Source organism: Kogia breviceps, chromosome 3 (assembly GCF_026419965.1).
Source record: "Kogia breviceps isolate mKogBre1 chromosome 3, mKogBre1 haplotype 1, whole genome shotgun sequence".
Lineage (NCBI taxonomy): Eukaryota > Metazoa > Chordata > Mammalia > Artiodactyla > Physeteridae > Kogia > Kogia breviceps.
Genome location: NC_081312.1, coordinates 180161944 through 180266274, shown reverse-complemented (window position 1 = coordinate 180266274; position 104331 = coordinate 180161944). Strand labels below are relative to the sequence as shown.

At 46.7% G+C, this 104331-nt stretch overlaps 1 protein-coding gene and 1 long non-coding RNA gene across 6 annotated transcripts; one reads left to right on the top strand and one right to left on the bottom strand.

Moving 5' to 3' along the window:
• Positions 1-3864: 3864 nt before the first annotated feature.
• On the bottom strand, positions 3865-75692 carry LOC131753659 (uncharacterized). Of its 2 annotated transcripts, XR_010839902.1 has the most exons (4): positions 75632-75692; positions 43287-43421; positions 5693-5873; positions 3871-5589 (listed from the first exon to the last, which is right to left on the bottom strand). It is a non-coding gene; the product is annotated as an uncharacterized lncRNA (long non-coding RNA). The 2 variants fall into 2 exon arrangements; XR_010839901.1 differs by having other exon boundaries at positions 3865-5873.
• SEPHS1 (selenophosphate synthetase 1) lies at positions 74520-101843 on the top strand. 4 transcript variants are annotated; one of them, XM_067030451.1, is made up of 9 exons: positions 74520-74750; positions 77553-77822; positions 82604-82707; positions 84527-84634; positions 85525-85646; positions 87253-87343; positions 89533-89632; positions 98168-98380; positions 99962-101843. In XM_067030451.1, exons 2-9 carry the CDS (start codon positions 77630-77632, stop codon positions 100174-100176), a joined length of 1146 nt encoding a protein of 381 aa, XP_066886552.1. In that variant the 5' UTR covers positions 74520-74750; positions 77553-77629; the 3' UTR covers positions 100177-101843. The 4 variants fall into 4 exon arrangements, with proteins under 4 accessions (XP_066886552.1, XP_058915196.1, XP_058915194.1 ...); XM_059059213.2 differs by having other exon boundaries at positions 74525-74750; positions 85492-85646; XM_059059211.2 differs by lacking the exon at positions 74520-74750 and adding an exon at positions 75310-75587 and having other exon boundaries at positions 85492-85646.
• The last annotated feature ends 2488 nt before the right edge of the window (positions 101844-104331 follow it).

Below are 104331 nucleotides of genomic sequence, written 5' to 3'. Positions count from 1 at the left end.
GGTTTGGAAGCCACGGTCCTAGGAGACCTGGGCAGTATGGCAGGGCCCCAACCCCACAGCAAGGCATGGATGACCGTAACTTGTGACTGCGGATAACAATGCGAATTTGCTCCCTGAATGGGTCGGAGCAGATTCAAAGCTTTCCCTGTGATAGCATCACTGCCCCCTTGCATTCTCATTGGAGAGAACGGGAAGGCGGGAAGGCGGTACAGAAGCAACTGGAAATGCCAGTTCCCCAGGGACCGGTGGAGGCAGGGCAAGCGTGGGGAAAAGTTCAGACCCAGCCCCCTCTTCTTCGGCTGCTGGATTGAGGCCCCAGGAGGGCAGGCACTAACCCCAGAACTCTCGCCTCCTTGGGCCACATACTCAGCCGGTCACTCCCTCCCAAGACCCTCGCAGCGGCTGTGTTCCTCCCGGACCTCCCCTCCGTCCCTTCCGTGGTGGCCCCAGACAGTCACGTAAGCCACTCGGCAGCCCTGGGCGGCACTCCGCCCTCCAGGGTGACCCCAAGCCGCGCAAACAGGATGTCCAGGAGGTGGGGAAGCACCAGCTGAGAAGAAACCAAACCCACAAATGCCAAGACACTCAGCAAACCGACAGCTATTTACCAGGCCCCTACCTCGGAGGGCCCCGCACCGGGAAAGGGGACTAAAAGTACCTACCTAGCACACGGTTACTGCTTTTAGGGGGTAGATGAGGAGGCAGGACATCAACCCAGCACAACTGCAGAGGCAGGACAAGCTCCAGGGGCTCTGGATACGCAGTTCCTCTAACCACCAGTAGAAAATATTCGGGGGAAAAAAAAATTCCAGAAAGTTCCAAAAAGCAAAACTTGAATTTGCCCCATGCCTGGCAATTATTAAATTGCATTTACATTGTATTAGGTATTAATTGTATTAGGTGAGTTATATGCAGATACTAGGCCATTTTATATAAGGGACTTGAGCTTCCGAGGATTTGGGTATCCACGGGGGCTCTGGAACCAATCCCCTGGCTGCCTGTATATCTAGAGGCGTGGGAGGAAATGAAGCTTCCAGCCAAGTGGTCAAAAACCTTGGAAACCAGAGTAAGGAATTCCAGATTGATTCCATAGGCCAGGGTTTCCCCAAAGTGTTAGTATATTTCTCAGAATATTCTCTTGGTAGAATTTTAACAGATGTTATGGGACTGAATGGGTTCTAGCACCAAATCCAATGCGGGGAGGGGACCCCACACCAACAAGCGATTCTCGGGACACCAGCCGGGTGTCCTACAACTCAGCTCCGTTCCCACAGCGCCTACCCAGATGGCGTCAGAACCCACAGGCGCGGGGCTCAGTCCTGAGACTACCACTCAGACTCCAGGCACGAGTCCAGGTGGCCATCTAAGCTTCTGACCAACTGGCTATATATCAGAGGTGGCTACAACCTTCTCAGGTTCGAGTACTTTGCTAGCGCAGCTCACAGAACTCGGAGAAACATTTTACTTACCGGACCACCAGTTTATTACGAGAGGATGTAACTCAGGAACAGCCAGACGGAGGAGACGCATAGCGCGAGGCAGTGGGAAGGGGCTGGGAGGTTCCATGTTCTCTCCAGGCGCCGCTGTTCCGCCAGCTCCATGTGTTCACCAGCCCAGAAGCTCTCAGAAGCCCATCCTTTTGATTTTTTACGGAGCCTTCCTTACGTAGGCATAAGTGATTACATCATTGGCCATCAGCCCCTCTCCACTGGGTGCGGGGGTGGGACTCAAAGGTGCAACCCTCCAATCACAGGGCTGGCTGCGTGGCAACCGGCCCCCATCCTCAGGTGCTTCCAAAAGTCACCTCATTAGCATAACAAGAGACACCTTTGAAGCTCTCGCAAGCTCTTGGGTCTTAGACATTCTGGACTGGACAGTTTCACAGGTATCTCACCTGCAGGACCTCTTCAACTGTGAATCTCTGGAGGCTGCGTTTTACAAACATTTCAATACAGAACCCTTTTTCAGAGGACTAGCGCTCCGTGTAACAAACTCAGTTTGTAGATTTCAATTGGTGGGTTGGTGGGTCTGTTGCTGCTGTGATCTCCTCAGTAGCTTGTTGAGAATACGGCTTCGGAGGTCTCCTCCCAGCTCCTCTGAAGCAGAAATACTGCCCCAGGTGAGTCCGATGTATCATCAAGCTTGGGAATGATCGGTTTCCATTGTTGCAACTGAATTCTAAGGGCCAATGATGGTGGGAGGGGACCGGTAGGAGGAGGAGGGACTTATAAGCCAGACCGTATGGCTTAGACATGGGGGCCGTGAGGGGATCTGGAGTGTCACCTACAAATTGGCACTTGCCACCTACCTCTACAAGGATTCAATCATGAGCCGCTGTAGCAGCTGACTTTCAACACCCCCTGAAAGGAGCTCAGGGTGAAGATCAGAAATGAGACACTCTGTGCTCCGGAGAAAACTGGCAGAACAGATCTTCAGATAGGTATTTTCAGGTGAAGATTTTCTGAGCCCAATTCTTGCATCTCCTCATACCTAGAAAAGCACTAAAATCCTTCATGGTGACGTCTGCACCTCATGACTAGCCATAACCTTCACGAGACCAGCAGAAACCTTCTACAAAAAAATATGTGCTTGATTGCATGTACTACCCCCTTTACCAAAATCACATCTATACTGACCTTCCCCCCGTAGCTCTTTGGAGCAGTTTCTCAGAGCTCTCTGAGATGCCGTCTCCCGGGCTATAGCGCTCATTTTGCCCCAGATAAAACTTAACTCACAATTCTTGTGTTGTGCATTTTTTGCAGCCAACAGGAGGCAGTGAGGGGGTATGGGGGCCATGAGGGGATATGGAAACCCTGAGGGGGAAGAGAGGTACACCGTCAGGAACAGAACACAGATTGGAAGGAAAACCTCACTTCTTAGTAGAAACAACCCACACTTGTGGAGGGGCTCGTGGTTTACAAAGTATCTTCCAAAATACCAGCTGACCTTCTTACAATCCCATGAGGTGGTTAGGAAAATGATCTCCATTTTTCTCGGTTTAAGGAAACCAAGACTAAGTAGACAGGCGTTTGTTTTTCTTTACACTGTCCCGTAGCTGACTGCTCTCTTCACTCCGAGCAATTGCTAGAGTGACGCGGGACCATCTGCCTCCCAGGCAGCAGCGGCAGAGATGCCTGTACGAGTAGCAGGCACCGGCCCAGGCCTCGCTCAGGGGCCGACCTGACTGTGCTCACTGCCGTGCAGCCCCTGGAATGCCATTTTCCTGCCCTTTTCCCAAACCTGGTTCCCTGGCCTTGCCCCCTGCCTAGTGTGTGAGCTACCCCATCTCCCTCCATACCTACCTTTTCTAAGTTAGCTGGAGTAGGTTTCCACGGCTTCTAAAAAGCTTGACCTGAATGAGAAAGGTCAAGTGTGGGCGTGGACGTGCACTTCAAAATTCAAATCTTCCGCTCTGCCTGGCTGGGGCATTGAAAGATATAATGAGTTCGAGTTTAGTCTTATGATAATGTCAGTGATGAATGTTCAAGTGGGAACTTCCAGTAGGCATTTGGAGATGCAGGACTGGTGTATGGAATAGAGGTCAAAGTAGAAATATGGGTTTAGGGATCAATTCCACTGAAATCATGGATATGAATGAAATAGCTTGTAACAGGTCAAGCTGTGACAGCAAAGCAACCGAAAACACTCTGGTGATCCAAGGCGAACAGATTCGCTTGAAAAGTCCTAAGAAGAGCTTCGGAAAGAGAAGAAGCACAGCTTGGCCAAGGAAAGTGGAAAGGCAAGACATCTGAGAAGACTCCGAGGTGGATGCCGCCTATGTTTCGAGAGGCAATTTCTTAATATCGAGGGGAAAAGTAACAGTAATAAAAAAAAAAAAACCACCTTTCACTCAACAGTATGTTTAGTATGATCCCATTTTATTTTATTTTTTTAGATGTATATGTTTGCATCAGTCTGGAAGGATCTACGTCAAAGCATTTGCAATGATTATCTCTGGATGCTACAATGACAATTTTTGTTTCCTTGTTTTCTTATTTTCCATATTAAGCATTCATTGATTTTTTTTTCCAGATACAATTCATAAAGCATAAAATTCACCATTTTTGAAGGTACAGTTCAGTGTTCTGAGAATATTCACAAAGTTGTATGACCATCATCACTCTCTAATTCCAGAAAATTTTCGTCCTTCCAAAAAGAAACCCTGTGTCCATTGGCACTCACTCCCCATTCCTGCCCCCCCTCCCAGCCCTAGGCAACCACTAATTACTTTCTGCCTCTCTAGAGCTGTTTATTCTGGATGTTTCGTATGAACGAAATCATGCTGTATGTAGCCTTTTGTGACTGGTTTCTTCCCATTAGCATCATGTTTTCAGGGTCTGTCCATGTTGTAGCTTGTGTCCGTACCTCACTGGCCCTTGTTGCCAAATAAAATTCCCTGGCGCGGCTGTTCCATATGTCGTTTATCCATTCATTCGTTGCTAGACACTTGAGCTGTGTCTTTCCACGTTTCCACTACAGCAAATAATCCTGCGGTGAACATTTATGAACCAGGTTTTGTATGAATGCATGTTTTCAATTCTCCTGAGTATATACCTAGGAGCGGAACTGCTGGCCCATGTCTGTTTAACTTTTGAGGCGCCACCAAAGAGTTTTCCAAAAGGTCTCCTTTATTGTACATTCCCACCAGCAACGCAGGAGTGTTCTGGGTACTCCACCTTCTCCCTAACACCTGCTAACTTGTTAACATCACTTGTTAGAAAGGATGGAGAAAACATGTGCTAAGGGGGCCCAAGACCCACCTTCCTTTTCACCAAACTTAACCCTTTTTGTGATTTTTCCACAGAAAGGTAGAGCATGCAAGCATCCTTCTGTAATAATATGATAGAGAGGCTGGCATTTTTTGCATTCTTACTGGCCTCTGGGAGGGTTAATGTTGAACTCTGTGCATGTATTATCCTATCGAATATTTACAGAAAACACTGAGTTTGGAACCTATTCTAGAGATGAAGAATGAGGTTTCGAGGTGAAGTGACTTGAGCATAATGACACTGACCCAAATCCGAAATTCTTAACCATCCATTGTGACAGCTAAAAGCCGGCCTCTCCTTCTGCTGGGTGTTTCTGGCTGTACACACCATGTGTCATTTCCATATTTTCCCAGGGGAAAAAAATCTTTCTCAAGATGACTTTTCACAAGTAAGTCAGGTACAATTTATCATACTCTTAATGCAAACATATTCTGGAGCTGCAAAACCTATAGCATATGTATAAATAACTCGACTCAGCAGTGTAAACATTAATACAATCCTTTTTTAAACAAATGAACAACCTTGTTTCTCTGAGTTGATGAGATACTCCTTCTCTCCTGCTGGATATTTTGTTGGCTCATTGGTGCCAATAGGAATGGGTTCTAAAACTGATTAGCCCAGAGAAAGACTGTAATCAAATAAATCTCAAGTTAGCCATGCTTTCAATTTTGTTTAGAAGTGAGATTTTCTTCTTTTTTTCCAACTGTGCCTTATTTCCCAAAGAAAGCATGGTAGATTTTGTGTTCGAAAACACGTTCGCCTCTGCGACTTCCAATGACAGCAGAACCAATTCTGTTTTGTAACCGGCCAATTTCAGCTCCTGAGATAGACCCGTGGAAGAAGAGCGATGTGAATAAGATCTGAATAAAGCATATTATTAGATCTCAAAGAGAATCAATAGAATTTAATGTAGTTTTCCTTGCCTTGCGTCAATACAGCCACGTTGTTAGGAAGGCATTACGATCTTGTCTTCTCTTGTGGGTTTGAAAGCTTGTTTTGTTGTGGTGGTGATGGTTGATTTGCCTGAGTCACCTGCCCTAAGGACTCATTTGTTTGGTTTTGTAACACATCATCCCTGCGTCTGTAACTTAAGGCTCAGAACACCTAGGGAGATAAATAGATGTTATTTTTATTACCAGTGCTTTATAAATAAATTTTAACCTGGAAAGATGACATGGCCTAAGTCACACATTCAGCTGCATTTGGCAGGTTGATGCACAATTGTAGGCTGAACCTTAATCTGCTTAAAATGAGGAGAAATCTGGAAAACCACAGGCTCACCCATTATTTCTCTGCTGGTGAAATTGAGACCAGTTGGTTAAAGGGCTCTAATGGGCTGAATTGGCCCCAGAATTCATATGTTGAATCCCTACACCCCCAGGACCTCAGAATGTGACTGTATTTGGAGATAGGGCCTTTAAAGAGGTAATTAATTTAAAGTGACATGATTAGGGTGGGCCCTAATCCAATATGACTGGTGTCCTTATAAGAAGGGGAAATTGGGACACAAGACACGTACAGCGGGAAGACACAGGGGGAAGACAGCCAACCGCAGGCCAAGGAGAGAAGCCTGGAACAGGCCCTTCTGTCACAGCCCTCAGAAGGAACCAACTCTGCCCTCACCTTGACCTCAGATTTCTAGCCACCAGGACGTGAGACGAGAAATCTCTGTTGTTTACGCGGCCTAGTCCGCAGGACTTTGTTACAGCAGCCTGAGCAAACGAATACAGGGCCCTCTGCTGCCACTTCGCTGCCGATGAGTGGTCTCCCGGCATTCATCTCAACGCCCCAAGAGCGTGCTTTTGAGGCTGACTGAGCGAAACCCAGAAACCACAGACACACCAGCTGTTTGATGCTCACATGCACTGTATTTATCTTAGATACCACGGAGGTCAGTCTCCTCTCTGGTCAGAGCATCATCCCCCGGAAAATCTGAATGCAGGATTTGAAATTTGAGCCATCTGGTCAACCGGTCTGAGTTGAGCTGACATCCTACCTTTCTTGCTCCAGTGCTCTGGCTGGGGAAATTTTCTCCAGGGAAATCTTCACTCCTGTCTGGATTCCAGAAGTTGTGCTGACTCAGACCCTCTTTTCAGACATCCTGTGATTTTGTGAAAGAGGCCCCTTTGCTCTTGTCAAGTGCACGCCTCTCTCCCCTGGGGTAGAGTCCTACCTCTCCACTGGGGCCCTTTTTCAGAGGAAGGAGGAAGAGAGAGTGATGGGGCACCGTGCCTAGTTCAGGCACGTCTCACTTAATCTTCACCTCCCTGAGGGGAAGCTACCATCACCTTCATTTGCTAGATGGAGAAACTGAGGCACATAACGGTTAATCGCTCATCCCAAATTCACACAGTTCACAAGTGGGGGAGGTAGATTTGCCTTCCGCTCTCTGACTCAGGCCTGTGCTTCTGCTACCTCAGAATGCCATTGAGAGAGAGGCAACCAGATTACCATCCTCCTTACAGACCCCACACGTCCCAAGATAACAAAGGTGAAAAGGCCCAGTGAGGACCTTGCTGAGCTGGGGCTCATGACATTTTGTCTCTGGAAGCTTCAGATAACACCTCTCCATGGCTGATGGCGTACTTTCTGTGGAGCTCTAAACAGCGCCACTGAAAGGGTGGTCTGCAGCGGGAGGCCCTCAAAGGCTCGGTCCCTGCTCCAGAATGAGATGGAGACAGAAAGCAAGTAGGAGCATTCAGGGGCATTCGTGCCAATTCAACAGCAAGGCTAGGGCATGGAACCCAATCATAAAAAAGAAATGAGCTTGTACTTCATACAATCATCTCATTTTTCTCAGCACACATCATACTTCATTGCAAATAACGAAACTGGTCCTTGGGACTTCCCTGGAGGTCCAGTGGTTAGGACTCGGTGCTTCCACTGCCATGGCCCTGGGTTCAATCCCTGGTCGGGGAAGTAGGATCCTGAAAACTGAGGGGGGAGGCCAAAAGAAAAAAGAAAAAAAAAACTGGTTCCTTACCATGGACACCTTGAGAAGCACTGCCCAGAGGCCAGCATACATGACTAGGAAGACAAAGAGATGATGAGGAGGCATGGAGCCCAGGTGTTATGGGCTGAATGTCTGTGTCCCCCCAAAATCCACATGTTGAAGCCCTGACCCCCAGTATGATGGTATAAGGGGGCGGGGCCTCTGGGTGGAAATTAGGTTTAGATGAGGTCATGAGGGTGAGGCCCCCATGATGGCATTAGTGCCCTTTTAAGAGGAAGAGACACCAGAGTGTTCTCTCTCTGCCCTGTGAGGACACAGTGAGAAGGTGGATGTCTGCAAGCCAGGAGGAGAGGCCTTACCAGGAACCAAGTCTGCTGGCACCTTGATCTCAGACTTCCAGCCTCCATAAGTGTGAGAAATAAATGTGTGTTGTTTAAGCCCCCCAATCTGTGGTATTTTGCTATAGCAACCCGAACGGACAGAGACTCTGGCTCTGCTACTGATAACCCAAGACCCCGTGGCTGAGGCTGAGCCTCCTGCCGTCTGGTGCTTCCTTTACTGGCAGCATTTCCTCCCTCGGGTCCTTAACAGAATTGGCAGGGCTCCCCTGACATGACATGACAAAGCCAGCTCCCCAGGACACAAACCTCTCCCTACAAGGTGCTGGGTTTGAAGGCAGGTCCTAGGACACATCACACGCCATCCCCTTCCTACTGCCTGACTTGGGGGCCACAACCTGCCCTCGTGCCATCGCTCAGGTCTCCATCTCAGGAAGGAAGGGCTGGGGCTCATAATCTCATCCCTCCCACAAAGCCAGTCCCACCTCGAGGTGGGATTCCTTTCGGAAACTCTCCTACCCCCTTCTTAGCAACCTTCAATCTCCTTATAGCAATCATTTCCTCCTCTTTGGTATAAATGATACGTGCCACTTTTCTGCATTTGTGAAATAAATGTGTATCAAGAATAAGACCACTTTTATGTAATGCAACGTGCCTGAGACTGATTTTGTTGTTGTTTTAGAGAAAGGTCCAGATGCTTTAAAAGTTTATGAACAGCCACCCAGCTCTCGCCAGCCAGCAGAAGCCTGCAGCTCCCGTCACTCATTTCTCAATCATCCTGGGAGAAGTAGGTCAGGGATGAAAGCAGGCCCGGGAGGCTGGGGGGTGTAGTAGGACAGCAGGAGACTGGCCCTGACGTTAACGAGGGTGACCTTGGGTAAGTCTGTGACCCGCCCTGTACCTGGCTCCCCACAAGGATTTCGAGCTCTGTGACCCCATCCTTCTTGATAAGGTCACTTTCTACAGAGGCCATCCTGTCCTTTAGCTTATCAAACAAGAAGCCAAATGGCCTGAAATGAGCCTCCCTCCCTGCCCCCTGCATTCCCCATGCTGTCTTGTTAATAGGAAAGTAGCCAGAAGGTAAGCAGCCGAGAAAGAACGCAGAGACCCCCCTGATGAACAGCCAGCCTTTCGAGGGAACCTCACCCCCGAGGGCCGTGGGGACGGTGGCTTCAGCCTCCTGGACTTCCCAGCAAAGGCTGTGCTTGTCTTTGTAGTTGCTGCTGCCCACGACGCTGTTCCTGGCTTCTCTTTCCCGCCTAACAGACACCGTGGTTTCCATCAGCCTCAGGCCACGCCCCCTCCTGGAGTCTCCTCCCCCTTCCTCCCCGGCATCCTGCACACTCTTCTTCCCACGGCCCCAGTTCTCCCGCCCCCGGCCTTCGACACCCACCTAGCATTTACAGCGCACAAAGCACATGCATCGAATCCTCGCGATGTTGTTGATTTATTGGCTTCTGAACAAAACTCTCCAGGTCTGGGGAGCTGAGTGTAATTTTTGCCTCCGGTCCCCTGTCTACCCTGGGCCACCCCAATCAGAGGGCGCTTGGGGACATCAGACACGTTAGGTACATACCGTTCTCCCTGTGAGCCCGGGCTGGAGGGCCCCCTTTTATAAACATGGAAAGTGAGGCTCACTTGGAGGCCTGGGCACAGATTGGATGCCCTGGGTTTGTCCACTGGTTTTAAAAAAAACAAGCACAGGCTGGTCACGTGCCGACTCAGGGCCAACGCAGAGCCAGTAAGAGGCAGAGGCGGGCTCGGCCCTGGGTCTTTGTGATGCCAAAGCCCCCTCTCCCCGACCAGACGTCCCAGTCTGGCCCCTGCCCTTACGCCTCGGGGCGGTGGCCTCTAGGATGCCCGAGCAGCTTGGAGAGGTGGCACACACGGAGCCTCTGGAATGCCCAGTGGAGAAGGAGGGTCCAGACGAGGAGAACCAGCTCTCCGCCCGGAAGCTGCGGAAGGCTTGCCCTCCACCTACACAGCAGATCAGAGGCAGCTGCCGGGAGCCCAGGGTGGCCCCACCGGGAAGCGGGGGTGGGGATTGGGTTGGGTTGGGTTGGGACAGCCCAGTGACTAGGGAGACTGGATACCTGATGGGGCTGAGGACACTGACAGGTCCGTCCTGCCCCAGACGCCAGTAGGGCCCCCTGAAGAATCACGAGCCCCTTCAGCCAGCTTCTCCTTTTGCATTTGACCCCTCACTGCTGTCTTGACATTGGCCCAGAGGACACCATCCAGCGCTTCTGGGGCCCATGGCCTGCTTTCAGGCTGCTGGAGAAGCGAGGCATTCCGAAACCCGTGACCAGCCCTCCCTGCGCTCGGCGCTTTTAATCTCCTTAATTGAAATTGATTGGCCTCTCGGGAGGCAGCTCTGCATTGGCCCTGAGCTTCAGCAGGTGATCGACTCCTGCTTTGTTCTTTGAAAGACCAATTGACACACCAGGGCCTCTGATCTTCTCCCTGAATCCGGGAGCAAAAACCGGAAACGGGCACGCTTAACAAAACAGCTCAGGAAATAAAAGCGGCCGATCAAAATAAGGGGAGAATATTCCAGTCCCACTGTGGCTTAGCATTATACAAAAGGCCAGTCAAAACCCCATTACCAAGCAAAGATGAGCTCACACGGGAACGGAGCTGCTGCAGGGGGGCTCACAAGATAAACAGTCTGGGCTGGAGCATCGCGGGGACCCGGCTGCAGAAAAGATAAAGCGGGAAGAAAAGTGAAAGTCCATCTTAAGTTAAAAGCAAACCAGACACGGAGAGAACGGTTGGAGCGTCCAGATTTGTGTTCATCTAGAGCCGTAGCAGTCCGGTCCCCACCCCCAGGTGGCTGGAGCTGCTTTACAAACCGGTTTGGTCCGTCATACCCCTTGGAGAATCTTCTAATAGGGCCCCTTCCTTACCACGTATCCTGGAAACATTCCTCTGGGGGTTCTCCTGGGATGGGCCGCTGGGTCATTTCACCAACTGGGAGCGGGGTTTGAAAGGGCTGTACTGGGGGACGCGGGCCACCTGACGGTTTCCAAGCCCTGGGCTCTGTCCCGGCACTGGCTGCCCAGGGTGGCACCAGGACACAAGACTCACCTTAGAGGTAAGGAAGCACAGGCCTGACAAGGTGGCTACTCATTAGGAGTGACAAACTCATCCTAAGACCATCTTGCTGCCTGGCCCTCTAAAGATCAAGTTGAAGGGACCAGGATGTGCCAGCCCCAAATATGCCACTTTGGCGTAAGGATTATTTGAAACTGAAGGCAACTGAGAATCAACAAGACACAGGATGAGTTCTTCCTTTTCCCCTTCTCTGCCTAAAAGCAGGGCATAAACTTCCCTTGGCGAAGGTTTCCCCCTCTCCTGTACTAGAAGGAGGAGAGAGACTCTTATCACTAAGACGGCGTTGTCACTGAGCTGAATCTGCATAAACAGACCTTGTTAAAATAACCCACAAGAATTCCCCGGCAGTCCAGTGGTTAGGGCTCCACGCTTCCACTGCAGGGGTCACGGGTTCGATCTCTGGTCAGGGAACTAAGATCCCACAAGCCTCTCAGGGTGTCCAAATATTAAAAAAACAAAACAAACAAACAAAAACCATTATCTTCCATTACTTTCCTCTTTATATTTCCTAGTCACTTCTCCACAATGTATTGTCTCTAGAAGCCTAAACCTCCTTTCCTTTGTTGAAGATGATCTATAAATGCCCAAATTGAGTCTACCTCTTCGAGTTTCACTTTTTTTCTGTGGACTCTGTGCATGTAAAATAGTAATCAGATTCATCTTCCTTTTCTCCTGTTAATCTGTCTTCTGCGGGTTAAATTCACAGGCCCTCAGCTACTGAACATAAGAGAGGAGGGGAAAAGTTTTTCCTCCCCAACGAAGTCCAGAGATCCAGATTTTAGAAGCAGAGATCCAACTTGTTTGCTGCAGAAAACTCCATTTTTAAGTAAATTCAAGTTGAAAGTGGCTCTTAAGCTCCACTTTCTCTAGCAACAGGGACATGACAGAAGGATGAAGAAGAGGGTGAGCTCTGTAAAAACAAGGGCCGTATCTGTCTCGGTCATCACGGAGCTAGTGTCCGAGGTGCCTAACACACAGCAGGCACTCAATAAGCATTTGCTGAGTAAGTGAATAAAGAGAGGGAGGGAGGGATGGATGTACAATTGCATCAGATAGGGTCGGAGCAACTGCATTCTGCAGAAAGGAACATTGTAGCTTATTGAATACAGGCTCCCATAAAAGACCACCAAGACAGCCTGTTGATAAAGCAAAGCTCTCAGCAGTTAGAGAGGTCTCACTACTTGGCAGTCTTGACAGCGTCTCTGAGTCGGGCAGGTGAAGTCAGGATATTCAGCTGGTCGGAGGTGGGTCTTTCGGTGTAGGGATCGTGACTGTGTTAAGTCTCTGATGTAATAGTTCGGGGCTGTGGTCACAGCAAGGTGTGCGAACAGTCATTCGATGTGATCTATGGAAAGGCTAATAAGCAGTTTTAAGTGGCTTCGGGGCAAGTTCCTAAAATAATAAAGCTATTTGCAGCGTTTATCTTCCTGGGCAAGCGTTTCCGCAATGGTTACATCACGTTGGCAAAGACAGTGGAATCAAGTCATGTCGGTGCAGACGGAGTGGTACAGGTCGCGTTAATGCAGACGTAAGTAAGCTCTGTGGACGAGGATGCTTTCCTTGAGCCAGTGCCCTTAAGTAAACCACTCTCTCTCCGCACTGTGACATACACAGAGAAGTAACAACCATGTCTGTCCACAGGAGTACAGCAAACCTAAGTGGGCTCTAGGTGTGGTGGCTAATTTCCGGCTAAATAGGGGTGACACATGCTACACCATCCAAGGGAGAGGTGACTCAAGTATGCCTTAGACTTCAGTATCTGACAATAGCCCTGAGAGGCAGGACCAGCAACATGACTTGCAGAGCCCACTGCAAAATGAACATGCAGGTGAAGCGGGGGCTACTCTTCGCTGCGGTGCGCGGGCTTCTCATTGCGGTGGCTTCTCTTGTTGCGGAGCACGGGCTCTAGGCACGCGGGCTCAGTAGTTGTGGCTCACAGGCTCTGTAGTTGTGGCTCGCGGGCTCTAGAGTGCAGGCTCAGTAGTTGTGGCTCACGGGCTTAGCTGCTCCACGGCGTGTGGGATCTTCCCGGACCAGGGCTCGAACCCGTGTCCCCTGCATTGGCAGGCAGATTCTTAACCACTGCACCACCAGGGAAGTCCCAAGAAATAATCTTAACATAAAAGGATAAATATTGTATGATTCCACTTACATGAAATATCCAGAATAGGCGAATTCACAGAGACAGAAAATGCCTTAGAGGTTATCAGGGGCTGAAGGGAGAGGGAAAGGGAGGGTTATTGCTTAATGGGGTTAGATTTTCTATTTGGAGTAAGGAAAAAGTTTTGGAAATAGATAGTGGTGATGGTTGTACTAAACTGTGACTGTAATTAATATCACTCAATAGTATATTTTAAAATTATTTATTTATTTATTTATTTTATTTATTTATTTTTGGCTGTGCTCGGTCTTCATTGTTGCGCGTAGGCTTCCTCTAGTTGCAGCGAGCTGGGGCTACTCTTTGTTGCAGTGCGTGGGCTTCTCATCGCGGTGGCTTCTCTTGTTGTGGAGCACGGGTTCTAGGCATGTAGGCTCCAGTAGTTGCAGCACAAGGCTCAGTAGTTATGGCATGCTGGCCCTAGAATGCACAGGCTTCAGTAGTTGTGGCACGTGGGCTCAGTAGTTGCAGCTCACAGGCTCTAGGCGTGCGGGCTTCAGTAGTTGTGGCATACGGGCTCAGCAGTTGTGGTTTGCAGGCTCTAGAGTGTGGGCTCTAGAGTGCAGGCTCAGTAGTTGTGGCGCATGGGCTTAGCTGCTCCACGGCATGTGGGATCTTCCCGGACCAGGGCTCGAAGCTGTGTCCCCTGCATTGGCAGGAGGATTTTTTTTTTTTTGCGGTATGCAGGCCTCTCACTGCCGCGGCCTCTCCCATTGCGGAGCACAGGCTCCGGACGCGCAGGCTCAGCGGCCATGGCTCACGGGCCCAGCTGCTCCGCGGCACGTGGGATCTTCCCGGACCGGGGCACGAACCCATGTCCCCTGCATCAGCAGGCGGACTCTCAACCACTGCGCCACCAGGGAAGCCCGGCAGGAGGATTCTTAACCACTGAACTGCCAGGGAAGCCCCAAGAGTATACTTTAACATGACAAATTTTATGAAGTGTGTGGGTGTGTTTTATTTCCAATTCTCGTAAAACACTGGGACATATATACTTTGCCACAGGAGAAAAGTGATTAAATAAGAAAAATGAAGGATTTCAAGATGGCAGCGGCAGAGCATTAGCCACGTGCAGGGCCCTTCTGAGCACGGGGTTCTGTGGGAAGCCAGCTCTGCCAAGAGGACAGAGACCCCAAATGTAGGTGTCACGCCGCATTCTGGAGACTGAGTACTGCCTCTGGGTCACCGAAGGCCTCCTCAAAGTGCCCAGCCTCCAGAACCTTCTTGTGCTCAGACAAAGATGGTAAACATCGCAAGCCCTCAACTTCCTGCTCCCTGCCACGCCCTCCCTGGCCTCCTAATATCACGTCCAGACGCAGAGCTCAGCAGACTTCCCAGTGTCAGCCCTGGAGGTGACAGTGTTCGTGGGATGCTTTGCCTCTGCCTCCTGGCCTCAGTTACGGTACTTTAACCCTGCGGTGCCATTCACAGGGCAGAGGTGTGCAGCCAGGGATACCGAGGGAGCAGTAATCTGGCTGGTAATGAGGTGACCAGCCACTTCCCCCATCTCCTGGCATCCACTGAGCACACTCCCTCCATTCCTTCTGTTTTGGCCTCCATGCAAACTAGATCCCTCACCTCTCTGGGCTTCCTCTCACTCTGGATCCATTAGGTGGGACCTACTCGAGTTCCCCTGGGGGCGCTCTGGAGGGATAAAGATGAGGGCTGAGAGGGTGGTAGAGTGTGGCCAAAGAGCTCTGGCCTTGTCATCCAATTCAATCGGGGTCTACAGAGAATATATATTAAGTACCAATGAGAGGTGAGAAGGTAATAAAAAGGTGAGCCAGGCACGGCCCTATCCCGGGAAACCTAATGAAAGATTGCCTGCCATCTTTGCCTCGCATACCTTAGGTGATCAGCCCTGGATCTGGGGTTTACTGAGCAGAGACGATGCCCTTCTCGTGAGCCAAACCAAACACGGGTGCTCACTCGGTGAGCTTTCCAAGCCCTGAGGCCACCTCTGGCTGTTTCTGCTCATTGGTGGCCTCCAGCCGTTCCACCTCTGGGCATTCACTGAGTAGGAGGGTGGGACCTCTGCTTGTTGGCCGAGGACAGACCCCAAACAAGACCTTACACAGTAAAATTATATGAAGTAGTTCTCTAGCTCTGACCCTGTCTACCATTGTAGGACTCCCCGGCCACCCCAAAAACCTCTGTCATCATTTCTGGGACATCTCATGGGGGGAATCTCATGGGTGTGGGCGTCCTTTCACAACCACGTGGCACGCACTTCTTTCTCCAAGTCTAACTGTGGTTCCCTACTAGTCTAGGCACTGCCCCAACCTCTCAAGGCCTGAAGGTCCCAGGAAGGTTCCTCCCCCCAGTCCTGTCTCCTGCTGCTCAGGGGTCTGCATTCAGGCTGAGGCTTCTCTTCAAGGCCCTGGACATCAAGACAGCCCACCTGCTAATGCCCGTTCTCCCTAAAGAAGAAAGAAGCCTGAATCACACGCCCCATCCTCCCCAGGTTGGGCCATGGTGTAGGTTTCTGAGCACTCCTGATGCTGTGAGGAGCACTCAGGAGGATGATGTGTGGCCCTGCTGTGCTAAAGCTTTGCCCTTCAGCAAGAATATACAGTGGAAAAAACACAGTCACTTCAGCAAGTAGTGTTGCGGAAGCCGGGCAGCTGCATGTAAGTCAATAAAGTTGGAACGGTCCCCTCACACCACGCACAAAAATAAACTCAAAATGGCTTAAAGGCTTAAATATAAGACAGGACACCATAAAACTCCTAGAAGAGAACACAGGCAAAACATTACCTGACATAAATTGTACCGATGTTTTCTTAGGTCACAGTCTCTCCCAAGGCCATAGATATAAAAACAAAACTAAACAAATGGGACCTATTCAAACTTACAAGCTTTTGTACAGCAAAGGAAACCATAAACGAAACAAAAAGACAACCTATGGAATGGGAGAAAATATTTGCAAATGATGCAACTGACAAGGGCTTAATATCCAAAATATACAAACAGTTCATACAACTCAACAACAAAACAACAAACAACCCAATCAAAAAATGGGCAGAATTCCTAAATAGACATTTCTTCAAAGAAGATATACACATGGCCACCAGGCACATGAAAAGATGCTCCACGTCGCTAATTATTTGAGAAATGCAAATCAAAACTATAATGAGGCACCACCTCACAATGGTCAGAATGGCCATCATTTAAAAATCTACAAATAACAAATGCTGGAGAGGATGTGGAGAAAAGGGAACCCTCCTGCACTGTTGGTAAGAATGTAAATTGTTCTCCACTATGGAGAACAGAATGGAGGTTCCTCAAAAAACTAAAAATAGAGTTGCTATATGACCCAGCGATCCCACTCCTGGGCATATATCCAGACAAAACGATAATTCAAAAAGATACATGTGTCCCTATGTTCACTGCAGCACTATTCACAATAGCCAAGACATGGAAACAACCTAAACGTCCAATGGCAGATGAATGGATAAAGAAGATGTGGTATTCCATATATACAATGGAATACTACTTAGCCTTAAAAAGGAATGAAATAATGCCATTTGCAGGAACATGAATACAACCAGAGATGATCATACTAAGTGAAGTCAGAAAGAGAGAGACAAATATCCTATGATATCGCTTATATAATATGTGGACTCTTAATATATGACACAAAAGAACTTATCTGCAAAACAGAACAGACTCACAGACATAGAGAGTTTGCCAAGGGGGAAAGGGAGGTGGGGGAGGGATGGAGTGGGAGTTTGGGATTAGCAGATGCAAGCTATTATATATAGGATGGATAAATAGCAAGGTCCTACTGTAGAGCACAAGGAAATATACTCAATATCCTGTGATAAACCATAATGGAAAAGAATATGAAAACAAATGTATGTATATGGTTATAACCGAATCACTTTGCTGTACAGTAGAAATTAACACAACATTGTAAATCAACAATACTTCAATAAATAAACATTTTTTAAAAAAGATTGCCCTTCAGGATTGGTGCTAGGCCTGGGATCTGCCTTGCCAGCCCTCCAGGCAAACCCAGATGAGTCCTGAATCCTGGAGAGTTAAGTTTGGTCGGCAATTTCCAACATACCAGAAGTGTAAGGTCTAGGCGTGTCACAGCAGAGAAATAGCCATATATTTTAAGTCCTCTTAAATATAGAGGACTCTCTCCTCCTCCTCTTAGGGCATAAGTTTTAGCATCAGAGGGATGAACAGGTACCATGCTCCGACTACCTTTGTCAGGGGTTTAGTCAAACCACTCTTCTTTCAATCATGTACTGAACAGACCTGCTTTTTCTAATGTCTTTTAATCAGAAGACACTACCTTTGGAAAATGTACTGGAATATCTCCCCCTGCAGAGGCGGGTCCTCTACAGCCATGCTCTGATTTCACAAACGTACCTCTCCACCGTTCAAAGGAGGCTTCCTTTGCAAAAGTGTACCCTTGCCAGGCTCTGAAGGGTAAATTCATCTTTTTGAACTTGCAAGGACACATTTGCTGTAAACACTCACATTCCTAACATCTTCCTAGGCGAGTCCTTTGTCTGGTACAGAAAAAAGTCTAGAAGACAGAGTCTGAAGATCTGGACTTGCTTCCTGGCCCAGCTTTCCATTATATAACCAGGCAGAAATTCCTTACTCCCTGAGCTTCTATTTTGTCATCTGGGAAAAATATTGAATGTGAGGATCAAATTAAGAATGTGTGTTAAAATGTAAATGCTTTGCAAACCATCAATCACAGTGCGTGGGAGAAACGGTGTCCCTTTGATCAGCTTGGCTGAACTCTTGAGTCTGGGCATTCCTGGAGATCACATGCAGGAGGGGTAATCGCAGGTTTTCTGATCATATTCCTTATGAAGCTGCCCAGAATGTCACCTTCCTTGGGCAGGGTGGGGTTAGGAGATGCTGGGAGACCACTGTAGTAAGACCCTCCCTGCTAAAACAGCGTTTATCAGTGGCACAGTGTGAAGGAGGGAGCCATACGTGGGGACAGAGAGGACGGGGTTGGGGGGAGACCCCTACTGAGTAATTTGATTAGAACAGCCCAGTGCTTTACTGAGGGTAGATAGGAGAACAAGTGGGATACCCAGCCAAGCTCAGGACAAACTTAGGCTGGCGAACTTGACCCTACTTTAGAGAGGTTGGAAAGCTCTTAGGGATAGAATTCAGTGGAAACATTTGTTTTTTGATACAGAATCTTCCCACTTAAGTGAAGAGTAAATACCAAAGAAGAGACACATGTCAGTCTCTGGAAACTGAGCCATCAACCTGCTCCAGAGTAGCAAGCAGGGGCCTCAGAACAGAAAGACTTGTCACTTAGTATCACAGCCTCTGTCCACAGAGCTATTATCAATAAGAAGATCAGCTGGGCAATGTCTGGGATCCCTGCTCCTACCACATGCAGGGAGGACTGACCCAAGAGAGCAAAGGAGGAAGGGACAACACGGAGGCGGCAGGATGAAGGAGGGGCCTGAGGAATGAGCCGCGGTCCGCTGGCCCCTGAGAGAGAGCAGCACAGCGTTCTAGAAACCGAAACAGCCTCCTCGCTACGTCTGCCTGCAAACTCAACGTTGAGCTCCTCCCAAACTGCTTCCTTCAAAAACTCACGGAACCCTGACTGTCCAGAAAAATGTTCACCAGCCCGGCCATAAGATCAGGCTATATTAGGTACATCAAACTCACACCTGGAGCACAGATGCCCTCCTCCCCCTGGAACACGCCCAGGAGGAAAAGGCACACATACTATCCCTTGATTTACATAAATGTCAGCCCGTCATGCAGAGCAAACAAACCCTGGGCTGAATCAGAGGAAGGCAAAAACAAGGGAGCCCAGCTGTATGAATGGCCTGCTCGCCAAAGTTTAAGACGCCATGGACAAGCTTTCAGTCTTGTCCATTACTACAAGATCACTGCTGTGGCCTTGAGCCCTTACAGGGCTCTGCATGTCATACAGGACATAAAATTAAGCCTTGGAATCCCACTACTGGGCATATACCCTGAGAAAACCATAATTCAAAGAGTCATATACCACAACGTTCACTGCAGCTCTAGTTACAATAGCCAGGACATGGAAGCAACCTAAGTGTCCATCGACAGATGAATGGATAAAGAAGATGTGGCACATATATACAATGGAATATTACTCAGCCATAAAAAGGAATGAAATTGACTTATTTGTAGTGAGGTGGATGGACCTAGAGTCTGTCATACAGAGTAAAGTCAGAAAGAGAAAAACAAATACCGTATGCTAACACATATATATGGAATCTAAAAATAACGGTACTGATGAACCTAATGGCAGGACAGGAACCAAGATGCAGACGTAAAGAACGGACTTCAGGACACAGGGGAGAAGGGGAAGCTGGGACAAAGTGAGAGAGTGGCATGGACATAGATACACTACCAAATGTAAAACAGATCGCTAGTGGGAAGCAGCCACATAGCACAGGGAGATCAGCTCGGTGCTTTGTGACCACCTAGAGGGGTGGGTTAGGGAGGGTGGGAGGGAGACGCAGGAGGGAGGGGATATGGGGATATATGTATATGTATAGCTGATTCACTTTGCTGTACAGCAGAAACTTACACACCATTGTAAAGCAATTATACTCCAATAAAGATGTGAAAAAAAATTAAGCCTTGGGATTATAATCTAACCCATACCTAATGGAGGCACAAAGATCAGAAAAGCTACAGAGCTGTTCTTAGAACACCGGGTGATAAACAGCTTTCAACATCCAGAACTAACTGCCTGGAATGTGTCCCCAGCTCCCTGCATTTCCGATCCCTGGGTAATACCACCTTCTGCCTTTTTGCTCTCCCAGCCCTTCCACCAGTTTTATGACTCAATTCCCTATATTAAATCCCTCTCTGTTTGAAATGCCTAAAGGGATTTCTGGTTTTAATGACCAAACATTTACCGATGAATGCTTCTTCAACATTTTTTTTCTTTCGGATATTTGTGTACAGGCAGACCTCCTTTTATTGTGCTTCACTTTATTGTGCTTTGCAGATACTGCATTTTTTTTTTTTTACAAATTGAAGGTCTGTGGCAACCCTGCATCAAGGAAGTCTATCGGTGCCATTTTCCCAACAGCATTTGCTCACTTTGTGTCTCTGAGTCACATTTTGGTGATTCTTGGAACATTTCAAACTTTTTCATTATTCTTGTTGATCTGTGATCCGTGATCTGTGATGTTACTACCACAACTTGCTGAAGGCTCAGATGATGGTTAGTAACTTTCAGCAAGAAAGTGTTTTTTCATTAAAGTATGTACAATATTTTTTTAGACATAATGCTATAGCACACTTAACAGACTACAGTAGAGTGTGAACATAACTTTTACATGCACTGGGAAACCAAAAAATGTGTGCAAGTCAATTTATTGATATTCGCTTTATTGCAGTGTTCTGGGACCAAACCCGCAATATTCCAAAGTACACCTGTAAACACCCAACTTTGCATGTTTGTCCTTTGTCCTCATTTGTCTGAATTCTCTGACAAGTACTTTCTGCTTTTAATTTTTTTCAGTTGTCAGTGTTTCTTCTCATCACCCTCTCAACGTTGGTGCACTTTGCTGCTTGCCCCTAACTGGGCTCCTCTGCTTTTAGGCCACTGTATATTAAACTGCAGAACAAACTTAAGCACTGGGCAGACCCAATCCCTCCCTCCGGGGACACCTGGGGGCTCCACTGAACCTTTTATTCCACTGGGTCATTAACGAGAAAGGTCTGCCTCCGCAGGACCTTAACCCTGTCGATGGGAGCTATGCGTGACTACTGAAGAGGAAAATTGGGAGCCGGGTCAGTCTCAACACATCCCTAATAATCTCTGCATTTCCCTGTATATCTTCCTTCCTTCCAACATGAGTACTCCAAATCCACCTTATCCCACTAACGTTTTCAAGTCTATATTTTCTCTTCCTTTCCTCCCCATCTTATGGCGCTTGGCTTCATAACTGGTTACCCCAGCTTCTCAGTAACCCTGTGCACATTTCAAATACCACCTGCCTCGGTCTCTGGTTGTGGATCCTAAGACGTCAGGAGGTATCCAGCAACTGGGAGATTTAAGAGTAAGCACAGGGGCCATTCTGAATTTTACTATCCTAATATTTACTCATCGTTACAGTAAAAACCTTGGATAAACCAACAGGGATGGAGTTGTTCTAGACAGACACGTGTTTCACAGAACTGGAATTTACACACTCAGGCAATAAAATGCTGTTGACTTTTAAATGTTCTGAGGAAAATATTTATGAAGCCTATTCAGTGAAGGAGCGTGACACAGTCTACCTTTTCTAGGTGATTCAGGACTCACCCACGTTCCTCCCCTGAGGGGCTAGCGCATGCTGTGACCTCTGCTTAGAACGGTCCTTCCCTGCCTTTGCCTATTTAAATCCTCCTCATCCTTTGGCTGTCAGCTCCAAGACCATTTTCCTCAGGCACAACTATATCAATTTACTAAAACGCATCAAACTGTTCACTTAAAATGGGTGAATTCTGTGGCATGTAAACTGTACCTCAGTAAAGCTATGAAAAACAGAACACATTGTCAAGGAGGTGGAGCATACCAACACCCCCCACCGCCAAAGTGTAGCTGCTTTACAGTATGTAAAGGGAGAGGGAAAGACCTTCACATTGGAGAAACCTGATGAAAACTATGTCAGCCAGATGGTCAAGGTCAACATCAACAGTGATGTCATGTGGACAGGATGTACCCTTGATATGACATGATGAAAATGGCACTTTATCTCTGTGGTCTTCCTCCCAGAAACCATAACCCCAGTCTAATTATGAGGAAAACTCCAATACAGGTGCAGCCTACAATATACCTAACTAGTTGTCCTCAAAACTGTCAAGGTCATCAAAAACAATAAAAATCCAAGACACTGTCATAGCCAAGAGGAGCCTAAGTAGACATGACGATTACAATCTGGGCTCCTAGAACTAAAAGGAACATCAGGTACAAACTAAGGAAATCCGAAAAAAGTATGGACTTCCGTTAATAATAACGTATCAATATACGCTCATTGCTGGTGACAAATGTGCTACAGTAATATAAGATGTTCATAATAGGAGAAAACGGGTTTGGGATAGATGGGAACTCTCTGAACTATATTCACGATCTCTCTGCAAACCTCAAACTGTTGTAAAAAATAAGGTTCACTTAAATCACATTAAAAAAAAAATTTCCCCAGTTTCTCAAACCAAATCAAGTCCCTCCTGCTGTAGGTTCATACAGAAATGCAGACTATTGACTAAATGAATTAACCTATCACCATATGCAATTATGTTTGTGTGTTTTGCCCACTGTATCCTTGGTATAAGGTTAGAGCCCGGTTCTTGACAGGCATTTAGTAATAAACATATAGCAAGTGCAGTGTCAGAGAATGTTAGTTCCATGACATCAGAATTGTGTCTGTTGGGACTTCCCTGGTGGCACAGTGGTTAAGAAGCCACCTGCCATCGCAGGGGACACGGGTTCGAGCCCTGATCGGGGAAGATCCCACATGCCGCGGAGCAACTAAGCCCATGCGCCACAACTACTGAGCCTGTGCTCTAGAGCCTACGAGTCACAACTACTGAGCCCACGTGCCACAACTCCTGAAGCCCACATGCCCAGAGCCCGTGCTCCGCAACAAAGAGAAGCCACCGCAGTGAGAAGCCCGCACACTGCAATGAAGAGTAGCCCCTGCTCACTGCAACTAGAGAAAGCCCGCGGGCAGCAACGAAGACCCCATGCAGCCAAAAATAAATAAATAAATAATTTTTTTAAAAAAAAGAATTGTGTCTGTTGTGTTCTTCACTGTATCCTCATCACCCAGAGGTGCCTGGCACATGGAGACACTCAACAAAGTCTCGTTCCCTCACAGGGATCTGGGCTGTAACAAGAGGGAAGAATGAAGTCAACACTCAGGGTGAAGGAAGGACAAGAGACTGAGCAAGAGGTCCCCGGGACTCCCCCCAGGGCCGTCCTCTCTAGTTTCAGGCAACTCCTGGGACCTTCCGTGCCCAGGAGACCCTCCTGCTGTGTGAAGTCCAATGACATTGACCACGAGATCCTGTTGCTTGACTGAGACTTTATCTGTGTCGTGTTTGACTAGCCTGTGTTTCTGTTATGAAAGATGTTGAATCAGATTAATGTGGGAAGTATCACCTGTGCTATGATGAAGAGAAGGAAAAAAAGACAATAGAGCAGAAATGGGGACCCTAAAGGGAAAGTAGAGGCTGTAAAAAGGAAAGAAGAGAAAGAACTGGAAAGAAATGAAAACAGCCTGACAAGTACACAGAAACAAACGCGGGTTTCAAAGTGTTGTGAATTCATGAGGGCTTAATTTCCAAAATATACAAACAGCTCATACAACTCAATAAGAAAAACACAAACAACACAATCGAAAAATGGGCAGAAGACCTAAGTAGACATTTCTCCAAAGAAGACATACAGATGGCCAATAGGCACATGAAAAGATGCTCAATATTGCTAGTTATTAGAGAAACGCAAATCAAAACTACAATGAGGTATCACTTCACACTGGTCAGAATGGCCATCATTAAAAATAATAAATGCTGGAGAGGGTGTGGAGAAAAGGGAACCCTCCTGCACTGTTGGTGGGAATGTAAATTGGTGCAGCCACTACGGAGAACAGTATGGAGGTTCCTTAAAAAACTAAAAACAGAGTTGCCATACGATCCAGCTATCTCACTCCTGGGCATATATCCAGACAAAACTCTAATTCAGAAAGATACATGCACCCCAATGTTCGTAGCAGCACTGTTTACAATAGCCAGGGCATGGAAGCAACCTAAATGTCCACTGACAGATGAATGGATAAAGAAGATGTGGCACATGTATACAATGGAATATTACTCAGCCGTAAAAAGAATGAAATACTGCCATTTGCAGCACCATAGGTGGACCTAGAGATGCTCATACTAAGTGAAGTAAGTCAGAGAAAGACAAATATCATATGATACCACTTATATGTGGAATCTAAAATATGAGACAAATGAACTTACTTACAAAACAAAAACAGACTCACAGACATAGAGAACAAACTTACGGTTACCAAAGGGGAAAGGGGGGGAGGATAAGTCAGGAGTTTGGGATTAGCAAATATACACTACTATATATAAAACAGGTAAACAATAAGGCCCTACTGTACAGCACAGGGAACTATATTCAGTATCCTGTGATAAACCATAATGGAAAAGGACATGAGAAAGTATATATAACTGAATCACTTTGCTGTACACCTGAAACTAACACAACATTGTAAATCAGCTATATGCTTCCATTTAAAAAAAATAAATAAAAACCAAAGCGTTGTGAATGCGTTCCTTCAGCAAAGATGTCCTAAGCATCTACTATGTGCCAGGCTCCATTCCAGGTGTCAAGGAAACGATGGACATGACGACCCGTCAAGGAGCCTGCATCGTGGCAGGGGCTGGAGGCGGGAACAGAAAGTCAACAAATAATTAAACAAAAGAGATACCAGAGACCGGTGAGTATTTAGACGGCAATTTAGAACAGAGTGGGAGTGAGAGGCTACCTTGTACGGTATTGGCTGATCAGGGAAGGTGACATTTAAGCTGCTCTCCGAAGGGCGAGAAGATGCTGCAGGCGTGAAGGTGGAGGGTGTGTGGAGGCTGCAGTCTGGCCAGAGGGCGAGCCGGTGCTCTAAGGCTCCAAGGAAGGTTCTGAGGAATAGGGAGGGGCTGGCCCCTGGGGAACATTTGCTAATGTCCGGGCACATACTGTCCCCACAGGGTGGTGGAGGGGCAGTGCCTCTGGCACCTAGGGGTTAGAGGTCAGTCAGGGAGGCTGCTGAGCTACCCTGCAGGGGACAAGCCCCCATGCAAAGGATTATCCAAAATGTCAGAGGCGCCGGGTGGAGAAACCCTGCCCTCAGGCCATTACAGGCTTGGCATCTTCACGGTGTAGAAAGCAGGACGCCACACCTGGAGAAGAAAAGAAGAGAGGGCAGGGCTATGAAACCACCCGCCTTTGTGTGCCTTGGTGGGGAGCCCACGAATGTTTTAAAACCGTGCAGTAAACACGGACTCGTTTATTTTTGGAAACAGTTACTCTGGCTCTCGTGTGGAATGTGGGAGGAGGGGCAAGGGTGAATGAAGGAGACCAGGTGGGTGATTTTTAATAGTAGAGAGGGGATGGCGGCTTGGGCAGTCATCATGGAAGGAGAGATAGAGAAGTAAAGAGCTGAGACTGATTTTAGAGGTGGAACTCATAGCTCTTGCTGACAAAGTGAACTTGGAGGGTGAGGAGAAAAGAGGAATCAAGAATTCATTGAAGTGAGGTAGCACCTCACACCAGTCAGAATGGCCATCATCAAAAAATCTACAAGCAGTAAATGCTGGAGAGGGTGTGGAGAAAAGGGAGCCCCCTTGCACTGTTGGTGGGAATGTAAATTGGTGCAGCCACTATGGAGAACCGTATGGAGGTTCCTCAGAAAACTAAAAATAGAACCACCATACGGCCCAGCAATTCCTCTACTGGGCATATACCCTGAGAAAATCATAATGCAAAAAGAGTCATGTACCAAAATGTTCATTGCAGCTCTATTTACAATAGCCAGGACATGAAAGCAACCTAAGTGTCCATCAACAGATGAATGGATAAAGAAGATGTGGCACAGGGACTTCCTCGGTGGCGAAGTGGTAAAGAATCCACCTGCCAATGCAGGGGACACGGGTTCGAGCCCTGGTCTGCGAAGATCTCACATGCCGCGGAGCAACTAAGCCCGTGCACCACAACTACTGAGCCCGCGCGCCTAGAGCCCGTGCTCCGCAACAAGAGAAGCCTCCGAAATGAGAAGCCCACGCACCACAATGAAGAGTAGCCCCCGCTCACCGCAACTAGAGAAAGCCCGCGTGCAGCAACGAAGACCCAATGCAGCCAAAAATAAATAAATAAAATAAAGAAATTTATAAAAATCAATCAATAAATAAAATATCACCAAGTTACGTTTAAGAAACAACAACCCGCATAGCACAGGGAGATCAGCTCGGTGCTTTGTGACCACCTAGAGGGGTGGGATAGGGAGGGTGGGAGGGAGATGCAGGAGGGAGGAGATATGGGGATATATGTATGCATATGGCTGATTCACTTTGTTGTAAAGCAGAAACGTAAAGCAGAAACTAACACACCATTGTAAAGCGATTATACTCCAATAAAGATTTTTTTTTTTTTTAAAGGATGCATTGAGGGATTCACGGCCAGCTTCATGGGGGTGTGGTCAGTGCCAACAGCCGTCCCCATCCAGGGTTGGCGGGGACCTCAGGGTGGCTCTCGGCCACCATGGTTCCAGGTACTGGGCACATCCCAGCACGGAGGCTGCAATACCCACAGGGCGGCCGGTCCACTGGGGGCTGGGGCACAGAACTGTGATAAGGGGCACTTGGCTTCCCTGTTCCTGCCTGGGTCGCCCCATCTTCATTTAGCACCAGGTCTGGCAAATCATGTAGTGGGTCCCGCTTAAAGGTTTCCATTTTGAGCAGCCAGATTTTTAATTAGTGTCATTTACCAAAATGAGGAAGAGTAGGATGGGGTAAGAAGTGCAATTTGGGACTCGTTTCATCTCGAGATGCCTGTGAGACGTCTAATGGAAAAGACCAAGTGGGCAATTGTGTAGTCTACCTGCGGCTCAGGAAAAGTATGAAGTTATAGATATAAAGCTGGAATTCATCAGCCTGTAGATAGCGTTTAAAACCATGAGAATGATGGTGCAGCCGCTGTGAAAAACGGTAGGATTGGTCCTAAAACAATTAAGCATAGGATTACCATAGAATCCAGCAATTCCACTTCTGGGTATGTACCCAAAAGAAGTGAAAGCAGGGACCCGAACAGCTATTTGTATACCCAAGTTCATGGCAGCATTATTCACAGTAGCTGAACCGTGGAAACAACTCATATGTCCATTTATAGACGAATGAATAAACAGAACGTGGTGTAGACATACAAGTGACATTATTCAGCCTTAAAAAGGAAAGAAATTCTGACACAGTTTACATCATGGATGAATCTTGAGGTCATGATGCCAAGTAAAGGAATCCAGTCACAGAAGGACAATACTGTGTGATTCCAATTATATGAGGAACCTGGAATAATCAAATTCATAGAACGAATGGTGATTGCCAGGGGCTGGGAGCGGGGGTGGGGGGGGTGGGGAGTTACTGCTTAATGGGCGTAGAGTTTCAGTTTTGCAAGACGAAGGCGCTCTGGAGGTGGGGGGTGGTGACGGCTGCACAATGTGAATGCCCTGAGGGTCACTGAACTGTGCACTTAGAAATGATTAAAATAGTACCTTTTCTGTTATGTACATTTTACCACAATAAAAAAGAACTTATTATTATTTATTGAATGCTTTCTCTATGCCCAGCACTGATCTAAGTGCTTTCCTTGTTTAAAACTCACATAACCCTTCACAACAGTCTTTAAGGTAGGTCTGACATTATCTCCCCCATTTTACAAACAGGGAAACTAGTGACCAGAGATGTTAAGGAACAAACCTAAGCTCACACAGCTTCTAACTGGCTGGGGGAGGATTTAGACTCAAGCGGTCTGGTTCCAGAGCCTAAGCTTTTTTTTTTTTTTAACATACTGTACTACCTGCCAACAGAGACTATGTCATATGCTATGAGAATACACATTTTACAGTAAAACACTAATGTTTAAAATTAAAGGCTGAATTTACAGCCCACAAGCAGCTAGGTCCTGGCCTTTCACCGTATTCCAACATCACCTCCCAGCACAGAGCCTGGCACTGCAGAAGTGAAATCATCCAAGGACGATCACCGTAGCATCTCTGAGGAAGCTGTTTTATGACCGGAGACACCCCCAGGAAATACATACCAGAGGATCTCCTGCTGCATGTGAAAAGGCCAGGATCACCCGTGGCCCCTTTCCTGGTCCTTAGGAGGATACAGTGTGGACTCAGCCAGCCCATGAGGCCAGGTCAGGGCCCCAATCCCAGCACAGGTAGGCTTGGGGAGGAGACGTGCAGTTCCTTGGCGTTGGAGAGACGCAGTTACTGGGCTATATTTAAGTTGCTTCATTATGTTATCAATTAAACCTCTCAAGCAGAAGCAGTGCCAAAGCCGTGGAAACTCCAGGCCTGCAGCTGGGGAAAACGCGGAGGCTGGACCATGGTATACAGAAGTTCTTATTTATGAAGCAAAGTTAGAGCTGGCTGGCAGCGCAAAGGTGCAAACCACTCGTGGGGCTTCCCTTTAGAGATCAGAGCTCCCTCACTCAGAAACACATCCCAGACTGTCAGGAACCCAGGGGCCAGTGTCGGCGCTTGGCAGGCCTGGGTCACTGAAGTGGACGGAAAGCAGGGGGGGCCAGACAAGCGGGATGCAAAGTGTCCTTTTGGCTCAAGTCCTGAGCGGTTGGAAGAGGGTGAGCGACCTTAGATTGATCTCGAGGCAGAATCCCCAGATCTGAATGCATGCTTTAGATGCAGGAAGGCCCAGGCCCCAGAGCAGTGAGCAGGTGGCCCCCTTCCTAAACCTCCCTTCCAGGTGAAATTTAAGTTGACCCATCGCCATTGCCTTTGAAGTATTCCTTACCTCTCAGCACCCCTCTTCTTAAATTTACTTGTTCTTATTTATTTATTTTTGGCTGCGCTGGGTCTTTATTGCTGTGCCGGGCTTTCTCTAGTTGCAGAGAGCAGGGGCTACTCTTCGTTGCGGTGTGTGGGCTTCTCATTGAGGTGGCTTCTCGTTGCGGAACACGGGCTCTAGTCAGTAGCTGTGGCTCGCGGGCTCTAGAGCACAGGCTCAGTAGTTGTGGCTCACGGGCTTAGTTGCTCCGTGGCACGTGGGATCTTCCCGGACCAGGGCTCGAACCCGTGTCCCCTGCATTGGCAGGCAAGTTCTTAACCACTGAGCCACCAGGGAAGCCCCTCAGGGCCCTTTCTGAGTTGGGAAGAACTCTAACCTCAGCTATGCAACCTGGGTCAGATGTTCTGGGTTAGGTACGGCCAAGGCTCCTCCTGGTTAGGGGGTCCTGCCCTAGTGACATTCACACCAACAGAAAGAGAATGAAACAGGGTTCCCTTCTCTGGTCCCAACTTTGAGGAGGGCAACTTACTTTGAGTTCCAGTTTTAAAAAAATCAGCACCTTCTTCCTTCATTACTAAGTATTGGGTTGGCCACAAAGTTTGTTTGGGTTTTTCTGTAAGATGTTAAAGATGAAATTTTGGCCAACCCAATACAAGCTTTAAGCACATACTCATTTCCATGCACCACCCCAGCACACACCCATCTTCCTAACGCTAATTGCTCCGTAATTATTGCTGTCTTGAGGTGTTTGGGATCCTCAACACTTGACATAAACACATTTAAATATATATGTACGTGTATTCGTCTGCTAGAGCTGCCATAACAATATACCACAGACTGAGGGGCTTAAACAATAGAAATGTATTTTCTCACAGTTTTGGAGGATGGAAGTCCAAGTTCAAGGTGTGGGCAGGGTCAGTTACTGCAGAGGCCTCTCTCCTTGGCTTGTAGACAGCTGCCTTCTCTCTGTGTCCTCACATCGTCTTCCATCTGTATGAGTCTGTCTTAGTCTGTTTGGGCTGCTGTAACAAAATACCACAAACTAGGTGGCTTGTAAATAGCAGAAATGCATTGTTCACAATTCTAGAGGCTGGAAGTCCAAGATCAAGATGAGGATAGATTTGGTGTCTGGTGCGGCCCACTTCCTGGTTCATAGATAGCTGTTTCCCTTCTGTGTCCTCACATGGTAGAAGGGGTGATGGAGCTCTTTGGGGTCTCTTTTATAAGGGCACTAATCCATTCATGAGGGCTCCACCCTCATGACCTAATCACCCCCAAAGACCCCACCTCCAAATACCATCTCATTGGGGGCTAGGATTTAGCATATGAATTTTGGGGGGACACAAACATTCAATCTATAGGTGTCTGAGTCCTAATCTCCTCTTCTTATAAGGACACCAGTTGTATTGAATTAGGGCCCATCCATATTTCCCAATTTTGCCTAAATTACCTCTTTAAAGGCCCTATCTCCAAATACAGTCACATTCTGAAGTTCTGGGGGTTAGGGCTTCAGTACATGAATTTGGAGGAGGGGGGGGACACAATTTCGCCCATACGGTATGGAAATGACTGAGGAGGTTCTGCTGAATACAGCGTTAGCACAAGGCCCGTCAAAGATGTTTTGTTTAACTTATCGGAAATAGCTAAATTTACAGCAAGGAGGCAGAGAAACTATGTTTTGTTATCTTCATTTCCATTCTCACCACTTTTAAAGGAAATTTCAAAAACAACACCTATAGCGGTAAATCTCAGCACTCATTAGCTATGTTTTTCTCCTAAATTTTGCTTTAATACTTCAGTTCTCGGATCCTTCCTCAAAGCAAGGCAAATATCAAAAAACCACCCAACATGTTAGCATCACCCCCAGGAAATGGCAACCCAGTAAAAGCAAAAGAACCCAGCCTCCCTGGGTCACTGGACTCACAACCAGAATTCCACCAAGCAGAAACAACAGGTGGTAACATTTAGTGCATTCCTTGTTTTCTGTTTTCCTTTTTCCTACCTATCAGTACCTTATGTTGCTGAGAACACAGTTCATATTGAAATCAGTCTTGCTTTTTTCTGTTACACTTGATCAGACTCCTTTCCTAACATCGTTAAAACTTATTCATCCATGTGTGGAACGGCTGCATAATACTACATGGTGCTTCATGACGTCACTTACCTATTTACAACTGTTGGAAGCAACATTTAGGTTGTTTCCAGTCTTTCTCAATTACAAATAATGATAACATACATCTCTGGTTTATATCCTAGCCTGTGTTTCTGAGCATTTCTTTAGGCTAGATTCCTATTAGTGAAATTACTGTCTAATGTACATACACTTATTCTGAAGGCTTTGGGAACATGAGAAAAGAGCTGTCTTTTCAGATTCTGTGACTTTGTGGGTCAGACCCTCCCCTGATGCTAATCCAGCATTTGGTCCTATGTTCTTACCAAGGTATCTTTGCCCTCTGCCACCTTTCCACACAAGCACAATTATTACTTCCAATAATTACAGGCTGCTGTGATAGGTAAGAGGAATAAAAAGCACCGCAGCTGCCGGTGGGGAAAAAAAGGTGAGGAGGGGCGTAGAAATGCTTGCATTTACAAAGCACTTTTCCTCCCAAGAGCTCAAAGGTTTTCCGAGACATGGTCTCATTAATCTTCATAGGTCTGTTACTTTTCCTTCTGATACAGATCCCAACATAAACCTTATTTGTTGGCTTGCATTTATGCACTCACTGTGCTCCAGTTTTCCTGATGTTCCTTAAAGTAACTTTTATATTTGGGACTTCTGTTCATGCAGATGACAAAACAGCCCCAACCAGGTCTATTCATTGCTCACCCTTAAGACCCACAGGAGGAAAAGAGGAAGGACAATTGGTCTCATCTGAAGAATCAACAGAGAAGTTCAGTAGCCCAGAGAAGTTAAGTAACCCAGCACAGGGTGAAAGGGGGATTCAGGGCAGAAGCCCTAAATGACAGCTGCACACGAGGCAGGTTGCTTTCTTTCAAAGTTGCTTGCTTACATCTTTTTGCACAAATACATTCACGATTTCTGACTTTGTAGACACTCTGAAATGAATCGTGGTAGACGGAATATTGGCTCCCCCAAAGATGTCCACCTCCTAGCCTCAGACCCTGTGAATACATTGCCTTACGTGGCAAAAGGGACAGACTTTGCAGATGTGATTAAATTAAGGATCTTGAGATCCTTAATCTTTGAGGCAAAACTTTTGTGCATCAAAGGACGCTATCAAGAGAGTGAAACGACAATGTGAGAACGGGGGAAAATATCTGCAAATTGTATGTCTGACAAGGGATTAATATCCAGAATACATAAAGAACTCCTACCACTCAATGACAAAAAGACAAACAACCCAACTAAAAATGGGCAAAAGATTTAAATAGACATTTCTCCTAAGAAGATCTACAATCCGCCAAAGAGCACATGAAAGGATAATCAACATCATTAGTCATTAAAGAAATCAAAACTACAATAAGAAACCACCTCACGTGCATGAAGGTAACTATAATCATAAAGACAGACAATAACAAATGTTGGTGAAGATGTGGAGAAATTGGAACCCGTGCACATTGATGGTGGGAATGTAAAACGGTGCCGTTACTGCGGAAAACAGTTCGGCGGTTCCTCAAAATTCTAAACATAGCACTTTCATGTAATCCCACAATTCTGCTCTCAGGTATACAACTGAAAGAAATGAAAACAGGAACTTAAACATACTCCAATGTTCATTGCAGCGTTATTCACAATATGGAAAAAACGGAAATAAGCCAAGTGTCCATCAACTGATGAACAGATAAACAAAATGTGGTGTATGCAATTCAATGCAATATTATTCAGCCACAAAAGGAATGAAGTTCTAAAATATCCTACAACATGGATGGATATCGAAAACATTACGTTAAGTGAGAAGAACAAACACAAAAGGATAAACACTGCATGACTCCGTTTACATGCAATATGTAGCATAGGCAACTGTAGAAACAGCAAATAGACTCGAGCCAGGAGGAGGGAATGGGGAGTTATTGCTTAACAGGTAGAGGGTTTCTGCTTGGGCGAGGAAGCGTTTTTGGAAATAGTGGGGCTGTTGTACTACATTGTGGTTGTAATTAACGCCACTGAATCGTACGCTTAAAAAAAGGGTTAATGCCATATTTTATGTTATATGTATTTTACAACAATAAAAATAAAGAGGGAGGCAAGAGGGTCAAGGTCAGAAAAAAGAGATTTCAAGGACGTAAGCAGAGACTGGAGTGACGTGCTTTGAAGACAAAAGGAGTAGGGCCGAGAGCCAAGGAATGACGGCAGCCTCCAGAAAAAGGTAAGAAAACAGATTCTCTCTGGAGCTTCCAATATCTTGATTTCAGACTTCTAAAACTCTTATGGGACTTCTGACCTCCAGAATAGTAAAATAATCAATTGTGTCGCTTTAAGCCACTAGGTTTGTGGTGATTTGTTACAGCAGCAATAGGAAACTAATCACGGCTGTAAAACCTTATTATATTATTATAGTTCACTCACACGATACATGAATTCACTGTTTAGTTGATCGACGTGACTTTTAAAGTTCCACACCAAAGCATCCTACAGTTTGGGTCCAAGAGCTGACGAACTGGCCTGCAGGGCCCACTGAGTTGAACCAACATGTGACAGATCAGACTGGTATTCTTCGAGTGACCGGGGCTGTCAGACAGTGGTCCCCTTCCATGAAAAGATAAGCTGTGGAATGGATTCAATTAACAACATCCCAAAGCAAAATATTTCTACAAAAAAACCCCTGAAAATTCATGCATATGTGAATTGTGTGATTCATGAAAATTAGAGCTGTGTGACACAAGCGGGACTGAGTTTAGGGACCACATTCTGGGTTCACTGCTCCCATGTCTTCTTGTCCCTTCTTTACACGCCTGTGGCACCCGGCCTGGCCTCTTATCACACTATTCCCTTGAGGGCGGGGACCAGGGCTTCTTAAGCTTGGCTCGGAGAGCACAGAATTTACATTTTCATCCTTATCTCTAATTATGGAATGAAAAGCTTTCTTTTTGATAAACCACTAGGAGGGGAGATAAAGTTCTGGAGTGTATCAGGAAAAGATCAGGAAAAACCATCGTGTCCCAAGGACATCTACATCCTAGTAAGAGACACCTAGAGATACAATAGGATTAACTTCACAGCACCTACAGAACTGTCATACCCAGCCCTGCATCTCTCCACGCTCTCTCCTAACACCAGCATCTTGATTCCTAGGCATATCCTGGTGGTTTTTCTCTAAACAACACCAGCCTACAGTTGGTTCAATCCCTAAGATTCTCTGCTGAATTCCCAAGCTGCTTCTTATCCATTTATCACCCTTACATGACTTGGCTCCTAATCAAGTCTCAGACGGGTGCAGCCGGTTCCATCACCTGAGCTCCGAGCCAGGGGCTGCGGATGTCCTTCACGTGGTGGCACTGGGTGGGTACAAAGGCTCTGCTGGCGGGGGTGTCACAGCCAGAGATATGGACTCACCCATCGTCCCCAGGGACCTGTGGCCCACCGTGGAGGTAGTGGGTCTCCGCCAGGCGCAGCAGTGCCCTTTGTAACTGCGGTGACGGACACAGAACCAAGGAGGAGGGGTAACCAGGTGGGACGGCAGACGCTCAGGGCTGCATTTCGCGCTCTGCCGACTCACTTCTTCCAGAGTGATCCGATCAGTGTTCGGTTTCTTGCACTTTGCTTACAGGCTGAGGTAAATAAGGAAATGCTGGTAAATCCACCTGCCCTTTCTTTCTTCCTGTTCTCCCCAGGAAAATCACAAGTCATACACAGTGGATCAGTGAACAACAAAGACCTTTGTCCAAGAAGAGCAAGGGAGAAAGTGAACAGAAGTCTGATAATCTGTCACTGCCACTTAACAGAACATTTCTCCAAATTGCTTTTATTTTTTTCTAATTACAGAAGGAATGCATGCTTATTGTAAACAATTTGGAAAATAGAGAAAAACACGAAGAAAAAAGGCAAATTATCTGTAATCTTACCATCTTGAGATACCACTGTCCCTGCTCTAACACCCTCTCTACTCTTACTCTGCCTTAATTTGGTTCAGAGTCTTGTTATATTATTATTATTACTCTTCCTGTCGTTGTGATTGTTGCTCGTTGCCTGACTACCTCAGTAGAACATGAAGCCCGTGAAGGCAGGGAATCTGCATCCCTGTGCACCAAGGACAGTGCTCAATAAATATGTGTTAAATGAGAAACAGTCAGAAAGACACGCGCACCCCAATGTTGACAGCAGCACTGTTTACAATAGCCAGGACATGGAAGCAACCTAAGTGTCCACCGACAGATGAATGGATAAAGAAGATGTGGTACATGGGACTTCCCTCGTGGTCCAATGCTAAAGAATCTGCCTTCTAATGCAGGGGACGTGGGTTCGATCCCTGGTCAGGGAAATAAGATCCCACATGCCACGGGGCAGCTAAGCCCGTGCGCCACAACTACTGAGCCCACCTCAACTAGAGAAGAGAAAACCCGCATTCCACAACCAGAGAGAGGCCCGCAGGCCACAACAAGAGAAGCCCGAGCGCCGCAACGAAGAGCCCATGCGCCACAACGAAAAAATCCCTCATGCCTCAAGGAAGATCCTGTGTGCCTGCAACTAAGACTCAACACAGCCAAAATTAATTAAGTAATTGATTTTTAAAAAGAACTATGTTTATTAAAAGAAAAGAAGATGTGGTACATATATACAACGGAATATTACTCAGCCATAAAGAAAAGAACGAAAAAATGCCATTTGCAACAACATGCGTGGACCTAGAGATTGTCATACTAAGTGAACTAAGTCAGACAGAGAAAGACAAATACCATATGATATCACTTATATGTAGAATCTAAAAAAATGGTACAAATGAACTTATTTATAAAACAGAAATGAGGGAAAAAAAAAACAGAAAAAAAAATAAAACAAACCAGAAATGGACTCACAGATGTAGAAAACAAACATATGGTTACTGGGGGGAAAGAGGGGGAGAGATAAATTGGGAGATTGGGATTGACATATACACACTATGATATATAAAATAGATAGCTAATAAGGACCTACTGTCTAGCACAGGGAACTCGACTCAATATTCTGTAATGACCTATCTGGGAAAAGAATCTAAAAAAGAGTTGATGTATGTATATGTATAACTGATTCACTTTGCTGTACAGCAGAAACTAACACAACATTGTAAATCAACTGTACTCCAATAAAATTAATTTTAAAAAACAACAACAACAAAAAAAAGAAAAACAAATCAGCTTTTAATCCTTTTTCTAAAACACCTATATACATAAATTATGTTTATAAAGCATTATTTTTGTTAATTTTACAAACCATTCTATTACCAAGAGCCCCAAAGAGAATATCAGAAATACTCATGGTCTGAAAAGTAGAGCCCGGATGGACTCACCTACACATTTACTCCTCTCAGGGGGAGTTGCAGAGCAGCAGCTCTGGGGAAAGGGCCTTGGAGAACGGATGACGTCACTGTTCCAGCCAGGGCTGACAAGGCGCGCTCAGCTTATGTGCTGTCCCCTTAGCTCCATGCAGCTGCCGGTGGGCGCACGGATACTCTTGAACAGGTGATCGGGTGGCCCAGGAGGTAAGGTGGAGCAGGCTGGACGCAATGGAAGGTCAAGGGCGTGAGGGCACTAAGGGGCAAGTGCAAAATTAAGGCATCTGAACAGGTGATTACTGGACTCTCCAGCTCCCTCCTTTCCTCATCCTCAGATCTGCTTTGCCTGAAAGCATTTGAGAACATCCGAAGTGACCCTATTTCAACACGCCTTCGCTTTACGTCAACGTCTTCCTGACTCTCCACCTATTCTTCTCTTCTCAGGAGCAAAAATCCTCCTTCCTTCCCCGGGTTCCTCCTTCCTTGTACCTGTGACCTCAATGATGTCCCCCCCCACCACCCAGCACTGCTAGGGATCTGCTCCATGGTTATCTCCTCTCTCTACTCTCACCTTCAGTTTTTCCAGATACATTCATTCCTTCCTCTCTTTTTATGACTGTTCTCGAACTACCCAGTCCCCCAAATAACCCTCCTTCTCCCTCATGCTACCCATCTCGTCTCTTCCCTCCTCTTCATATCGATCTGATTGAAAGAGAAGTTTACACCTGTTGTAAATCTCTCCCCCCCACTCACTCTTCCCTTAACTTCCTGTAATCTGGTTTCCACCTTGATTCCAGGACCGTCAGTGACCTTCCACCTTTCTGTCTGAAAGCCTTCACTCACCTCATCCTCTCTGCAGCATCTTACACTGTCAACTATCATTGTCACCTGTACAACGACTGGCAAGCATGGTCTCCTTCAAATTCCATGCTCACCTCTCTAGGCACCCTCCTGACACAGCCTACACGCTGATGACAGATTAATCTTTCTGAGGCATAATCTTTCTAAGGTGTTGTCTAAGATTAATTTCCTTCTATGGCTAAACCAGTAAGTTAGAAAAAGTACTAAATATACTGGGTCAGGACTTGAGCAAGTCATTTAATAAGCCTCTCATCCTTGGACAGAAGGTTGAGTGATGTGGGCTAACACATAACCCAGAGGCATTTGAGCAGAAGACCTTACATTGATGCAAACGAAGCAGGTCCAGAGTGAAAGCTCAATGGTGGGGCTCTACCCACCGTCAACTGTGGTGCAGTGGGCACGGCCACTTCCGCTGCCAAGAGTGGTGAATCTGAAGACAGTAAGTGCTAAGCAATGTCCTGCAAAGGGACTGCAATTTGTTGCCTCACCTCTCCTGCTCCTTCTAAGTTTACCTTTAGTGTAGCAATGGCCAAGGTGAGGCATTGTGGAGCCATAATCCTGATTTATCACGTCCTTAGACCCGAACCAACACCGGGATACCAGTCTGTAATACCCAAGAAGGTCTCCAGCACCCAGGCCTCTTCGCCAGCTCTCATCCTCCTAACTCAGTCCTTTCCTGTCCAGGATCTCATCCTCTGTCTGCTCAAGAGTATCCTCTCAAAACCCTCCTGTCCTTCTCCCAAGGCGCCTCCACTAGACACAGGCTTCCTCAGGACCAGATTAATGTCTACTTATCATTATAATATCATTAGCATGAGGAAGTGCGCTCTCTTCCATCTGTCCGCCTGCATCTTGGCTGTCCCACTGTCTTCGAGGCCAAACTGTCATCATGGCAGCCACCTCCTCGTTCTCCTAGCTGTTTCTGCACTATTTCTGCAGGCTGGTAACAGACCTTAACTTCATTCACTTAACGCATTCTGTTTCCACTAACCAACCCCCAAACTCCCCTTCTCCAAAGCAATACATTTCTCCTACTCAATACTCTCCAACAAGATCATTAAGGACTTTTAGCCCAGGTAAAACTGGTCTCTTTTGGCAAAGGGTATCCATTCGAATGTAAATGAGCAAGGAAGAGGAAATCTCTGACTGATCTAAAACTTATCAAAGTCAGACCTGCATCCGTCATTAGAGGGAATACACCTGGGGAGGGCAGTTTTTTTGTTTTTTAAAGGAAGCTGTTTGGTTTTTGTAAGTCTTTATTGAATTTGCTACAATATTGCTTCTGTTTTATGTTTTGGTTTTTTGGCCCTGAGGCACGTAGGATCTTAGCTCCATGACAAGGGATCAAACCCGCACCCCCTGCATTGGAAGGTGAAGTCTTAACCACTGGACTGCCAGGGAAGTCCTGGGACAGCAGTTTTAACCCCTCTTAATCATGTGGAATTTATGCACAAATGGACTTATGAACAGCTTGTTTGTAAGTAGAGGCACGTTGGTATGGTTCAATGGATTAATAACTTGTTGAACAACTTTACCAAAAGATATGGGTTGGTAGACCCATGTCAATCTTTTTTCTTTTTAAAAAAACTTATAATTTTTAAAAAATTGAGGTATAGTTGATTTACAATATGATGTCAGTTTCAGGTGTACAACACAGAGATTCAAAAATGTTATAGCCTGGGGCTTCCCTGGTGGTGCAGTGGTTGAGAGTCTGCCTGCCGATGCAGGGGACACGGGTTCGTGCCCCGGTCCGGGAAGATCCCACATGCCGCGGAGCGGCTGGGCCCGTGAACCGTGGCCGCTGAGCCTGCGCGTCCGGAGCCTGTGCTCCGCAATGGGAGAGGCCACAAGGGTGAGAGGCCCGCGTACCGCAAAAAAAAAAAAAAAAGTAAAAATGTTATAGCTTACACTCCATTTACAGTTCTTATAAAATATTGGCTATATTCCTTGTGCTGTACAATATATCCTTGTGGCTTTTTTATTCTATACATAGTAGCTTGTACCTCTTAATCCCCTACACCTATCGTGACCCGCTCCATCCCTTTCCCCACTGATAACCACTTGTCTGCATAGTCTGTAACCACTATATCTGTGAATGTTTCTTTCTTGTTATATTCACTAGTTTGTTTTATTTTTTAGATTCCACATGTAAGTAATAACATACAGTATTTGTCTTTCTCTGACATTTCACTCTGCATAATATTTTCTATGACCATCCACATTGCAGCAAATAGCAGAATTTCATTCTTTTTACGGCTGAGCAGTATTCCATTGTGTGTGTGTGTGTGTGTGTGTGTGTGTGTGTGTATCACATCTTTATCCATTTCATCTGTTGATAGACACTTAGGTTGCTTCCATATCTTGGCAATTGCAATCTATGTCAATTTAAAATGAGGTCTCTATTGCCGCATCAGTCTTCATCTCTGCCCTGTTCATGCCTTTCCAATTTGTGAAGGGATAAGAAAATCAGTGCTGAAGAATACCTTTAAGCAAGAATAAGGGCTCTCGTACTAATATAAAATGAACGTGTGTCCATGAATTCACTCATTAACTAACCATGAAGGCAGTGAAGGGGCTCCAAGGGGAATCCAAAGAACGGACAAGTATAGAAGCAATCAGAAATGCTGAAATAAATGTGCTAATCGATGCCAGACTGGCAGCCTGCTTCACAGGGTGAAAATCAACTCCATGTCCACCAGACAAAATTCATTTTTCTCTTTCTGGACAAGAATTCTTTGCATTACCCACTATGTGTTTTCTACCATTTATATTTGCAAAACAGTTCAGTCAAAAACAATGAAAGACACAGACCCCCGTAAAACCACACAACCCAGAAGAATCTGCTAGATGATACCCAGCAATCCACTGAATGGAAACTCAGTAATCTTTTTGCCCATTTCAAGGCCGTTCACAACTTCTCCTGACAATACGAGGAGACAATCATAAAGCAACCTGAGGTCTTTTGCAGGGACCAAGTATAAGCAGAGAATCGAAAAGGTTATAGCTTAGCAGTAAGCTAAGCTTAGGAATGGCTTAGGAGTTGAAATCAGTATTATGTTCATCAGTTCAGTGTGATGCGTGCCAGCATTATATTGAGTGTGATTCCCAAAAAAATCTTAATTTTTTTTCCCACTTCAGGCATCTTCTGTAGAATGAGAGAAGGGAAGGGTCTGCTCTGGTCAGCTGTGGTCAGACAGCTGGGTTCCCTGTACCACATTTATTTGTTTGTTTGTTTGGCTGTGTTCGTTGCTGCGCACGGGCTTTCTCCGGTTGCGGCGAGCGGAGGCTACTGTTTGTTGCAGCGCGTGGGCTTCTCGTTGCTGTGGCTTCTCTTGTTGCGGAGCACGGGCTCTAGGCGTGCGGGCTTCAGTAGCTGTGGCTTGCAGGCTCCAGAGCGCAGTCTCAACAGTTGTGGCACATGGGCCCAGGAGTTGTGGCTCGCGGGCTTAGCTGCTCCGCGGCATGTGGGATCTTCCCGGACCAGGGCTTGAACCCATGTCCCCTGCGTTGGCAGGTGGATTCTTAACCACAGAGCCACCAGGGAAGTCCTATGTATCACATTTTATAAGAACTGGAGACAGTCAGGCAGGTAAAGGGATGTGGAGTGGTGGAGGAAACCAAGAATATTCGGTCTAGAGAAGAAAAAGCTCAAATAGGAATGGGCTAGCTGTCTTCAAAGTCTTACAGGACAAAAGTGGAAGAAGGCTTAAGGAAAACCTTCCTAAATTATAACCCAGTGTACGGTGATGTTGGCGACAGCAGTGAAGATTTATTGAGCTTTACTCTCTGGCAAATCCTGAGCTAAGCACTTTACAGGTATCATCTCATTAAACCCTCACAACAAGGGGAATGTAGTGGCCAAGCCTAGACCTGACAGTCAGAGATGTCAAGCTTTGGATGGAACCAAAGGCCTTGAAGTCCCTTTGAGCTCAGAGATCACGGGGTTCTGTGTATCTCTGCTGCTCAAAGACCTCCAGTGGATCCCTACTGGCTACTATGTCAGGTACACATTTCTCAGCCTGCCAATAAAGGCTCTTCACGGGACGGCCCAAATCACTCTCTCTGGGTTTGTCACCTGAATACTAACACCGAAAAAAGTACCAAATCCACCGTGCAAGGTTCTCAACCAACCTTTCTTCAACTTCACCACCTCTCCACATGCTATCCATGCTTTTCCATCTCCCATGTTACCTCTTCCTCAAAGTCATTCTAGTACCTTCTCTCCCTCCTCTTCCACCCTCCTCCTCTCTCTCCAGTAGCATTTTGCACTCCTGCCACATGCTGGCCGCTGTCATAGTTAATAAGTACTTGTTTAATCTCTTCTACCAGCTTACAAACTCCTTGAGGGGAGGGCTGTTGGACGGATGTGTTGAGTGGGGCTTAGATGGGGAAGAAGAAGCTTGAGGAAACTTCCAGGGCAACAGGAAGAATCCCAGGTCCTTCACCAGGGGAGAAATTTCTGGAATGCCTTCGTCACTTGTGCTCCCCTGAGCTATTCTCTTTTTCTCACCTCTTAACAGAAGGGACGACGGAGCACCCCATTTTTCTGGAGGCAGCCTGGCTTACCTGCAGAGGACGGCATTCCCTGTGAGATGGCAGGGCAGTTGGGGCTTCCTCCCTTCGGGACCCAGACCCCGACAGCAAGTCAACAAGGGTTTGGTAAATGACTTATTTATTTATTGTAGTTGGCGTCAAGACTGGACAAGTACGTTTGGGTCCAGATTATAGAAGGCCTTGAACAGCAAGACAAGGGGAGCGCCTATGGATCCTTGACCCGGAAAGTGACTTCCTTACGTGATTTTCTCTAATTCTCTTGCATGTATTGGTATTTTTTTCAAAAGTGTTTCACGAATATGAATTATCAGTTCCAAAAGGACAGTAGGAGGAGCCAGTACGAATAACCAGCAGGGATGGTCCACAGGGGCTAAGGGCCCTTCCAAGACACATAGAAGTACAAATTCCCTCCAAATATTTTTTTTTTTTTTTTTTTTGGTGGTGGTACGCGGGCCTCTCACTGCTGTGGCCTCTCCCGTTGTGGAGCACAGGCTCCGGACGCGCAGGCCCAGCGGCCATGGCTCACGGGCCCAGCCGCTCCGCGGCACGAACCCGTGTCCCCTGCATCCACAGGTGGATTCTCAACCACTGCGCCACCAGGGAAGCCCCCTCCAAATATTTTTAACAGAGCCCAAACCCATTGTAGAGCACCTGTAAATTGTTTGTATAACATTAAAAGATATATTTATTCTCACTTACTTGATGAGGGCATTGAAACAATATAAATCCAACTTTGTGTTCTTGTATGTATTTTTAAAGATTTTTTTTGATGTGGACCATTTTTAAAGTCTTTATTGAATTTGTTACAATATTGCTTCTTTTTTAAAAAAAATAAATTTTATTTATTTATTTTTGGCCGTGTTGGGTCTTCGTTGCTGCGCGTGGGCTTTCTCTAGTTGCGGCGAGCGGGGGCTACTCTTCGTTGCGGTGCGCGGGCTTCTCATTGCGGTGTCTTCTCTCGTTGCAGAGCTCGGGTTCTAGGCATGTGGGCTTCAGTGGTTATGGCACATGGGCTCAGGAGTTGCGGTTCGTGGCCTCCAGAGCACAGGCTCAGTAGTTGTGGCACACGGGCCTAGTTGCTCGACATTATGTGGGATCTTCCCAGACCCGGGCTTGAACCCTTGTCCCCTGCATTGGCAGGCGCATTCTTAACCACTGCGCCACCAGGGAGGACCTTGCTTCTGTTTCATGTTTTGGTTTTTTGGCCGCGAGGCATGCGGGATCTTAGCGCCCCCAACCAGGGATCCAACCCGCACCCCCTGCACTGGAAGGTGAAGTCTCAACCACTGGACACCAGGGAAGTCCCGCTCTTGTATGTATTTTTTAAAAAAATATGCTCATACAATCTTTTTTTGACCTCTCATTCACCTACGTCTTGCTCTAGTTGCTCGAAAACGTTATCGCAGATGTTTGATAGTTTTGTGTTTCCTCTGTTTTTTGTCATCTCCCACCTAGACCTAGAATATGCTTCGCCCCTCCTCCACAGACACAGAAATGTCCTTTGCCAATTACCCTCTCTCCCAAATCCGTAAAAGCCTCTTGACATACCTGCTTTTCTCTTGAGGATTTTCCCTCTTTCCTCCCTTAGCTGTTCCACTGCTCTGTTTCAGTGAACTGTGATTTACTTGGGTCTGGGGCTCTCTGGTTCCTGTTGCAGAGGCCTGGCTCTCTTCCTGTGGGAGGCTGCAGAGAAAGTGAACAGCCCAGTTGGCCATCAGGAATTTCTCGCTCATCAGTGGGTCGCCTGCACTTTGTGCGTCTTTTTCCCAGAACTACGGAGCAGCCACCTCCCCACCCGGGAGCTGGGGGGCCTCCTAGGACTCTGCAGGCTGCCCAGTGGAAATAATATGAGGGTGGCGTTCTGAGCTGCCACTTCATTGTCAGCCTTCAAAACAACCCTCTCACGTGGGTTACTACCTCGATACACTGATAGAGATGCAATCTGGAGAAACTGAATAATATCCCCAAAGTTCCAGAGCTAGTGAGTGACACAGCCAGGATTCAAATCCAACCTTCCTGACCCGACATGTACACCCTCCCCGCAAGCTTCATGTTCTGCACTGGGTTTAGAAGACTTACATTTTCTTTAACATGCTGCCCTAACACAAATTTCAAAAAGTAAAAACAAATCGCTCCATTAAAAAATTCACATCTCCCATTTGCTGCAACATGGATGGACCTAGAGATGATCACAGTAAGTGAAGTAAGCCAGACAGAGAGAGACAAATATCATATGATATTGCTCATATGTGGAATTCAAAAAAATGATACAAATGAACTTACATACAAAACAGAAATAGATCCACAGACATAGAAAGCAAACTTATGGTTACCGTAAGGGGAAAGGGCGGGGAGGGATAAATTAGGAGTTTGGGGTCAACATATACACACTATTATATATAAAATAGATAACCAACAAGTGTACATAGCAGAAGTGTGTACAGCACAGGGAACTGTACTCAGTATTTTGTAATAACCGATAAGGGAAAAGAATCTGAAAAAGAGCATACATATATTATTGAATATGTATATAACTGAATCACTTTGCTGTACACCTGAAACTAACGTGACATTGTAAATCAATTATACCTTAACAAAAAAGTAAACTAAAATAAGTTCACACCTGAACTCTCTCACACAATAATACTAACCCTCTTGTAAACGTATTTGCTTCGTCACCTGTACAAACATTCCTCATCAAAACTGCCCTTTGGGCTTCCCTGGTGGCGCAGTGGTTGAGAGTCCGCCTGCGGATGCGGGGTACGCGGGTTCGCGCCCCGGTCCGGGAGGATCCCACGTGCCGCGGAGCGGCTGGGCCCGTGAGCCGTGGCCGCTGCGCCTGCGCGTCCGGAGCCTGTGCTCCGCAACGGGAGAGGCCACAGCAGTGAGAGGCCCGCGTACCGCAAAAAAAAAAAAAAAAAAAAAAAAAAATTGCCAAGATTTCAATGAACCCATTCACATTCCTTCCCTGCCTCTTAACAACTTCACCATCCTGGTCGCCTGTCTTTGGACCCTGGATAAGCCCGCGACACGCTCACACATTGGGAAGCACAGCCCCTTCCCTTAGACCACTGTCAAGTTTACAGCATCCTCAAATTTTGCTCCATTGAAGGGGGGGCATTTATGTCTTTCCCTGTTCTGTTCACCGCGGTGACCTTCCATCTAGAATATAAATTCTTTGTTTTCTTTTTAAAAATTTTCTCAAAGGGGTGCCAAGAAGTACGAAAAAATCATTTTAATTACTCAAACAAATTAGTAGACAATTTTATAGGTGTAAGGGACTTCCCTGGTGGCGCAGTGGTTAAGAATCCACCTGCCAGTGCAGAGGGCACGGGTTTGAGCCCTGGTCCGGGAAGATCCCACATGCCGCGGAGCAACTAAGCCCGTGCGCCACAACTACTGAGCGTGAGCTCTAGAGCCCGCGAGCCACAACTACTGAGCCTGCGTGCTGCAACTACTGAAGCCCGTGAGCCTAGAGCCCGTGCTCCGCAACAAGAGAAGCCCCCGCAACGAGAAACCTGCGCACCGCTATGCAGAGTAGCCCCTGCTCGCCGCAACTAGAGAAAGCCCGCGCAGAGCAATGAAGACCCAACACAGCCGACAATAAATAAATAAAATAAATAAATATTTAAAAAGAAATAAAAATAAAAGGTGTAAACGGGTATACGTCCTTGTCCCCGTCCCTCGGTTTCCTACACACAGGCTACCACTCTCACCAGTTAGTTGCCATTTCAAACAAGAAAGATCTGTGCTAATAGTTTCCTGCTCCCTGTGGCTTTAAGCTGCTTCAAAGAAAATTCACCCATTCAGTTCAGCCTACTTGAATCACTACTCCACCTTCAGTCTCGACTTAAACTTAAACGGCACCTCCTCCTGGAAGCCTCCTGTCCCTCCCAAGCCTGCAACACTAAGCACTTACCCCATCGTCCATCAAGCTTACCGAGCAGGATGGAAATTGCCTGTCTGTTTCTTATCTCCGGGCAGGACCAGCTCGGCACCTGGCACACAGATGTATTCTGGAAATATTTGCTTAATGAATGTAGGATCTGAATACCAATGTATATTCCAAACCATGCATGAAGTCCAGGGAATGCAAAGGCAAATAAACCAAGGTATCTACCTTGGCATCTTCATATAGTTTACCAAGAAAAAAAAAACAAAAGCAGCAAGAGAAAGATCCACTTTCATGAATCTTACTTTCAATCTAGGTTCATTTAGTAGCAGTATTTCTCATTTGCATCACCTGTTCTTCCTCTTACTGTTTCTAAGTGTTCTGCAGTCCCCCTTTCTTGCCAAAATGAGTCCTAGGAACCCCGTAAGTTTGCGTTGGCCGAAGCCTCAAAGGCTGAGTATCTCACCTTGCCTTGCTTGCCATTGTCCCTTTCTCCAAAGTGGCATCTGATTGACTCTCCAGCGCCAGCTATTGAGAATACTGGCAGGCAATTAGCTGGGGAGAGGGAACCACTTATTTTGATGACTTCAATACACAGTCAATATACTTCAATATACAGTCACCCCCCCGGTATCAGCGGGAGACTGGTTCCAGGATCTCTGCAGATACCAAAATCCGAGGATGCTCAACTCCCTGATATAAAATAATAGCACAGTATTTGCATGTAACCTACCATACAATCCTTTGTATACTTTAAACCATCCCTGGATTACTTATAATACTTAATGCAATGTAAATTTTATGTAAATAGTTGCCAGTGCCCGGCAAATTCAAGTTTTGCTTTTCAGAACTTTCACTTTTTTTTTTTCCGAGTATTTTCAATCCACGATTGGTTGAATCCGCGAACGCGGAACCCGTGGGTACAGAGGACCCGCTGCAGTCTCGAAATATCCTCAGAGGCAGCCGTGTGTTGCTGCCCTGGAGAGTCAGCGCAGAATAATGGTATGAAGGCTCAGCGGATCCGTCCAGGTCTTCCGCCCGCCTCCAGACCCAGCTCAGGCTGGCAACAGCTCTGAGCTTCTGCTGTGTGACAGGACAGCGTCTCTGAGTCATCATCGTGGGGCTGGTGACATGTTAACTAGGCAAACAAATGCAGATGTCCAGGACAATATCTGACTTGCCCTGAAGGTTCAGTATCGCGAAGAGAGGAGAAGCAATTCCTGCAAGATGATGACATCTTTGATACTTATCATTTTTAAATTATTTCAAAATTTAAAGCTATCTTACTACAAAATCCTACTTAAGTGAAATGGAGCCTATGCTCTGTGCATCAGCCTTGGGCAGATCACCTTATCTCAACAGTATTTTTTTTCTCCTGTCAGAAATGATGTTTGGGCTAAAAAGATTAGACTCTCAAGAGACAAAACAACCAAACCGATGGGTGAAACTTAATTGGATTCTTCTTTAAAAAAACAAAAAAACAAGAGCTTAATTATTCTTGGCATTGCTGATATTTAAATATGACTGCCTATTAGATATTATGGAATTATTATTTGTTTTCTTAGGTGTGAAGTTTTAAAAATTTTTTGGTGTGATAGAGTTTTCACGGGCAGGTAGGAGTATGTTCTTACTAACAGGAAATGCATACTATAGTATGATGTCTGCAAATGTTTAGGAAAAAGAATATTCAAGTTTGTGTACAGAAAGAGACTGAAAGGAAGAAATAGAGAAAATATACCATTTTCACAAAATGATCTTTGAATTCCCTTTTTGCAGTCATTTCAAATTTCCAAGAGTGCATCAAAACCCTATGACCAAATATATTGAAAATCATTTTTTTAAACCAACAGTCTAGCCAAACAAGAACACATTCTTTATGCTCTAATTTTGGTCTTTTAAAAATCTAAATATTCTGTCCCATCTGCATCTTTTTTTTTTTTTTTTTTTTTTTTTTTTTTTTTTGCGGTACGTGGGCCTCTCACCGTTGTGGCCTCTCCCGTTGCGGAGCACAGGCTCCGGACGCGCAGGCGCAGTGGCCACGGCTCACGGGCCCAGCCGTGGCATGTGGGATCCTCCCGGACCGGGGCACGAACCCGCGCCCCCTGCATCGGCAGGAGGACTCTCAACCACTGCGCCACCAGGGAAGCCCCCATCTGCATCATTTTAACAAACTTTCTAAACTTCTGAGTACACTAAAAATTATAACTTTTCAAGGTACCCTCCTACACTGGTGGGAATGTAAATTGGTGCAGCCACTATGGAGAATATTATGGAGGTTCCTCAAAAAACTAAAAATAGAGCTACCAGGGACTTCCCTGGTGGTCCAGTGGTTAAGACTCTGTGCTCCCGATGCAGGGCGCCTGGGTTCGATCCCTGGTCAGGGAACTAGATCCCACACGCATGCTGCAACGAAGAGCCCGAATGCTGCAATTAAAAGAGCCCACATGCCACAATGAAGATCCTGCGTGCCGCAACTAAGACCTGGCACAGCCAAACAAATAAAAAATAGAGCTGCCATGTGACCCAGCAATCCCACTCCTGGGCGTATATCCGGAGAAAACCATAATCTGAAAAGATACATGCACCCCAATGTTCATAACAGCACTATTCACAATAGCCAGGACATGGAATCAACCTAAACGTCCATCTACAGATGAATGGGTAAAGAAGATGGGGTACATATATATATATATATATATATATATACACACACACACACACAATGGACAATCACTCATCCATAAAAAAGAATGAAATAATGCCATTTGCTTGGATGGACTTAAAGATTATCACACTAAGTGAAGTAAGTCAGAAAGAGAAAGACAAATACCATATGATATCACTTATATGTGGAATCTAAAATATGACACAAATGAACTTATCTACGAAACAGAAACAGACTCACAGACATAGAGAACAGTCTTGTAGTTGCCAAGGGGGAGGGGGTTGGGGGAGGGATGGACTGGGAGTCTGGGGTCGGCAGATGCAAACTAGTATATAGAGAATGGATAGACAACAAGGTCCTACTGTAGAGCACAGGGAACTATATTCAGTCTCCTGTGACAAAACATAATGGAAAAGGATACGAAAAAGAATATATATGTATAACTGAATCACTTTGCTATATAGCAGAAATTAATACAACATTGTAAATCAACTAGACTTGAATAAAATAAATTTAAAAAAATTATAACTTTTGAAAATTCTGTTCATTAGTTTCATTTATCCTAATTTTTACCAACATTCTGACTCCCTCCCTTCCCTCAATGATCCTTCATGCTTCCAGCTTTCATCAGGACCTGTCTTGCCTTTCCCCTCTGGATTTTATTCTTGTATGTCTTCATTTTTTCTCTCATCTCCATCATTTACAGAGATGTCTTTCTTCCTTGCTGTCAATATTTTCCTGTAGATTTGTCTCCTGTTCTGGGCAGTATTTTAGTTCTCTAATTTCTCCTGCCTTCACCGCACTTCTTATTACCTCTACATCTGTTTCATTATCTTCTATCATCCTCTATTCCCTGGAAAGGGGGAACCCTGGACATCCCCACTCATGCCCCACCCCTCTGTCTTCCTTTGTTACAAGCAACCCTCTGAGTGCTTTTTCAAATCTGGAGTGGTTTTATTTAAAATAGGAAAACTTGGGCTTCCCTGGCACAGTGGTTAAGAATCCGCCTGCCATTGCAGGGGACACGGGTTCGAGCCCTGGTCCGGAAAGATCTCACATGCCGTGGAGCAACTAAGCCCATGCGCCACAACTACTAAGCCCGAGTGCCACGACTACTGAGCCCACGAGCCACAACTACTGAGTCCAAGTGCCACAACTACTGAGCCCAATTGCCACAACTACTGAGCCCGTGAGCCACAACTACTGAGCCCGAGTGCCACAACTACTGAGCCCGCGCGCCCAGAGCCCGTGCTCTTCAACAAGAGAAGCCACTACAATGAGAAGCCCACGCATCGCAACGAAGAGTAGCCCCTGCTAGCCACAACTAGAGAAAGCCCGCGTGCAGCAACAAAGACACAATGCAGCCAAAAATAAATAAATAAATAAATTTATTAAAACGATAAAATAGAAAAACTTAAACTTTTTTAAAAGATTGAAATGCCAAGGCAGTAGGAATTTTCCCTCCAAGAAAGTAAGGACGGAGCCAGCCCAGAATCAGTCCTCCACCATCACATCTAGTCCCGTCTTTCGCGGGGAGTTTACTTGGTGGATTCGGTGCTCTGCGAGAAGGCCGGCCCGCCTGCATCAGCGCACTTAGACCCGCATCCACACACGGTGCAGTTCACCCGAGTGCCTGCTCCTCTCCCCTCCCCCACCCGCTCTGTCCCCACCCCCCAGCCCTTCCCAGAGCTTCCTGTCATTTCACCTTTTCTCTGGTTCACAGAACCCTTGAATGATAATCCTCTTTTATTTTCCTGAACTTCTGAACTCTTCTTGCTTGTGTCTTTTACCTCCGGTCTTTGGCAGTCAGCCTCGGATTCCTTTATCTGCCCTCGGCCTGGCTGATTCTTTTTGCCCACGGAGAATAAGAAGGACCGGTTTCCACCGTCGTTTCTTGCTTTTGACCACAATGCCAGGCCATGCTGCATTTTTTGTTTCCCCTGTTCTCTCCTTCGTTTTAGTCGACCTAACTTTTCCCTTCGTGTCTGGACTCAGAATCCAGTGATCTTTTTTCCTTTTTCTCTGCTCTCTGGTCTCCATCATGGGAGCTACCTCGGTGTGGCCCCCCTACCCACCTCTTTTATTCTGATTCTGGGCAAACTGAATCGTCCATCAATCCCACATGTACCACCTCGTCGTGGAAGGAGCTCCCTGCAGTCTGCACACCTGAGCTGGTCAGTTTCAGGAGTCCTGCGTTCAAGGGCTCCTTCGACCTGTATTTACAGGTTTACTGCCCGGGTTCTTCGTAATCATATAACCTTGCTCTGCTCTCAAAGGTGGAAGGATGATTCCATCATCTCCCTGCCACGTGCAACATTCCTCTGTCCACGCCCCAATCTGGTCCGGTATTTCACTTGGTATTTCATTGCTGTGTATTTCATTTCATTGTCCTGGCAGATTTCACGGTCGCGGCTTATCAGCCGTCTCAAACTAGCATCTTTTGTAACCACGTTATTTCTCATTTTAGACGTAAAAGCATTTGTTTCTTGTCCTGCTTGGGGCTGTGCCTCTGGAAAATTAAATCACAGGCTCCCATATCAATCCCCAAATACTTTTTAAGATGTGTCATGTATTGTCTTCCTTTGAAGGCTTAGTACCACTTATTCTAGTGAACTAAATTTCACCAATGTGTCTCCTGGGATTACAGTCCAACTTTGTACTCTAAATTCTCTAAACAAAATTCCTGCCTTGGAATGTTTTTCAGATGACAAAACGCCCTTTCTGAATGACTGGGTGATCTTTTCCTCTCAAATCAGCCAACAACTTGTGTTAAGTCCTTTCTCCTCATGGCAAACAAGAAACTCGGTATCACTTCGCACCTCTGACTCTTCTCGGTAAGCAGTTTTTCGTCTCTTCTCCCAAGTCACACATTAACATCTGGCTGCTTCTATCGCTTTTCTATTCTGGGTCTGTGACTAAAACTCATCAGAAGAAAGCTGTTCTCTGCGAATTGTCGTTAGCATGCCATCAGCCAGTCGGTCAACAGGTATTTATCAAGCAATTCTGGTGGACAGTCATCACAGAAATAGCCTTGACAAAATCCCACGATGCCAAGGCATTGAATCAAATTGCGAGGGGTCCCCCTCACCTCTAACGGCAAAACGGCAGCACTCCTCTGGGTCACCCGCACATCTTGCAGGACACACGGTGTCAGGGAGGAAAAACCTTTCCTCTACCCTCTTAAACTCTGTCACCGGGGGCCTGCAAATTACACTAACAAAAGACAAAATAACTGGAGAAAAGGCATACAATTTTTACTAATATTTTACACGCATGGGAATTTATAGAAAAGAACTAAACCTCGGGACTTCCCTGGTGGTCCAGTGGGTAAGACTCTGCAGTCCCAGTGCAGGGGGCCCGGGTTCGATCCCTGGTCAGGGAACTAGATGCTGCCTGCTTGCTGCAGCTAAGAAGTCTGCATGCCGCAACTAAGACCAAGCGAAGCTAAAATAACTAACTATTAAAAAGAAAAGAATTAAAACTCAAAGAGGTGATTAGACTCGGGGGCCCATATATCATTTTAACAAAGGAAAGGGGGTTTGGGCTTCGAGGCACAATCAATTGTGGGGAAGTGACTAGGATGTATGTGGAAGAGCTAATGGAAGATAAGGGTTATTTCAGTAAAGTCTGTTCGTGCAGACTCATCTCGGTGCCGATTCTCTTTCCCTGGCGATAGGTGTCGCTCTCGTCCTCCTGGTACAGGAGGGAGGGACTCTTGTCACCAAGGGAAGTTTACGCCCAGCTGTAGGTGGACAAGGGGAGGCCAGAGAATTCTTCCTGCGTCTTGTTGATTCTCAGTTGCCTTCAGCTCAAAATAATCCTTATGCCAAAGTGGCATGTTTGGCGGTGGGGGGGGGAACCTCCTGCTACCCTTCAGTGGTTCCTCCAATAAGTGCAACCATGCTGACATTTTCTACGGGCACCTTACAGAGAGCAGTGCTTTCTGACTAGCATTCCCCGTTTTTCAGTTGAATACACTGCAGCTTTGAGAGATGAATGCCTTTCCCTCTCTGATCCAATCTCCAAATGACTCGATTCAGTTACTTTGTGCAGTTCTGTAATCTCACTGTTCTCCCCTCTCCAGCTCATTCATGTAGCCGCCGCTGAAACTGTTGGAAAAAAAAAAAAGTATATTCTGCTCCTTAACCTTCATAGTGGGGACCCCTTGGTTTCTTCTCCCTGATTTCTCCCACTATCCCTGAGCAGGAGAATGAAAGACACCGAAGCAAGGAGACACCGAAAGGAAGCTCAACGTTTGCAGCCCTAGTTAGAACCCACATCCTGTGCCCCAGATCTCTGTGCCCTGTGGTTCATCTACAAGCTCGCTCTTGTGACCACCTCCTGCTTTAGCCGCGAGGGTTCCACGGAATTCAAAGCCTGTCCTCCTTGCCTCCAGGGGGTGCTCCTGAGCTCATGGTCCCCCTGATTCTTCCCAATTAAGAGTCTCCCTAGGGCTTCCCTGGTGGCGCAGTGGTTAAGAATCCGCCTGCCGATGCAGGGGACACGGGTTCGAGCCCTGGCCCGGGCAGATCCCACATGCCGCGGAGCAACTAATCCCGTGCGCCACAACTGCTGATCCCGCACGCCACAACTACTGAAGCCCGCGCGCCATGCTCCGCATTAAGAGAAGCCACTGCAATGTGATGCCCACGCACCGCAATGAAAAACACAACGCAGCCAAAAATAAAATACATATTAAAAAAAAAAAAGTCTCCCTAAACATTCCAATATCAAGAAATGTGAGCCCTTTGGGGCAGAAACAACGTAAGGACCTACAGAATCACCGCTTTTCAGAGTCCGAAGAGCTCTAGGGCAGGGAGTGTTTTCCCCGCTGGAAGAGCGTGCAGGCTGTGAGTTTGACGATGGTGATAGGTTGGTGGACCAGGGGGCTGGGACATGTCTCCAGTCTGAATCAAGTCTGTTCAGAAGCTTCACTCATGTTTATTTTCTTCTGCCATTAATCCTTCCTTGTGCCCAAATTTCATGATGTTATTTGAGTGGAATTAAATTGGAACAGCTTACGTTATCTGATTAATGAGAGTCAGCTTTGACTACAGTGGTGAAGCAGTCCAGTCCTGTTAGTGTCATATTCTGCCCGTCAGCCTGTGGTTACATAACGCTGGGAGGGGCTGGGAGACACAGTTGGTCTATTCGTTTATGGATGTAGGTAATTAACCTGAACTTTGTTTTAAAAAATTAGGAGGGCAACACAATGGAATAGTATTCAGCTATGAAAAGGAATGAAGTATGGAGGCATCCTGCAACTTGGATGAACCTCAAAATACCATGCTAGGGACGTCCCTGATGGTCCAGTGGTTGGGACTCTGCACTTCCGCTGCAGGGGGCACGGGTTCGATCCCTGGTCCGGGAACTAAGTTCCCGCATGCCTTGGCGTGGCCAAAAATATACACATATTATGCTAGAGGATACAAGCCAGATACAGAAGGTCACTGACTGCATGATTCTAGTTATAGGAAATGTCCCAAATCGGGGAATCCACCGAAAGGGCCCACAGATGGGTGGTTGCCAGGGGCTGGTGGAGGAGGGGATGGGGAGTGATTGGGAGTGGGGTTTCTTTGAGGAGTGATGGAAATGTTTTGAAATTAGGTAGAGGTGGCGTTTGCACAACATTGAGAATGTACTAAATGACACAGAATGGTTTACTGTAAAGTGGTTAATTTACATTATATGAATTTTACTTAGATTAAAATACATATATATATATAGAGAGAGACAGACAGGCAGTCACAGGGAGTAAGAACTCACCTGATATTGATCTTTTTTTCTTTTTGGCTGCGTTGGGTCTTCGTTGCTGCGCGCGGGCTTTCTGTAGTTGCGGCGAGCGGGCGCTACTCTTCGTTGTGATGCGTGGGCTTCTCATTGCGGTGGCTTCTCTGGTTGTGGAGCACGGGCTCTCGGCGCAAGGGCTTCAGTAGTTGTGGAGCACGGGCTCAGTAGTTGTGGCGCACGAGCTTAGTTGCTCCGCGGCATGTGGGATCTTCCCGGACCGGGGCGCGAACCCACGTCCCCCGCATCGGCAGGTGGACTCTCAACCACTGCGCCACCAGGGAAGCCCATGGCGGGTGGATTCTTAACCACTGCGCCACCAGGGAAGCCCACCTGATATTGAACTTTAATTTTTGTATTAATTCTTTAATGGGTCCAAGTGGTGTATGATCCGAAACTCTTGCCATACGCCTTAGAAGGGTTTTCTGTGTGTATGTTTTAAAAATAACTAGAAGAGGGCTTCCCTGGTGGCGCAGTGGTTGAGAATCCGCCTGCCAATGCAGGGGACACGGGTTTGTGCCCCGGTACGGGAAGATCCCACATGCCGCGGAGCGGCTGGGCCCGTGAGCCATGGCCACTGAGCCTGCGCGTCCGAAGCCTGTGCTCCGCAACGGGAGAGGCCACAACAGTGAGAGGCCCGCGTATCGGAAAAAAAAAAAAAAAAAAAAAAAATAACTAGAAGAGGAACTTCCCTGGAGGTCCGGCGGTTAGGACTCCGCGCTTCCACTGCAGGGGGTACAGGTTCCACCCCAGGTCAGGGAACTAAGATCCCGAGGGCCGTGGCACAGCCAAATAATAATAATAATAATAACTAGAAGACTATGAAGATGAAAGGCATATTTGACAAAAGTTCATGTTCGATAAAGTGGCTCTGAGAACCAGTCAGCAGAGGTTGTTCAGGTCAAGGCCACAGGTGCTAACCGAGAACCCAGTGTTCAAGGCCCGATCCCTCCCCAAATGCGGAGGGGAAGAAGACCCCAGCCCCCTCCAACTGGAGATTCTCAAGGAGGGTGTGGGCACAGGAGCGTACAAAACAGAGTAAGATAAGTGTGCAAATGAAAAGTGTAAACACAGTCTGACCGAGGGTCTAGGCTCCAGGGCCCCTCTGTAGGGGCTGCGTTTGGGACGGGTCTGGGAGGATGACGATGGTGATTTGAGTATTACAGGCAGAAGTATAACGTGATAAATGGGGGCGGGGGGGCAGGAGACGCTGCGGCATCGTCTCCAGCTCGGCCTGAGAAGAATCGCAATTGGGGTGAACCACAAACGTGTGAGGTGGTGTTCTCACTCTCGGTTTCCATCCTAGTCTACAAGTCGACTTTCACTTCAGTCCTGCGTCATTTATCAGGTCCTCAAGCAATGCTGAGCTGTGCGCACGCGCACACGCACGCGCACGCGCACACGCACACACGCACACACGCTGAGTTAGCTATCTCAATATTAAGCTTTCTAACACGCAGGTAGTTTGAGTGAACTCCCTGCCCCTCAAAATCCTTGCCTCCTTGATCCTTAGGCTTATGTTATTTTAACCAAAGGCAAAGACTGTCATTCTATAACTAAAGGTAAAATTTAAAACATAAGTACACTCAAAGAGGTGATGTAGCATAAAAATATCCTAAACAAAGGCACCAAATAAAAAATAGATACATCAGGTTTCATCAAGATTAAATTTTTTTTTTTGCTTCCAAGGAAGCTATCCAGAAAGTAAAACAATGATCCACAAAACGGGAGAAAATATTCGCAACTCTTATACCTGGTAAGGGTCTCATATGCAGAATACGTAAAGAACTCGTATAGCTCAACAATGAAAACACAACCCAGTTGAAAAATGGGCAGAGGATTTGAAGAGACATTTCTCCAAAGACATACAAATGGCCAATAAACACATGAGAAGATGCTCGACATCATTAGTCATCAGGGGAATGCAAATCGTAACCACAGTGAGATAGGAACTCCACAGCCACACTTACGACATGACCAAAAGGCCGACGGGAGCCAGCATTGGCGAGGATGTGGAGAAATGGCGCCCTCAGCTATCGCTGGTGGAGTGTGAAACGGTGCCGCCAATTTGGAGAACAGTTTGGCAGTTTCTCAAAAAGTTAGCCCTCGTTCCCACACCACCCAGCAATTCCACTCCAAAGGATGTAACCAAGAGGGATGAAAACATTTAGATCCACACAAACACCTGTACGGGAATGCTCACGACACTGTTATGCATATTAGCCGCAAGGTGGAAACAACACAAATGTCCATCGGCGGATGAGTGGATACGCCAAGTGAGGAACACAGAATATTCTTCAGCTATACAAAGGAATAAAGTACTGATTCATGCTACAACATAGATGAACCTTGAAAACATTCTTCGAAGTGAAAGAAGCCAGACACAAAACTCGCATACTGTGGGACTCCTTTTAGAGGAAATGTCCAGAAGAGGCCTATCTCTAGAGACAGAAGGTAGCTTAGTGCTGGGGGTGAGGGGAATGACCGTTCAACACAGAGTTTCTTTTAGGGCTGATGAAAGCGTGCTGGAATTAGCGGTAACGGCTGCACAATGTTGGAATATACTCACAAACCACTTAAAAGGAGTGAATTTTATGATATATGTATTATAAAAAAAAAAAAAAAACCAACCCAAACCCCCCAAAACTAAGGTACAAATCACCTTCATCAGCTCCTGAGAGCAAACGTTAGCTGGGAGGATAAGGGCGAAGCAGCAGGAAGTTGCAGGCGCCCAGGCTGGAGAAGTAGACGGGCCCAGACAGGAGGATGGGCCCTCTGCCCTAAACTGCGATCTGTCTTGGGCATTTGGGGCCACCTCTCCTGCCCATCTGTCCTCTCCCACTGCAGAAGGACAGTAACCCGAGCCACGGGAGGGAAAGTAACCCAAATCCACATGCATAGTCTTGGAAGTCATTTCGGGCACCAAAAACCAGACAAGTGACTTTCAAAAAGTGCAACCAACAAAACATGTATCTATTTTCCTCACAGCTAAGAAAGAGAAGGGATAACGGCAAATCCTGGCTTCGGGAAACGTTCGCTTGCCAAAAGATTATCGAAAGCATGTGGTCCCAACTCGACCGCCTGTCTCTCCACACACGTCTCCAGATGATGGAGTGAGCTGGGCGTGTTTACATAAAACACGGTCCTCGGAGCCCAGAAGACGTTTGCTGCCTTCCAGCAGGAGCAATCGGAGGGCCGGTTTGGTTACGTGGCACTGCCCACTTGGGAAGGTAACGTGGCGGCTTAGTGCTGAAGGAGCATCCTTGGGGGAGCTACCAGCTGGGGTCAGGTGGCTGAACCTGGACGTTATAATTACACACCCCCTTGCACGACAAAAGGAGATACCCATTCCATGACCCGAGAGGGGGATTTGCCTTTCAAATTGTTAACAGACCTTGGATCAAGCGAAAAGCTTGGGAGGGGAAAAGCAAGCAGCCTTTGGATGAGTCCAAAGACTCCTAGTCTCTGATGAAACTTCTGCCGTCTTCCCTGCTACACTAGGGTCCAGAGCAATCACTGGGAGTTTAGAGAAGGTCTTTCACTTATGGCTGCGGTTCATGGTACAATTATGCGGCACTGATAAAGAACCACATGCATTGGGCTTCCCTGGTGGCGCAGTGGTTGAGAATCCGCCTACCGATGCAGGGGACGCGGGTTCGTGCCCCGGTCCGGGAGGATCCCACGTGCCGCGGAGCGGCTGGGCCCGTGAGCCGTGGCCGCTGCGCCTGCGCGTCCGGAGCCTGTGCTCCGCAACGGGAGAGGCCACAGCAGTGAGAGGCCCGCGTACCGCAAAAAAAAAAAAAAAAACACATGGATTAATACGCGGGATCAGAACACGTTTTTCTTACAGAGGCACGTGAGAGGAAGTATTTCACAACAGGCCAGGAGGGGACCAAACATTTCAAGTCCGTGGCTTCTTCTGTCTGGGCAAAGAGCGCTGGCCCAAAGATGCGACGAAGCTGGGGGTGTCAGGACGGGGAGTGAAGCTCGCAGACACGGTGGAAAGGTTGGGACCACAAAAGTGGGCTGAGACGGGGAACAAAAATTGCCTCCTGCCGAAGCGTTTGAGAAGTGGCTGCTGCTAAAGTACGTGATTTGAAGATTTTTTTAAAAAATCATGCCACACCGTCCAGCCTCCACCTATAGACACCCCGAAGCAGAGACACACGAGATTAAAGAAGAATTCGGAGCGGTCAGTGACCACAAGACCACACCCCACCTCCTCATCTGGACCACAGGCGCCCCTGCTCTTCTCTGCCTGGGGGGTTTAAGAAAAATGCTGATATTGGTCAGTTTTTAACCCTAACTTAAGTTGTTGTCATTTCCGCCTTTTCTGGACAGTCTCTCTTCTAAGATCTTGGCTTATAAGTTAACCTAAATGCGCCTTCTATTCTTTTCCATTATTTTCCCTGTAACTTCTTGGGGCCTTTTCAGGTTCTGTTGGGGTTCCCTCCAAGCACAGATTCTCGGAGCCTGAGTCATACTATAACGTACCCGCCAGCTCCGTGTGGTCCCAGAGCACTTGAGACGTGACTAATCCCGACTGAGACGTGACTAATCCCGACCGAGAAGTGCGCTAGGTGTTAAAATACATGTCGCCTATCAAAGACTGAGATAATTTAAACTCTTTTAAAATACTGGTCACGGGTTGAAATGGTACAATTTGGGGTAAATGGGGTTCAATAAAATATATTATTAAAATCAATTTCATCTGTTCCTTTTTTAACGTGGCTGCTAGAAAATTTTAAGTTGCACCTATGGCTCACATTGCACTTCTATTGGACAGAGCTGCTTGGAGCTTTTAATACATGGCAGCACATGGTGACTCTCTAGGAGGAGACTGTAGTATGCAGGGCTTCCAAACACATATGACCACACAACCATTTATCACATGGCATCTTGCTCTAGTTATATATTGATTCTCCTTCACAGGTCCCCCAAACATAATCACGTCCATTAATTCCCATGAGTGGCTTGGAATCCTGTTCAGTGAATGACAGTAGCTGCAGTGCTCAGCCCAGAAGTGCACGTCCCAAAGAAATTCATTTATGGGGAGAGAAAAAGCAGCTGAGGCCTTTTGAGGAGGTAGCTTGTGATTCTGACCGCTTTAACATGGTCAAGATCAGCAGGGTAACTTTTCTGTCGGTGTTCGACGTGAGGGCAGTTTTAACAAAACCAAAATGAAAGCACCTTTTCTCATTTCACCATATCCCACAGCACCTGATATTTGGAAGGTACCCAATCCAATGCCCCACGTCATATTCTAGATTAGGGACCAAATATCCAGCCACTAATAATTTACTGAGATATCTCCCGAATGTCCACTATGTGTCAGGCTCTTGTTTCATGTTCACCAACAAGCTTACTCAGTTGGTACTATTATGACCAGTCCAATTTCATAGGTGCTGGAAAGATCAGAGAGGTTGGACCACCTCTCTGAGGTCACACAGCTGGAGGGAGGGGCTGGTATGTGTCTCCACTATACTTTGCTGCCTCTGGGAAGTGGAGGGACTTACAAATATAATACATCAGACCTAATAGTTCAGCTCTTGCAGATAGTAATGTACAGTGTTTGCAATAGACAAATGACTGCTTTAATACGCTCAAAAGTAATATAATTGTTTTAAACAATTTTAGAGCATTATAGTAACAAAATGGAAATGGAAACGGCCAGAAAAACCCTTGCTTTTCCACTTTTTCATACCTACAGGTGGAAGTTTGCTGTGATGTTTATTTTAGTTTACTTACATCTACATACTGGACATCCTTGTCTTTTGTGAGTTTACATATTAGAGTTTCCGTTTGCAGAAATGGGAACAAGACTCTCTTGTAAAAATCTTTGAGATTTTCAGATTTCAGGGCCAAGTCAAAGAGAGATTGGAGTTATATTCAGCTGTGATTTCTACCCGGCACCCCCAGATCATTTAACGTTTTGAAGATGTTTGGCTATTAGTTAATTCCTACATTTTCAGGAGGTAGAGAAGGAAACCGAAGCACAGAACGGAGGGAAGCGTCCTTCCCTGGGCCAGAGCTGACTCCAGCAACAACGATCCTGACTCAGAGCATTAGGTTATGCTCCCTCCTACTGGCCAGAGTGAGACTGCACAAAACACACTGGGAGGAGAATTGTAATTCAGCGCTTCTCAACTTATTCACCATAGACTCTTTCTAACGGGAAAAATATATATCTTAAATATACCTACAGTCCGTAGATTGAAAAAACACCACTCTAAATCATGCAAATAAGGAAGTTCAAATAGCAACCAAGCCTTAAATTCAAAGAGGTGCCTTCAGTTTCCACGGGAGATCCTGCAAGGCAATTAACCTTTGTTCCCAGGTTAGGTACTTCCTGTAGTTCCTGCAAAAAGTCTGGCAGTGAGGATGTCCTTGTATCAGATAAGGCGTCTCTCTACTTAACTTTTGGTGCTGATTCTAACTCCATGCCCACAGAAACATACTCCTCCCTTGGTTTCTGTGATACTGTACTTACCCCTCTTCTTTGCCATCTATACCTTTCTGTCTTTCCTCCTCGAAAATGGAGAGGACATCTTTGCCCTGTTTCAGCCTCCCGTCCTCTTACACTTTCTTGTAATGAGATCTCCTCACTCTGACAGCTTCCAGTCAGAACTTCTCTGTCAACCCTTCCCGCTTTCAGCGCCTTCACAGGCAGAATCAGTCTTTCTCTCCTCCAGGCAAACACACCACCCTATCCTGAACTCTGTCGCCTTGTATAAACAAGGCATCTGTCTCCCCCTCTAGTCCTCCAGTAATTTGAGGACAGAAGACCACGTCTTAGACACTTTGGAACAATACCCTTATTGATATCACCTGAGCTTGAAAGTATGCTCAGCGACTAAGATGTCTGAATAAGACAATAAGTTAAGTTCATGACTTAATAAGACAAATACATAAAACACTGCAGTACAAAATGAAATGGGAGAGATAAATGGCAGGTTACAGAAGCTGATAAGAGCCATGGACTAGGAGAGCACAAAGGAAGAAGCAATGGCCTCCAGCTAGAGAGAGAAGAAAGGGCATTTGAGGCTGATCTGAAATGATAAGTATGTATGGGGGTTGAAGCGGGGAGACTGGAGCTGTCATATATGGAAACGACTCCAGACAGAAGAAATCCAAATAAAAGAAAATAAAATACAAGTCTCTGAGACAGGAAAGTGTGAATATCTTCTATGAGCAAGGAAAAGTGCTGTTTCTTCCAGTCTTCTTTCAGGAGGGAGAGAGAGAAAGGCAGATAGGGTCAAGTCACTGAGGGTCTTAAATGTGAAACTAAGAAGAGTAGTAGGATGTCTTGAGCAGGCAGGAGCTGGGATGGAGTGTCCGTGGGCCCGTGGAGCACAGACACTCCGGTACCCAGGTATCCAACTGAGTCCAACTTGCCCTTGGGTGCTGTAGCACTTCTGGGAAAATGACTTGAACTCAGTCAGCCCCAGGAGTTTGGACATATGTAGACAGAGGACCTGGTGTGAGCCGCTTCGAGGGGGGGGGGGGTCCATGGAGGCTGAGTCTGACTAGGAAACCAGGCAAGCCCCGAGGCTGAGCGTGGGGAGGGGACAGGGGAGGGAGTCCCAAGCGCCCCAGGGCAGCGGGCACCAGAACTGGGGTGGTGTATGCAACCTTGATGAAAGGGCATTTTCTTCACCTCTGCGAGACTCTGGGACACGGGCCACTTTTGGAGGGACACCCCCTGCCCACCTCCACCTCAGATGGGGTGTACAAAGGAGATGGCATTCTCTTATCTATATAAGAGCAATGATTTCCAAATTTGAGCATGCACCAGAATCGCCTGGAGGGCTCGTGAAACCGCCCCATATGCGGCCCCACCCCCATAGCATCTGAGTTAACAGGTCTGGGGGGGCGCCCCCAAATTTGCATTTCCAGTAAGTTCCGAGGTGAGGCCGATGCTGTTAAGTTCAGGGGCCTTTCTTTGAACACCGTTGTGCAAGGACGTCCCTGGGAGGAAAATGCTGTCTAAGGGTAGCACCCATGCCTGGGCCGTTCATCATGGAGTTCCCAGAGCCTAGCAATGTGCCTGAGACATAAAAGGACCTCCAGAAATAGAAGGCTAAGAGCTGGTCCTGAACGAATGCAAGGTCAGGGAGCACGTGACACATAAAAGCCCAATCACAGAGGGAGAGACTGCCCCCCCCAACCCCCGTCTTCAGACGGAACAATGTCGAGATGGGTGTAACACCTATTTTGTTTTAACATTTAATGAGTTTTCTTAGATTTTTTTTTTTTTTAATAAAATGTCACAGATAGAGTTCTACCACAGCTACCACCTCAGACTTTCCTCCTCTCCCTCCCAGCAGGTAAGCATATCTTGCATTCAGTGTGATTCCTTCTCATCTTTGTCTTTATGAATTGATCATATATATACATATTCACTATGTTTAATGCTTTATTTAGTTAGTTATGATTATTTAATATTTTTAAATGTCACGAGCACATCATCTAATGCATTTCGTGGTGCACCTAATTCTTTTCATTATGGGGTTTTTTTTTTCCCCTTAAATTGCGGTAAAATAGATATAACTTAAAATTTGCCATTTTAAGTATACAGTTCAATGGCATTAAGTACATTCATTTTGTTGTGCAAATATCACCGACCCATCCGTCTCTGGAACTTTTTCCTCTTACTGAATTAAAACTCCATACCCATCAAACACTAATTCCCTTAACATTATGTTTTCACGGTCCTTCAACTGGATACATTGACTTGTTCTACCACTGTAACTGCTATACAGCATTCCATGAGAGGACTGTGCAACCTTTATTTTCCCACCTCCTTTTTGATGGAGATTTAAATTATTTCCAACTTGCAGCTATTACAAATATCCTGATATTTAACTCTTTCTTTGTACATATATCCTCCTAGGAGAGGAATGAATAAGAATCAGAGGATATTTCCATCTTTACTAGAGAGCATTCAATCCCTCCCCAAAATGGCTATACAAATTTCTATTCCTGCCATTAGCATAAGACAGCCCCAATTTCCCCGCACTCCTGATAACATTTGGCCTCACTGGACTTTTAATTTTGCCAATCTGGTGGATATAAAATAGTGTCACATTTTCATTCTTTTTTTTTTTTTGCGGTATGCGGGCCTCTCACTGCTGTGGCCTCTCCCGTTGCGGAGCACAGGCTCCGGACGCGCAGGCGCAGCGGCCACGGCTCACGGGCCCAGCTGCTCCGCGGCACGTGGGATCTTCCCGGCCCGGGGCACGAACCCGTGTCCCCTGCATCGGCAGGAGGATTCTCAACCACCGCGCCACCAGGGAAGCCCTCTTTTTTTTTTTTTTTAAGTGAAACCAAGCTTCGCATGCAGTTTCAAAAATATATTTATTATTTCATTTTTTTGGCTGCGTCGTGTCTTAGTTTTGGCACTCAGGATCTTTCGTTGCGGCGCGCGGTCTCTTTGTTGCAGAGCCTGGGCTTCTCTCTAGTTCTGGCGCACAGGTTTTCTCTCTCTAGTTGCGGTGCGCGGGCTCCAGGGAGCGTGGGCCCTGTAGTTTGTGGCGTGTGGGCTCTCTCTAGTTTAGGCGCCTGAGCTCAGTAGTTGTGGCGCGTTGGCTTAGTTGCCCCATAGCATGTGGGATCTTAGTTCCCCTCAGGGATCGAACCCGCGTCCCTTGCATCGGAAGGTGGATTCTTAACCACTGGGCCACCAGGGAAGCCCTTCAGTGGCATCCTCCTGATTTCTGGTTAGGTTGAGCATCTTTTCATGATTTATTAGCAACACAAATGTCCTCTTTTCTGAATTCCCTGTTCATATCTTTACCACTTTTTCTATTGGTTTGTTTTTTCTTTTTGATTCATAGGAGTTCTTCACATACTTTAGAAAGTCTTCCTTTGTTGATTACGTGTTACAAATATCTACTCCCACTCTGTGGCTTGCCTCTTGGTGTAAGTATCTTTTTTATTCCACATAAATTTTAATTTCAATATAGCCAAATTTATCATTTTTTTTTCTTTTTACTTGATGCTTTTTGCAACTTAGTTAAGAGCTCCTTCTTGTTCTGAGGACATAAAGAGAAACTTACAATTTCTTTGATAAGTGTTGATTTTTGTGTGTGTGAGTATGTGTGTGAAGGCATTAATTTATTAAATCTATGCATTTTAACATGCATTTTAATGTGTATGGGGGTTGGGACCACAGTGTGGAAGCAGAGACATCAGTTTGGGGACTGTCTTAGTTTGGGATGCTATAACAAAATACCATAGACTGGGTGGCTTAAACTACAAATATCCATTTCTCTCAGTTCTGGATGCTGGGAAGTCCAAGATCATGGTACTGGCAGATTCAGCATCTGGGGAGAACCCTCTTCCTACTTGTAGATGGCCACCTTCTTGCTGTATCTTCACATCACAGAGGGGGAAGGCTCTGGTCTCTTTCTCTTCTTATAAGGGCACTAATCCCATCATAGGGGCCACACACACATGACCTCATCTAAACCTAATTACCTCCCAAAGGCCCCATCTCCTGATAGCATCACATTGGGGGTTAGGGCTGCAACATATGAATTTTAGGGGGACACAAACATTCAGTCCATAGCTGAGACCATTGCAAGTCATTCAGGCAAATGAAATATGACCTTAGGAAGAACCGGTGGAGGAAAACAATGAATGGATTTGAGCAATATTCGGTAAAGTAGAATCAACAGGAAGCCAGACCCAGCAGAGGAAATCACCACCAACAAATTGTCAGGGGTGCACACCCATTTTAAACGAATCACAGAATCTCCAGGTAGAAAAGGATCTTAAGGCTCATCCAGTACAACCACCCACGTGTTGTTTGGACCTGGCCACCAAGCATGGAGATGGAAACATGCCTGCTCACTCTCTTTGAAGAAAACTGTACCACCGCAGCCAGGCAGACTGGCTCAGCTCAGAGAAGTTCAAGCCAAGGAGGGCCAAACCTGAACCACATCCCAAACCAGACATGGTCCCTGCATTCCAGATGTGGGTGCCCTGAGAAACTTAAACTAAAACCGGTTTCTGCCTCCGCCGTTATTTATTTATTATTCCTCACTCGTATCCTGTATGTCTAGTTTCGTGTCTGCAGGCCCCGAGGCCAGGTCCACCTCTGAGCTGTGTCCAGCACAAGCCTCACTCATTGCAACACAGAGCAAGTGCCAGACGAGGACAGGAACCCTCGGGTAGGATGAACTCAATCTGTAATTCTTTTCCCAAGCAGCCTCACAGCAGAGGAGGTAATTAAGGGAGATGGTGTATTTGGGAGCAAAGGGCGAAGTCAGCCACGGATTAAGTATGGGGAACAAAGAATGTGAATAAATAGCTGCTCCTCTGCTGGCAGAACAGTGAACTCTAGTCCACTTAGGGCTTTGGTTCTGGAGCCAATTTTTGTTTCACCAATTGTGAGAGCAGGAAATAGACAGGAAGCCTGAATCTTATATCTGCACAGACACGTCGTCTCTACCTGTGTTCTCTGCTTCTCCCCTTCCTCACCTCTTTCTCTCTTTTTTCCTCCCCCAGCAAATACTAGGGAGAATTGGGCTTTGAACACTCATCATTCATTACAATATGACTTAGACACTAGGGGGCAGGGGAGAGCCAATTACATGTAATTCAGAAAAGCGGGAAGAAATGCACCCGAGCCAAGTAACCAAGACCTTTCATTTATTATATTGCAGAACCAACCCCTGAAGGACAGGAAGCTGGAAATGGCTGGGATAGGATCTCTGGCCAGAGGGCAAGAGCAGCTTTCCTTAATGGAAGAGGGAATGGAGCGGTGGAGGGAAAAACTGGAAAATGAATCAGGAGTGGATGGCTCTCAAGGTCTCAGGATTTAGGGGGAGCGGGGGGGGGGGGGAGTAATCTATGCATTTTTGGAAATTATGTGCAAAACCTCACTCATTTTAATCAGTGGAGACAGGAAGAGAGAGTGATGTGAAAATGCAGTTAAAGAAAATAAACTGGTTTTATTTCCCTCCGTGTTATCTCTCATGTATCAAAGAGACAAAGGGAAAACTTAATTAATTTTGTAGCCTTTGCTACTCTTGGGGTGCAAACAATGAAATCTTCACTTTATAGCACCAAATGAATCACTTTTGTGCTTAAGAAAAATGGGATTCGCCAGGGACACCACCACAGCATAGTGGGATCTTGTGGAATGTGGCTAAATCGGGGGTGGTGCAGAGCCAGAATTTCGGAAAGTATCGCATTGTTAATTGTATTTCAGTGGAGAGTACCCTCCTCCACCGATGACACTCAGAGCCATGCATGCGGGGTGCTGCAGGAAGTGGGTCTCAGGGGGAGCCCCAGGCTTGGTGGGGAGAGGGGAGACCCTCCAGGGGGCTTGCAGGGGACTTCTTAACTATGGGGTCTACTCCCACGAGCTTCCTTCCTTTTGAAATAACCGATTCACTTCTTCTTAAGTCAAACACCATGACTTGAATTTCTTGTGACCTTTTTTTCTTGCCGAAAAAGCTATGGTTTTTACCAAAGATTGTAAAAGACCACTGAAGAAAATAAATGATTATTGTAATGACTGTAGCATTAGTGAACCAATGGAATAATAACGCACTGCCTATATTTCCGTTTGCTCCTCTCAATTCAGATTCTGTTCTCCCCCAGCACTTGCCACCATATTACTCAGTTTGGGGGGGTGGATCACAGACCCCTCCGGGGAGCTGATAAAAGCTAGGAACTCTCTTCCCAGAATTGCACAAGTAGGTACAATTTTGCACGTAATTTCAGAAGGTTCATAGATCTTCCCTTGCCCTTCCTCTCCAAAAAAAAAAAAGAAAGAAAGAAATCCCTGAGACCTTGACTTAGCACTTGGTATTACAGCAATTCTCTTCCATTGATTGGGATCTTGACCTGTTCACAGAGTCCCAACACTGAGCACAGCGCCTGCAAACTAATAGCTGCTCAAGGATAAGGCTTATTGTTCACCTGACTTTTCAGGCAAGAATGATGGAATGAGGGACTTCCCTGGTATCCAGTGGCTAGGGCTCCATGCTCCCAATGCAGGGGGCTGGGTTTGATCCCTGGTCAGGGAACTAGATCCTGCATGCCACAACTAAAGATCCCATGCTGCAACTAAAAAGAAAAAAGAGATCCCGCATAAGGTAATAAAGATCCCGTGTGCCACAACTAAAAAAAAAAAAGAGATCCTGCTTGCAGCAACAAAGATCCCTCACAGCCAAATAAATAAATAAATATTTTTTAAAAAAAAAGAATGGTGAAATGATATTTAAAAACAGGGAGAAGGGCTTCCCCGGTGACGCAGTGGTTGAGGGTCCGCTTGCCGATGCAGGGGACACGGGTTCGTGCCCCGGTCCGGGAAGATCCCACGTGCCGCGGAGCGGCTGGGCCCGTGAGCCGTGGCCACTGAGCCTGCGCGTCCGGAGCCTGTGCTCCGCAACGGGAGAGGCCACAGCAGTGAGAGGCCTGCGTACCGCAAAAAAAAAAAAAAAAAAAAAAAAGAAAGAAAGAAAACAGGGAGAAAGCATGTTTATGTCACTCAAGAAAAAAATATATGATTGGCCTTTAAGCTGTTACCATTTTTACTGGGATTTGGATCACTGGAAAATTTCATAGTGTGAAAAAAGAGCCAGTTTCTCTTATATAGACAGGGATCTGCAGCCTTAGCCCTTGAGAGAGTTAGATTGATCTAGAAAGATGTGTAGTTACAAGAATAAGCCTAGGGACTTCCTTGGTAGGACGGATTAAGAATCCACCTGCCAATTCAGAGGTCCCAGGTTCGAGCCCTGGTCCGGGAAGATCCCACATGCCACGCAGCAACTAAGCCCGTGCGCCACAACTACTAAGTCTGCACCGCAACGAAGAGTAGCCCCCACTCGCCACAACTAGAGAAAGCCCACAAGCCTGCACACACACACACACACACACACACACACACACACACACACACACACAAAGAATAAGCCTAGATAGATGCCTAGGGGAAAACAGAGAACGCCCCCAAAAGATCAGGATGCAGCTAAAATCTGCCTTAGGGATCTTGTTCCGTTCTAGAACCTGCCCACCAGGACGATGCTGGCTGTGAGGGGGTCGACAGAGAGTGGTTCAAGGCACAGACGCTACTTTGCTTTCCAAAGAGAGCTGCCAAGGCCCCACCTTTCCCTCCCAGGCTCTGAATTTATTACCTCTGGATCTGAATTTCTGCCCCGCTCCGCCCCCCACAGAAACCTACCTTCAGTCGGGGTTCTGACGCTTGCCCCCAGGCCCTAAGCCCTGCTAGCAGACAGTTCCAGGGCTGCAAAGCCTGGCCTGCCGGGCGTGATGGGCGGTGCGAAGGAACACTCGTGTTATCTGCTGGGGAACAAGGGATGGCCCAGTGGATCCTAGTCTGGCCTGGGCTGAGAGGGAGGGAGAGGGGAGAGCAAGGTGTCCAGAAGGGGTCATCCTCATGGAACGGAGCATTTGTCCTCCCTGCCTCGAGGTGGAGTGTTTAAGGGATAATATCTCGGGCATCTGTGCGACCTCAGCCGTGGTCCAGCAGACTGTGACCCTTTCGGTCAGGCCTCATTTGTGTGAGAGGACAATGCAGATGGACAGCACCCCACTAGGGGGAGGGGGAAGGTAGCTGCAGGAGGGTAAACCATCCTGCTATTTGCGGCGGTGGTGGGGGGGAGACATAAGAAGCAGGCTGCGTTCTCAGTCACTTGACAACTACTCAGTGAGTGCCTGCGTCTTTGAGTGTGGACTTGGGAGAGAGATGGCCCGGGTTCAAATCCAAGTCCTCCACTTTCTGCCGCCGCGACTCTGGACAAGGTACTCACTGTCTCTGTGCCTCTATTTCCTCGCCTATGAATGGATAATAATGGTACCTACTTCGTCCGGTTGTTGTGAGGATTGAGTGAATTTATCTGTGCCGCGCTCTTAGCAGCCTGCGTGGCTTGCACACAGCACGCGATTTGAAGTGTTAACTGTTGTCACTTTGTTGAACCCATAGCCATGGTCCTTGCCTGCATGGAACTGACAGCCCATGAGGAAAGCGGAACAAACACTGTACAGTCCACCCACTAAACTTAGCTACCGGAGCATCCACACCTGCTTCCTCTTCTGTCTCCAACCAGGTGCCAGAATGCCTCGCCCGCTCCCCTCCTTCCAGGATCTTGTTCTACCAGCTCCCCTTCCTCATTCCTCCTACATCTTCAGTCTCCTTTGCTTTGCTTTACGCACCTGTGCAAAGCTTTTCAGGTTATAAAAAACACACCCCTCCTCCCGCTCAAGTAAATGTCTCTCTTCTTCTGCCCCTTCCACAGCAGGCTTCTTAAAAGAGGTGTCTACACCCATTATCTGCACTTGCCAACCCACACACTCCTCGGCCCCCTACAACCCGTCTCCCACCGGTACTTAAGTACCCCAAGGCCACTAAATCCAATGATCTATTTTTGGCCCTTCTGTCGATTTTCTGTAGCACGTGACAAGGTTGACTCCTCCTACCTTCTTACAATTTTCATCCCCCAATTCCAGAGTAACCCTCCTGTCACTCCTACCACAGGCCAGAGAATGCCCCAAGCACTGGGAGGCAAAAGTATTCAGTCTCCCCAGGAGCTCGCGGCTTTTAGAGGGAGGGGGGAGCGGGGGGAGGTGTGGAGGAGAGATTAGGTACATGAAGGACCAAAATAGGAGGCGCAGCTGGTTCCTTCAGGACGCTCAGGGGAGGGTCCATTTCCTTGCCTTTTCCAGCTTCTGGAAGCTGCTCACATTGGTTGGTTTGTGGCCCCACCTCACTGTGACCTCTGCTTCCTTTGTCACAATTCTTCAGGGTCTCTTGCCTTCCTTTTTTTCTGTATAAGGATTCTGGTGTTACATTGGTCCATCCAGATAATCCAGAAAAATCTCATCAAAAAAAAAAAAAAAAAATCCTTAATGGGACTTCCATGGTGGTCCAGTGGTTAAGACTCTGAGCTTCCACTGCAGGGGTCATGTGTTCGATCCCTAGTCAGGGAACTAAGGGTCCGCATGCTGTGTGGCACGGCCAAAAAAAAAAAAAAATCCTTAACCACATCTGCAAAGTCCGTTTTGCTAGGTAAGGTAACACAGTCACAGGTGATTAGGATGTGGATATCTTTGGGGACCACTATGCTGCCTACCATAGATGGAGTTCTCCCTGGAGCAGCCAGACAACGCTTCAGAGAGAAGACTCTCAGAGGGGAATTTTATAGGGTTAGTTCTTATCTGCCAGAAGGGGAGATAAGGTGATACAAGCAAAGGACTAGCGCCTGCCAAGAGGCCAAATGTAGAAAGAGAAGGTGAGCCTGGAGATCTGTAAGCACCCAGCATGGTTGCATGGCTGAAGAACAGGAAGAGGGGACCTTCTAGAGATCATACGAGAGAGGAAAAGTAGAAGCTGGATCGTGGAGTGTTTTTTGTTTTTTTTTTAAACCATATTGAGTCTGAAAGGTATCTGAAATGCATTTACTCGGCCAATGCCATTACTTTAAACTGTGCTATTTTCTCTTTAAAACGTTCTTTAGGGACTTCCCTGGTGGTCCAGTGGGAAAGACTCCGTGCTCCCAATGCAGGGGGCCCGGTTGGATCCCTGGTTGGGGAACTAGATCCCGTATGCACGCCACAACTAATAAGAGTCCGCTTGCTTCAACTTAAAAAAGATCCTGCCGGCCGCAACTAAGACCGGGTGCAGCCCAAATAAATAAATAAACCTTGGGAATGATCATTAAAAATAAATAAATAAAATAAAGCAAATATTCTAAAAAAAAAAACAACTTTAAGTTGACTCACTTTTTGTCCTAAAGAATAATGCCCACAAAATCACAGGTTTTATCCGTTAGTTATATCTTTCCAGTGAGTGTTAAAATGTGTATGTAACTATAAAATGTTCTTCCCTGTACCCCCTAAAATCACACACACCCATGAATAAGTACCATACTTTGAGAAATGGAGCCAGAGGCACGGAAACCACCTAAAGGTTTTGAGCAGGGAGAGAAAGAACTGATCGGGGTTGCCTCGGATCAATATCATTCCCGTAGCATTAATCACTTTGGACTGAACGGAGACCGGTGAAAATCACAGCAGAAAGCCTGTAAACTAGGAGACTTCCACAGTAGTTGAGGGGAGAGATGAGACATGAACAGAGACAGGGACTGTGGGAGGGGCTTGGAGGGTTTGGATGTGAACAATATCAAGGCTGTAGAGCTGACGGCTAACAGTGGAGACGAAATGGAAAGGGAGCAGCTGGGGATGACGGCCAGGGTTTAGCATGTGCAGTGCAGCAGATACCCGACCATCCACCAAGATGGCAAATAGAGGGGGAGTTGATGGGCGGGGGAGGGGGGCAGGGTTGGAAGGAAAAGAATTGCTTTGGTCTGGAACGTGCTCGATTTGAAGCGTCTGTGGAACACTCATGTAAGTTCTTGAATGCCTGTGTCTGTGGCTCTGGGGACTGGGGCATCATAGAGAGCCGAGCTCTCCAGTAGAAATAGGCTGTGAGCAACCGATGTCATTTTAAATGGTCAGGTGGCCATATTTTTTTAAAAAGTAAAGAGATAAAATGATATATTTTATGTAACGTAACATATCCAAACTATTCTATTTCAAGATGATCAATAGAAACATCGCAAAGATATTTTACATTTTTTCATTTTAAGTATTCAAAACCCAGTGCATTTTTGACAGAGAGCACATCTCAGCTGGGACATTCCAGGCACTCAAAACGCACCACGGAGTGTTACCGTATTTATTGGACAGCACGGCTCTAGAAGCACTTGCTGCAGGCAGGCCAGGGTGATCAGACGTTTACCTGGGGGGTGGTAGAGGCTGAGGACCCCGATCAGATACTGAGGGTGATCAGATTTGCTAAAACTGGATTTTACAAGGAAGTGCACAGATGGGTCTAGGAGAAGGTTCAGGAGCCTGACTGAAGTTTCGTCAAGCAAATCATCTTTGTCACAATTCCACCCATGACACCTGATCAATATAATCTTTGGAGTGGGGCTGGTAAACGTGTGTTTTTAACAAGCCTCCACCAGGTGATGCAACCCAGGAGAACCATCTTTCAGGTGGAGCCAGTAGGACCTGAGAACTCAGGGCAGATGGTTCCCAACAGGATGGGGCTCTGAAGAGCCGCCAGGGGAAGAAGACTCATAGAAAGAAAAAAAAACGGTTGGGGGGAAGCAAAGAGAGAGGCGTGTGTTTAGGGCAAAGGAAGGGAAGGAGGAGAGCTCTGGTGGAGTATCTGTTCCCAACACTGTGGCCTGGCTCCAGGCTAATCAAGGCAGCGTGGCTTAGACCAGAGTCTACAAACTCCGCTCGGGAGAATCTGACTCAAGCTGTCCTGGAGCTGCCGGAGAGCTCCAACCCCAGGTCCTGGGGGAGGAAGGAGTGGGTTCTGAGGACGCTCGCCTCCCACACAAAGCAGGCATCCGCCTCTTGCTGGCCCAGACATTCTGCTTTGAAACTCCGCAGGGCTCTGTCCAAGGTCTCTTCCTTTTCCTTCCTCTACTCTCACTCCTGGTTAATCTCACCCCTTTCGGGGGCTGCAGACTCCATTTACATGCTGAGGGTGCCCACATTTGCATCTCAGACTCAGAGCCCACCCCTACTCCAAGGGCCAGACCTAGTTTTACCAATTGCCTTCTGCCTGGAGTATCTGGCGGGCGCCCGAAATTTAACATTTCCAAAGCTGAACTAACAACCCCCAAACCTGTTTGCTTGCTAATAAGTTCCTGTTTCAACTAGTAGCCTCACTACTCACCCGGTTCCCCACAAACTAGAAATCTGGGTGTCATCTTACGCCTCTTCCTCCAACCAAACGCGAAATCACCTGAAATTCCTTCCTTTGTCTGTATTCCTGCAACTTCAGTTCGGATACCCTCGGCCCCTTGCTTGACTAGTAAAATTCCCTCCTCACTAGAGATGTGGCCCCATATTCTCCCTTCTGGGAGAGGGCATCCTCCCAAATGTGGTACAGCCTTCTTTTACAAGCTAAACTTGTAAAACCCAAATCCGACACTCTGCTACTACGGCAGAAACAGCAAACTCCTCGGCATGAAACGTGTATCCGCACAGAGGGCCCTACTCACCTCTGTTGTCAGCTTCCCCCTATCCCCAAAATCTTTTTTTCTAGTTGTGACCTTTTTTTGCTAAAAAATACACACAACATACCAAAATGCCCCCCAAACAACTCACAGAATCGATTTTAAAAGGGAGGAGATGAGGGGAGTTGAGATATCTGTATCCTCCTTCCCTGATTCCGAAGGGCTGCAGTGTTGCCTGGGGGTTGCCTGTACCTGCGACTCCGCAGGCGATTCAGAGGCAAATCTAGGTTTGTCAACCAGTGGGTTATGCCACTCTGACAACAGTCCAACACATCAAAGAATCCAGGCTACTATGTTCTTTCCCAACTTCCTGTAGGGCTGCAGAGAAAAGAGAGAGGAGCCTGCATCAGCCTGCTCTCCTAGACTGCATCACGATTGCATCCTCACCTAGATCAAAACCCTGGGAAATTGCCAAGCAGAAATTTTAAGAATGAAAAGGGCATCTGCGTAGCCTACAAACCTGACAACAGAACCTACAGTACCTTTCGGTTAAAAAACACTCCTGCCCCAAAATACATTTGGAAAACGTTGAACCACTCTAGAAAACTTTGATCGGCATTCCCTCCTTCACTTCTCGGTTTTAAGGGGAGCCCTAAAAGACGTCATAGGAAAGCATTTTGCTTTATTTTATTCAGCAGTGCCTTAGAAAGTTGAAAACCTGAAAAAAGTAATCTCAGAAGCTGAATCGCTCCTATGGGTGTCCATTCAAACACAAACAGTATTAGACTGCCATGTTTACTTGAACCCGTGGAGAGAAAACAAAGTAACTGAGGAACCTTAAGCTTTGACTTCCTACCAAGCACATGAAACGTTCAAGAAACTTCGCAGGACGTGTGCACGTTCACTAAGGGCTCATATTAACTCCCGAGCCAGGCTGAACAATAGAAGGGAGACTCGTTATTAACGAAACGCGCCGTCTGTGTTTCGAAGTCCTTCATCGCAGCAGAGGGGGCCTTTCCTCTGCTCCGATTCGATTTTCAAATTGTTTCCACGCTCATTGTCTGCCGGTGGGAACAACGGCAGCGCTCGCGGGAGCAGGTATAGCGTCCCGCAGAATGCAGCGCGGTTGAGCCCGGCCACGTTTGGGGACATTCCCGGCCCTTCCAGCGGATCAAGGAAAAGGAGGTGGCCCGGGCGCCAAAGGCTGCTGCCAATGCAACTCGCAACTTTTGAAATCAATCCTTTTTGCATCATGCAACGGATGCCACCTCTCCTCGGGCTTGCAACCCCCCACCCCTCCCCCGAGACCAATCATTGCCGCGCTCGGGCCTGCACATCGCCCCCGCCCCCTTGCCGGGCCGCACTCAGCTACCGAGCCGCTCTGGCCGCGGCCCGCCGCCTCTTAAAGGGAGGGAGCCGGCCCTTAAAGGCCCCTCGCGTGCGGCGCACGGCGGCCCCGTTCCCGGCAGGGGCCCGCCGAGCCAGGCCGAGCCCCCGCGGCGTCCAGGCGCGGCCCGGGGCCCTCCCGCCCTCCGCGCCGCCGCCGGGAGCGGCCTTTTTATTCAGGCGACGCTTAAGGGAGCCCGGCGGCGCCCAGTGCATTGTGGGAGCGGCGGAGTCCCGTTCGCGGGAGGAGGCGGAGGGCGCAAAGCGAACCGGTAAGCGCCTGGCTCGGGGAGGGGGGGCGAGACATCAGGCTTAAAGGGGAATATTCGTCCGCAGGCCCAGGGCGGCCGTGAGGATCCCCTCGCGGGCCGCCTGGGCGCGCCGGGAGCCGTGCACGGTCGGCGCTCTGCAGCGCAGCCTGGAGAGGGGCCGAGCCAGGGCTTGGTGGGGCCGCTTTAAAAAAGAAGCACCGCCCGCGCCGCCGCCGCCGCCGCCGCCGCGCGGGGCCGGGGAAGGAGGGAGGGAGAAGAGGGCGGGGGAGGAGTGGAGGGGGAGGGCGGCGACGCAGGGGTTAATTTTTTCGCCCGCCGACATTTTTGTGCGGCGGCGGCGGCGGCCCGCGCGCGCGGCGGGAGAGCCCAGCCCGGTGCCCGGGGCGCGGCGCGCGGCGCCTCCGGGCCCTCCCCGCCCCCCCCGTCCGCGCGCGCCCTCCCTCCGGCCCCGCGGGCGCAGCCTGACCCCGGGCGTCCCGGCCAGGCCGGCCCGCGAGCCGGGGAACCCGCCGCAGCCGGTGGGCCGTGCGCGCCTCACGCCCGCCCCGCGGCCTGGGCCGCGCGGTTCCCGCCGCTGCCGCCGGGACAGAGAGCGGGCGGGCGGGCATGGCCCCGCTGGCCGCCCCGCTCCGCCTTCACCGGGCCGCGCCGCACAAAGAGCCTGGGCCCGGGTGGCCTTTAAAGGCGGCAGCCGGGGATTTAAGGTGTCCCCGAGCGTTGCCCTGCACGCACCGGCCGCCGCCCCGACGTGTGCTTCCCGGGGGTGCGCAGCCCCTGCGCCCACGTCGCCGCGTCCCCTCCGTTGTTTATTTCCTAGGCTTGGGGACCTGGGGGGAGGTAGGTATCGGGCCGGGGCTGCCCCCTCTCCCGCCCCCACTTACCGTGCTCCCTCGGCTCTGCGGCCAGCTTGGCGCCCTCGTTTGAAAAAATTAAAACGTGGCCGAGAAGGAAAGGGTTAACCGTTGTTTTTAAATATTCATGTCATTGTTTAAAGGTGTAAACAGGCGGCTTCGGGGTTGGAGTCGACTGCATGTTATGCCAGCCCTCCACCATTAATTACTCCTTTCCTCACGTCCCCCTTCACCCCCCCCCCACTTTCTCATCCCGTCCAAAAAATGTAAGAATTTATTTTTTTTAGGATTCGGATGCGATGTGTGTGATTTACGTCCCTCGTTCCATTTGGAATTTTAAAACTCCTGAGTGCCTTTTGGGCTTAAGGTGTTTTAAACTTTTTGCTCTTAAAACCCTAGGAAGATTTAAAAGGAAGTTAGCCCCCTGAATTCCAAATGCCCTTCCCCGCCTTTTTTTTTTGGATAGGGATTGGAGGTAGGAAAATAACTGGATGCCTCGTGAGTTGGATTTTTTTTTTTTCCCCCTGGTAGGAGTGAGGCGGTGTTAAGTGCGAGGCATTTGGTGAGGAAAGGACTGTTGTTTTTATTCCAGACCCTTCCAAGACAAACTGCTATTGGACTTTTCCTAACTCTAAAATGGCTTCAGAATTCCCAGCTCCATAACTTAGCTCTCCTGGCGCCCTCCTTTCGGACAGGTGGTTTTCTTGGAACGTCGGAAGGTTTACTCCTTTACGGTTGTAGATTTCAAACGGAAATCATTGCTCACCCCAAACATGGTTTTGTAAAGACAGTTTGGATTACTGCCCAAACTCAGGCTCTTGGAGATTTATTTTAAATGAGTGATGGGCTTCGCAGGGGATCGGAAACTCTATAAATGGGAATTATGTTCTTAATGATAAGTTTTATAGGGGAAACTGACCCTAAAAGTTGGGGTGTCTGTAATACTATGCCCAGTAAACTATCAGTCTGGAAGTTTTGTAAACCTCGGGAGCACGTGGAAGGTTTTCATTTAGCCCCAAAGGCTTCAAGCTTAGAAAAGTTTGTTCCAGAAGCTTCCCAGTGGTACCCAGTACCATAAATGCTAGTGATTTAGTACAGTTTATTTTATCACTGTAGGTCTGCAATGAAACAGTAATGAGCAGTAGCATATTTTATCAATGATGTGTGTGTGTACTAGTTTGTTGGGCGGGGTGTTTGCTTTCTAGGAAATAGCACTGAATTAAAACATCAGAAAACTTTCCACTGCTCTCTTGTAGAAAATGAGCCTTGCTGTGTTAAAACAGCCATTCGAGTTTTCAAGTTGTGTTCTTTAGAGAGGCTTCCTGTTAGTTTTGGATCATGTCGCGTACTTCTGGCTCAGTGAAAACCTGTTTTTCTAAAACTGAACTCAGCATCGTAAAGAATTTCATCAAATGCATATCCACCAATGTCCTTTTCACCAAAAGTATCTGTCAGGCAGATTATTTTTCTTTGTGAGATAGCAAAAGATGGCAAAAGGTCTTCCTGAGAAGTCACTGTAGCCAGGGCGTTTAATTTCTAAACCATAGTACTTCCTGGTTGATAGGTGAAGTGACTGGTTTATCTGTAATGCTGCCACAGCTAGAAGAACGTTTGGGACTTTTTACTCAAGATGGCACTGTGTCCTGTCAGCTGGCCCATAGTTCAGTCTTCCTTGCAGCCCCTCAGAGCCACCATTATAACAGCACAGACATCAGATCTCCTTCCATGGAGTATGTCTCTAATGGTACAGTCACCTTTAAAATGACTTCTAGCTTAAGCATCACTGTGACAAACTATTGTGGTCCCAGATGGCTGTTTCCCTGTGGTCTTGGTGATTGCAGCCCATTTCATGTTTACTTTTCACTGTCATGTATTCACTCACTAGATTCTTGGCGGGTACTGGTAAGAAGAACTCTCTTAATGGTGTCTTTGTGTTTCGGGTGCTACCCAGGTGGATCTGTAAAGAAACCAGCCGCGTAGGAGAGGGAGGGGAGGAACCCAGCGGTGAGGTGTGTGCGCCCAAGAACCATGTCTGCGCGGGAGTCCTTTAACCCGGAAAGTTATGAATTGGACAAGAGCTTCCGGTTAACCAGATTCACTGAACTGAAGGGCACCGGCTGCAAAGTGCCCCAAGATGTCCTGCAGAAATTGCTGGAATCCTTACAGGAGAACCACTTCCAAGAAGATGAGCAGTTTCTTGGAGCAGTTATGCCAAGGCTTGGTATGTGAACCGCTGTTTCTTTCATATTTCCCGGAGTAGAGCATCTTGGCTGCAATGTAGTCAGAGAGTCAACAACTAGATTTCTCCTCCCGTGTTGCCTTATTTTTTCTTTTTTTTTTTAAGTTTCTGCAAGAAGGATTCAAAGAGCGCGAAGCAATGGTAACTGTTACCTTATTGTAACTTATTTGGAGGAAATACTTGAAAAACATGAAGAAAGTGCTCTAACCATTTTTAAGCTGTTACTATGCGATTGAGACAACTGTATTACAGTAAAAGCGTTTTTTATTAAAATAGAGTAGGAAAGGTGTCCGTGCGGGGCACCTTTAAGCATCATCGTGCAGGACTGGGAGAGCAGTGCCTGGGTTGGGGGGAACTCGGGGTTCCTGTGCAGCAGGCGTTGTTTGAAAAGCTCCCATGGGGAGGAGGGAGACACAGCAGGCGAGAACACTGGACGGGGTCTGGACCCCAGGACAGCATTTGGACTTGAGAGCCGTGTTTCCTTGACCCAGTTCCTGCTGTCATTAGTGGTTTGCCTTTTCTCAAACACAGAGCTCAGAAAGAAATTCTAGGCTACTGGGATGCTGTTTGTTAGCTTCTCTCGTGTGCTTTGTTAAGTACATGATGCAAGACTGTGATCACTTTGCCTTCTGAGTGTTTGACATGTATTCTAGGAGTTTGTGGGTGTTTTGTAAGTTACGGTGTATGAGTTGATCAGCTTTCTTACATAAGTTTTGTTTTTTTTTAATTTTTTTAACATCTTTATTGGAGTATAATTGCTTTACAATGTCGTGTTAGTTTCTTTTTTTTTAAAATTTATTTATTTATTTATGGCTGTGTTGGGTCTTCGTTTCTCTAGTTGCTGCGAGCAGGGGTCACTGCATCGTGGTGCGCGGGCCTCTCACTATCGCGGCCTCTCTTGTTGCGGAGCGCAGGCTCAGTAACACATAAGGTTTTAATTGCATTTCTTTTATGGTCGCGTTCTGTCTTACAACATTGGTTTGGAACCTAGGGTACTCCTTTCTTTCCTGATGTATAAAGCAGATAAATGCAGAGTTGCTTTGAGTGGGAGAGAGGAAAATTCACACCCTGCGCTCTCAGGGTCTGTAGGGCTTGCAGGAGCTCAGTTAGAAAATTGTCCTCACCTACCTGATGTCTCAGCATGGAGAAATACCACATGAATGAGGTGGAGTGGATGTCAGCTTGCTTGTCAAGAAATGAGAATATACTGAGAAAGCTCTTAGATAACTTTGTCGGGAAAGGTAAGCTACCAAATGGGCAAAGACAAATGCAGTCAAAACCTCATGGATAAAGTAATCATTCTCCTCTGTAACCGCCCCCGTTGACTTACTGAGCAGTCCAGGGTACTCAGGAAGGCCGGGTAGCCCGTTCCCTGTCACTTGGTGGGGGTCACATCCACATCTTCCAATTCCTCCGCCCCCATACTGCTTGTCATCTGGTTTGTAACTTCAGACGTGTTCATGGAGAGAGGAGCTGCATCAGCTGTAACTCAGCAGTGGCAAAAGGGGACAGATGTCGACAGCAAGGGTACAGGCAGGAGAAAGAAATAAATGTTACTCGGTGCAAGTTCGTAACCCTCCTGAGCCTCAGTTTGCCCATCTGTAAAATGGGGTAATAATACTCACTGTTTGCAACTGTTTTGAGTACCAGACATTATCCGTGTATGTGTGTATATGCACCATGTGCATCTGTACCCATATACATAATACTTGTGTATGTGTGTATATATGTATGTTTATATAATGTATACACACAAGTCTGTTGACTTGTTTTTAAAATTTTTTTTCTAAAAGACTGTCATATTTCCTGGATTCTAAGGATGAACCGTAACAGTTGTTAAATATACACGTTTATTAAATGTATTCTAACTAAGGAAATGTTAAGATGAGTGTGTCTTAGTACTTGGCACCTCTGTTGCCTGATGCTTAAGAGCTGCCGTGTGTTGATGGCTGCTGGCAGTGGGGGTAGAGTGATGATTTGGTTTTTGTTTTTAATTTTAATTTTGATGGACAGTTTCAGTCTTGCTGAAACCTAGAATTCCCCGTGACCGCCCACTGATGATTTACATACACCCTGCTCGGTCTGGTATTTGAGGCTCCCTCTACTCTGGCATTTATCTGCCCTCTGACTGGACTGTCCCTCTCCCTCTCAACTTGATACCCTCATTTGCAAGGCCCATGGCCTGTCCCATTCTCACCCTCTCTCTCTTCCTTTCTTGCAATTTGGTAGGTGATTTGTAGACCAGTCACTACAGACCAGTGCTGTCCCAGAGAAAGATGAGGTGAGCCACCTGGGTCATTTAAAATTTTCTAGTACAGATAGTTCCATAAAAAAAAAAATAGAATCAGGGGAATTGAATTCTAATATATTTTATTTAACCCAGTATATAAAAACTATAATTTCAGTACATAATTACTGTAAAACATTGCTAACAAGACGTTGGTTTTTCTCAGTACTAAGTGTTGAAAATCGAGTGTGTGCACTTGCAGCGCATGTCACTTTGGAATGGCCCCGTCTCACATGCTCGGTAACCGCACGCGGCTGGTGGTTCCCACGTGGACAGCCCTTGCCCCTCCTTCTAACCCGGAGTGGTGTCCTGGTGGAGAGAGAGGGCTTGTGGGTGATGGAAGCTTCTGGTCAGCCCCAGGAGCCTGCTGGGCAGTCACGGTTCACATGCTCTGATGCTGGGAATCAAGAGAAATTCACTGCTTCACAAACCAGAAAGACTGAATTCCAGCTTAAGATTCCCACATTGCAAGACATTTAAAGCTAACTTTCAGCAACTCCTTTTAGTGTCTCTTTCAATAGGCCTATAGTTTATATGAAAATCTAAAACAAAACAGTATTTCTTGCCTCTTTTCCAAAGCGAACGGTAATATACTTGGAATAGATACCAGCTGTTGGAATGATCTGTTTGGGGAGCAGAGTCAGTATGAGTTTAGCTGCGGTTCTCGCCCTGTTCCCTCGAGTGCTCTAGAGCATCGTTAGAGGGCACGTCTGCATGCACGCATCGTTGACATGAATTATCACACACTTTCTGATCACTGGTAAGGAGCGTTCCATTGTCACAGACGTGTGAGACTTGCCATCCTGAAGCAGAGTCCTCCGTTCCCTAACTGGATCTTCCACCAAGAGTTTCTGCTTTGCCCTCTAGTGTAGTAATAAAAAATCAGCCTGCCATCATCACAGAGTGATCTTTCACTAAACTTGATTTTATTTTAGTGTTAGTAATAATGGATTGGGACTTGACACGGTGCTGGGGTAGTTGTGAAAGAAAGCTCACGTGTGATCCTCTCTGTGTGACTCGGGCGTGATTTATTCTTACTCCGTTTGAAATTCTGAATCCAGAAGGTAAACATCTGCCTGCTTCCTTTCCTACTTCATGGGATTTGTCCTTTGCTTTTGGCCATTGGGCTGCAAGGTTGACATACTTCCTGAGGGCCAGAGGGCATCCTCTTGAGAGAGGTGAGGGCAGGAAAGCACTCCATTAGGCTTACCTGGTGAGAGGCCAGTCTGAATTTGAAGTGTTTGCATTACAGGTAATTTTTTTTAAAAAATGTAGCCTGCAGTAGCTAGTCTTGACTGTTTCTAAACTGATTTCAGGAAAAGGGAACTGTTTCTAATTAGCTCGTCAGTTGTCTGTTATCTTTCTAAATGTTTAGAAACAACTTTTAATAAGTTGAAATATATCCCATAGGCTTGTTAAGCAAATTTTTCTTTCCCTGCTCATTAAGTTAGTAGAGGTGACATAAGTTTCTCATGAGTGTAATGCATGGAATTTTAAGTTTTCTTGGGAGCCACAGTGTTTATGTACATGCTTGATTGGAATCAATGAATACTTGTTCTAGCTTTGTCCTTTTCTTCTTTCCTTCCTTCCTTTCTCTCTTTCTTTCTCCCTTCCTTCCTTCCTTTCTTATTTTTGTCATTTTTGACTAAAATGTAGTATAATAGCCTTTAAAAATTTTTTTATTTATCTATTTTTGGCTGTGTTGGGTCTTTGTTGCTGTGCGCGGGCTTTCTCTAGTTGTGGCGAGTGGGGGCTACTCTTCGCCACAGCGCATGGGCTTCTCATTGCGGTGGCTTCTCTTGTTGCGGAGCACGGGCTGTAGGCACGCAGGCTTCAGTTGTGGCACGTGGGCTCAGTAGTTGTGGCTTACGGGCTGTAGAGCGCAGGCTCAGTAGTTATGGCGCACAGACTTAGTTGCTCCGCGGCACGTGGGATCTTCCCGGACCGGGGCACGAACCCGTGTCCCCTGCATCGGCAGGCGGATTCTTAACCACTGCGCCACCAGGGAAGTCCTGTAACAGCACTTTCGTGTGTGTAAAATATTTTACAGATTTTCTTTTGGAAAAACAGAATGATGCCCAAAGATATGCCCCTAGGTAACTATGGAGAAGACCACCCAGGTTCCATTTGTGCTGTTCTCATCTTTACAGAAGTTCTTTACGGTGCCAGTCACATGCTACGGTAAAACACAAAGGAAAATTTCTGCTCAAGGCATCGTTAAAGTCTGAAAACGGTACCATGTTGAAGTTGAGTCTTCATGACTAACAGATTTGTGCTCTCATTTTCTATCTTCAGCTAGTTTTGTCTCACGCTTATGTCAGTTATGCTTCTTGATAGGACACACATTGCTTTGTTGGCGGTGAGCAGTGTTCCGTAAGTGTCCTGTGCAGCACCCTTCCTGTTCGGAACACTGCAGGTGCAAAATGACATGGCTCTTGCTGTTGACTTTTGGATGATGGTGACCCCCTCTTTGCAGGCATCGGGATGGACACCTGTGTCATTCCTCTGAGGCACGGCGGCCTTTCCTTGGTCCAAACCACAGATTACATTTATCCCATCGTCGATGACCCTTACATGATGGTAAGTTGAACCGACGTGTTCTTACATCTGGAACTGCTTACTCGTCTGGCTTTGGGTGGTGGCTGGGGCTCTGTTATCCTTGGGTGGGTTTTTTTGTTTTCGTCCTACACAAACTGCTCCCGTCCTAGCCCCGCCCTCACGCCCGTGGTTGTGGCTCTGAGCTGGTCGACCCTTTGCTCACGCTGGGCGCCGTGCATGAGGCAGGCAGCTAAGGCGGATGGGGGGCGTCCCCTGCGGCCCCCGTTCCTGCCTGCGTGTCTGTGCCAGGACACCTGTGGTCTGTTAAGCGCGTCTGTTGACTGATGTGTTTGCGGTTTACTTCTTTATTTCCTTGTACTTTTCTTCCTTTGACGTTTGTAAACACCACGCTCCTGTGTTTCACCGTCCTCTGCAATAGGACTGGTCGTAGATGTCTCTGTCCGGAAAGAAAGAGCTTAGCATCTCACCACCATTAAACCTTTCCGTCTCTCCTGATTCTGGCCACTCCCCTCGCCGTGTCTTATCCCACTGATCACGCCGTGCTCAGACACCCCCTCCTGCTCATCGCAGGGTTGCTGCCAGCAGCCCCTCCTCCTTCCCGGCTGGACCCTCCACCCTGGCAGCTCGGAGGAGCCGATGAAGAGACTGGCGCCATCCTATCGCCAGCAAGTGCCGGAGGCCCTTCCTCGTGCCGAGGGCACTGGGGTCAGCCACGCGCGTAGGGCCCGAGGCGGGGAGCGCTGAAGGAGGGGAGGGAGCGCTCCCGCGACAAGCGCGCTCGCTCCCAGAAACCCGCTTCGCGCCTCTCCCCTGGCGCAGCGCTCCCGAGAGCCCGCGCAGGCCGCTCGCCGGTGTCCCGCCTGTGCGGGGGCCCAGGTGGCTGGAACCGGAGCTCATCCTCTGCCAGCACCTCGTGGAAGGAGGCGAGTGCCCACACAGGAGGGGCAGCAGCCGCTGCAGCCCGAGCCTGCGGTCGGCGCCTCCCCGCTGCTGCCCACGCCGCGCCTGTTGCCTCGAGTGGGTCACAGGAGGCGGTCAGGCTCCCCGCCGGCCAGGACGTCCTCAGACAACATAAACGGGCAGTGAAACGGCCGCTGGAAGTGACAGTAACTTGTGCTGTGATTACCCTTACGTCAGAAAGAAGAATTGGTCGTTTTCTCCTTTACCGTCTAGAGAAAGGCAACTTCAAAAAAATTTTTAAATGTCTGTTGGCAGTAGAAAATCTTTATTACCACGTTTCTGTTGAGTACTGTTTCCGAGTTCCTCAATAAAACCTTACAGTTTACTGGGAAATGCTTCCCTTTGTCTTTAGAAAACAATCTGATTTCAGGCCTAGGTGTCGTTTTATTTCTTCTTTTTGTTTCTCAACCAAGATGGTTTTCCTGTTTGTCTCGTCCAAGAAGCTCCCCAGATTTCTCCGTCTAGGCGTATAAAACCCATCTTCTCTATAACCAGTAAAGGTGACATTTTTAAGGATCTGCACGGGAGAAGCGGCGGCTCCACGTCTCCTTTAGCACAGTCGCTTCCCGGCACTTTCACTCCGGCTCCCCTGAGACCAAGCACTCCAGGCCTTTCCCCGACATCTCCGCGCGCCGCTCCGCACCCAAATAAATTGCAGGCTTCTCCCTAAGGTTTAGAATGGGAGAGGGCCTGGGGCGGGGGTGTGCTGCGTGAGGCGGGAGAGGCGGCGGCGGGAACGCCCGAGCGCGGTTCTGAGAGACGGAGGAAGGGCGGAGAGCCTGTGCGGCGCAGAAGCCGGGGACCACGCCCCGGAACGTCCCCTCCTGGGGGCCCCGGAAGGTCCCCCGTGGCGCCCGCTCACGTCTCCCCTCTCTTCCAGGGCAGGATCGCCTGTGCCAACGTCCTCAGCGACCTCTACGCCATGGGGGTCACAGAATGCGACAACATGCTCATGCTCCTTGGAGTCAGCAATAAGATGACCGACAGGGTAAGCGAGGGCCGGCCCGGCTGCGGTCCTGGCCCTTGTCGGGTCGGCCCTCCTCTCCCGCTGGGGAGTCAGCCTGTCCGAGTCCCATCCGCCCTCTGCTCTTTGGCAGTCGGCAGCGAATTAAAATAGGCTGGCCTGTTGGTGTCTCCGTCCCCACCCCTGCTTCCGCTTCTCTCTCCTGCGCAAACCGAAGCCAGCACGTTTGCGTCTGTGTGTTGTGGTGACGTTTAAGCCGCGGTAACAGCACCTCCGGGCCGGGCACCCGCCTCTTCGCTCGCGGTTGGCTGGTGACGTAGACGGTGGTGGGGCTGGGGTGCCCTGTGCTCCCCGGGCTAACCCGCTGGCATCTGTGGCCTCGTTGCCTGACCTCTTCCTTGGCCCAGAGGTGAATTCCCGTTTAGATGATTTTTGACAGGTAGTCGGTTTCGTCCCTGCCAGAAGTTTGCCCTGCTCATAGGACAGAGCATTCAGCAGGCCCTTCTCTGCCCTCACAGCGTGCCCTCGGGCCGCTGCTTGTACGCAGACACCCGGAGCGGGCGCGTGGGCACGCGTTAGCTGGTCACGGGGTGGCTGGGGACCGTTCGGAGAGCTGGCTCGGGTGTAGGGCAGTGCTGTGCGCCCGGCCCCTTCCGCTGTTTGCTCCTCTGTTGTCTGGGCTACATTCGCGTTGTGACCGAGGGCCTCTTCCAACTCCTGATAAAAGGGCTACCATGTGAGCTGTTCCCTGCCCCTTTGGTAAACTCTGAGGGCTTCCTGCAAGGCTTTTATGATCTTTTTATAACTACAGGTGTAGACTCTCTTGTCTGGATTTTGAACTGAATGATGTGACTTTTAATTTGTGTCCTTTTAAACCGTAGGAAAGGGATAAAGTGATGCCCCTAATTATACAGGGTTTTAAAGATGCAGCAGAGGAGGCCGGAACATCTGTAACCGGCGGCCAAACAGTGCTAAATCCCTGGATTGTTTTAGGAGGTGTGGCTACGACTGTCTGCCAGCCCAACGAATTTATCATGTAAGTTGATTTTGGTTTCATGTCCCCTGGCCAGGTTCTCTCTCTCTCTCTCTCTCTCATTTTTAAAAAATATATATTTATTGAGATACTGATTCACGTACCACACAGTTCACTCACTTGAAGTGTTTATAAGCTCAGTGGCCTTTGGCGCAGTCACAGGGTTCTGCAGCCCTCACGAGAGTCGCCTCCACGACACTCTTACTGTCCCAGTGAGACGTGCCATCCGCCCCCTCGGCTGTCACGCCCCACCGCCAGCCCCCATCTCCATGCTGGCTTCTTTCACTTCACAGAATATTTGCGTAATCTTTTTAAGGTGCATCCCTTTTGCAGCATGTATCAGTACCTCATCCCTGTTTATAAAAAGTTTTAGATTTTTTTTACCGAAGTATAATTCATATAACAAAATTTCACATAACATGAAATTTAGCTTTTTAAAGTACGCAGTTCATTGGTTTTTAGTATTCACGAAGTTGCGCGACCATTACCACTACCCAATTCCAGAACACTTCGGTCTCCCCAAGAAAGAAACCTTGTATCCACAGCAGCCACTCCCGGCTCCCTGCCCCCCATCCCCTGGAAGCCACAGATCTGCTTTCTGTCTCATGGATTTGCCTGTTTTAGACATTCCATATAAATGGAATCATGCAACATGTGATGTTTTATGTCTGGCTTCTTTCACTTAGCATGTTTTTAGGGTTCATCCATGTTGCATGTGTGTCACTACTTCATTCCTTTTTGTGGGTGAATAACATGCCATTGTATGGACAGACCACAGTTTATTCATCCCGTCACAGGTCATGGACCTTTGCGGTATTTCCCCCTGTGGTGAGTGACGCTGCCGTAAACATTCGTGCGCGAGTTTCTTGTGTGGATATCCATCCCAGTTCCCCGGGGTAGATACCTAGGGACTACTGGGTCATGTGGTAACTGTTTAAGTCTTTCTGCTTTTAGGGCTGCCTTTTTTAGTATTTGCCTTCTGTCTTTAAGACAGGGACCAACCAGGGACCCTGTGTACCAAGTAGGAAACTTACTGGTCATAACTCTGAGTTTGAAACATTGATGCTGAAATCACCAAAACATTAGACCCACGGATTCTAGCCAAATCCCACATCCTGAGAAATCCCACCTGCATCTCTATCATATAAGTGATTGTAAAAGAGAGAGAGAGAGAGAGAGAAAGGAAGGAAGGAAGGAAAGGGAGGGAGGAAGGAAAGAAAGAAAAAGAACAACGGTTTTTGTTCCAGAAGTCTTGTTGCCTCAGAACCCTGGTGGGTCTGTTGAAAAGTACACAAGAGCGTGGCTGAATCAGGGCCTGATGAGGCCTTTGAAGACTAAGCGATTTGCTTTTTTGGGAAACTGATAAGTCACTGGCCTAAGTGTTGTCGAAGTCCATGGCCTCCATACTTTTCATTCAGTGTTTTCGTCAGTCATCCTAGTAGTAAACGGCAAAGCTCTAATGCATGGCATTAGCTGGCTTAAATATAAGTGAGTGTTTGCAAACACACATGTGGTTTTACCAGCCTTCTCTTTCTCCTGTTTAACCGACAACGATGAACTTACCTCCTCGGTTGATTTGACAAGGACCTGCCTGTGCTCTCTTCTTCAGGCCAGATAACGCAGTGCCAGGCGACGTGCTCGTGCTGACCAAGCCCTTGGGGACGCAGGTGGCTGTGGCTGTGCACCAGTGGCTGGACATTGTGAGTGACCTTGACCTTCCGGTGTCAGCAGTGCGGCTTCTAAAATAAGCTCTTCTCGTTTTAGTACCAGGGAGTGTGCTGTCCATCTGGGCCTTCAGAAATCCTGGGAATTGTCCCTATTCTTCTATTAGATCCAGGTTTCATGTATTGAATGCTTGAAGTAGGTCATCCCCTGCTTGGGGTTCAGAGATAATCCATAACGAGAATTTGGAGGACAGTGAGTGTGGTTTATCTGTTCATTTGGTGCTGAGATGGGTGTGTCTTTCATACTTAAACATCACTAAAATATAATACAGAGGAGGCAGTTCCCTGGCGGTCCAGGGGTTAGGACTCCGCACTTTCAGTGCCGAGGGCCCAGGTTCAATCCCTGGTCGGGAACTAAGATCCCGCGAGCCATGCGACGGGGCCAAAATAATAATAACACAAAGGACAATGTGTGCAAGGTTTGATATTTCAGGTATAAATAAGGCCAGGCTTATTGACAGTTTTAAATTATTTTAGTCATGAGTTTTTTGGTCATTTCTGGTTGCTTGTTTTGTCTTTTTTTGTTTGTTTGTTTGTTTTTTGCGGTACGCGGGCCTCTCACTGTTGTGGCCTCTCCCGTCGCGGAGCCCAGGCTCCGGACGCGCAGGCTCAGCGGCCATGGCTCATGGGCCCAGCCGCTCCGCGGCACGTGGGATCCTCCCGGACCGGGGCACGAACCCGTGTCCCCTGCATCGGCAGGCGGACTCTCCACCACTGTGCCACCGGGGAAGCCCTGTTTTGTCTTTTTAAGCTAATTAGTAACTCAGAACATGTTGATAAATAATTATGTCGTGGAGAAAGCATCTAGAATATGAAGATATTTATCCTGAGTCACTTTTCAAGTGAGCTATGATCAGTCGTTCTTCATTTAAGACTTTTCATTGCCATAACAACTCAAAAATTAATATGATTATGGTATATTCTCACATATCTCAATGCTTTTAATTTCTACAACTGTCATCTGAAACCATCAGTCCTGAGAAACAACTGAAAGAGAACAATTTTATGTTATTCACCAACCAGGTATATCTTAGCTTGACCAACAGAGCAGAGAAAATGTCTTAAGGAGGCCACATTCTTTAGTTATTTTTCCCTTCTCATCCAGTGAGGATGGGGAGATTTCCCATCAGGTGTGCTCACCGGTGAGTCGGACCACAGGGCTTTTATAGGGCAGTAAAATCCAGAGGTGCTTTCCAGTGCGACTGCCCAGGTGAGGCAGCGGGGTGTCCAGGAGGAGGGCTCTGGGACCTGTCTGTTTGTCCCGCCCCCAACTTGACACTGCCTTTGCTTTTTTTAACCAGTTTCTTAAAGATGCTCAGAATTGGAAAAAGCAAGTTTCAAAGACAAAGTAACAGCACAATACCCTTCATAAAGGCCGGAAGCAACCCAAGAGTATTGTTTGGGCATCTGTACATACGAGGACACTATTTTTTGAAAGGCAGGGAAATGACATGTATAAAATTCAGAATCATTGTAACCTCTGGGGGACAGATGGGGGCAGGGAGATAAGGGAAGGACGCAGAGATAGACTTGCGTTACTTGTTGGGCAGTCGATACTGGGTATTACCAAGAAAGGAGCAAGCGGACGAACGCTGGCTATTAAAATGGACCGTGACGACTGTGTGTCATGAGCTCAGCGTCGTGATGCCCGATCCTTTGCAAATCAGACTGAGGAAGAAGGGGGAAGACGGCGGTCTTTCAGGGGGTGCGCCTTGTGGCCACCCGTGCCGCCCTCATAGCTGATACAGTTGGAGTCGTTTCCCATTCGTTTGTCCCTCAAGAGGACTTGATCCCAGAATTCAGGGAAAGTCGGTAAGAGTATACATTACGTGAAAAATGAAAGCCATCCGCTTACTAGGGGAGATGGAGAAGAGAACCCAAGGACATTCAAAACTGTCTTGCTGGTTTCAAGTCTGCAGTACGCTGCAGCGTTTGACTACTGACGTGTGGCCGAGGACAGAGACGGTGCCAGATGATACGTCTCACGGCCACCGAAAGCAGTAGTCACGGGGAAGAGTTAGAAAACGGAATGCTGTGTGCAGAATTAGGGAAGCAGAACTCCCCAGAAGGTGGCTAAGGAAAAAATACGCTCCTTCAGAGGTTAGAAACAAAGACTGATCAGGTTTTTTCTCTCTTTGCTCCCTCACCTGTGTTCCTGTCATTAGCCTGAGAAATGGAATAAAATCAAGCTGGTGGTCACCCAGGAGGACGTGGAGCTGGCGTACCAGGAGGCGATGATGAACATGGCCAGGCTCAACAGGACAGGTGCGGCCAGGGCTCGCCTCGCAGGGTCGGCCAGCTTTGTGAGCAGGGCCAGGACGGGGGGCACTGGGCTTTGTGGGCCACAGACAGTCTCAGTGCATTGGTTTCCTTTTCCCCCCATGGCTCTTTTAACACGTTTTTTTTTTTAAAAAAAAAAAAAACAGAAAACAAAAACCCCGAATACATTCTTAGCTGGAGGAACTGGCCGTGGGCCAGGTTGGGCCAGTGGCGGCAGAGCCCCCTCTGTCGGTGCCCAGAGCACCGGTGGGACCCCAGCTCTGTCGCGTGTGCTCGACGGGAGCGTGGGGTAAACGTGACTCACCTTAGAGGAAGTAAATGGCTGGCCACTTGTGCGCTAGGTCAGGTGGGGAGGCCACGAGCGTTTGTCCCCAGCCACTCCTCTCTGACCTGTGCGTCGGGAGTTCTCCGGGGCACTGCGCCTGTGCCAGCGTCTGTGTCCCCTCTGGCTTAGAATCGCTCACCGTGGGGACCGTGCCAGGCACCGGGGAGGAGCAGAGAAGTATGGATGAAGTCATCAGTTCACTTTCTGAGTCTATGAAATGGAGAGCTGGGGTCACATTTTCTCTCTGTTGCTTTGAAGTCTACATTCTTGTGATTATGGGCAGCATTGAATTCCTCTGCACCCCAATAAAAATAGAAGAGAAGTTTATACAGCATGTTTTCAGAAATACTTTACATTTAAAGTGTTAACCTTGTCATATTTTTAGTTCCCAGATTTGTGTATATAAATGAGTAATGACACTCATGCCATAATTTTTTCTTGACATTTATTTCTAGTTCTAGCTTCTTAATACTGATTAGAAAGTAATAATAATAGTAGTGGTTACCATTGATTTGGTAGTTATTATGTACCAGGAACCTGACATATTTTCTCATTTAATTCTTCCGACAACCTTATCAAGGTAGCTACTATGCTCATTTCACAGGGAGGTTAAGTAACTTGCTCAAGGTCACACAGCTAATCAATGGGGACCTAGGATTTGAAGCCAGATACGCTTTTAATGCTTTGAAACTACTGCTTATAATGCCTTTACGTGTTATATTCTATCCTTTTCTTAATGATTTAGTAAGAAATCAAGGTCATCTCCACAGTCTTTGTGCATAGTAATTGAACCAGTACTTCTGCACCATGCTAAGAATCTTAAAAGCAGTTTAAAATAAAAAAGGAAAGTTCAGGAAAGGGCCAGAATTCATCTTCTGGGAAGCAGCAAGGCTTGCCAAGGGACTCACTTGATGCAGTTTAAGCATCTTACAGTTGATTTTTATTAGCGTTCATACCTGTATAGAAAGCACCAGGTATATTTTATAATTAAGAAAGAAGCCCTTGTTGGGTGTCTTTGAAGTCCTAACCTCTGACCAGCCAGAGGAACCCTTTCTGGAAAAAGCATCTCTGTGGGTCGCTCTGTACAGAGGATTTGGAAGCAAACCGGCATTTAGAATGTGAGCTCCAGGAGGGCAGGGAGCTCTGTTTTGTTCACTGCAGTGTCCACAGCACTTGGAAGAGTGCAGGACACACCACAGGGGTCATTGAATCTGGATGGAGGGAGTGAACTCTGTGCTCTACCCCTTCTTTTGGGTACTTCATGGACATCTTTTTAACAGTCCTGTGAATTGGATCCTGTTTTTCCTCCTTTGGCTGAAAAGAAATACATGTGAGAAATACACGCAGATCTATTCTCAAACCCAAATCTGTCCAACTTTATAAAGGCCACTGTTTATCCCACTTGTTCCATCTACATAAGCCTGTGATAGAAATTGGTACAGTTTTTTTCTGGAAATATCAGTTCTCTTCCTCATCATTAACTGCATGTTGTATTTAAGGACCTGGGTTTGGGTTGAGTGGCACCCTATTTTGGAACTTTGAAGATACTTGAAGACGAAGTTCTGGATGAAGTTCAAAAATCTTATCCTAAAAAAAGTCCCTGCTTATTTAGTTACTCAGGGTTCCCTGAGCCAGCAGTCAGAAATCTCATCCTTCCCCTTCTACAACTTACCCCAAATGACTCTGAACCCAATATATGTAATACTTAAGCCATGAAGTCTTCAGTTATTTAAAAAGAAGAAGAAATTTGACTGTTGAACAGGGGATCTCAAAAGATCTTCTCCGAAACTCTGATTTTAAAGTCACTTTAAAGTATGAAAAGAGGGCTTCCCTGGTGTTGCAGTGGTTAAGAACCCACCTGCCAACGCAGGGGACGTGGGTTCGAGCCCTGGTCCGGGAAGATCCCACATGCTGCGGAGCAACTTAGTTGCGGAGCAACTAAGCCTGTGCGCCACAACTACTGAGCCTGAACTCTAGAGCCCACAAGCCACAACTCCTGAGCCCGTGTGACACAAGTACTGACGCCTGCGCACCTAGAGCCCACGGTCCACAACGAGAAGCCACTGCAATGAGAAGCCCTCGCACCGCAACAAAGACCCAACGCAACCAAAAATAATTAATTAATTAATAATTTTTAAAAATAAAAAAAATAAAATGCGAAGAGATTTTTTTCCAACATCTGCCTTTCCCACCTTCTTTATTAAAAATTTTTATTAGATACAGAGTTGATAGAAAAGTTACTTTATAAAATATGTGCAGGGCTTAAGGAACAGCAGTACAGTACCCATGTGTCTACCATCTCATGTGAGAAAGAATGTGGCCTTACAAGCCCCAGGGGCCCCTCCCACACCCAGCTCGGGGAAAAGGGGCGACGCTGTTCTGAATCTAACGTTCATTCTCGTGTTTTAAACTGTTTTTGCCACATAGCCTTGTACCCTTAAGCAATAAGTTAGTTTTGCTTTATTAAATCACACCTGTGTCTGTTTTTTGTTTGTTTTTGTTTTTGCTGTTTTGTACACTGTTTAACACTCCTGAGTGTCATGCCTGGTGTGTGTAGCTGTATTTCATTGTTTTCACCGCTGTATAATCTTCCACTCCGTGAGTGACTGCGGCTGAGAACTTCTGGTGCACACGTGTAAGAAAGAGGGCAGTACTGCCTCAGCTTTTCTAGAAGGTGCTAAATGATTCCCAGAGTGGTGGTATACCACAGTTTTTGAGAATATGCTACATTTTAAAGATTCTTTAATATGTTTTCTCTTCCTGTTTATTTTCTATAGTTTTTCTACTGTAAAAAAAAAAATCATGCTAACTATAGAAAAGTTTTCAGAAAATGAAAAAAAGGAGAGAAAAAACATTGTTCATAATCCCACCAGCCGAAACCAGCTTCTGTTAATATTTTTATGTATTTTTCCAGGATTTTTTCCTTTGGTTGGTTGGTGGTTTACCATCTTATTGTTGATGTTGTAAACTAATGGTTAGCATACATTTTACTTATATTTGGAATTTGCTTTTATTCATTTAATATCATTAAATTCTTTTTTCCATATTATATAATCCTAGTACACATAATGTTTACTGGCTAGATGTTCTACCAGAGTGATATACCATAACTAAATTACTTTTTTGCCTACTTTTGAATAATTTATTTTGAGATCAAATTTTTTAATAATTTTTTTCCTGCATTCCAGGACTATTTCTTTGGCAATATTCAACATTAAGTTGAATTGTAATTATTTAATTCTGTGTTCTCAGATGTTCTCATCGCTTACAACCAAGGCTTTTCATTCGTATTTCTCTTCCTGTGCCGTTCAAAATGTCTAAGGAGTCTTTTTCCTTTTTTTGGTCCTTCAAATTAAGTGGTTTAACAATAAGAAAGTAATTTGTAATGGATTTATTTTTACCCATGTGGGTTATTAGTTTGTTTATAATTTGAGCATTTAAGATTCCCCATCCTTAAGTTGTAGACATTGTTGGTAGGGATACAGTATGGCAGAACACTTATGCAGGAGTGTTTGGTCACACCTAGCAAAATTCCGTGCATGTTTATTTTGACCCAGAAGTCCTGCTTCTATGCGTCTGTCCCAGAGCTACAGTGGCCAGAGTATGAAATGACATGTGTACAAGGCTATTCGCTGAAGCACTGTTTATAACTGCAAAAGAAGGAAACAGTTCAAATGTCCATCACTAGGTGACTGGATTATCTCATCTCTGTGCACAGGGGAATACTATACAACTATAAAAAAGGAACAGGAAAGCTTTATTACTAGGGAGCTATCTCTAGGATATGGCCAGATGAAAAAAGCAAAGGACAGAGCATGTATAGCATGCTACATTTTGTATGTTCATAAATGAATATGAAGTAATAGTATGTATTTTATACTTTCAAAAAGAAACAATGGAAAAAATAAATCATTAATAAAAATTGTTACATATAAGAGGGAATAGGGAGGAAGCAGACCCTCTCTGAACATACTTTGTTTTTTAAGTTTGACTTGGAAATAAATGTTTTATATAGTTTTCTGTACTTACAAGCTAAATTAAAAGAGCATATTTTACAAATCCAAACCAAATTTTTTTAAGGTCGTTCAACATATTTCTAAGCTAGTGGCAAAATCACATGAAGAATTATTTCAAATCACTTTGAGCCTGGTAGTTTCAGGGCACATCCTCAGAACAAAAATCCACAAAAATATTTCACTGTCATCAGTGGGTTTGTGTTTGTGAGAACGTTGGTATAGTAAGATAAATAAGTTAATGTAGTTAGGAACAAAGATTTTAAGAATAAGAGAGAAGTAGTAAGATCAAAGAAGCTAAGTGAAATCTGTAATCTTTAATTCGGAATTATCAGTGTGAACTCAGGATTTTTTTTTTTTCTATAAAAATGTTTATTTCCGTGCCTATTGAGAAGGCCTAGAAGTAGTGACAACCAGCAGGCCTGAAGTCCCAGTGCCCAGATTCCTTTCGGAAAGTTAATGTTTTCCACTAAAAAGTGCCAGGACTCACTGGGGAAATGGCAGATTCCAGTTCTGGGACAGGAAGTACAGAAGCTAAGCCTGGACTTGCTGTGCCTGAAAGCGGTGGCACTGTCAGTGACTGGTGGGGTCGTGTCACTTCCCCACAGCTTGAAGGGGCTCCCACCCATCACAGTGGAGAGGGGGGTGCAGTTTGAGTATCAAAGACAAGAGTGACCATATCAAGTATCTAAACAAAGGATAATTAAAACTTTTTTGGTCTCCTTGGAAGTTGCTAGGGCACCAACTTGTTCTGAAATAAAAGGAATCAACCCCTTATTTTACCTGTTTTATATGGAGTGTATTTCAGGGAAACCATATTTTCTAGAACATTCTTTATAGACGTCACATCTAATAATCACAGGAAGAATGATGGAATTACAAAATTGCCATTTTTGCTGCTCCCTTGATTTAATGAACCTCAACAGCAAACATCAGTGGCTGCTAAAACCTTTTGGTGAAAGGTTCTCGTTGAGATAGTCCCCACCCCCACGAAGTATTCTTGCCAGCAAAAAATGAACCTGAGTCTCTTGGAGCCTTGGTCCTAAACACCAGTACAGGAAGTCAGGAAGATGGTAGGACATGTCAGCATCGGGGAAGATCACCACATCCATAATGCAGGAGATGCCACAGAAAAAAATGGCTCAGTTTCCACAGATAAATGACATGGGGGGAAAAGGAGGGGAAACTGTTAAAAATTAAGAAGTTTAAGAGAGAACAATCAAATGTATTAATTTTGTTGGTGTGATAATGATACTGTGGCTATGTTACAAGTTCTTTTATCTTTTAGAGGCACACATGGAAATATTGTATGTATAGGCGAAGTGATATGATTGGGGTTGGCTTTAAAGTCGCCCATGCCCCGGACCCTCCACACCCCCCAACAAATGGGCAGGAGTAGATGAGGCCCCAGAAGAACGGTGCTGATGGTTGAAGCTGGGTATCGTTGGGTACGTGGGAGTTCGTTGTGGGCTGCTACTCTCTCTACTTTGTGTTTCGTTGAAATTTCCGTAGTAAAAATTAGCAACAGTAATTCCCCATACAGGGAAGAAGTGGTAATCAGTACCTTAAAAACTGAATCCCTCTTACTGACTGTAGGATTCAGTGGGTCCTCTTGTCTAACTGTGGTCCTCAAAGCTTGTCTAGGATGGCATTGGGAAGAGCCGAAGTGCAGGTCTTGGCTTTGTTAAATGTCATCGGCTGCCCCACTGCACCAGGTGCAGGTGTGTTAATAGGATGGGCCGTCCTACTTGCTTATCTAGCACCATGGACTAGAAGGGTCGATTCTCCTCTCTGCGTGTGTCGTTGAGATTGCACCCAAGTAAAAGAGATCTTGGTCTAAAGAGAGGAAATGTACCCCAAAAAGGCATTCACCCCAGAGTACTTCTGTAAACACAGGGCATATTTCATTGCAAAATTAGCCTTTCTGTTACTCTTCCCCCTAAAATGAAATACTTAGGTGTGACTAAAATAAATATGTACAAGCTCTATATGAGGAAAACTACAAAACTGGTGAAAAAAATTAAAGGTGTAAATAAATGGAGGTATTCCACGCACATGGATAGGACTCGACAGTATCAAGATGTCAGTTTTTCCCAACTATAGGAGTAATGCAATCCCAACTAAAATCCCAGCAAGTTATTTCGTGTCAACAAACTCATTCTGAAGTTTATATGGAGAAGCAGCGGACCCAGAACAGCCAACAGTGTCGAAGAAGGGCAGGTTGGAGGACTGACACTTTGCAACTTCAAGACTTCATATAAAAGCTGCAGACATCAAGACAGTATGGTGTCGGTGAAAAAAGAGACAGATAGATCAGTGGAACAGAATAGAGAGCCCAGAATTAGGCCCACATAAGTAGAGTTGAACTGCTCTTTGACAAAGGAGCAAAGGTAATTTAATGGAGAAAGAATCTTTTCAACAAATGGTGCTGGAAAAAAACTACACATCCACAGGCAAAAAACGAATCTAGACACAGGTCTTAAACCTTTCACAAATATTAACTCAAAATGGATTGTAGACCTAAATGTAAAATGCAAGACTGTTAAACTCCTAGAAGATAACATAGAAGAAAATTTAGGTGACCTTCAATTTGGTGATTACTACTGAGATAACATCGGAAGCACTATCCATACAAGAAAAAATTGACAAGTTGGACTTCATTCATATAAAAAAACTTCTCGGTGAAAGAGAGAGAGGATGAAAAGACAAGCCACAGACTAGGAGAAAATCTAAATCTTCACAAAACACGTCTGATGAAGGACTGATAATCCAGAATAAACAAAGAACTCTCAAGACCCAACAATAAGAAAATCCAATTAAAAAACGGGCAAAAGATCTGAACAAGACACCTCACCAAAGAAGGTACACAAGATGGCAAATAATCATATGAAAAGATGCTCCACATCGTACGTCACTAGGGAATTACAAATTAAAACAAGACACTCCCCCACGTCTACTAGAGTGGCTAAAATCCAGAACACCGAATGCTGTGGAGTATGTGGAACAGTGAGAACTCGTTGATTGCTGGTGGGAAAGCAAAATGGTACAGCCACCTGGGAAGAGAGGTTGGCAGTTTCTTACAAAACTAAATCTACTAATATCCAGCAGTTGTGCTCCTTGGTATTTACCCAAATGAATTGAAAAACTCCAGTCCACCCAAAGACCTGCACACGGATGTCTGCTGCAGTTTTATTTATAATTGCCAAAACTTGGAAGCAACCAACAAGTCCTTCAGTAGGTGGTGAACAGATAAATAAACTGGTCCATCCAGACCGTGGTATTGTTCAGTACTCAACAGAAGTGAGCTATCAAGCCATGAGAAGATACGGAGAAACCTAAGGTACACATTACTAAGTGAAAGAAATCAATCCGAAAAGACCAAATATTGTGTGATTCCAACTCTGACATTCTGGAAAAGGCAAAACTACGGAGACAGTAAAGAGCTCCGTGGTTTCCAGGGGTTGGAGGAACGGGTTGGGTGAAAAGGTGGAACACGGAATTTCTAGGCAAGTGAAAATACTCTGCATGATACTTTAATGACCGATACACGTGATCATACATTTGCCGGCACCCGTAGACTGTACAACATCAAGAGTGAACCCCAGTGTAAACTGAACTGGAGTTAGTAATAACGTATCAATACCAGTTCATCACAGCAGCGCGCTGATGCTGGGTGTTAATGCAGGAGAAACGGGGTTGGGGGACACCGTACGGCAACTCCCTGCACTTCTGGTGAATTTTCTCTAACCCTAAGATTACTCCAGAAAACTAAAGTTTTATTTTTTTTAATTAAAAAATAAAAAAGATTAACCTTTTAGACATCAGGAAAGTACCTTGAATTTAGGTCAGGCAGTCTTAAAAGATCTTGTTCTTTGATTTTAGGTGAGTTTAGACAGGTTTACCTTCTGTTGAGATAGCATTTCCTCTCTACAGATATTTTAGTTTACTGGGAATTTACCGTTGGTTGAAGCTGCTGTTCTGAGTGGTTCAAATTGAACTAGGAAACCACCTTTCAGAATTTCACTCCAGGTTTTGTTGATTTCACTTTCATCCTATGCTGTTGCCGACCAATTAGGAGCTTTGAGATCAAAGCATATGTGAGATTTTGAGTTGAGGAAGGGTGTTTTCTCGGGGTCTCCATTCATGACACCAGACGGTAAAGGCTCCTCTGTCCTCTGGCAGCGGCGGGACTCATGCACACGTTCAACGCCCACGCGGCCACCGACATCACGGGCTTCGGGATCCTGGGCCACGCACAGAACCTGGCCAAGCAGCAGAGGAATGAGGTGTCCTTTGTGATTCACAACCTCCCAGTCCTGGCCAAGATGGCGGCTGTGAGCAAGGCCTGCGGGAACATGTTTGGCCTCATGCACGGGACCTGCCCAGAGACATCAGGTACCAGGGCCGCAGGCCGGGCGAGGGTTAAGCAGGGAGCCCCGTGGGACGTCCCCGAGGAGGAGGAAGCCAGGTCCGGGAGCTGGACACCCCCCAACCCCCTAGGAGGTTTTGGCTGCAGGGGTTCTCAGCCCCCTGCAGCGTCTCCTGCAGTCCTGCCTGTGATGAGCAGTGTCGTTTGCAGCCCAGTGTTTGTGTGTTTGGTGATGGGATGGGAGGGAGCGAGGGCGGATATGGGGAGAATAGGTCATCGTTCAGTTTCCTTTGACAACTCAGCATTTTAAATAACCCACGGATCCATACGTTACATTGAAAGGCTGTATTTTTTCCTTGCAAAAAAAAGTCTAAAATCGCTGTTTTGAGATGAGACAGTATACTGTGTCTCCAAACTACCAATTTTTTTTGTCCCTTTTTTTTTTTCTCTCTTCTCTTTACCTTTGGATCTCTGTTTCATCTTTTCAGTCCCCCCCGCAACCCTCTTTTCTCCCCCTAGTTTCTTTTACTTCTTATTTTATTTTTTCTATAACTCAGTACTTTCCCTACCCTGGTAAAACAGTTGAATCATCTGGGCATTAAGAAAAAATACTCATGCCTAGACTGGACCCCCCCTAGGAAACGTAATTTAAGTCAGCCTGGGGTGGGCCTGGTTGTGAGAAATTCTGACCCTCAGAGGCCAAGACCACAAAGGCCCACCCACGCACCAGCCCTTTAGGGGGGCCTGGAGTCGGCAGTAGAGAGGACCCTGCCACTTCCTGGCCTTGAAATAGATACGAAATCCATTTCCTAGAAATAAGCTCCAGGAGGGCAATTGAACTGCTAGTAGAACAGCTCCTGCCGCCTGGAGGGCATGGAATCAGTTGGAATAAACTAATGAATATTCCCAACTAATGCAACCTGTCATTCAAATATGAGAAGTTTTTCCTTTTTTGTAGAAGTGTAGTATATATTTTTTCCTGATTTGTGTTTCTTCTACTTACAAATGTATGAAATATTCTGGCCTAGCTACTCAAGTACCAATGAAGATTTCTTTTCATATATCTTATACTTTTTCCATTTTGAAGATAATGACAGAACCAGTGACAGAACCAGATACTTTGAGGCACGCACACTTTCTTTCTGACCTTAATTTTTAACTTAAAAAATATATATATATATATATACATACACCAAAAGCCTTTTTTTTGTAAAATGAGGACTCCATGTAGAGAATCAAATAGAAAAGGAGAAGTTCTCTTGTTTCTAAACAATCCTTTCAGCGCAGCCTGGAAAAGATAGCCTCCACGTATATCACTGCGCCTCAGACACCTCACTCCTGCCTCCACAGCGTCAGATGATTCTCAGGTGGGGCGTTGTCATGATTTAAAGTTTGTTGTGTGTGTTTTGAAATACGGTAGGAGCTCACCAAGGGGCTGCCTCGTGGCTCCGCAGTGCGCCCCGTGGAAGAGGCGGAGGCAGTGCGGCCGGCTTCTGCGTAGAATGTAGCTCGGTGCGGACGTTTTCTAGGGAGAGAGTGGCGGGGGGACTGCAGATGCGGCGTCACCGTTCATGGTAACCCTTTTGTCTTTTTTTCCCCTTTGCCAGGAGGCCTTCTAATCTGTTTACCTCGTGAGCAAGCAGCTCGGTTCTGCGCAGAGATAAAGTCCCCCAAGTACGGTGAAGGCCACCAAGCATGGATTATTGGGATCGTGGAGAAGGGTAACCGCACGGCCAGGATCATAGACAAACCCCGGATCATCGAGGTCGCGCCACAGGTGGCCACCCAGAATGTGAACCCCACACCTGGTGCCACCTCTTAATCTAGGCCGAGGCAGCTGTGTGGTTTTGTTTTTAAATAGCTCTATTTCCTTTATCATCATTTCAATTAAAGACTATAAACAACAAAGAAAAAAATCTCATTGTGTCTACACATCTGGTGACCTTAGGTCGATTTGTGAGTGGATGCAATTAATCAAATAAAATCCATTGCCTTTTTTTCCCGTTACATTAACTGAAGATGCACCTGATCTTGAGGCAGCTTCTGAGTTGAGAATTATATTGTTATCCAATACTGTTGATTCATTTTGAATCTTTAGACACTTATCTCTTGCCGAGTAGGCTCTTTTTAAAGGTGCTTTCACGTAGCACAGACATTACCCAGTGTAGTGTCAAATAGCAGTTTGTGTCTTTGCAGTTTGTGTATATTTATCATTATCAGTCTGACCCTTTCTGAAGTGTCTGGAATGGTATTCTGGAAAGACGGAATTGGTGAGTGACAAAATGGTATCCCAGTGGCGAGAGGGTTGCATGAGGCCCTTCGAGTCTTCTAATTCCATAGCATCTCTTTGACCCAAGAGTGCATTCAGTTAAACCAGGCAAGTGCTAAACTCTGCATGGGAAGCACTTTGAAGACAAAAAAGAAATGTTAACTTCTGTTTTTTGTAGCCTTCCTAATACTTCCAGTGATATCATTAGCTGTTTTCTTTATCAATAGCAAAAAAGGACACTTTCTGCAATGTAATTACATGTTCGATAGCACAGCAAGGAACTGCCCTCCGAAAGGGGGTTCATGTATAATACTCATTTACAAGTCAACATATAATTAGCTACACAAATAATTTTTAAATATAATCAAAAATAAAGACTGTTCTGTGGATAGTAGTGTTTAATACATTTTATATTTTGTACGGTGATTTCAGGCCTTTTGATTTCTTAAAATCAGCAGCTGTTCAGCCTGACCCGCAGCATTATTTTGTCCTTCGCGCCAGTACTTTTCCGTGCACGCTTCCTGTGATCTGTGTGGAAACGCGTATCGCCAGCTGTGCAGCTCGGACTTCAACTTGTTGTTCAAATAAATATTTAATTTTTTTTATTGCTCTTGTATAATCAGATGCCCCTTTTAGTATTATTTTAGAAGCATCGGGAGGGTTTTGGCTAAAATACAGTTTATTGGGGGAAAACTAGATTTTAGTTTTATAAAACTTTTAAGTCTTTCACGGGACCTATATTTTCTTGAGGTAAATTTTGTAGTTCTAGAACAAATAGGCAATCTAAAAAGGTGTTTATTGGTGTTAACTTAAAAACAGAGGCTTCCTTATACTTTCACCTACGGAATGAGTAGGAGGGGGCTCCTGTCCTCAAGCACAAGTGCACTGATTCCTCACGTGTCTGCGCTGGAAGCTTCTGAGCGCTTCCTGCCTGCGGGCGCCGAAGCCGAGAGAGCAGCCAGACTTCTTGCCAAAGGAAACCACCACCTGGGAGGCAAAGCCCTGGAAGAGGCTCCACCCCGGATGCGTCCTTCTTCAGGGGCCAAAGTGCAGCCTCTTCGCACGTGTTACTGGAACTCAAGCCATAAGTTCGGTGCGCGGGACCGAGGGGCTGCCGCAGAACTGAAATTAATTGGACGTTTTATAGGAATTGAAACCCATGTTGGTCCTCGAAAGCTACAAGCAGGTGGTCTGCAAAATAAAATGTGTTGGAAACCTGAGTAAGAGAAACATACTGTTGGGCTTTTTTTCTTTCTTTAAAAATACAGGCGTGACGGCTAAATCTGAACCACTTTCAGTGTTGATCATTGTCTTGAATACTGATGGTTTCCCTGGTGGCAGGTCTGCCGAGAGGAAGTGAGCCGATTGAATGATGCGCTTGAGGAAGTCATCTTCGTGAAGATTCGTGTTTGTAAAGAGAAAATGCTGGGTACTTAGAAGTCCGCGTAATCGAGGAGGAAGAACTGGGCTTTACAGGGGTGTTTCTTAGAGAGCGAGTCCACATCACACCTGCATCAGAATCACCTGGGGATGCTTGTCCCAAACCGTTGGGCCCACCGCAGGCCAACAGCATCAGAATTCGGGGGGTGTGGGGCCAAGGAAGCCTGCTTAAGTGAGCGCCCTGCATGGCTAGGAACATTCGTTGCAGAGGCGCCGGGGGGTCGTGGGGGAGACCTTGCTTTAACCACACGCTTTTCCGGGAATCTTCCAGTCCTGACCGTTCTGTTTATTGACATCCGGGTCCAACAAAACAAAACAAAAACCCCCAAGTTATCTTGCACGTTCTTTGAAGAATCAAGTGATTGTCACTGAGTATTTGAGTTCTTGGCAAAATCTATGGAGACTATTTTAAAATTGGGCGAACAGTTAATAGGCAATTCCGTGACTTTCTGGTGGCGCTTTAAAACTTCACACTGAGGCGTGTTCATCTTGGTATAGAGATTTATTGCCTTTCAACCCTATGATGTTCTGGCATCCAAAAATACAGTTTGTTAGAATGCGCGGCATTGGTGAGGACAGACTACGGAGACTGGGCCCCGGGGAGCTCAGTAATTCCCTCGGGAAACAGGAGTCATTTGCCAGTGAATATCAAAGCTGGGTCTGTTAATTGCACAGGCTCTGTTGAAGGATTGTGATTCAGTCCAGGAAAAGAAACAAGTACTGTGTTAAGCCATACGTACTTTGGGGCTCAGTATTTTTAAATAACTTAGTATATTGTAGTTTCCAGATTCTGCATGCCTTAGGATGTAGTTTCCAAATCCTGCATGCCTTATAAATGCGAGTGTTTCAAAATCATTCTGATTGTAGATGTATAAGCCAGCAGTTTCCAGCCTGAATTTAGCATTGCCCTTGAAAAGTTAATCTGAATTCTAAATTTTACAGTGTTATTCTGTAAAGACCAGAATAGCTATACTAGACTATTCTTAATTTTTAGAAGTAATAAAGCAAGCACAGATACTGATGCTTCAGGTACTTAACTGTCGCACGCGCACGGTATGTGTGTAAGTGTGTATATATCTCCCTGAGCTGCTCATTTCCACACCAACTCACCCTTTTCCTCTAGGTTAGGGAATGGCTGCGTAGACAATATAACTTACTTTGAACGGTAATTTGTACCTTTTCTCATTAAAGATCCACAGTGAACCATGCAATTATTAAACATGCCAGGGTCCACCAGGAAAACCCACAAAGCCCTAGTCTTTAAAGTGGAGCATTAGAATATCATTTTGCCTCTGGTTTAGTCTCCATGTCTTGAAAGACTGGAAGTCGGTGGATTGTCTGGCCTTCATCCAGTGAAACAATCGGTAAGATGGGGAGTTCACAGGTGTCTAGACACGTTCAAGAATTGCCGGGGGGACTTCCCTGGCGGTCCAGTGGCTAAGACTCCGTGCTCCTAATGCAGAGGGCCCGGGTTTGATCCCTGGTCAGGAAACTAGATCCCACATGCTGCAACTAAAGATCCCTCATGCTGCAACGAAGACGCGGCACAGCCTAAATAAATAAATAAATAGATAAATAATTTTTTAAAAAAACAGTTGCTGGAATCCAAGTCTGCAATCAATGTCAATTGCTTTGGGTTAGTCAGCAAACACTGGGGGAATAGGGTTCCTGTGTTTCACAGCCCTTAAATATTTGATGTCCAACCCTGAAAATACAGTTGACCTTTTCAGTGGTTTTTTTTTGTTTTTTGTTTTTATTTGCGGTACGCGGGCCTCTCACTGCTGTGGCCCCTCCCGTTGCGGAGCACAGGCTCCGGACGCGCAGGCTCGGCGGCCACGGCTCACGGGCCCAGCCGCTCCGCGGCACGTGGGATCTTCCCGGACCGGGGCACGAACCCGCGTCCCCCGCATCGGCAGGCGGACTCGCAACCACTGCGCCACCAGGGAAGCCCTTCAGTGGTTTTTGACCGTCCTTCTAGTCCTGTTGCCTTTGGAGGGTGTCTGTGCAGTCTACGTTCGGGTCCTGTGCCTCAGAAACTCAGAGTGCCTCCTTTAATAAAGAACACCCCCTTGCCGTCTCCTGCGTCGTGAACCTCCTCAGTTTTTCAGTATACTTCTTCCTCTCGTCTCGCTTCGTCCTTTCTCTGGAGGCAGATCCATCAGATCTTCATCAGTGAGGTCGTGTTGCACTGCAAGGAGTTCAGGGAGGTCGTCCTCTCGCAGATCGAGCTTGAAATAAAGACACTGCACTGCTGTACTCTACACAGTA

Coding starts and splice junctions, on each gene's coding strand:
- SEPHS1 (XM_059059213.2), top strand. CDS start 77,630: ATGTCTGCGCGGGAGTCCTTTAACCCGGAAAGTTATGAATTGGACAAG. Junction 89,633..98,167: donor GGCCAGGCTCAACAGGACAG/GTGCGGCCAGGG, acceptor GTCCTCTGGCAG/CGGCGGGACTCATGCACACG. Junction 98,381..99,961: donor GACCTGCCCAGAGACATCAG/GTACCAGGGCCG, acceptor CCCCTTTGCCAG/GAGGCCTTCTAATCTGTTTA.